We start from the raw sequence: 136,922 nt of genomic DNA, 5'->3' as shown, positions 1-136,922 counted from the left end.
AAAACAGTGTGAGGAGCTTTTTTAAAAGAGAAAAAAAAGGCATACTTGTAACCATCTTACATCCAGAAAGTTGCCTGTTTCTGTCCTGGTCTTTCTGGGACAGTTTTTTATATCGGTTTTCAGTAACTTCCTACCTATGATTGTGCAAAAATACACGTGTGTATATACACAAAATATATATCTACAACTAAGTAGACAAGCAAAGGCTGCAAACAAATGCACACGCACACCACACGTGCACACACACATATGCACACACACGCACGCACCACACACATGCACGTGTGCACACACACACACATACACACACCTCACACACACACCCCATACATACCCACACCATACACACGCACGGCCCCCCAAGGCGTGGCCGCCCAGTGGGCTCTTGCAAGTGTCCTGATGACGGGCTGACGGTGTGTCGGCTCAGAAAGGCCCGGGTGTGGTTCCGGGAAGAACAACGGGGCCGGAACAACACGAAGCTCGACCAGTGCCCTATCGCATGTGTCCTGGCTGGCGTCCAGTGTCTATCTCGCAGCGTGTTAAACGCAAACGTGTGCTGCATGGATTCCCTGAAGGGAAGGACACAGACGTCCTGCAGAATTCCGCTCTCAGGTGTAGCCAGTCTCCTGAGGTGCTTCTTACCCACCCCCCCCCGACAGGAGATCAGAGGTGGAGAAGGCACTGGGTTCTCACTGGAGCCCGTTCTCTCCTGCAGTGAAGAACTTTGGTCCTCGAGGTGCCTATTTGCCTTTTCTTGTTCTCTGTTCAAACCAGGTACCACCTGGGAGCAAAAGCCTCAGAAGGAAGCCCTCTGTTTAAACTAGAACATTCCAGGATGCATGGGTCTGTGTCGGGTACACAGCCGGGGTCCACACACAGGTGTGGAGTTTCCGGTCGGTTCCTGAGCCAGTCGACAGCTCTCAGTGTCTGCCATCCCCAGGGAAGGCAGGCCCCTCCGTCCCGGGGGCTTGGGGCTTCGTCAGCTAGAGTCACCGCGGGGATGGGTGGCCAGCCGGCCCCCCTCCCCCGGCTGACACAGGGGCCTTCATCCCGCAGAGTCGATGGGTCGTGCACGTGCGCTCTGCTCCAGGCCCTGGTCAGGGCCCGAGGGGACGTGGAAGGGACTACTGCACTGGGCCCGGTTCTAACCACTTGACCATCAGCCGGGAGCCCCCTCTGAATCGCTGCTGCCCTGTGTACTAGTGGGAAGGGCAGGAAACACCCAGGTCCAGGGCTTTCCCTGCCTTTCTGAGGGAAGAACGCAGGCCCCCCACTGACAGGCACTCCCTTCACCAGCGCCCACGGGTCTCGTGTCTTCCTGAGGCAGCCCACTTGCTCAGCACGGCACCAGTCCCTCATTCTCCACGTGACCCCCTTCTCAGTCCCTAGTGAAGAACTCTCGCCCTCTGTGGGTCCGTATCACCCCTTTGCTCCGTTTCCAAACTAGGTCCTCTCTGGGGCCAGAATAAACACTACATTACATACATAAACGCAAAGGTGAAACAGCCAACTCACAGAAAGAGCCCAAATGTCCATCACCTGATGAATGGATAAAGAAGATGTGGTTTGTATACACCATGGAACACTACTTGGCAACGAGAGAGAATGAAACCCTGCCATTTGCAGCAACGTGGATGGAACTGGAGGGTATGATTATGCTGAGTGAAATAAGTCAGCCAGAGAAGGACAGATACTTTCACTCATACGTGGATCCTGGGAAACGGAACAGAAGACCATGGGTGAGGGGAAGGGGGAAATAGTTACCAACAGAGACGGAAAGCAAAACACAAGAGACTCTAAAATACAGAGAACACACTGAGGGCTGATGGGGGGAGGGGGGGAGGGCAAAGGGGTGAGGGGCATTGAGGAGGCACCTCTTGGGATGAGCACTGGGTGTTGTATGTGAGTGATGAACCACGGGGATCTACTCCCGAAGCCAAGAGCACCATGTACACGCTGTATGTTAGCAACTCGACAACAAATTATATTAAAAAATAAAATAATAATAAAGTTAGCTTGTAACATAAATGCACATGAGGATCCAGTAAAGCTAAATAAATACAAATCAAAGTAAATGCAAAGGCAGAGCGTCCAGGTGGCTCAGTCGGTTAAGCATCGGACTCTTGATTTCAGCTCAGGTCACGACTCCGAGATCGTGAGATCAAGCCCCGCGTCGGGCCCTGTGCTGACGGTGCAGAGCCTGCTTGGGATTCTGTCTCTCCCTCTCTCTCTGCCCCTCCCACACTGTCTCTCTCGGTCTCTCTCAGAATAAATAAATAAACTTTAAAAAATAAACAAAAAATACCGCAAAGGCCACCACTCCTCACACCAGGCCCATGACCCTGCGCGGTGCCCAGGCAGCCCACACTCTCGGGGGACGGCGACACCTGGGTGCCACTGTCTCCTTGCCCTCCGGCTCCCTGTCAACCCCCCGGGCTCCTCGGGAGCAGCGTCTCAAGAAAACCAAGCTGTCGGCCGCTAGTAACGCCATCCGGCAGGGAGGCAGGGAGCGAGGCCAGCAGACTCCACATTTCTGGACGGAGGACCGAGGGACACGTGTGCGCCAACAGCTACGTGCCAGGAGCCAAATTATGTCTCGGGATCTGCAGCCAGACAGAAGACAGCTCGCTGTCCCAGCATCTGACCTGAGGCCAAGTGCGCGTCACGAAGCCCATATAAGTGAGTGACAGGCGAGACCAGCGGGTGAGCTCTGGAGAGACAGAGGGCGCCCACACCGGGGAAGACACCCCAGGACGCCCAGTGACTTACACCTGCAGAGTAAGCTCTGATGTGCCGGGCGAGCTCGCTGGCGGGAGGCAGGGTGGCATCTGGGGCCCCTAATATGTGAGCACCACGGAGGGGGGTTGGGGCGCACACGAGAATTCAACTTCGCGGTGACTGTTTCCAGGCGGGTTTCTGGTGGCGACGCCCCAGGTGCAGACCCAGCTGGCGTTGAGTTTATCCCGCGTCCGGCTCCGGGGTCTGTGTTCGCTCCGGGTCCTCCACCTGCTTTCTGGATTTCCTGCTGTCTGTCTGTCTGTCTCTCCCCCACAAGGGTCGGCAGGGCTAAGCCTCCTTGGGAGCCCTGCAGGGGAGCGCAGGGGAGGGCAGCAAGGGCTGGGCCTCCCGCTTGTACTGATGTGAACGAACGCGCCTCCGAGGGGGGTTCCGCCCAGAGGCACGAGCAGGCGCGCTGCCCCCCGCGGACCGCCAGGGGTGGGTGCCCTCAGGTGCGTGGGCTCAGCATGACTCCCGGCTGCCGGCGCGGCTGGGCGCAGCCTTTCCGGTAAACCGCGCGTCGGTAGGTTTCCGGAACATCAGAGAGGGCGCCCACGGCTGACTTTTTGCATCTGTACGGAAGCCTCGAGAAAAGCATTAAAGTGCTCACAACACCCCTCCTGACGGTCTGCGCGGCCCCACGGCTACTGTACCTGCATCCACGGCTGGACGGTCACGGCGGCAGCTGCCACGTGATACGGCACGGTGCCCGCCGAAGGGGGTGACGTGCTGGGGGCACACGAGCCCTTCGCTTTCCCCCAACTGGGAAGACACTGGTGTGTCTGTTCCCCATCAGGGTGCAAGTCACGCAGTAAAGGGAGGGCCTGTCCCGAGACATGAGTGGGGACGCAGGGCCTCGTGTCCCCGAGCTCCGACAGCCGGGACGTTCCCAGGGCCGTGTGGGGCTCAGGCAGCTGCAGGCTGGGGATGCACCCTCGTTCAAAGAAGCCCGGGCCCTGGACCGTCACCCCGGCTCCTCCTATAACCTGGGGCTGCAGCACGGGGCCAGCCGCCCGCGGAGACCCAGGACCGGGCGTGGCAGGCACGCCCACAGGACCCAGGCTCCGTGTGCCCTCACAGCTGACCTGAGAGCAGGAGCCAAAAGGATTGGCTGCAGGTGACATCAGTCAGCCTGCCTGGACCACTTTCTCTCAAATAGCAGGACTGACTTCTTTGCCATGTTCTGGCACATTCGGCCCCAAGTCAGGGCGATTTCAGACCAACGGTTACCCCTTCTGGAAGTCCAGTGAGGTGGTCTGTGCCAGGCCGGCCTGGGTGGCCTCGGGGGCAGTGCTGTAACCGGGGACCGTCTGCTCCGCAGCCCAGGACACTAACTCTGCCAGGCAACCAATGGTACAGGCTTGTCCGCCACGTATCAGCTCATCATGGCCACACTCCACGGCCACCCCATCCTGAGACCAGAGACCTCCTGGAAGCTGAGCATCAGCAACATCACAAACCCAGAAGGCAGGCTCCCTCCTGGGAACCTGCCCCTCCTCCCTCTTGGGACCCCTGCTCCTCCTCCCTCCCGGGACCCTGCCCCTCCTCCCTCCCGGGACCCTGCCCCTCCTCCCTCCTGGGGCCCTGCCCCTCCTCCCTCCTGGGGCCCTGCCCTCCCCCCATTGACCTCTACCCCCCTCCTCCCAGGAACCCCTGACCCCTCCTCCCCCACAGAATCCCTGCCCCATCCTGGGGACCCCTGCCCCTCTTCCCCAGGACCCCTGTCCTCCCAGGTCCCAGGTCCCTCCACCCTTGTTGGAGGCCAGCACTGAGTCACTCTCCAGAGCACAGGGGCCCTCCTCTTGGGTCCCCTACTTTCTGTTGCCAGCATAGAAGTCTCAACTTCTAATGAGACTCCCCGTCTCCTCCTGACCTTGGTTAATGGTTGGGGGGGGAGGGACACAGGTCTTGATTTGCTTTCAGAAGCCCCAGTGAACACAATTGGGGCAGCCTTGCTGGACTGAGGCAGGTGCCCCCCAGCTGACCTCCACCCACCTCTGGGCTCATGTCCCGGGGCCCGGGCTCTGCTGCCTGTGCCCCCAGGGCCTCCCCCAGGAGCTGGCCCTGCCCACCTGCAGCGTGAGCCCAGAGGCCCTGGGGGTGGGGAGGGGGTTTCTCCCTCAACTTCAACCCCTGAACTCAGCCAGCAACAGGTCAGGGAAGGAAACTCCCTCACTGCCTTCACCCCAAAGGTCACAGGGTCCCCAGGGATCCCGCCACACACCGGCTACAGGAGGGGCTGAGGGCCAATGATCACCCTGAGGTCTGGCCCAGGCCCCCCACCTTCGCAATGCTAATTCATTCGTGTCCTGCTCACTTAAATGTTTGCACACACCCACGGGCCCCAACTGTGCAGGTGTTTTATGTGCCTTCCTGGGTGCTGCAGATGCTTCCAAGAAAGATCCCAACAGTGAGAGAGGAAAGGACTGGGTCCCCAGGAGAGGTCAGGCAGGCTTCTGGAAGCTTCTGGAAGGAGTGGCCAGCTGGAGCCTTGCTGGCACTCTGGTAAAGCACAACAAAATCAATTGTAGGAAGTGACATTTAAAAGACATAAAGCCTGGGGCGCCTGGGTGGCTCAGTCAGTTAAGCGTCCGACTTAGGCTCAGGTCATGATCTCTCGGTCCGTGAGTTCGAGCCCCGCGTCGGGCTCTGTGCTGACAGCTCAGAGCCTGGAGCCTGTTTCAGATTCTGTGTCTCCCTCTCTCTGACCCTCCCCTGTTCATGCTCTGTCTCTCCCTGTCTCAAAAATAAATAAAACGTTTAAAAAAAAATTAAAAAAAAAATAATAAAAGACATAAAGCCCTTTTTTTTTTTTTTATGGGACCCACACAAAATTCCAGCCAAACAGCCATGGAAGCTCCTAGCCTCTTCCCTGTGATTGTCCCCAAGGTGCCACCACGGGGCCCGAAGGGAGGGCCAGGCAGAGGAGGCATCGAAGCCGGTCCGCAAGGGTCCTGATGGCAGGGGCATCACCTGGTCCATCTCACTGTTTTCAATCTGCGCCCTGCTCCTGCAGTTCCCCCAGCGCGTCCCCGATGTGTCCAGGTGTCCCTCCCCCTGGGCACAGTGGCCTCTGGTTCCTGGGAGAGTTCACTCCCGGAACTCGGTGGCTCCAGCTTCGAAACAAGCGTGTGTGAAGCATGATGTCAGGAGATGAGTTTTGTTAAATGTCAACTTCAAGTTCCTTCTTGTAATTTTTTAACTTGAGTGTAGTTGACACAAGACGTCACGTCACTCTCAGGTGTACAACGCGGTGACCGGACGGCGTGGGCAGGACGCCGTGCTCCCACGAGAGTAGCTCCCGGCTGTCACCGCGCGACGCTCCTCCAGCGCCACTGGCTGTGGTCTCCGCGCTGGGCCTCCCGCACCGGGACTCCTTTGCCCGTAACCGGAAGCCTGGCCCTCCCCCTCTCCTGCGCCCCTCTCTCCAGCTCCGCCCCTCCCCTCTGGCAACCACCAGCGCGTTCTCTGCATTTATGGGTCTCTTCCTGCTTTTTTGCTTATTTGTTTTGTTTTTTAGATTACACGTATAAGTGAAATTCTATGGTTTTTGTCTTTCTCTGGCTGATTTGTTTCACTCAGCATAATATATTCTAGGCCCACCCAGGTTGTCACAAATGACGAGGTTTCATCCCTTTTTTCTGGCTGAGTGATATTCCACTGTATATTATACACCACATCCTCTTTATCCATCATCAGTCAATGGGCAGTTGGGCTGCTTCCATATCTTGGCCATTGTAGATAGTGCTGCTATAAACATGGAGGTGTATATATCAAATTAGTGGGTTTTGTTTTGGGGGGGGTTGTAAATACCCAATCATGGAACTTTGAGGTCATAAGGTAGTTCTATTTTCAATTTTTTGAAGAATCTCCATACTGTTTTTGGCCGTGGCTGCACCAGTTTGCATTCCCACCAACAGTGTAAGAGGGTTGCCCTTTCTCTGTGTCCCCCCCAAAACCTGCTGTTTTCTGTGCTGTTGATTTTAGCCATTCTGACAGGTGTGAGGTGACATCTCATTGTGGTTGTGATTTGTATTTCCCTGAAGATGAGTGATGTTGAGCATTTTTTCATGTGTCTATTGGCCATCTGGGTGTCTTCTTTGGAGAAAGTGTCTGTTCATATCTTTTGCCCATTTTTAATGGAATTGTTTGGTTTTTGTTTTGTTTTGTGTGCTGAATTGTGTAAGTTCTTTACAGATTTTGTTTTTGTGTGTGTTTTTTTTATTTTTTAATGTTTTTTTTTATTTTTGAGAGAGAGAGAGAAAGAAACAGATCATGAGAGAGAGAGGGGGAGACACAGAATCCAAAGCAGTCTCCAGGCTCTGAGCTGTCAGCACAGAGCCCAACATACAGCTCAAACTCAGAACAGGGAGATCATGACCTGAGCCAAAGTCGGATGCTTAACTGACTGAGCCACCCAGGCACCCCTGCCTTAGATTTGGGATACTAACCCTTATTAGGTCAGACCCCGGAGGCTGCTCTCAGGCGTGCCTACCGACTACCTCCCTGACAGATTCGGTGTGGGGGTCCCCACGTGGGTGTTCTGAGAACCACCCTGCTCCGAGAATCAGGGATTTGAGGCTGAATCCTCTTCATGGTTAACACGCCCACTCCCTGTGCAGTCCAACCAACACAGCACAAAACGGCTAAGTGTCATCAATTTTCCCTTTGACAGAAGATGAGCAAAAGCTACACTCTGAAGCAGCCTGGAAGAATAGCCTACGATGCTGGTGTGATTAAGAAGTTTTGGGAGGAAAAGATCGAGCTGCACACAAAACAGCTGCAGAGCGAGGACATGAGGACCCGCAGGAGCGCCCTGGACAGGTGAGCTCGCTGCAGAGCACGGCCTGGGGCCGCTCAGCCATCACCATCCAGACATCGGCACTGCCCTCAGATTCAGTCACAGGAGGAGCGGCTGCAACCACGGAACACCACTCGCACTGACTCAGCTTAGAACCGTGATCACTGGGCTGGGGAGGAGAATGCCCCATCCCTGCAACCCCACCCGCTAACACCTACCAGCCCACCTGCCACCACCCAGCCCTCCACTCCCCATCCCTGCAACCCTTCCTCCCTCCCCCCACCCCCTGCCCCCCATCCCCCACTCTGGAAGGTCTTGCTAGAAGTTATCAAAGAAGCCTTGTCTGGCGCAGACTGATTTTCTGACCGTTCCCCCCACCCCCGCCAGAGCGCAGGCTAAATCATCACACTCCTTCCCACACGTTTGCAGACCCAAAACCCCTTTCTTCCCTGAGATGAGGCGAGGGGTCTGTGGGTGCAGAAGAGGGTCTCCTAGGTGACCCTGAGCAGACTCAGGGGTGCCTGGTCTCAGGGACAGCTAAAAGGGCAGGTTAGCACATAATTCGCTCCTAGACAAGGGCTCAGATGGCCAGATATTCCAGAGTGACCACAGCTTTCATCCTCAAATACCCCAGCAGCTGCTGCCCTAGGCGCCCAGTTGGAAAGGAGGGTTCCCGGAGGGGCAGTGGGACCAGGTCTGGTGCTGACCTTGCCGGAGGCCCGGCTGCCATCATCCAGGACACCTCACCTGTCATCCAGCACACGTGTCCCCGACAGGCTCAGTACGGGAGGCCAGGGCGTCCCTCCTCTCTGCATGGCTCAGCCCCCCACCTCACACACAGCCCGAACACGGGAAGAAGGGACCTCCCACTAATGCCTCCTGCCAGCCCTCGGCTCCCGCATGAGGGCGCCACGGCCTCAGCCTTGTCCTACGTGCACCTTCAGACCCTGGAAACTTCTGGGTCTTCTGCCCACAGACCCGGGTCCCAGGAACGGGCGCCGGGTCAGACAGTGAGAGTGTGGTCGGCAGTGGCTGGGTTAGTCACTGAGGGTCCGGGCTGCTCAGGGACAGACTGTGGAGTGTGACCTTCTGTGGGGGATATGGGGCTAGTTATTAGGCCGCAGACCTGGCCAGAAAGATTGTTCCTTGTCTGCTGGACAAGAGCAATCCCCACAGCAGCCCCACAGCCATCCTACGTGCTCCCGGGAGCCATGTCTGGCCCTGGGCCCAGCCAGTCAGCAGCTGTGCCCTGGTGAGGGGACAGGAACATGGCCCTCACGTGACACCAGACTAACGTCTTGCTCCTTCGAGGCACCTTCCTCATTCACGTCTCCGGCTGCTGGAACAGCATCTATGTGCACGACTCCTACCAGTTTGTCCTCCAGACCCAGAAGCGTTCGGGAGCTGGGCTCCCAGCCCACACCGCGCCCTCCAAACCCAAACCACACAGCAGGGCCGCGGCCTACACACGGATATTCAGGTCTGTTCCCACCCAGTCACCCCGTGTGTCATGCTGTGGTCACGGCAATGCGCCACCAGCGGGCAGGCGGGCTGGGCAGGCGGCTGGGAGTACCCCGGCAGGAGCCCGTGCGAGGGCGCTGGTGAGAGGGCCCCGGCCGACCGTGGGGGCTCTGTCCGGTCCCCCTGAGCACATCTCCTACACAACAAACCAGGCCCACTGACAAAGGAGGAATTCAGGACATGGCTCAGTCTCTCCCAGCCTCAGAAGTTTCCAGAAGCTGCTTCCTGGACAGAGCATTTTCCCTCTCCAGGCTGGGACCGGAGTGAGCCCCTCCGTGTTGGGCCGTCGCCCCCGCCCGGGACCGGCCGGGCCTCCAAGGTGGCAGGGCTCTCTGGGACCCACAAGGTCACGGCCGCTGGCCGCCTGGAAGGGGACGGCTGCACGGGAACATGTGCGGAGGTGCCGACAGAGGCCTGGCTGCCGCCGGCCCACGGCTGACTCACAGGCCAAAATTATCGTTGTCCTAGGCTCCGCGGCGAGTGGGCTCGGATGCTGGAGGGCAGGAACAAGATGCTGCAGGGCCCCCCCGAGGCCCCCACGCGGCCGTGCCTGCTGGGCCCCCAGCCTTCCCACGCACGAGACACGACGGCAGCCTGAGGCTTCGGGGCCTGAGCGCAAGCAGGAGTCGGAGGAGTTGCTCATCCCCCGTCCCCGCGGCCACAGGTCCCATCACGGAGTCATCCTCCCCCCAGCACATGGCAGGTACCCAATAAAGCCCAACATTATCAGATTACATGCAAACTTTTCTTCATACCTTTAACATTTACACACATTGGAAGCTCCCGTGGTGTTTTTAGCCCCTAAGAAGCCACAGGCACCTGTCCTGGGCTCCGGCCTCCTGCCTGCAGCCTGGAACTCGGCTCTTTCTTGCCTTTGATCGAAATACACGCGTAAACTCAACCCCAGGATGTGGCCTCGTGTGATGCTGGGTAGAGTTCTGTGCTTGTGCAGAATTCTCTTAAATACTTCATACATTAGCCACAACATCTCGGGAAACTAAAAATCCTTATTTTTATAGTTGGAAAGTTCAGGATTGGAAAGTTGCGTATTCAGGGCGCCTGGGTGGCCCAGTGGGTTGAGGATCTGACTCTTGATTTCAGCTCAGGTCATGATCCCAGGTCATGGGGTTGAGCTCCACGTCAGGCTCACAGTTGAACATGGAGTCTGCTTAGGATTCTCTCTCTCTCTCTCTCTCTCTCTGTCTTTCTCTAAAATAAATTTGTTTTAATTTTTTTAAAAAGGAAAGGTATGTGTTTCCAAAGCCACGAAGGTTGTTAGGGTCGGGGTTCAGTGCTTGGCCGCACTTGTCCTGTCCCTTGGCACCCCAGCTATGGCTGTGACCACCCTGGAGTCCTGGGGCAAGAAAACTGAGCACACAGCGGAAGCCAGGCCACCAGAGGACCTGGGCCACATCAGCCGACGGGGACCCAGACTGCAGCCAGCACCCGTCCCGACGTGTGAGCCCAAAGCCCACCACCCCCATTCTCACTGCATCCGCCCTGCTGTCACCACTGCACTTCATCCTCAGTGACACAGGACCCCCGTTCGGGGGACGGGATCCAGTCTGTGTCCTCTCTCCAGATGTAACTGCTTACAGGGTTTGGGTTTTGTTTCGTTTGACCCTCTGATCCAGTTGGCAGGGAGACAGGATGAGCAGGACTTCGCAGGTCATGGGAGACTCCCCAGAGAAAACACTGATGCCTACAGCTAAGTGACACTCAGAGCCACGCAAGTTCCTCCTAGGGCACCCCCAGAGCGGAGCACAGACCAGACAGGCGAGCATGAACATCCAGGAAGAAAGGCCCAGAACCCGACACCGAGCAGGGGTGTCTGTCTGGCCAAATGAACAAGTGGACAGAACCCAGCGACTGTGCCTTTGCGACACCAGCCATGTCCCTCCGGCCATCCCCAGACTGTCTGTCATCACTCGTGACTCAGGAGATTCCACTGATAACACACTGGGAAGCGTGGGTATTAATACCCAAAATAGTTCCTGAACAGAAGTCACTCGCTGATGCTCGCAGAGCCCAGAGCTGCTGAGGGTAACTTTATCTGATGGTAAACTTAGAACGCATTTACTGTCAACGCTAGGGAGCTGGGGTGTCCAGTTAGACCATTGTGGGGTGGAAGAGCCTTTTCACACAGCAGCCCTTGCTGTGAGGCTGTGCGGAACCTTCCAGAACAGCCACACCCTCCTTGCTGTCCGTCACGAGCCCGTTACCCCTCCCACTAACATAGAAACCAAGGGACACCAGGCAGTTGACCGGCCACGTTTTTGGGGTCCCCACCACTAATCACCTGGGCAAAGCTGAGCAGGTTCTGACACAGGAGGCATGGGGGGAGGTGAGCTGACCCCAGTCCCAAGGGCCTTTGAGGGCCTCGGGACGGGTGGGGGCGGGGAGGGAGCAGCCACAGCCCCAAGGACCCCCCCCAGGGGCTCAGGACAGGTCTGGTGGGGGGGCAGGTGAGCAGCCCCCAGTGGCTCAGCGTGGGTGGGGTGAGCTTGCGTGTAGAGCGAAGGAGGCGGAGCCACCCACCCTGCAGGCCCCCAGCCGACCCCTCTGCCTCCAGGTGGGTGGGGAACTGGCTGTGGGGACAGATGTTCTGCACCTTTTTGGGGTGGAGCCTCCCCGCATTCACAGTTGTCCCAGCGCCCTGAGCTGAGCTCTGGAGTTCAGTGCTAGCTACTGTACAGAAGTTTCATAGAACAGAAAAGGTTTTAAAACGAAATGCAAGGCTCACACACACCGTCCTCTGCCGCTGGCCCCGTGGCCGCGAGGGCGGGTGCCTCCCGACAGGGAGGGGCCCTGCTCCCAGGGGGGTTCCCGAGGCTTGCCTGCCCCCGTCAGGTCCCCACCCCACCCCGCACGCACACCTGCCGTCGTAGGAACAGGCCCCACTCGGGGGGTAGCTGAGCAGGCCCTGGGTTTCTCTGCTCAGGCTGGAGGAGGGGAGGGGGTCCTCAGGCTTCACACTCAGGGTGTTCTCTCCCTCCAGGCGTCGCTGTCCCCACACCAGCCACCAAGCCTACCGTCCCCATATTCATTCCCTCTCCTCTCCCAGCGGTGACGAGTCACGTGGGAGGGGACGGAGGTGTTAGCTAACCTTACTGTGGTGGCTGCATCACATCGTACCCGTGCATCAGATCATCACCGGACACCCTAACTTTACAGGGTGTCCCTCGCCAATGACCCATCCGTCAATGGTGCTAGGGAAGGAGGGAGGCAGGGGGCCAGGGTCAGAGGCTGGAGGTGCCCCAGCCCCCAGGGGCACCCGGGAGGCACCAGCCCCCCTGACACCTTGATTTTATTTTCTGCCTTTAATGTTTACTTATGTATTTTGAGAGAGAGAATGAGAGGGAGACAGACAGAGCAAGCGAGAGTGTAGGGGAGGGGGAGAGAGAGACAGAGACAGAGAGACAGAGAGAGAATCCCAAGCAGGTTCCAGCTGTCAGCACAGAGTCCAACGGGGGGCTCGGCCCCACGACCTGAGCTGAAATCAAGAGTCAGATACTCAACGGCCTGAGCCCCAGGACACAGCTGCAGGGCAGGGGATGGGGGAGGGCAGTCAGGGGGGCCCCTCAACCCGGGGTCTGGACCGGGGTCCACAGCACACACACCTGCTGCAGAGCCGCTCACTTAGACCAGGGGGCCCTGGCCCCTCCCCCTGCGCCCACCCCTCCCCCACAGGCTGAACTCCAAGTGCCACCCCCCAGGGGCTGGGGGGGACCGAAGGAGAATGCCTCCCTGACTGGCTTCCAGACCCCACGTCCTTCTCTCTGGTCTCTCTGGAAGACGCCCCGCACTGCCTGCCAGATTGGCTCACTGCCGTGGCTCACGGCTCAGGGGTAACAGAATCAGAAGCACATTCAGGAAACCCTTGCGCGCGGAGGGAAGCCTACCATCCGCTGTCCTCTGCAGTGACCCCCCACAGCCCAGCCTCGAAGGGCTTGCCCCTCCCCAACACAAGCGTGGTGAACCGTGCGTTTCTTCCCTACAAACTTCCAAGTGTTCCTTCCCCATTTGAGAGAGAAGACCCAGGCCACGTGTGCTGTGAGCTCAGCCAACCCTCCAGTCGCCCCTGTGTAGACTCCTCCTCTGCCCCCCCACCCGCCCGCAGCCCCACCCCAGGAGGAGGCCTGGCTCGTGCTCAGACCGGGACAAGACAGTGCAAAGGGACAAGACCAGGAGCTTGAACTTCAGCGGGTGGCCCGGGGTCAAGGGTGAGTCTCACTGTCGCGGCGGGGACCGGACCGCTGGGCGAGTTCTCCCGGAACAGGTGCACCAGAGCCCGTGGATTGTGAACACACCTCCACGTGTGACCAGGTCGGTGGGGTGAGAAGTCAGCTCACCACATGGCCCAAACAGGGAACCAACGACCTAAGTCCAGACCCTCCGGAATGTTCGGGGCGGCTGCAAGACAGACAGTCCTCTTCCGCATCCACCAGGGAAGGGCCTGACTTCTTCACCTGCCCCGGTGCGGTTCCACATCTCCGAGGGTCTGTTCATGGAGGATGAGCCCGTTCGAACCCACCAGCGTTCCGCACAGCCCACAGCCCTGCCCCGATGCCCTGCCCTGCACCCGCCCACCCCCCCAGGACGTGTGTCCCCGCCTCCACGGGGTTTGTGCCATCACCCAGGCCTTGCTGCCTGCCACCGCGGCTCTGAGACCCACACTCAGAATTTTTGCCCAAGAAGGCCGGGCATTGCTGGAAAAGGCAGCCGGGCTGACCCAGGTCCCCCCAAGCCACAGCCACGGCCCGTGGAGGGAGCACACTGAGGGTGTCTGCGTTCCTGTCCCTGGTGAGCTCTGTCGTGGGGGGTGGCGTGGCACTGGGCTCTCACTCCCGGCGCCCGCTGTTAGCTCTCCCATCCGGCACTCAGGCAACCTGTGCCCTTGAGCTGCTAGGATGCTCGGAACCTCCCCTCTGGCCGTGGCGAGTGACCGCAAACGCCCTCCCACCACAAACAGGTAGAAAATCAGGCAAACACAGGGCGGTTGCTTGCAGGCACTGGGTGGCAGGCAGAAGCTGACTGTAGGCCCTAGGGGGTGGGGCCTGGGGAAGCAGGACCCACAGGAAGACGCAGACGCACCTGACTCCACGGCCCAGGCCCAGAGCCTGGGGCCCCCGCATCACTGTCCGAGGCTGCCTGCCCTGTGTGCAGGGCAAGCCACCGTGTCCCTGCCCTGTCCAAACGGGGGTCTCCTGGGGGTCACAGTCTGGGGATACCCGAGAAGGCCAGGCCTTAGGAATAAGAAACGTGTCCTGGAGGAAGGGCCACAGACAAAAGGACTCAGAACGGGCCCAAGGGGTGTGGGGCCAGGCCCTTATCCGTGGGGCAACACCCCATCCCAAGGAGATCACTTCTTCCTCACTGGCCTCGTACCTACCCTGCAGGCCGGCCGTCATATAACATCATGGAGTGACCTCTCACACAACACGGGCAACAACAGAGCAGAGTGGAGACCAGCAAAGTGCAGTGCTCCCACTGGAGCCAGAGAAAGGAACAAGTTAAGGGCAGCCCCAGATGCCGCCCTCTCCCTCCTGGCCAGGAGGACAGGGTCTTGGGAAAGAGCTCAGTGTCTGAAATGAAAATACGCCGGTGACTCAGGAGCAGGAAAGAGGCAAATGAGCAAGAAAAGAGGGGGAGAGGGGATGGGAGGGGAGGGGAGGGGAGGGAAGGGAGGAGGAGAGGAGAGGGAGAGGAGGAGGGAGAGTAGAGGGGAGGGAGAGGGGAGGAGAGAGAGAGAGGAGGGAGGAGGAGAGGAGAGGAAGAGGAGGAGGGAGAGGTGAGGGGAGGGAGAGGGGAGGGAGAGGGGAGGGGAGGGGAGGGAGAAGGAAGGGAGAAGGAGAGGAGAGGGAGAGGAGGAGGGAGAGGAGAGGGGAGGGAGAGGGGAGGGAGAAGAGAGGAAGGAGGAGAAGGGAGGGAGAGGGGGAGAGGGGAGGGAGGGAGAGAAGAGGAAGGAGGAGGGAGAGGGAGAGGAGGAGGGAGAGTAAAGGGGAGGGGAGGGAGAGGAGAGGGGATGGAGAGGAGAGGAATGAGGAGAGAGGAAGGAGGAGAGGGGGAGAGGGGGAGAGGAGAGGGGAGGGAGAGGGGGAGAGGGGAGGGGAGGTAGGGAGGGAGGAGGAGAAGAGAGGGAGAGGAGGAGGGAGAGGAGGAGGGAGAGGAGAGGGGAGGGAAAGGGCAGGGAGAGGGGAGAAGAGAGGGAGAGGGGAGGGTGAGGAAGAGGGGGAGTGGGGAGAGGGGGAAAGGGGAGATGGGAGGGAGGGAGAGAGGGAGAGGGGAGGGGAGGGAGGGAGGCAGGAAGAGAAGAGAGGGAGAGGAGGAGGGAGAGGGGAGAGAGGGGGAGAGGGGAGAAGGGAGGGAGGGAGGAGGAGAGGAGAGGGGAGAGGGGAGAGAGGGAAGAAGGGAGGGAACGGCCTGAAGAGGCCGCCAGCTCCCGGGGGCAGTGCCCGGGCAGTGGCTGAGCACCCATCCACGGCGGCCCCCTCGCCATTCTTAGCTCCTGTCTGCGGTGACAGGTCTGTGCCCACAACTCCCAGCCAGCCGCGGCCTCCCAAGAAGCCTGACCTGTGGCGCACACTCTTGAAGCAGAAAGTATGCGATTACGGTTCCAGTGTGTGCGGAAGGGAGCACGGTGGCCAGAAGAGTGTGGGTTCCGTGCTCCCGCTGGGATCTCACACTCACTGAGGGGCTGACAGCCTGTGGCACACCACGGGCCCAGTCATGATCCCCAGAACGACTACTAAAAGCAGAGCACGAAGAGGCATGACTAAGAGGCCAGCAGAGGAAGTAAATTAAGGTGAAATACCAGGGGCGCCTGGGTGGCTCCGTCGGTGGAGCGTCTGACTCTTGCTTTCAGCTCAGGTCATGATCCCTGCGTCACGAGATCGAGCCCTGAGCCAGGCTCTGCGCTGATGGCTCGAGCCTGGAGCCGGCTTCGGATTCTGTCTCCCTCTCTCTGCCCCTCCCCCGCTCACTGGCACACATTCTCTCTCGCTCTCTCTCTCCCTCTCTCTCTAAATGAATAAATAAATAAACATTTTAGAAAATGAAGTGCCAAAAAAATTCTGAAAAAAGGTAGGAGTGGAGGAACCGAGGAAGAAAAAGCAGAACAGATACAAAAGAAATCCCAAGATAAGACTGTTACGAAACAAACAAGAAAGGGGGATTTCGAGCCAACTGTATGGAAAAGTGCACACAACACAAAGGCAGAAACAAAGACAGAGGTCATCAGACTGAGACGCACGCCAGGACCCGACTCCACTTCAAGCATGAAGACCCAGGCCGCATGTCTCCAGGACAGGGGTGCCCCCGGCCGGCCAGCGTCAGAGAGCTGCGGTGCCCACGTCGGACCATGAGGCATCCCAGGGGAAACGAGGAGTGCCGTGTTGCGACAAAGGAATCAGCCGCCAGGAAGACCTAAAAATCTTAAATCCTGGTGAACCTGATACCCGAGTTTCAAAATGCAACAGGAAACCGGGCAGAACTGAAGGGCGGGGCTCAGACGCTTCAGCAACAGGTAAGGACTTAGAAGCACCGTCGGCCCGGCGGACACGATGCACGTTTACAGAACCTTGCACCCAACAATTGCCGAAAACACATCATTGTCGAGTGTGTGAGGCACACTTACCACGGATGTCTGCCACCATGAGTCATGAAGGAGATGCAAACCGAGGCCACACGGAGATGCCACTACCCTTGCGTCGGGTCACAGAGGCGGTGATGGGCCCGGCACCCGCCGGAGGCTCCGAAATAGGGTCAGGAAGAGGGTCCGAGCCGTGGCAGCTGCGGCTAGGTGCGCAGTGTCCGCTGAGGGTGGCCCTTCTTTCTTAAAGAGCTCCGTTCTAACGCCGCTCGCCGAAGGAAAATCAGAGAGCTTCTCTTGGTTACGCTAAGGCTGTGCTTGGCGGGACCAGGCCCCTGTCAAAACCTAGCTGAAAATTAGTGGAAACGGCAAGCTTCCCATGGGCAGCAGGGGGTGAGTAACGCCCAGGCGGCGGCGGAGGAGAGAGGCCTGGGGATCCAGGAAGCTCAGAGTCAACGTTGGAGGAAAGGACTCGCAGCCATTTTGCTCTGAGGCCCACGGTCAGCGTCCAGTGCCTCCCCGACCCTCGGGGGAGCCCAGAGGTGGCCAGGAGCCCAGGGTGGCCGTCGCTGGAAAAGTCAAAAATCCCAGGCAGGCAGAGAAGTAAGAGCTGCAGCAGAGGGGAGGGGGAGGGGGATCACTGGGCCACCAGGGAGGGATCAGCTGTTTGTCACACACATCGTGTTACCTATAGAATTATTTTGACTTTTACACACCACAGAAAGTCCCACTTTGCTGTGATCTAAGGAAAATGATACTGCAGCCCCGGTGCCACCAGGAAGCAGGGAGAAGAAGCGGCTCCTGAACCCTGCGTTTCTGGGAGTTAGAATGTTTCCTATCACTTTCCTAATAAAAACGGAGGGGGAGGTTCAGGTCACAAGTGGGTAAGTGTGCGTTCTTGTGGGCGCCTGGGGACAAGCTCTTCCTGGAGGCAGGCCCACCCCTTCCCTGGTGCTTGAAGGAGGACCTAAGATCTGCCCTGGCTCTGACCCCACACTCACCCAGCCCCTTTGTGATTACAATGGTAGAACCTTCCAGAATTTTCTGGAAAACAATGCCAGACTACATTTGCTGATGAGAAGGGCTGGACTATAAGATAGATGTGTTTTCTAATCAAAATCAACAAATTGTCCTGACTTTTCAACTCAGAGGAAAGATGATAGAAAAGCATTTCAGATGGGACAGGATTCCAGCTGATAGAGTTTGCAGAGTGGGATCACAGCCACCTGCCAGGGCCTCGGGTAAGGGCACCTGGTACCTGCAGGAGGCCAGCCGTGGCAGGGATGTGCTGGGACTGACGGTGCACTGTGGCTGCCCTCAGGGAGAGGGCCTGGGAAAGTGCCCATCCACCGCCTGCGTCCCAATGCAGGGCATGAACTAATCAGGGTCCATCTGGTGCAGCCCTGTCACCCCCTGCCCTGCAGGAGGTCTCCTTGAAGCCCCCCTCCGCACACACAGGGCCCTTCCTTCTTCCCCCAGCTTGAGAAGCTCACATCGCTGTGCTCAGTCCCTGGCACGCAGGAAGTGTGACTCATTCCTTCACTAGAACGTTTACCAAAAATCAGGAAATTGTTCACACTTTGAGACCCCCCCCCCCCCCCCCCGGCTCTGGCTGAACTAACAGTACTTGCATTTAAAATGTGTCTGCCTTTGGTTCTCTTCGAGATGTTTTAGACATTCAGTGTCTCTATTATTGATTGAGTTCCCAAAAATAGTTATTGCTACATCATACTGAATTAGGCCCAACCTGGTCATTCAGGCTGTACAAGAGACAGTTGTGGAATCAGGTGGAGACTCAAGTACAGGGTCAGGAACAGGCTCAGGTGTGGGCCCAGGTGTGAGCCCAGGTGCGGGTCAGGCATGAGCTCAGGTGCAGACTCAATGTGGGCCCAGGTGTGGGTCAGGCATGAACTCAGGGGCAGACTCAGTGTGGGCTCAGGTGTGGGTCAGGTGTGGGTCAGGTGTGGGTCAGGTGTGGGTCAGGTGCAGACTCAGTGTGGGCCCAGGTGTGGGTCAGGTGCAGTCTCAGGTGCAGACTCAGGTGTAGGCTGTCCTAGATTTGCGTCCCAGGCACGCCTTGGCATTTTAGCCGTGTCTGTGAGCCTGCAGTCTCCCGTGATTACGAAAGTAAACAGGCGCTCAAAGGAGCTGGTGTGCCCGGATGCGGATGCCCGGATGAGGATCCGTCACAGAGCGAGTGCATTTGCTCTCCGCATTTGCTATCGGTCTTATTAATGAAACTGAATTCTTAATGAGTTAATTATTAATGATTTAATTAAATTTAGCTATTCATAAAGACTAATGTTAATGATGTCGATGACGGATGGAGTTTGCTGGGTTTTAACAAACCGTCTGATTAAACAGAAATATTTAAACAGCTGCCATCCGTCGCGCCATCGCGGGGCTGCGTGTCCCGCCAGCGGCCACACGGGGGCGCCTCAGGACAGCGCGAGCGGCCAGGCGCTGGAGGCGAGGCCGGAGAAGGGGCGGGGCTGGGGCGAGGGGAGGGGTGGGGCTGGAAGAGGGGCAGGCGTCTGGAGAAGAGGAAGGGACTGGGGAGGGGAGGGCTGGGGGCCAGGGGCCGGGGCGGTTTAGGGTGTCAGGGGCTGGAGAAGGGGCCGGGAGCTGGAGGAGGGAGCGGGAATGGAAAGCGCCCAACGCGGCCAACCGGCAGAGGGACCAGGTGGACCCTTACCTCCTGACTCTCACCAGGGCTCCCCCAGTGGAGGGAGCTTCCATCCCCCTATCAATCAGAAGAGACCCCGGTTTCAGATATTAAGCTCCTCCCCAGGGCAGCCCTGGTGAGCAGGGTCCCTGAGCTGAGGGAGGTGCTCCCCAGGGGGTCCTCTGGGAAGGACAGACCCCTCTGGCCAGCCCCTGGCAGGGTTCCCGACCCCCACCCTCGTGGGGCAGGAGGGTCTCCAGCGCCCATCCCAAAGGGACGCTGGTCCTGCCCTGGGACCCCCGCGACTGGGCAGAGTGTCCCTCCCTGGAGAGAGTCCAGCGGCAGATCCCACGGTGGGCACTGCCACCCCCCAGTCATTTCCAGGGAAGCCAGTGAGCTGGGCGAGGACCCTTGTGTGGGGACAGGACAGGGAACCTGCCCATGTCGGACCTCCCTAACAGACTCCCGGGTAGGTGTCCACACCCAGTGTAGATGGGATGCTGGAGGCAGAGGGGTGGGGGGGGTTAGGGTTAGGGTTAGCGGGGGGGGGGGGAGGGGGGAGGAGGGGGAGGAGGGGGAGGAGGGGGAGGGGGCGGGGGTGGCAGCTGCCCCAGGACAGAGGGCTCTCACCTGGTGTGGGTCCTGCCCTCCCAGTGAGGCTCTCACCCAGTGTAGACGGGACTTGGAGGGTCTGTGTTTAGGTCTGCCCCGGGTCCCAGTGGCGTCAGGTGAGGGCTCCTGTTCAGGCTGGCTGAGGTCTGCAGACCCTGTGTTCCACACAGGCTTGGCCTTCAGGGCAGGGCGGAACCTTCTGGGTTTGCTGGTATTTGAAGCCTCACCTGCACCTCTTCTCTCCCAGCCAACAACGTAGTCGGTGCAGGAGCACCCCGTCCCCGTGCCTCCCCCAACATGCACCTGTAGGATCCAGGTCAGGCCAGAGGGCAACTGGGCAGAGCCCTGGACGAAGGTTACCATACACTCAGCCCCCCCCCCCACAAGGCAAGGCTTCCCCAGACCCTCTCATCTGACCCCCTGCTGCCCAAATCTCAGACCTCGGGGTCCCTGCAGACAACTCCCCACCTCCCTGGGGCCCCACCTGGAGAAGGAGGGCATGGGGGCCTGACATGGTCATGCCCAATGTCACTCCTCCACCTGGCTGGGAACTGCACAGCCCAATACCCCTGCCCCTTAGAAGTGGGCCCTGTGGCCTCTGAAGATGGAAATCCAGAGTGTGGCTGACGGGAGGGTTCTGATTTCTGGCGCGGATGGCCCTTCTCCCACCACAGCAGTGCTGTCACGCACGGGGTCCTGGGGCAGGTCGGGGGGCAGGGAGTTCACCATGGCTCAAGGGGGCTTTTACCTTTTCCCAGAGCGGCAGGAGTGTGGCAAGTGGTCTGCTCCAGGAGGGTCCCGGGGGTCCACACAGGAACACGGCTCGTGCATGGCCCGCGTCCCCGTGCTCAAAGGACAGAGCGTCCCGGCCCAGCACACCCGGCCGGGAGTCCAGAAGCCATCAGGGGAACAAGTGCTGGGCACGACCAGGTCCCTGCAGGGAGGTGCCCGCCACACCTGCCCACCTCCAACCCTTCCGGGTGCTGGCTTCCACTCAGCCCAAGAGCACTGTGGGTTTTTTTCCGTTTAACTTTTATTTTACTGGATTGTAACACTCACACAGACAAGTGCCTGGAGCACGCGTGGGCAGCTTGGCGGACAATCACAGCGTGGACATCCACGAAGCCACGACTCACATCAAGAGACAGAACACACACGGAAGTGGGAAGGGGAGGGGAGGGTAAGGACCAGCTGTCAGAGGACTCAGCTCAGGGAGGGCAGGGAGGGGGGAAGGGGGCCCGGGGGTGCGGACAGTGGCGGGGGTCCCGTTGCTCTGCGGCCTGGGCGGCCCTGCTGGAGGGGCGCAGCGGGGACCGGACGGGGGGCGTCGGCCTCACCCTGGCCATCAGGGGCTAAACTTGTACAGGTACATAATCCACAGGATGCAGACGGCCATGGACACCCAGATCCACACTTCTTCGTAGGGGTCGAAGCAGGGCCTGCAGCAGCCGTCCTCGGGGCACAAGTCCTCCTCCCAGCCGGGCTCGGGGCAGGACCTGCCCAGCCTGGCCCGTGGCCGCCTCCTCTTCTGGGACTGGCCACGGGGGGCCAGGCCACCCCTCGGGGAGCCTCTGGCGGTGGAGCTGGGGCCCACACACTTTATGATGTTGAAGACCGAGAAGGGGATGGTGACGGAGCCCTCGCTGATGGTGACGGGTCTGCGGGCGTGGGGCCCCCGCGGGGGCTCCCGGCCAGCGACGGCAGGGCCGTGGCCACCGCCCCCCTCCTCTTTGCCTCTGGTGACGTCGGCAGAAGCACCCTTGCCTGTGCCTTCGTCAGTAAAGATGAAAGGGAAGGTGACGGAGCCGTTGACGATGGGGAAGGAGTCCTCCTCTATGACAATGTTGGCCAAAGACGAGGGGAAGGTGACGGAGCCCTCTCCGTCATCCGTGAGGCCGACGATGTAGGACACTGGCAACCGGCTGCTCCCCGCAGGGCCCTGGTCGCCCGGGTCGGTGTCGGTGGGGCTGGGGATGGAGCCCCGGCCCTTGAAGATGAAGCCTTTGAGCTGGAAGGGCCTGATGCTGTTGATGAGGAGGCCTCGGCCGTGGAAGATGGGGCTCTTGAAGTTCACCGGGAGCCCTTTGCCCTTGGGCGGGGCCGTGGGCTTGGCAGGCAAGTAGATGGAGCCCCTACCAATGACGAGCGGCCCGCGGGGGTCAGCCGCCGGGAGGGGGCCCCCCCTGGGGCCGACACCGCCCCTGGCATCGGCGCCGGGCCCCCTGTCCCTGCCCGCATCCACAAGGGAGAAAGGAACCGTGACTATGTCGTCGTCGCGCTCGAAGAAGTTGCTGCTCTCGGACACGGGGTTCCTGATGAAGTCGGACACGGACAGGGGGATGCTGATAGAGTTGGGGGTGTAGCCCCGGGAGCGGTCGACCACGGGCCCGCTGCCAAGGCTGAGCAGCTGCTTGCCGGCAGCGGCCGAGGCCACGCCGTCACCCCCGTACAAGGTGTACCTGCCCTTAATGGAGCCGGGGCTCTGGACCTCGGGCCCCCAGGCCGGGTCTGGGGGCTTCTGGAAGAAGCAGACCCCCAGGTCGCAGGCCTCGCAGCGCTCGCCGAAGCAGATCTCGGGGCACTGGTCCGCGCTGAGGCCCTCCCCGTAGCACTTCTGCAGGATGAACAGAACCAGCTTGTTGAGGAAGAGCCGCACGTTCAGGAGACTCACCTGGCAGGCCCCCTGGGAGCCCGGCGGGCACAGTCGGCAGCGCTGGCCCCAGAGGCGCATCTTCACCAGCCCCAGGCAGCTGGCCGGGTGGAACCACACGTGGAAGAGGATGTGCACGTGCGCCGAGGACCAGCCCCACTGGCAGCGGCCACACTGCAGCCTGAGGAGGACAGAGGGGCCGTGAGCGGCGGGCAGGGCCGAGCGCCCGCGCCCCCTCTGGGAAGGGACAGCGGGCAGGTACACACCCCTGACCTGCAGCCCGCAGTCTGAAAAGCCAAAGGGCAAATTCTTTTCCACCAGTCTGGCGGGAAAACCCGCTCAGGGACGAAGCCCGGCCCGACACCCGTGAGGGGTCACTGCACTGCCTGCTGTGTCCTGCTGCTTTTGTTTTGGGACTCAAGACCCAGGCTTAACAGCCCTGAGGAAATGTCACCAGGAGCCAAGCACCCTGTGAGTACCTGGTGGGGGGGAGCATCGCTGTGGGTACCTGGTGGGTGGAGCACCCATGTAGGTACCTAGTGGGGGGAGCACCCATGTGGGTACCTGGTGGGGGGGAGCATCCCTGTGGGTACCTGGTGGGGGGCTGGGGGAGCACCCTGTGGACACCTGGTGGGGGGAGCACCCCTGTGGATACCTGGTGGGGGTGAGCACCCCTGTGGGTACCTGGTGGGGGGTGAGCACCCCTGTGGGTACCTGGTGGGGGGTGAGCACCCCTGTGGACACCTGGTGGGGGGTGGGCACCCCTGTGGGTACCTGGTGGGGGGTGAGCACCCCTGTGGACACCTGGTGGGGGGTGGGCACCCCTGTGGGTACCTGGTGGGGGGTGAGCACCCCTGTGGACACCTGGTGGGAGGGAGCATCCCTGTGGATACCTGGTGGGGCGCGGGGGGAGCACCTCTGTGGGTACATGGTGGGGAGCATTCCTGTGGATACTTGGTGGGGGGCCGGGGGAGCATCACTGTGGACGCCTGGCGGGGGAGCATCCCTGTGGGTACCTGGTGGGTGGAGCATCCTTATGGACACCTGGTGGGGGGAGCACCCTACGGGTACCTGTGGGGGGAGTGGAGGGAGCTTCTGCTACGGCTCAGCTGTGCACAGAAACATGGGGAAGCCCTGGAGGGAAGAGCCCCGTCCGAGAGGAGAGGAGGTGACAGGGAAATAAAGTCGGGGCAGGGAGGGATGTCTGGAGAGCCGGGAGGGGCTGGGGGCTCCCAGCAGGACAGTGAGAGAGCCTCTTCGACGGGTCCAATCTGGCTCTAAACACGTGAGCAAGAGAGCCGTGCACTGGCTGTCTGGGGCTGAGGAAGGTGCTGGTCTGGGGTCTCTGTGGCTGCACGCCCCGGGGCCAGGCAGGGGCCCCCTCTCCCAGACCCTCAGGTCCTGGATGAGTGACCACACGCGGGCATTCCCCAGACAGTGCGGTCACCGGTGAGGACGGGCTCCGTGAGCATCGGCCGGCCAGCAGCACACAGCCACAGGTGGCCAGGGAGCACCCATACAGCCAGTGCCCTGGGAGCCGCACTTCCAACTTCATTTCGGTGGGATCAACACGCGCGCCAAGGGCCACGTGTGGCCAGTGGCTGCTATGTTGCAGAATGTAGGGCTGTGCTGTGTGACCCCGCCACTCTCTGGTGTGCCTGCACGAAAGCTGAAAACCAGCTAAATGGTGTTTATGACCCTCAACCACACGTTTCAGGCAGCTTTGTCGCTTGGCTGTGGGACAGTGACGTGTTTCTCCCAACACCTGGGAGAGCCGACAGGCCACCGGACACCTGCCCCCGGGGGCTTTCAGACGCCGTGTCAGAGTGTGGCTTCCCACGGAGTCCCCCTGGTGACCTGTGAGGCCCTCTCCCCCACTGAACCCCATCCCTGCAGGCCTGGCCCATCCCCACTGCTGTCATCATGCTGAGAAGAAGTGGGGTTCATGCAGTGACCCTCACAACACTAGGGTTCCCAACCTGGCCCTGGCCAGACACAGCCCCACCTCGGCCTGTGGCCCCTTCGGTCACAGTCATGACTCAGCTTCCCTGTCTCAGGCCCCTCTGCAGGGCAGGGTGTGACCACCATCACCTGCCCATCCCCCATTAGGCCGTCAGTGCTGCCATGGAAACCGGGAGATGCTGCAGTGACCAAGTAAGCCTCCCACGCGTGGGTGGCCGCGTCACCCCACCAGCATCTGCCCCCCACCCCCACCGCGTCCGCAGGGCCCCGACAGGGGTGGCCAGCACTGCCCAGCTTGCCAGCACTGGGAAGGACAGAACAGGCTGTCCCCCAGCACCCCCACTTCCAAGAAGGGAGGACGCGCTCCGGGCCCACCTACCTGTTGGAGCCAAGAGCAGGCTGGATGCGTGCCCCTCTTCCCTGCCCACAGGGTGCCCGCCGCAGCCGACCAAGGGCGGTGCTTCAACAGCTCCTGCCCCTCGCCCCCCAGCACCCCACAGGAAGCCCCCACCCTCAGCGCACCTGGAAAGCCCCCTCAGCCGGTACTGAAAACCGCCACTCTCCATGTGCCCGGAGGCCAGGTTCTCCTCAGGCAGCAGCTCCCAGGTGTCCCGGGGTTTCCTCTTGGCCATCAGCTGGGCCAAGGTGCTGGCCCACACGTCCACCCCGTCCATGCTGGCGCCGGGCTCCGCAGTGCAGTCTGCTGGCTGCACCAGCTCGGGCTCCAAGGAAGCCCTGGGATCCCACATCCTGCACCCTCACCAGCCAATCGCTGTCCTGACAGCCATCCAGTCTCCATGGCAACCGGGTTTGTCTCTGAGGAATGAGAAACAGGCCTTTTTCCTTATCCCCTTGAACATTTTTTATTACGCAAGCAATACGTTTTCATTTCAGAAAAAAACGAGAAACGGACAGATTAATAAAAAGGGAAAACTGCAATACAATCAAATCGTACATGATCATCCTTGTGGCGCTGACATCCGTACGTTTTTCACACACGGGCCTGTGTAAATTTTCGTATCTATTTTTCATGAACGGGAACTCATACTAAACATGTTATCGTACAGCGTGGCCTCTTTACTCCACGACCGCGGCCGGCGGTCCGTACTCGTCCGTCTGCAAATATCTGACATCTTTCCAGTCCGCAGCCGAGCCCAAGTCTGCGTGCTCATTCTTTGCCATCAGAAACAAGGCTGTGAGGAACTTGACGGAACATGTCTCATTGTAAATTTTCCCATGGCTTTTTTTCAAACTTTTTATTGGCTAGAAATGTAAAACGTGTACCTAAAACAATGGCTAAAACATAATGCTTCACAAGTCGTTATAAAGATCTCGCGCGGCACCCTCAAAACTCTCTGGGTGCCCCTCCCCTGCAGAGGCTCTACGGGGCGGGGGGGGGGGGACCCCTTGGAGCTCCGCCAGCTGAAATGTTTCTTTCTGCCGCTTTGAGCTTTCTGCAAAAGGAACCCTGCAGGACACATACTGTGCGCGCGTGTCTGGGCCTCTGCCCCAACCTGGGCAAACCGCTGTTCACGCGCACGTCCCCCAGATGAAGGTCGGACATCCGTCTTCAGCTTTCAGGACCACTGCCTCCGCCCCCGGGGTCAGCGTGCTCCGTGGGCCTTCCCGGCGGCCTGGGCCTCCTCCGCTCTGACCGTCAGCCTGTCCCCAGGTCCCTGCTCTCCCCCGTGGATGCGCTGTTTCCAATCTCCCTTCCCACCCCTCCAGGAGTTCGGATGTTGCGCTCTGGTCCTGTTGCTTTGTGGAAGGCCCTGGAGCTCCAGGGTGTGAAGCCAGCCAACGCCTTCAGAGGGCAGAGCCCCATCCCCTGTGGGGCCCCGGACTCTGTGTCTCGCTGACCTGCACTCAGAGCAATCCTTTCCCCTTCTCGACGGCTGACGAATTCTCTGCTCGCCCAGTCTGCAGCTAATCCTGGCACGTGACTTGATGTTCCCATCATGTTTTGCATTTCTGAAACTTCTTCTTCGATCTCTCAGCGATGTGATATCCGTCTGTCTTGCAGCAAAGGGGAATCGTGGGACAGGAGAGGAAACTATTGGGACACACTTCCAGGAAGGCTCCATAATACAGGACCAGCTGGCTGGGGAAGACCTATTCCCCATCCCACTGTCCCCGGCATCTGTTTATCGATGCAGAGATGATGACCGGCACTCCTGCAGCCCTCTTAGACCATGAGGTGACTATGGTCACCATCTGGTCCTTGATGACAGTTGGAGTCACCACATCACTTCAGTGCTGCCCACCTCTGGAATTATTGTTCAAGAGAGAAGTTCACACCCAGATGCCGCTGTTAGCTTAGGGCACTGTTTTCTGGGTTTTCTTGGTTATCACACAGGTAATCTCAGCAATTCCACCTGATATGCTGGGGCTGCACCTATGGCCATTGTGTGTAGGTGGGCACGTGTGGTCCTGGTCACACGCCGTGCAGGGGTCCGAGGGGATGGCTGTAGCCCTGTTCCGGGGGGGGGGGTCCCCACAGAGATTTTCCTCTGTATGTGACCTGATTGAGCCCAGCGGCCCTGACTACTTCTGCACCGTGCTCTGCCCCGGACCATACCACGGCCTCGTCTGCGTGGCCGACCCCACAGTTTCCTCCCCTCCAGAGGCCACAACCTGCCTCTGAGTTTAGGGAAGAGTCTTGGTATCATGACTGACCCAACCCAAAAATAATCTTTTTGGTTAAGAAACTTCCTTAAACCTTTCCTAGAAGTCTGCTGCAAAGGCCTGGGGGGCCAACCCCAGGGAAACCAGCCTCATTCCACGTGCCTGGTTATCTCTCCTCCCAAACCCACGAACCGAGCCCTCTGCAACAGCTACTCACGGCCAACTAACAAGCCAGTTGGCCATAAACATCCCCCCCTTCTTTAGCAGAGGATGATGGAGGAGACTGAGTGTGCACATGGCCGACTCCGGAGGGGTGTGCCGTACCCTGAACCCGGTCGGCCGTCGCCCGCGTGGATGCAGGTCCCTCCGAGGACAGGCTCTGGAGGCTTGATCGCAACTCCCTCTGTGCCTGCCCCATCCTCTGACCTGCGCCCACCATCCTGTGACCAGCCCCACCCCCAAGGCTCGGAGGGCTCCAGAATGGGAGAGTCCAGGGGTGACGGGGCACCATTTCAAGGCTACTGCACCCACCTGACAGAGGCGGCGCTCTTCTTTCCCCGACGGACCCTCTCTTGCCTGCCTGGCACTCATCTTGAGTTCAGCTTTCCGAGAAGGTGGCTGGAAGGCAGGGCCTCACCCCTGGGCAGCCCCGAGGGAGTGGATCTCAGAGCTCAGAGCATCTGTCCCCCTCTTGGCCTGGGTGCGGCCTGGGCAGGTTCCCCCAAAGCCACTCACTGCGAGGCTGGACCAGAGAAGTACCAGCTTTGGGGCAGGACAGCACAGCAAAGGAGTCTAAGCTGGAGGCCAGCTGGCTGGCTGGCTGGTTTGCTCTGTCGGCAGGACCCTACCTCGTGTGCCTGGAGGGAGAAAAGTTGAGAGACAGACAGGCCAGGAGAGAAAACCGAGTGGCAATAATCATGCTGGGTTCACCCCTGCCCTCCTCCAAACACCAGCAGAAGTTGTACACCTCCAGGGACACGCTGCCCGCGCAGACCCCAGCCCCCAGCAGGCGGGCAGGGCGGGCATCCTGGGCCGCAGGCAGGCAGCGGCATCTGCTCCTACAGGCTCTTCCCAGTGCCCCCAAGTTCCTTGCCCTGGCGTCCCCCCGGCTGCTACCAGGCAGGGGCCAGTCACGTCCTCCAAGCCTCGGTGGGATGGGGGCTTGCCCTGCAAGGAGCAGAGACCACCCTGGACAAAGAAGGGACAGACCAGGGGCCTGGGGACCCATGAGGCTGTGCATGTGTGGCTGGCACATTGGCCACAGACATATTTGCCGGGAGTGTGTCTGCCATAACCAATCGGCCATGTGGTGATTTTGCAAGAGAAAAAATAAAAAACTGGCAAACAGTTGGTTTGACAGTGCGATTTCCTCAAACCAGTAGACAGTTAGGTTTCGTTTCTCCATCAAAATGAGCAGGTGCGTGCAGGGCAGGACAGGGCCCCTCCACGTCCACGTCCACATGCCGGTGGCCAGCAAGGAGCCCGACTGGCGTCCACCATCAGAGGTCAGGGACGCGTTCACGTGAACCGTGTCTCACACACGCCTGTGAACACACAGCACACACACACACGGGAGCACGTACACACACACACACACAAGCACATTCGGAAATTTAAGATAAAAGTCCACATTTAAACAACAAACAGCATTCTAGAAAGTTTAGAAAGTGAGGGGACCTGGAAATCTCCTGTGACCCTCCTACCCTCACAAACACCCGACTCCCTTCATTCTTGTGCACAGTAAATGGTGTAGTATTTTGTTCACATTTTTAAAATTTGGTTCTTAAAATGGGCAGATAAATTAGGTGTTCTTTTTTAACTTCTGGGAAATGCTTCAAAAACAGGATAGAACAGAAAGTTTTTATTTGCAAACACTATTAACCATTTCCTGTTCCAACCTCAGAAATCGCTGTGAATCTGCTGCTGCCTCCCAGGGCCACCACCGCCTGCGTCCAGGCTGGGTGACATCACCCCAGCCTCCCTCAGAGGCGGTTTCGGGATGATCCTTCTTCCTGTGTTTTACCATAAATGGAAACCTCCCTGTGACTCGGCCGCTGGCTCGGGAAAGCGCGGGGGGATCCCCTCTCCCCCACTTTCCATCGCGCTGGCTCCTGTTCCGGCTCCCCCCACCTGCCCATCCGCCAGCCCGCCTGCACACCCTGGCGTCACCACTGGGCACCTTGGAAACCAGGACTCCTCTCCTCTCAGGGAGGGGGCACCCCACAGGACCAGACCCCCTGGGACCAGAGCGCCTGGTGGGGGAGGGGGGCACCCCGCAGGACCAGACCACCTGAGGGGGAGGGGGGCACCCCGCAGGACCAGAACCCCTGGGGGGGAGGGGGGCACCCCGCAGGACCAGACGCCTGGAGGGGAGGGGGGCACCCCACAGGACCAGACCACCTGGGGACCAGACCTCCGGGGGAGGGGGGGACACACCGCAGGACCAGACCACCTGGGGGGGAGGGGCCACCCTGCAGATCCAGGCCACCTGGGGGGGGGAAGGGGCACCCCGCAGGACCAGACGGCCTGTTGGGGAGGGGGGCACCCCGCAGGACCAGACCTCCTGGGACCAGAGCGCCTGGGGGGAGGGGGGCACCCCGCACGACCAGACCCCTGGGACCAGACCACCTGGGGGGGAGGGGGGCACCCCGCAGGACCAGACCACCTGGGGGGGAGGGGTCACCCCACAGGACCAGACCACCTGGGGACCAGACCTCCTGGGGAGGGGGGGCACCCCACAGGACCAGACCACCTGGGGGGGAGGGGGGCACCCCGAAGGACCAGACTACCTGGGGACCAGACCTCCTGGGGAGGGGGGGACACACCACAGATCCAGACCACCTGGGGGGGAGGGGGCACCCCACAGGACCAGACCACCTGGGGGGGAGGGGCCACCCTGCAGATCCAGACCACCTGGGGGGGAGGGGCCACCCCACAGAACCAGACTGCCTGGGGGGGAGGGGGGCACCCCGCAGGACCAGACCACATGGGACCAGAGCGCCTGGGGGGGGAGGGGGACACCCCCCTCGCTAACAGCCCGGGGCCTCCCGAGCCTTCTCCCCTTGGTCCTGCCGGAAGCAAACAGTGGACGCGGAGCAGGTCGGACACAGGGACACGGGCACACGGCGCCCAGCAGGCGCAGCCCTGACAGTCTCCCGGCACAGACCACAGGCCTCCAGAGCCCGCTGCAGACGCGCACACGTGCGGGAACGCGGCCAGGGTCCTGCCCCGTGGGGCCCAGCCCGGCAGGCCACACGCCAGGCTCCCCCACAGCTCTCCAAGTGCAGGACGCTCAGGCCGTCCCACGGGCGACCCCGTGAGGCACTAACCTCGCCAGGCGCGCGGTCCTTGGGCAGAATGTCGCCCTCGAGAGAGCCTGGCCAGGGTAGGAGGCCGGCGAGAGAGCCTACGATCTCCCAGGGACCGCACACAACACGCTCTTTGCGAGAGACCCCTGACCCGGGGGTCGGGGGGCATCCCCGATGCCTGCCTACTGGAGAGGGTCCGGAGGTGGGGGCAGGGAGCAGGCCACCCTGGCTGGGACCTCCCGAACCTGAAGGGGTGAAGCCAGGACACGGCGGGGAGGAGAGGGCCGGCTAGCAGGGGCCACCAGAAGGGGACAGATGAAGACCCTGACCTTCCCCTTCCCTCCTGTCCCCAATGAAAGATGGTGGGGGCAGGGCACACACACAGTGTGTGACGGGGACAGTGTGTGTGATGGGGACACTGTGTGTGTCGGGGAAACTATGATGGGGATACTGACAAGGACACTGTGTGTGAGGGGACAGTTAGTGTGGCGGGGACAGTGTGTGAGGGGACACTGTGTTTGGGGGAGACAGCACGAGTTTGGGGGAGAGCATGCCGACAGGTGGTAGGGAGCTCCCCTTGGGGGTATGGCACCCCAATAGTCCCTGGGGCTCTTGCCCCCTCCCCCACCTGTCCCAGCCTCCTCCACCGGCTCTGATCCGGTCACCTGCTGGTCCTGCCCACCCCAGGGTGGGGTGGGAGGCTCCCCTGGGCCCCCCCCCCCGCCTCCCCAGCCTTCACAGTCTCAGGGCCCCCCTCTGCCTCCATATCACCCCTGCCAACCCAGTGCCCCCAGAGTCCGAGTGCCCCTCTCAACCTCTCCACTGGGCCCCTGCACGCAGCCCACCACCCCAGCGGACATCAGTGGGAAAGGGGGATAGGAGCCGAGGAGGGAGAAGAGAGGAAGTGACAGAGGGGGGACAGAGGGCGCTGGGCAAGGAGGGGCACCACACACCCTTAGGTTCTCCGGGGGCCCACTCTAGATGCGCATCTGAGCTCCTGCCCGTGGAATCACAGCCAGTGTGGCTGGGGTGCAGGGGCCCCCGGGGGGCCCGACGACATCTTCCACCCAGAGCACACCCCCACACCGCCCCTCCCGGCAGACCCTCCAGCCCCGAGCCCCACAGGGCATCGTGCCCCCCAGCGCGGAGCCTCGAGGCAGGTGCCCACAGGTCTGAGCCTTGCCGGGCACCCGGCCGTCCTTAACCTGACCTGACCCGCCTCCCCAGCCCCAGGCCAAGCGCCTGCCATCTGAGGGGAGGCCACGAGGCAGGTGTGCGGGAGACAGCTGTCCATGAGGGGTGTCCACGGGGGCTGTCCCCCAGGCCAGCCCCTGAGCCATCCGGCAGCTTCGGGTGAGCCACAGGCCCTGTGCCCAGCCTGGCCGGCAGGGCTCCCGCCCGCCACGCCGCCCCCGCGGCCCGCGCCCCGGCTCTGGGAGTGGCCCTTCGCTCAGCACCGAAGCTTCCTCTGCTCGCCCTCGCCCGCAGACGCGTCTTTGATGCTCTTTTTCCACAGCTTCAGTTCTCTTTAATGTCTTCCCTTCGCCGCCGAGCCGAGTGGAGCTGGGCGGCCCGCCAGCTGTCAGGCGGGCTCTGCCTTGTCGCTCAGGCTGTGAGACCCACGCGCCCAGCCACCCGTGTCAGCCGTTTCCGCTCCCGCTCGTCACCGTCGGACACGAGAGCACGGGCCAGGAAACCGGCAGCCGCCTCCAGACCCCAGCGTCCCTGGGGACCCCAGGACCACGTGCTGGGGGGGCCGGGCAAGGGGGGCTGCGTGACAGGTTGAGCCTCCAGGACTGGGTGTCCTCCACTGCGTGGAGGAAGAGCCGGGGGCCGCTGTGGAAGGACGCGGGACCCCGCCTGGCCTGCGGCCCCTGAAGCTGGGCCAACGGCCCCAGGGCCGGGCAAACCAAAGCCACCCCGGGGCCAGGGAGACCCCAGTCCCCGACACAGGACTGGAGGAGAGGGGTCTCACGTGGGCTCGTACAGACCCTCAGCTGCCCCAGAGTGGTGACCTTGCAGCCCAGGGGTGGGGTGAGCCCTTGGCCGTGGAAGAGCCCCCTGCCCTCTGCCCCTGCCCCTGCCCCCTGAGCCTGCCCCCTGCCCTGCCCCTACCCCCTCCCCTTGCCCCCTGACCCCTGCCCTTGCTCCCTGCCCCTGCCCCCTGCTCCCTGTCCCTGCCCCGCCCCTCCCCCCTCCCCTTGCCCCCTGCCCTCTTCCCTGTCCTCTGCTCCCTGTCCCTGCCCTGCCCCTCCCCCCTCCCCTTGCTCCCTGCCCTCTTCCCCTGCCCCCTGCCCCCTGCTCCCTGTCCCTGCCCCAGCCCCTTCCCCCCACCCCTGCCCCCTGTCCTTCCCCCCTGCTCCCTGCCCCCTGCCCCCCTCAGCAGTGTCAGGGTATGGTGGATTCCACCCCTCAAGCGCAGGCAAGGTGGGCTGACGCCACCCTTCATTGTAGATGAGGGGTGGCGGGGGGGGGGGGGGGTGCCTGAGCCCAGACGACCTGCCCTCCCAAGGGCAGGAGGGGGGAAGACACAGGGCCCTGCAGCCTCACCAGCCTCAGTGGAAGGGCGAAGAAGCAACAACAAATAAAGGGACAAAAACCGCTGCTGGACAGACCCCACAGTGGGGGAGCGGCGGCTGGCCTTCCCTCCTCCTTCGGCCTCTCTCTCTCCCTCCATTTCTGGGTCTCTGTGGCTCCTGCGTCTCTATCCTCTCACTTCTATCTTCTATCTCTCCCCCCATCTCCCTCTCCCACCCCCCCACCCCCATCTCTGTCTCTCTGTCTCCCTCTGTACCCTTCTCTCTCTCAGGCTCCCCCTCCAATCTCCACCCACGTGGAGGAGGAGGAAGAGGGGGCAGGGCTGGGGCTGGGGCGGGTCTCGTCCTAACAACGGGACAGTTTCCTTTCCGCTGACACTCTACCAGAGCCGTGGAGGAAGAGATTACGGAGGCAGCGGCTGCCGCTCCAGGCATGGGGACCCCACGGGCACCCTGGCCTCTTGTCTGGGCCGTGCTGCAGCTGGGCTGGTGGCCAGGATGGCTCTTAGGTACGTGGTCAGGGGGAAGACTTCCCGCCCATGCCCCCTGGCAGGTGGGGAGGGGGCGGGGGGGTGGGGGGCCAGGGCCCAGAGGCCCAGCTCTGCCCCTGGCAGGGCGCTGTGTGGCTTTGGGCAGGGGAAGGGGCCTCTCTGGGCTCCAGTTTCCTGCCTGCCCACCTCACCTGGTGTCCAGTCCAATCCTCGCCGATAAGCAGGCAGGAACCTCCCAGCTCCTCCTCAGAGTCCCGTGGGACAGGCCGGACACTCTCTGAAGGATGATGGGTCCTCAGCCCAGATGCTAATGTTCTCCTGGGGATGGGACCAGCCTCCCAGGGGGAGGACTGTCTCTGCAAGGCTCCAGGCTGGACAGCCCAGAGACACTTCTCTAATTATATCCAAGGTGCGGCCATTCAGGTGAAGACTTCTCACCTCTCCAGCCCACCTGCCACGGGCCTGGGGCCTCTAGACAAGACTCTTGGGTGTGCAGGGGTGGGCACGGCTGGGGGGGGGCATCTGCGGCAGGATCTGGCAAGGAGGCCCTGGCCCCTAGCCCCCTCTTGGGGGGTGTCTGTCGGGCAGGCCCTGGGGGCCCCCGGTCAGAGTCTGCTGGTCGGGGAGAGGGGCCCAGCTGCCCTTGTCCTCCAGGGAAGGTGGATCCCTGGGAGGGGCCCAGAGTCTTTTCTCTGGACCTCGCTGGGCTCAGAGGTGTGACGGCCCCTGAGCCCCCTCCCCCCCCCCCCCCCCCCCCCCCCCCCCCCCCCCCCCCCCCCCCCGATCCTGGGGCTGCTGTCCGGAGTGTTGATGCCCCTCCAGGGGGCCTCCAGGCAGCAACCACCCTGCATTTCCTCCTCAGGCTGGCCTGGCCCTCAGGTTCAAGGGAGGGAACTCAGAACAGAGGTCGGTTGTCCAAGGGCCTGTGGCCAAAAGGTGCCCCATGGGGGTCCTTGCGTGGGAGCCCGGGGAACAGGGGCCGAGGGGCAGATGTCATCCCAGCATAGTCAGGCCATGACTCAGCCCTGGTGGCCAGCTACCCACCAGGACCCCTTCCCAAAGCAGGGGAAGATAAGAACGTGGCTGGGCGTGCCTCCATTTCCCCACCTCAGCACTAAGCGCTCACGCTGCCGACATCACAGGCCGGGTGGTCCTCCGGCTCTTCCATCGGCCTCCGGCACTGCTGGCTGTGGGACATCTGGTTCCACGTCATTTCTTTCCCTTCCTGATTTATTCTCTGTATTTATTATTTTGGTCGTTCCCGTGGGTGTCCCCCACAGCTCCTCACGTACACGTTTTTTGTTTTGCATTTTACGAAATATCCCAAACCCAAGAGTTGGCCGAGCCCTATGCTAGTGAACAACAGTGGTAAGGGTACGTACAGGCTTTGAAACAGGCAGGCTTGAGTTCAGCATCGCTGACGAGGCACCTGCCGCTGGGGACAGGGATGCCTGCCTTATGCCGAGAATGGAATCAGATCGTTAATGAAAACTGTCCGGCACAACCCGTGATAATGTCCTTTGAAGCCAGATTTCGCTTATGTATCTTTTCTGCTTTATAATTTTGAGAAATGCCTGAAACCTACAGCAAAGTCACAAAAGCAGGCAGCAGACCCCCTCCCCAGAGTGGCCAGCTCGCAACCCTGGCACATTTGCTTCTGTGTTAATTTGCCGGGTGAGCCATAATGAAATACCGACCCCTGGGGGCTGCGGGTCCGAGAGCAGGTGTGGGCCGGGCTGACCCCCTCCGAAGCGGAGGGGGCATCCATTCCAGGCTCCCCTGGCTTCTGCTGTTTGCTGGCAGTCCTTGGGGTTTCTTAGCTTGTGGGTACATGACCCCATCCCCGCTCCAGCTTCACACGGAGCTCTCGTATGTTTGCGTCCAAATTTCCCCCTTCTTACAAGGACACCAGTCATGTCGGATGAGGGACCCACAAGCTCCAGCTTATCTTAATTAATTACATGTACAATGACCCTATTTCCAAATAAGGTCACGTTCTGCAGTGCTGAGGATGAGGACTTCAACACATGCACCGGGGGTCACAGCTCAGCCCACAGCGCTTTCTGAGATGTCAGACTTCTCTGCTAACACTCCAGAGGCTTCCTCCCAGGACGGTAGCCTTGACCCACAGCCCGGATGCTCCTGCACCCCAGGGCCCCCCAGGCTGGGTTATCCGGCCCTGATGGGAGCCCAGCCGAGGACCCCCTGCTTCACTCAGATGTCTCTGTCTTCGGCTCCTTCCAACTGGGGGCCCCAGCTCTCTCTGCCACCGCCAGCCCTGCCCTTCTCTGTGTGTGCGTGTGGTGTTTGTTTTTTTTTCAATCAAATCTCAATTTTATTTTGGATATGGAAAGCCTTAGGATTGGGAATACAGAATTAGGAATATTTTTACTGAGGTACGATTGACCACAACGTACTAATTTCAGGTGCACAATGAAATGATTCGCGATGTGTATATACTGTAAAACGACGACCCCGGTAAGGCCACCAACATCTGTCACCACACACAGTCACAAAACGCGTCTCCTGTAGTGAGAACTTTCAGTCCACTCCGTAGCGCTTCCAAATGCGCAACACGGCACTGACTGTTGTCCCCGTCACCGTGCTGCGCATCCCCGCGCCGTGACTCTCGCATTTCGTAACTGCAAGTTTATGCGCTTTGACACCCCCCCCCAACTTGCCAGCACCTCCCTCCCCGTCTCGGTAGCCACCAATCTGTCCCCTACGTCCGTGAGCTCGGGTCGTGTTTTAGTTTGCTTTTCGTTTTTAGATTCCACGTGGAAATGAGATCCTACGGTGTTTGTCTTTCTCCGACTGACTTATTTCACTTAGCACAGTGCTCTCCGGCTCTGTCCATGTGGTCACAAATGGCAGGTTTCGTTCTTTTTTTTTTTTTTTTTTTTTTAGTCGCTGAGCAACATTCCGTCATGTACACAGCACACCTGCCTTATCCATCGTCTGTCGGCTGCTTCCATACTTTGGCTGTTGGTACAATGCTGCTGTAAACATAGAGCTGCGCATATCTTTTCAAACTAGTCAAATTAGTCTTTCTCTGCGGATAAGTATCAGAAGAGGAATTGCCGGGTCGTAGGGTAGTTCTGTTGTTGGTTTCTTGAGGAGCCTCCACGCTGTTCTCCAGAGCGGCTGCACCAGTTTGCAATCCCACCAGCAGTGCACGAGGTTGCCCTTTCTCCACGTCCTCGCCAGCACCTGTTTCTTGGGTCGTTAACATCAGCCACTCTGACCAGTGTGGGGGGAGGCGTCTCACCATGGTTTGGATTTGTATCTCCCCGACGATGAGAGATGTGGACTATCTTTCCGTGTGTCTGTGGCCCTCTGTGTGTCTTCTTTGGAAAAGTGTCTGTTCAGGTCCTCTGCCCATTTTTAATTGGATTGTTTGGGCGTTTTGCTAGCGATTTACATGAGTTTTTATGTCTTTTGGATATTATCAGGTGTGTAATTTGCAAACACTTTCTCCCATCCCGTAGGTGGCCTTTCCACTGTGTTGATGGTTTTCTTTGCTGTGCAGACGCTTTTTACTTGGACGAGGCCCCATGTGTTTGTTCTCACTTTTGCTGACGGCAGACAGGGTCCAAGCCAGGGGCACAGGCACGCACCCCCGGGTGTGTCTGACACCTGTTTGTGGGTGATCACAGGCGTGCTGGGGCCCTTCGGGGACCCCGCGGCAAGGAGGCCAATGCACCCTGTTTCCGTCCTGATGAGTAAGAGACCCGTGGGAGTGGCTGGAGCCCCGACAGCCCATTGCGTGACCCTTCTGACACCACAGACAGGGTTTGCCTAAATCCAGCGCCAGCTGGGGGTGAAACGTGTGGCCCGTGGGCCGCACCGCTCTCTGTGGGAGCCTGACGCACAGCCTGTCCCGCGACGCTGGGCCCCACCGTGAGGTCTCGGGGTCCCCACCCTGCCAGGCGGGCACAGTGTTCTCTCCTGAGCCCACTCCCCAAACATCTCATTATCAAATATAAATAGACAACATTTCAGTGTTTAAGCCCAAACAATATAAGACTCACAGATGTTGGTATCGTAGGGACAAAGTGGACTCCCATCCTCTGTCCTCAGAAGTGAGTTCCACTATCGACCCTTCTCTGGGAAGGAGTTTGGGTTGACTCCCAGGCCCCATCTGGCCGTCGCTCCTGCTCCCGGAAAGCAGACAGCCGAGGGCCCACCTAGCCCCTCTATCTCCCCCATGAGGTCTCAGCCCCGTGCTCCCTCTGGCCCACTCCCCCCTGGTGCTCCCAGGCTCCTATTCCAGGGAGCCCATCTTTCTCCATCCGGACAGGCCCCTGAGCACCCGGCTGGGATCCCCCCTACGGCCCTGCACCCCGGCCAAACAACCAGCACCCTCGACGGTCACACACCCTGTGACTTGAGGGAGGTGGGTGCTCCCTGGTCAGAGCTGCTCTGGAGCCTGCGACGGGCCTGCCCCCTCCCCCCTTCCCCACAGGAACACTACCCCCTCGACCTGTCTCGGGCCAGGCGTAAGCTGCCACTGTATCCGGCCCCTGCCCCTGAGCATGCTGTTAGGACACGGGCGGGTGGGAAGGGAACGGGCCCGGCCGTGGGAGTGTGTCCCGGGCAGGAGTCTGAGGAGAAGCGGCAAGGCTGTATGGCGCCCAGAGGAAGTGGGACCTGGGCAGGACCGGGAGGCTGCCGTGTAGACGCCTAGGCAGAGAGGCTGGGCCAGGGTGGACGGGGCTCCGGACAGCCCAGAGTCCCCTCCTCACCAAGTTCAGACTCCCTGGGAGGCCCACAAGGAGCCGACGAACAGAGGAGTGACCCAAATGGTTGCAAATTCATGTCAGACACGGGGCAGTGAGGGTCTGAACCAGAGTCCTCGAGGGGCCCTTGTGGGGGGTGGGGGGCTTGCGGGAGTGGGCAGCCCACGCACCACGTGGACCGGAGGGAGCCCGGAGGCACGGGGCTGGGCGGGCCCCACGGATCACACGGCCTCGGTGCCAGACTTCGCCCTGCTGGCACTGTTCCTCCCTCGACGAGTTCCGTGAGTGGACGTGCGCTTCTCGGGCAGATGCGTAAAGACGGCTGTCGGTGCCACCAGGGTCAGCGGTCCTGCTGTCCCGTGCTGGTCGTGTGCGCCTGGGACGCACAGTTACAATAGGAGACAGGCTTACTGTGGGCGCCCCTGGTGCTGTGTCACCCCCGGGAAAGCCGGGCTGGGGTCCGTGAGCAGATGGCCGGCTCCACAAGGCAGTGGGTCTCCCGCCTGCACCAGCCACCACCCCCCAGTCCCGGCCTGGCCCCCTCCAGGCCTTCTGGCCTCCTCCTGGCCAGTGGGATGGGCCCTCTGCGGGGCCGCAGAGATGCACGGACAGCCACCCCCCCCCCCCACGGGGGCCAGGGGACCCCAGGCTGGGCGGCCTCCTGGCCCTGACACCCAGGGGGTGCCCACCCTCATAGCCACATGACAGCCCTGTCCCTCCATCAGTGGCCAAGGGAGACACCAGGGAGGCCAGAAGTAGAAGGTCCAGACTGGTTGGGCCAGCCTCTCTAAGCCTCGGGGCTCCCAGTGTAAAGGGGGGTGGGGGGCACCCTGTGTGCTCCCCCGAGCAGGGCCAGCGACGCACAAGGATGCTGCGGGCGTGTCAGGGCCCACCCTGCTCTCACCACCTCTGTGATCTCGCCCCACGTGAGGTGCCCAGTGGGGACGTACAGGAAGAGCTCTTGTTACCTGCGCCCCGACGGGGCTCTCTGGGCCCTGGCACCAGCCCCTTCTTCCCCGGGGCCACGGTCACTTGGCCAGAAGGACACCGTGACCGGCCTCAGGCACCCTGTCCCCAGAGGCAGAGGGACTCCAGCTGAGGGGCTGTGGCCCCGTGTGTGAGGAACCTCGCCCGGCACACGCTGTTGCTGGGGTGGAGGCCTCGCCAGGGAAGAAAAGCTCAGAGGGGCAGCCACAAGGCCTCACCTCGGGACTGACGTCCCCGGTCCCTGAGCATTTGGGGAGCCGAGGGTGGGGGACGTGCTGGGAGAGCCAGGAAACGACCCCGCTGGGCCACGTCTCAGGTCTGGATGCTCCCAGGGGAGCAGCGAGGCAGGGGCCGGGAGGGGCTGGGGGCTGCAGGGGCAGGGGGCCGGGGCAGGGGGCGGCAGGGCCAGAGTTGGGTCCTGGCTTAGCAGCTCGTGGCCAGCCGCCTCCTCCCTCCGAGCCTTGGTTTCCCCGTGTGTAACTCGGGTTGTGGCGCAGCCTCCCCGTGTGAGCCGACCACAGGGAAGGGGGGCCCAGCACGTGTGGGTTTGGCCGTGACTCTGTCTCTGGAACCCGGGGAGCCTGTGACCCGTCCCCGTGTCGCCTTGACCCCGTATGGGTGCTGCTGGCGCGGTGCCTGGGCCTCGATGGAGGGGCCTCTCCCCGGCCGCGGTGAGCACGCGAGGGCGTGTACACTCACGCGGGCGCTTGTGGACGTGTGGGAGCACGAGTGCATGTGTGCGCGCGGGCCTGGGCGTGCCCGGCGTGGCGGCGTCCCTGGGCCAGAGCCCTGGCCGTCAGGTGTTCTTGCGAGGCCTCGTTTTGTGGAGAGCGGGCCGGGGCCCAGGACTGTCAGGGGCCTCCATTTCTGTCCATATCAGGGGGCGACGGCCCGGCTGGCCTCCGAGCTCCCGTCCCCAGGGTCGTGGCGGAAGACACGGAGGGACCCGCGCTGACCCCACCCAGCTCTGAGCTTGTCCTGAGACGGGCCAAAGGCTGGACCCTGAGCCTCCTGGGGGCTGGGCTTTCCGTGGGAGGCCCCCACCGGCCCCTCCCAGCCTCTCGGACACCCACCCCTCCACCCTCAGTATACACGGGACCCGGCCAGGCCCCCGATGCGCCAGCGGCCCAGGACGGTGGAGCCAGGAACGTGGGGGGTCAGGCCCTCGGACACTAGCAACCCGGAGTCAGCAAGGGAAGGGTGACGGCCTAACCACCACGGTCCAGGGAGAAACGGGGGGACCTGGGGCCTCGGGTCTCGGTGGGCTCAAAGGACAAAAGTCCCACCACAGAGCTGCCCCGGGGAGAGCGCCTCGGCCTCTAGAGCGGGCCGGGAGGAGCCGCCAGGGGCTCTGCAGCGTGCGAAGGTGGGGAGAGCAGGAGGGTCTGGGCGGGCTGCCCGCGTGCCTCCTTCCTCACCAGTCGGTCCTCTCCCCACGCCTCAGACTCCCCCTACAGGCCCTGGAGCCCCCTCACCTTCTCCCCGGCCCAGCTCACGGTGCTCGAGGGGGAGAACGCCACCTTCGTCTGCCACCTGCCCGACGTACCCGAGAGCTTCGTGCTCAACTGGTACCGTGTGAGTCCCCGCAACCAGACGGACAAGCTGGCCGCCTTCCAGGAGAACCACACCGAGCCCGGCAAGGACAGGCGCTTCCGCGTCACGCGGCTGCCCAGCGGGCAGGACTTCCACACGACCATCCTCACCGCCCAGCTCAACGACAGCGGCATCTACCTCTGCGGGGCCATCTACCTGCCCCCCAACACGCAGATCTATGAGAGCCCACGAGCGGAGCTCACTGTGAAAGGTGCACGGCCGGGCGGCCGGGGCAGGGGGCGTGGCAGGGACTGCCCAGGCTGCACTTCCAACCCACGGGGTGACTGAAGCACCCCCACACCCGCTGCCCCTTAAGGAAAGGCAGGGCCTCAGGGGGGGCGGCAGGTGGCACTTGTCAGGGTAGGGAAAGCTTGGAAGCTCAACGGAGGTGCCGCCTGGGAGAGGCTGGTCGGTGCAGAGCTAGAAGCCAGGCCCCTCAGGATTCGGGCAGGGGAGGATGCTGGGTCCCCTCCCTGGGTCCCACCTCCCTGGGTCCCCTCCCTGGGTATGCCCCCCGTGTACCCTCTCTGGGTCCCCCCTCTTTGGGTCCCCTCCCTGGGTCCCCTCCCTGGGTCCCCCCTTTCTGAGTCCCCTCCCTGGGTCCCTCCCAGTGTCCCCCCCATGTCTCCTCCCTGGGTCCCCCCGTGTACCCTCTCTGGGTCCCCCCTCCTTGGGTCCCCCCTCCCTGGGTCTCCTCCCTGGGTACCTCCCCCATGTACCCTCTCTGGGTCCCCTCCCTGGGTCCCCCCCATGTCCCCCCAATGTCCCCTCCCTGGGTCCCCCCCTCCCTGGGTACCCTCCCTGGGTACCCTCCCCGTGTACCCTCTGGGTCCCCCCTCTCTGGGTCCCCTCCCTGGGTCCCCTCCCTGGGTCTCCCCTCCCTGGGTCCCCCATTCCTGAGTCCCCTCCTTGGGTCCCTCCCAGTGTCCCCCCCATGTCTCCTCCTTGGATCCCTCCGTGTACCCTCTCTGGGTCCCCCCTCCCTGGGTCCCCCCTCCCTGGGTCCCCTCCCTGGGTACCTCCCCCGTGTACCCTCTCTCAGTCCCCTCCCTGGGTCCCCCCTTCCTGAGTCCCCTCCCTGGGTACCCCCATGTCCCCTCCCTGGGTCCCCCCTCCCTGGGTCCCCCCTCCCTGGGTCCCCTCCCTGGGTCCTCCCTCCCTGGGTCCCCTCCCTGAGTTCCCCCTGGTGTCCCCCCATGTCTCCTCCCTGGGTCCCCCCATGTACCCTCTCTGGGTCCCCCCTCCCTGGGTCCCCTCCCTGGGTCCTCCCTCCCTGGGTCCCTTCCCTGGGTCCCCCCCGGTGTCCCCCGCCATGTCTCCTCCCTGGGTCCCCCTGTGTACCCTCTCTGGGTCCCCTCCCTAGGTCCCCCTTCCTGAATCCCCTCCCTGGGTCCCCCCCGTGTCCCCCCATGTCCTCTCCCTGGGTCCCCCCTCCCTGGGTCCCCCCCTGGTTCCCCCCCGTGTCCCCCCTTCCTGAGTCCCCTCCCTGGGTCCCCCCCATGTCCCACCCATGTCCCCTCCCTGGGTCCCCCCCCCGTGTCCCCTCTCTGGCTCCCCTTAGTGAGTCTCTGTCCTTCTGCCCCTCCAGAGAGAGTCCTGGAGCCCCCCACGGAGAGTCCCAGCCCCCCACCCAGACTCACGGGCCAGGGCCAGGGGCTGGTCGTGGGCGTCACAAGTGTGCTGGTGGGTGTCCTGCTGTTGCTGCTGCTGACCTGGGTGCTGGCTGCGGCCTTCCCCAGGGCCACTCGAGGTAACATCGTGCCAAACCCTACTGCGGTTCCCCGCAGACAGAGCCCAAGACACAACACACAGCCTCACCCGCCAGGGATCCCAACCCTCCCCCTCCGCCCCCCCCCCCGCCTCCCCCCAGCGCCCTCGCAGCGAGGACCCCTCAAGGAGGGGCTGGGCCTGGAGCAGGCCTCCCAGGTTCCGGGGCCCCCTGTCCCTAACACCTGTTTTAAGGAGGGATGGGGGGGTAGGCAGCTGCCAAAGTGAGGAGAAGCCCCCCAACAGGCTGAGCCACCTACTCTGCACCAAGGCCACCCCCAAACCTCAGGCCACACCTCACTCAGCCCACAGGGCACAGTGAAAGTCATTCTAACAGCCGCTGGGCTCTGCTGTTGACCACAACCACCAGGGTGGTATGAGGCCCCCACCTCGCCCCCAGGTGCACCTACCCTGGCCTCCCGGCGTCACGAGGACGACTGGTCACTCTGATGATGGATGCACGTCCCTGGGGCTGGAGGGAGGTGCCGAAGTTGATTCTCCTGGAGCCACTGAGAGGGGACCCAGCCAGGGGTCAGCTCTTCCCCAGGCTCCAGGTCATGGTCTCCTGGGACAGGCACCCGGGGGGACATGTGGCCAGAGAATAGGAGGTTCCACAGGGTCCTGGACAAGACTTCCAAGATCTCCCCGCTGAGCGGGTCAGGGAGGGCAGCTGAGGTCAGGGAAGGCGGCTGGGGTTAGGGAGGACAGTGGGGTCAGGGAGGACGGCTGGGGTCAGGGAGGGCAGATGGAGTCGGGGAGGGCGGCTGGGGTCAGGGAGAGAGGCTGGGGTCAGGAGGGAGGGCATCTGGGGTCAGGGAGGGCAGATGGCGTCAGGAGGGAGGGCGGCTGGGGTCAGGGAGGGTAGCTGGGGTCAGGGAGCGTAGCTGGGGTCAGGGAGGGCGGCTGGGGTCAGGAGCGAGGGCAGCTGGGGTCGGGGAGGACGGCTGGGGTCAGGGAGGGAGGCTGGGGTCAGGAGGGAGGGCATCTGGGGTCAGGGAGGGCAGATGGCGCCAGGAGGGAGGGCGGCTGGGGTCAGGGAGGGAGGCTGCGGTCAGGAAGGAGGGCAGCTGGGGTCAGGGAGGGCAGATGGCATCAGGAGGGAGGACGGCTAGGGTCTGGGAGGGCAGCCAGTCTCCCCAGGGCAGCAGTACTCAACCTCAGCCAGTCTCCAGTGGGAGTTCATTTCTCCAACGATTTTCCTCCTGATATTTTCGAGAATGTGCTATGTGCTCTGTGTGCTGGCCACTGGTGGACACGTGGCAGTTCTGTGTGGCATCAGTTGAAGAGAGACTTGCTACACTGATTCACTGTGACCACCCGCCACCCCCCCCCACCCCCCCGCCACCGTGTGCTGCACCAGCCCGGGGATGGTGGGTGGGTCTGGTGGGCTCCTCTCTCGGCCAGGGTTTGCAGCCCGAGACAGTAGGCGCCCGCGGCAGGACCCAAGCCGGGGGTCCTAGGTGGTCGCCAACCCGGACAACCCGCGGTCCAAGTCAGACTTTTGGTTGACAAGCAGGGACTCAGGGTCACCACGTGGGGGGCGGAGTCAGCCAGACCGCTGGGTGGGGGGGGGTGGGGAGTGGAGAGGACATTCCTCGGGTGGAAGGCGTGGTGCCCTCCCAAGCCCCCGGGGGCAGGGACCCCTGCCACAACCCCCACCCCGAGGACCGCCGGGTCTCCTGGGCTCACTCCGGACGCTTCTTCACAGGTGCCTGTGCGTGTGGGAGCGAGGACGAGCCTCTGGTGAGTTCTCTTCCCTTGGCGCCCTGGCGCCAGAGCCCGCACCGTGCTGGGGGAGGGCCCGGGCCGCTGCAGGGCTCAGCGGGGCTGGGAACCCGCCAGGGAGTCTGAGCGCGGGGACACCGGGCCCCAGGAAGGGTCACGGAGCGCGGGCCCTGCCCGGCTTCGCTCCGGCTTGGCGTCTGCACGTGCACCGGCGCGCATCCGCGTGTCTGCCGCGGGACCGCCGACGCCAGCCCTCTCCCTACAGAAGGAGGGCCCCTCTGCGGCACCCGTGTTCACCGTCGACTACGGAGAGCTGGATTTTCAGTGGCGAGAGAAGACGCCCGAGCCCCCCGCCCCCTGCGCCCCCGAACAGACCGAGTATGCCACGATCGTCTTCCCCAGCAGGCCGGGCTCCCCGGGGCCCCTGCCTCTGAGGCCCGAGGAGGGACCCTGCCCTTGGCCCCTCTGACCGGCTTCCTCGGCTGGCCTGCGTCCTTCGGAGCCTCCGCCAGGAGCCCCAGCGGACCCTTCCCCGGAGGAGCATGCCGTGGGGAGGCTGTGGGGACTGCCAGCTTGGCTCGCCTCTCGCCGCTCACGTGACCCCGGGGGTAGGAGGTGTCCCCGTCCCGTGCGGCGGGCCGTGTGGCGGTGGAGAGGGGACTCGGGGCCCGAGCCGGCCCATCGCTCCCCAGATCTGCTGCTCTGCACCTCCACACACACGCCTCCCTGCGGGGGATGGTCTGGCGCTGCGGCTCTCCCTGACCCACCAGTGCCTCCCAGGGGAGCTCCAGGACATGGGTGCACAGGGTCCCTGGTTGGGGACTGTGCCGGTGAAGTGCCCCCACGGCCAAGAGATGCAGCACACGGGTGGAGGGGCACACGCATGGGGTCCGGGACCTCGTGCCCCTCCAGGCCTGGAAAAGAGCTCCTGGTGTGGGGAAGGGCAGGCCGTCCGTGGGCCACCCTCATGCACAGCCCAGCCCACCAAACAGCCTGGGGGCAGGGGGGCAACAAGGGGAACGGGCCCCAGCTGGGGAGTCGCCCTCCCCTCGGTGCCCATGCATGGTGCTATTTATGGGGGCCTCCGCCCGGCACCCCCCGGGCCCACTGTCACGGTGGGGGGGCAGTGGTACCCAGGCGTCAGGGGCTGTCTTAGGTTCCACACACACCTCAGAGCCCCTCACCCTGTTCTATTATATTATAATTAAATACTGACGAAAACTCTAAGAAAAGCCTAGGTTCTCTCCTGGCCTTGTTGGGGTGGCAGTGGCGGGGGAGGGGTGGGGTTCTGCCTCAAATAGAGGACGCAGCCAGCCCTCCTCGGGCCTGGCCCTCACCCACCTGGCCGGCGCCTTCTCTGTCCCAGGAACACACGGAGCCCCGAGGCCCCTCATCTCCGTCCCCCCCATCATGTACCACGGCCCCCTCAAGAAGTCTGTCCCCAGACCACCTCAGCCAAGAGGCTGCGTCGGTATCTGTCCTGCTCCAGCCCTCCCCACAGGCCCCCTGCACCTGACCGTCCCTCCCAGGCAGTGTCAGTGCCCTGGGCTGGGGTCAGGCCAGGCTGTGAGCGAGTGGGTGCAGCCCCACTGGAGACACACGGCCCTTCTCAGATGCAGAGGGGAGGTCTGTTCCGTACTCCGGGAAGAAGACACAGCACCACCATCAGGGGCCTTCAGTTCTTGTCCCTGACCGCAGTGACGAACACCCCCCAATCCTGTCCTTCCCCGTGAGCCTCGTCCAGACCCTCAGGGACCAGGAACACAGCTGCCCCCCACCCAGCCCTCAGGGCTCACACCCTGTGCCCGCCACGCTGGGGTCCTGTCCTGGGCGGGCAGGAGCTAGAATCACCAAGTCCGGGACAAGGCGAGGACATCAGGCAAGGTCACACATGAGGGAACAAACACTGCCGGGAAAGGCTGCGGAGGGCACAGGCTTGCATGCCTGGAAAACCCAGTAGCTTCTGCAGAAACACGAATAGGGCAATAAGAAAATGGAGTCAGGTGGCACACACAAAATTAACCCCCAGAAATAAATGGCTTTCATACATTCAAACAGCCGCCCCCTGGAAGAGAGAGTGATAGAGAATCTAAAGTTATGCCCGAGGCGTAAATTTAACAAGAAATGAGCCGACCCGCAGGAGGACAGCTTGGCCGCAGGTGTGGGCCCTCCAGGCGGGGACACGCGGTGCCATCGAGACACCACCCCCCCCCCCAGGTTGACTGACTGGTAGGTGTGACCATCCCAGTGAAGACCCACTGCGACTGAAAAGCTCGTATGGAGAAGCAAACAAGAAGAAACCTAGGAAACCAAGAGAAGGAGAGCAGCTGTATCAGACCTCCGGCTCGAAACGGTGGTGCTCACACACGAGAGGCGGGACACTGGGAAAGGACATTCTGCAACAGAGGGCGTGAGCAGCTATTCGAAAAGCATCAGGTGGACTCCGTTCGTGTGCCAGGGACTTGCACAAATCCCAAATACAAGGGTAAGACGGAAACCCGAGCAGACGCAGAGGAAGACGGGTGAGGTCCTTCACGCTGGAGCAGGAAAGCCTCCCCACACTGGCTTGAAACCACAGCACCATTAGAGAGATTGACACATTCAACTCTACAAATTGGGGGAAACACTTTAATGTGGCAAAAGGAAAGTCAGAAGCAAACCAGGGGAAAGTATTTGCAATATTATTACACAAAAGGTTAAGACTCCAGTTATGTAAAGACCTAAAATACGGAAAGAGCAAGGCCGATGGAAGGTACGATGGAAAAGTGAGCAGAAGATATGACAAGGCGGCACCACCAACTCACACGCCCACGCGCACACATACGTGCACACGCATGCACGCGGACACGCACGTAACCACACACGCGCGCGTGTGTCCCATCTACGTATACTCAGATCCCTTAAGCAACCAAAGGATGTTCAATTTTACTCATAATAAGAAAAACGCAGATTACGACTTACAAATCACCCGCGGGCAAAACTCTGACCGCGTGACAACACGGTGCTGGCGAGGACGTGGAGAGACAGCCCTGGAGCGGCTGGGGGCGACAAGGCCGGACTGGAGGACTAGGCACCAGCCAGTGGTTAGAGAAAATGTGCCCTTTGACCCCTAAGCCCCGCCTGTAGAACTCCTCCCGGGGGTGAGCCAGCCGCCAGGACCACGCGCGTGCCCCAGGCAGGCAGCAGGAGTGGAGGGAACCCCAGGGGCAACTCACTGCCCCCCAAAACAAGGAACTGAGCTGGGGGTTTTACTCAAAGACAAGGGAGCACTTTGAGCACGAAAATACCAATTAAAATTAACATATTTTGAGTATGTTTTAAAAGAGGTAAGTTCGTATTCTAAAAAAAGAAGAAGGAGGGGGAGAAAAAAGAAGACAGAGGAGCACGCAGCAGAGAGGGAAGGAAGCGGTGGCCTCACCAAGCCACCGGCCGGGCCACCCACTGGCGGCAGCGCCACGGCTCAGACAAGAAGTGAGAGAGCGCGGGCACAGTCAGCACTTTGATGCTCGCCTTCCCGGAACACGGCCCCTGCAGCCCGCCTCCACTCATTTTTTCCGTGCCCTGCTCTGCCCCAGTCCCGTGTGTCAACGGCCCTGGCTGGGGCAACTTGCCCATCCCCACCCACGCGCCCCCCCCCCCCCCCCAGCGGTTCCCTCTCTGCCAGCCTTGCTCATCTCCTGGAGGCTGGCCTCAGGAGGACCGGTGGGGGCTGGGCTCTTCAGATGAGGCCTGAGACCCCCGCACAGGGCACCCAGGGCGGAAGGCATGTGGCCACCCCGACAGCCCGGGGCCACCAGAGCCCCACACTTGTAGCCCTTCTGGCCAGGAGGACGACCTCTCCCACTACCTGTGCTCACCTTTCCTGGTCTGCAGAGCTGGGGGCAAGGGCTGGCCTCCTCCCGATAGAAATGCAAGGTCGTGTCGGACAGGAGGACAGGAGTCTGTGCCACACCCAGAAATCCAAGGTGGGGGCCCTGACAAAAGTCTCCTGGTGGGAGAAGAGTACAGACCCCAAAGGCAACCTGCCCAGGGGATCGGGAAGGAGGGGCTGGCGGCCCTCACTCCAGGGCCCCAGCCCCAGTGCGTGGTAACCAATCCCGCGTGGACAGGGGCATCTTTGCGCCTGGTGCAGCTCCTGAGATTCTGGAGAATTCGGGATGGGGTGGGGAGGTGTCTTCCTGAGGGCAATCAAGGCGGCATGGCCAGCATGATGTTGACTCCAATCGCTGGAACCCCTCAACTGCTGCTCGACCGCAGCCCCCTGGGGGCCCTGGACCCTCTGGCTCCGGTCCGGTGGCCCCACCCAATGATGGGGGCCCATGTCTGAGGCTCCTGAGCTGACCGGCTCACAGTGAGGCTGATGACATTGTCACGAGTCCACTGGACCACTTGGATGCTCTCAAGATTATACAACCATTGTCAGGCACTTTCTTCTTTCTCTTTTCTTACTGTCAGAGTGTTTATGGCTATACTTTTTTTTTAATTAGTAGACATATTTTTTTTAATGTTTATTTATTCTTGGGAGAGACAGAGACAGAGACAGAGCACATGCAGGGGAGGGGCAGAGAGCGAGGGAGACACAGACTTCGAAGCAGCTCCAGGCTCCGAGCTGTCAGCACAGAGCCCGACGCAGGGTTCGAACTCACAACTGTGAGCTCACGACCTGAGCCAAAGTCGGATGCTCAACCGACTGAGCCACCCAAGCGCCCGAATTAGTAGATATATTTTAAAGCGGTTTTAGGTTTACAGAACTGAGCAGTAAGTCTCAGTACGCCACCCCCATGCCCCCCGCACACACAGTGTCCCCGAGGTTAGCATCCCCCACTGGTGGCGCACATCTGTCCTAACTGATGAACCAGCAGTGATCTGGTACCTCACATCAGGGCTCACTCGTGTGATGTGCACTCTGTGGGTTTGGACAGATGTACGGTGACATGTACCTACCATTATAGTATGGCACTCGCTGCCCTCACTGCCCCAAGAACCTTCCGTGCCCCACACACACCCCTCTCCTCCCCACAACCTCTGACAGCCACCCATCTTTTCACTGTCTTCCAAGGTCCGCCTTCTCCAGGATGTCATATGGAATCGCACAGTACGTAACCCTGTCACACTGGCTTCTTTCACTTAGTGACGCACCTTCGCGGTTCCTCCATGTATTTTCACCGCTCGATAGCGCGTTGCTTTTTGGCTCTGAGTAATCTCCCGCTGTCTGGATAGACCAGTTTGTCCGTTCACCTCCTCAAGGACATTGATTTCTTCCAAGGTTTGTCAATTCTGAATAAAGCCGCTATAAACACCATGTGCAGGTTTTTGTGTAGACATGGGTTTTCAACTCATTTGGATAAATACCAAGGAACACAATTGCTGGATCCTATGGCAAGAGTTTGTTCAGTTTTGTAAGAGGCGGTGACGCTGTCTTCCCACGTGGCCGCCCCGCCCGCGGCAGGAGAACGCTCCTGCTGCTCCACCCCTCGCCAGCAGGCGGCGCTGTCAGCCTTCCGGACCCGCCGCGCTGATAGGCTAATCGCGTCCTGCTCTTTGTTTTACTTGGTCTTCCCCATGGGGGCATCTTTCCATATGCTCGCTTGCCAAAGCATGCAAACAAGTCTTAAAACTCCCAATGAGAAGGCAAACAGCACAGTTAAAAAAGGGGCGAAGGCTCTAAACAGACACCTCACCAAAGACGAGCTGCGGCCACTTTGGAAAACAGGCTGGGCAATTTCTTGCAAAGCGAAACTATCCGATAAACCAGCAGGTATCCTGAAATGTTTGGCGGAATTCACGGGGAAAGCCATGTACTCCTGCAGTTTTCCTAGAATGCACATATTTTTTTTATTTTTTATTATTTTTTTAATGTTTTATTTATTTTTGAGAGAGAGACAGAGTGCGAGCAGGGGAGGGGCAGAGAGAGAGAGGGAGACACCGAATCTGAGGCAGGCTCCAGGCTCTGGGCTGTCAGCACAGAAACGTCGCGGGGCTCGAACCCACTAACCGCGAGATCATGACCTGAGCCGAAGTCGGACAATCAACCTACTGAGCCACCCAGGTGCCCCAGTGTGCGGAGATTTTAAATTCCAGATTAACTTCTTTAATAGGATTTTTCAGGCTATTTCGTCTTTAATAAGTTGTATTTTTCCAGGAATTGTCCATTCATATAAATGGTTCCTAGTATCTTCTTGAAACCTGTGAACATCTGTAGGGCCCTCCTCGTGTGTCCCATCTCGTTCCTGATATTGGATTTGTGTGTTTTGTGTCTTTTATGACCAGCCCCTCGAGGGGGTTATCAGTTTTACTAGCTTTCTAAAAACCCAGCTCTGGCTCTGGCCATTCCCTCTGGTGTCTGAAGTCTCCTGTCCCTCTAGTTCTGCTGCTCCCTTGGACTTCACTCACTGCCACTTTCTAAGGTGCTGGCATCACGGCGCCTCCCCCCACCCCCGCCCCCACGGGACCCACCTGGCTCAGCTCAACTCACAGATCGCCTGCAGCACTCACACAATTAACTTCAACGTCTTTTTCCATTTTCACTGTAGCATCTTCTTTGAACCAGGGGTAATTCAGAATTGTGTTTCTCAATTTTCAGACACAAGATTGGAAAAAAAAAATTTTTTTTTTGAGAGACACACAGAAGCGAGGAAGGGGTAGAGGGAGAGGGAGGGACAGAATTCCAAGCTCAGCGCTGAGCCCAACGCAGGGCTCGGTCCCAGGAACCCCGAGATCACGACCTGAGCCGGAATCAAGAGTCGGATGCTGAACTGACTGAGCCGCCCAGGTGCCCCCACAAGGAAGATTTTAAGTTTCCTTTTGTTTTCATTTCCAGCTCAATTTCACTGTACTTTTCAATCCTTTGAAGTCTTCTAGAGACTTGACTTCATAATCCAATATAATGTCAATTTTCACACCTACGTGTACTCCAACAGACTGTAGATTCTGTTCTGTGCAGTGCTGTGCGTGTGTCCACTGAGTGAAGCTTCTTGGGCAAGTTGGCCAAAGCTTCTGTGTGCAGCCTGATTTTGTCTGCTCACTCTGTCATTGAGACTTGTATCTACAATTTTCTACTGTAACTGTGGATCTATGTCTCCTAGAAGTCTGCCCACTTTTGTTTCTTATTTCAAAGCATACTATGAGGTATGTACAAATGGGTCGGACCAGAGAGCCCGTCAGGAAGGCCGGCAGCGCTCCAGACGCTTGTCCCCGAGGCCGGGTGGCTTGGGGCCCGGCGGCAGGTTCTGCAGGACCTCACCAAGGGAGAACATGCAGAAGGAGATCTCCTCGTAGGAGACCCTGGCCCCACTCTCAAACAGACAAGCAAAGGTCAGGGCTCCCTTGACAGTTGGCCCGACGGATGCCAGATCAGAGTAGCCACTGGGCCCCTCATAGATCACCCAGGGCTCCGTCCAGCTGTGGGGATCCAGGGGGGACCGGCTCAGATAGATTCCCATATGGAGTCGAGCCCTGCGCCCCACCGGGTGGGAATACAGCAGCCAGGTGGGGCTCTGAGACAGGGTGGCAGGGGGCCCGGGGACCTTCGAGGTCCAGGCCGCCATGATCCCACTGAGCCCAGGCCCCAGGCCAGGCTCTTCAGGGCTGTCCCTACATCCCTCCATCCCGCTGGGCCCCTGGGCCCCTTGGGTGTCTCCAGTACCCTCCTCTGAGGGTTCCTGGACTCCAAGACAGAGGTGTGGAGAGTAGGAGTGGCTCCCGGCACCCACTGGCCATCTACCATTCCTCGGCCTGCTAAAGAGCGGGGCAGGGAAGCCAAGGACGCTGCCCTGGCAGCCCCGGGCGGTCTCGGCCAGGGCAGGCACCAGCTCCCCGGGCAGGAAGGAGGTGCCCTCGTCCGCACTGAGCGCCTGCACGCGGCTCCCCAGGGGGCTCCGGGCGTTGCAGTACAGGATGTGGCCGGCCTGCCCGCTGTCCACCGCGGCCAGCTGGCACTCGCCCGAGCGAAGGTTGGGCACCAGGCCTCCGTGGCGCCAGGTGCGACCGTGGTCGTCACTGTAGAAGGTGAAGGCATGCGGGCTGGTCCTGCAGATCTTGCCAAAGCACTCCCGCCGGTCTACGTGGTACGTGTAGGCAGGCACCAGCAGGCGGCCTGAGCGCAGCTGGATGCCGTGGCCCGGGCCCACAGCAAATGTGGCCCAGTCTGCAGAAGAGGGACTGCTGATCATCCGAGCTGGGAGGCAGCCTTGGCCGAAGCCAGACGCCACCGCCCTGGGGGTCAGGGACGATCTGGAGCCAGTGCCTCAGATGTGGGGATAGCTCATGAGGAAATGGGGGACTGCCCCCCACCCACACTCCTGCTGCCCACTCCGAATCCCCCAGGGCTGGACAAGCCTCTCTTCGCCACTAGCGGGAGCAGGGAGCCCGGGCAGGTGGCCAGGCTCTCCTGACGGCAGCAGGTAGCTATTCCCGGGGGGGGGGGGGGGGGGGGGGGAGCAGCCACTGGCAGTGCTCAGCATGAGCCCTGCCCAGACAGAGGGGCAGCCAAGGGCAGAAGGGGTACAAGGACCTTCAGGGTGGGGTCAGGCCCTGGGCCTGGGTCACATGGGGTAGGGTCCACAGGAACAGAGCGCTCTTCGGAGCAGCTCCGTGTGACCTGGCCAGGTCCCAAAGCCACATCCCCTCAGCTCAGCTCCCACCTGCAAGGATCAGCGTGGCCCCTGGGCCAGTGTCGCCACACCAAGGTTGGGGTCGCCTCGGGGGGCAGTGGGTGGTATGGCCCTCGGGGAGGGGGCAGCAGGAGTGGAGGAAAAGCTTTAGGGTCAGGCCACCTGCCTGGCCCTGGGCTGGACACCCCCCCGGGGTCCGGGTGCTAAGAAGGAGGGGCCTCAGCGCTCAGAGCAGAGCGAGAGGGGCTTGGTTAGATGAGCCTGTTCCTGCCGCCAGGAGGTGGGGGTGACCAACACCCATTCACGGGACTGAGGGGTTCGGAGGGGCGGGGTGGGGGGGTCAGTCCCAAGAAACGGTGTGGGGGAGTAGGCAGCCACGTGACCTGCAGACGGACCCTTCCCCCGCCCCCGCAGTGCAGAGCCCCCTCCCCTCACTTGGTGAGACCCCGCAGCTCTGCAGGCCCCCTCCCAGCGCAGACCCAGCCGAGCGGACCCCACCCCGAGCGAACCCCGCCCCGCCTACCCTGCTCGGCGCCGCCCACCGCCTCCTCCGTGAGGTCCCGGGCGGCGCCCCAGCTGCGCCCCGCGTCCCGGCTGGTCACGCAGCAGAGGCGCGCGGCGTTTTTGCCCGCGGCGATCTGCGCGGCCTCGGGGGTGCGGCCCCGTACGGCGATGAAGAAGAGGAAGACGGTGGCCGTGCGCGCGTCGTGCACGGGGCAGGGGTTCATGGACCGGTGCTCCTCCAGGGCGGCCGTCCCCAGCACGCGCGCGGCGCCCCACTGCCGGGGGCGGGGCGACCTCAGTTTACCCGCGCGCGGCGGCGGCCCGGCCCGGCCCGGCCCTGCCCGCGGGGCGCGCCCGGCCACTCACCCGCACGGAGCCCCCCGCCAGCGTGCCCCGTCTCTGCACCAGCCGGTGCGCGTGCGCGTCGTCGGGGCTGAGCCGCTGCTCCGCGAAGGCCAGCAGGGTGGGCGCGGGGGGCACGGGCAGCAGCGCGGGCACGCGGTACGTCAGGCCGCTCCTCTCGCGCTGGAAGAGCACTGTCCGCTCGGGGACGCGCGGGGCCCCCATGCTCTGCGGGGACACCCCCGCCCCCCCCCCCCGGGCCCCCGGGGTCAGCGGGCGGGGCTGGCGCGCTCCCCTCCTGTGCGCCTGGATGGGGGAGGGGGCTCTGCGGGTGCGGACGCCCCCACCCACCCGCGCGCCTCCCTGTGCCCCTCCTCCTCGGAGACCGCCCTGTCCCGGGCTCCTCACCCCACGTCCACGGCCGTCCCTGCCCACCCCTCCCTCCTTGCCACTGCACCCCCAAACGTCTGCAGTCGGCCCTTCCTCCTCTCAACCGGGTCCCCCCGAGCGGGAGCTGCCTGCTCGGTGTCGGAAGCGGGGGCCCCGGCCGGAGTGCCCCGACTGCCCGCCCCGTGCCCAGGCAGGAGGCTGGCCAAGTGGACAATCCGGGCCCAACGTGTGGGACACGCAGGGGTTCAGTTTCCCCCAGTAGGGACCCCACGAGCACGGGAGCCACACAAGCACAGAGAGACACAGAGTACAGACGCACTAGACCCCGAAAATGAGACAGGGAGAGCCGGGCAGGCGGCACAGGTGCGGACACCGGTGCGCACACTCACCACGCAGGAAGGAGCCTCGGAGACAGAAGGAGCTTGCCTCCCACACCCACGGCCGCAGGCTTCTCGGGGAAGGTGCCCCAGCTGCCGCCACCACCCTGCTCAGACCTGGGGGTCAGGGGGCTCTTGGGAGTGGCCAGGAGACGGGGGTGGCCTGCTGAAACTAAGAGGGGGCGCCAGTGGGGCTCCTGCAGAGAAGGGGCCTGAATTCCAGGTCCCTAGCAGGCCACCTATGGGTGCCGGGGACCAGTCCCTCGGGCTCCTGAGCAAAGCTGGGGTCATGAGGAGGTCCAGCAGAGACACCCCCCACAAGATGCCCCAAATGACTCCCACGTGTGCCTCAAGGGAGGAAGGTACACACCCCAGTGTCCAGGCCCCCCACAGCTGGACCCCACAGTGATGGGAGGAAGGTACCCACTCCCAGTGTCTGGGCCCCCCCCCCCCCCCCCGCCAGCTGGACCCCACAAGCTGAAGCCAGGTTGGGGAGAGGGTGGTGTGCTTGGGGGCTTCCCAGAGTGGAAGGCTAAGAGGGTGGGGGAGGGGGAGGGGAAGGGACTGAGGGGAGGCAACATTCCAGGCACCAGGGGGGCCCGGCAGGAGGGGGGGAGATTCAGCAAGGAGAGAGGAGACCCTCCCCACTGCAGTCCAGGCCTCTCTTCCACAACCCCGGCCCCACCTGCCCATGCCCCTGGGCCCCATGCCCCTCACAGCCCCAACCCCCAAAACCTTGGCTGGACACCCGGCCCCCCTGGCCCACAAGCAGGTGACAGAGAGTGGCCTAGGGCAGACTTTCTGGAGGCAGCCCCCCTCCTAGGAGTGTGCTCCCAAGGGAGGCTCACATTTGGGGTGCACAGGGAGGCCTCTTTCTCTGATCTGCACAAGGCAAATGAAGGCTGGCCCAGCCCCCCCTCCCCCACCCCCCACCCCCCACCGCAGGGACGGGAGTGAGTGAGCAGAGAGGCCCAGGGGGCCGCAGGCAATAGGGGCAGGGGTGCCACACGCCGAACTTGGAGCAGCCAGAGGCCCACCGCCAGGCCCCGGGAGGTAACTGGCACCTGAGGGCACTGAGGGGAGGGCGAGGCAGGGAGGCGGGAGAGAGCGAAACACCCCACCTCACGCTCAGAGTACCCCTCTCGGCAGATCAAGCCCCCCACACACAGGCACGGCCAGTGCGTGTCTGAGGAGACAGGATGCAGAGGGGTGACCGGTCACAGGAACGAGCACCCGCCGCAGGAGTGGCCTCGCCGGGACACACGGGAGGCCTTGCCGCTGGCTCGGCCTCCTCTCCTGAGGTCCCCCAAACAGACAGACGTGTCCGCCTCAGTCCACCTCGGCCCAGGGCCACCTGCTCCCAAAAGGCTCTCGTGGGCGGCACGCAGGCCCAGCCCACTGCCCGCCCCACCCCCACCACAGCCTCTGGGGCTCTGAGAGCAGCTTCCTGTGTGCTGGAAGCCCCCGGCCCGCCCCCAGTCTGCATCCAAGGGGCAGTTGTCCCCAAGCAGGAAGCAGGTGCACATGCCACGTGTCCCCAAAGGCTGAATGGACACAAGGGGACATTCTCTCCACTTGGCTCACTCCACAGGCCCTGAGACCACCTGGGCTGGTGTCGGGGAAGGCAGAGGCTCCGGGCCCACCCCACCCCCACCCTGCGGACAGAGCAGGAGAAACGGAGGTTCCCCAGACCAGCGGCTCGCGCTGCTGGCTGCACAGAGCAGGGCAGGGCCGCCGGGCCTTCGGCGCCGTCCTTGTCTAGGCCAAGCCGCGGGTTTCGGCAGAGCCCCAAAGTCCCAGGGAGACCCCCTCAAGCAAAGAGGAAGAGCAGGGCCCCGGGGGCTCCCAGATGAGCAGGTAGCAGGGGTCTGCTTGACCAGGATAGGACGGCTGTGTCCCGACATCCTGTCTGGGCTCCCTGGAGCACTCAGGACAGCCCGCCGGACCAGCACGTCTCCTGTCCCTTGGACCAGGATCCCGGCCTGCTGCAGGGCACTTAAATGCACGCACACGAAGACAGCATGAAGAGGGACGGGCTTTGCGGACAAGCGGACAGAGGGGCCCTCTTAGCTCCGTCACTGCCCTGCCGGATGGGAATCCGGTCTAACCTGCCTGTCCTGTGCCCTGTCAGGGGCGAGGACTCAATTACAAACCCTGTGCCTGGTGGAGTGTGGCCTACACGCCCGTCGGATCCTGCAGGCTGGGACGGTGCCCCTGGCGTTGAGCCCCTGCACCCTGTCTGCATCACCCAACCTCTAAATCTACCCCTGGGGCCCTTCGGCACACCTGTCACTTGGGCCAGGACCTCCCACGGGGGGGAGGGGGGCGTCCATGCGGAACCTCTGGCTGGACGGCACCCAATCCAGGCACCCACTGCCCTCTGCCCAGAGAAGGGCCGCCGGGGAGAACGGAGCGCCGTTTCTGGCCCTCGGGGCTGGGGTGCGGGTGAGCGGGGAGGGGACTCACCGGGCACCACAGGGAGGCTGAAGAGCTGGCTGTGGGGCAGCAACAGGAGCGCCTGCTTCTCTGAGCCCCTGAGCAGCGCAGAGACAGAGACCGGCCCGCTGTGTGGGCGGGGGCCGGGAGCTGGCTGGATCCCAGGGCCGCGTCAGGACCCAGGACCCAGGACCCTCCCGCCAGCTGTGCGACTAAAGCCTGTGCAGCCGGGAGAGCGGGTGGAGGTGCAGAAGGGCACCCCGGGGAGGGGCCCGGCGTCGCGACAGGGCCACACGGCATTCCTCTCTGCTGCTCAGCTCTCTCCACCTTGGAGTGTAGGGGCTCACCCTCCAGCAAAGGGCCACGGCGGACCTCTGAGCTGGACCCTGATATCCGCTGCCCGCAAGCCTCACCAGATCCACCTGCCGTGCGAAGCCGAGTGAGCGCTCAGACCCCCGGCCACACACCGTGACCCCCACACTGCCCCGGGGGTGCCGGGCCCTCTGGCTCTCACCGGACCCCAGCCCTGCGTCCATGCTGGGGAGCCAGCTGAGGCCTGGCGGGCCAGCACCCCACCCCCTTCCTAGCCCAGCCACCTTGCCACGCTGGCCCCTTCCACGAGGGCCCACTTCCCGGGGGGCCGCTGCCCGGGCCGGGGCTCCAGGGGAGCCCTCAGCACCCCAGCCGCCGTCCGTGGAAAGGCCGAGGGGCCGTCCTGCTCAGGAGCCCCTCTGAGGGCTCCTCAGACACTCCATCCCCTGCCCCTCCCTCTGCATGGTGTCAACTGCAGGAGCCCGAGACCTGAGCTCTACTGCCACCCGCTTGTCCCCCTGACCTTCATCCCCCATTCTTCCCGAAGCTCTTCCTTCCCCCCATCTCCTCATTCAGGCACAAGACCCGACAGGTAAAGCATCCCATGGAGGAAACTCGAACTTCCCCCAAGCAGTAACGACAGTCTGGGCGAAGAGCTCTGGGGGCCCAGACCGCCCAGACCACCCAGACCAGTGTGAGCTCAACCCCCGACTCACGCCTGCGCAGACGGACCACGGAGTGACCCACGGAGCCGCCGACAGTTACCCTCACCTCATTGTAACGTTCCATCCTCCATCCAAGGAAGAGCCCAAGCCTCATTTCTACAACACACAGCGTGTGTGTACGCGGAAGGTTTCCTTAAGGCCCGTGTGTGACCGCGTGCCCGCCTCTACACGGGATGACGAGGCTCCCCTTTCTGAATATTCCATCCTAACCCTAAATGAAAGGAACCCAGCCACCCTTGCTCGAGGGTCACGGCTTTGGAAGTTATTTCCCGTGATCTCCTTCTCTGCTGCAAATAAAGTTTTTTTTGTGTGCTAACTCACCTGGTGGAGTTTCTATGTGTGACTCACCAAGGAGGGAACTCACGTCAGGTGTTACAACAGGACTTGGAAGGGAAACCGAGCTCTGGGAAAATTATGACATCATAAGATGTCCACGTAGGGATGATGAACCTGCCGGGACTGTTCAGGTCCCCGGGGGGCACCTGGGGAGCGGGTGGGAGGCGACCCCGATGCCGGCCAGGCCACTGGGCAGCAAGGATGTCCCTAGCCGGCAGCCTGCGCCCAGACGGAAGCCCAGAGATCTGCCGTGGAAGGAACGGGAAGACGGGGAAGGAGTCGGCACAGCCTCCCCACCTCTCAGGGCTCCACTCACACCATCTCGCTCCCTGTGTCCCCCAAGTCTGGGCCTGATGCAGTCTGATGGGCCCCCCACGGAGCCTCCGAGTCACGTGGGTAAAGTGCCCACGTTCAGCAGGGCCGTCTAACCACGATACCCTCTGGGGCCTTGGAAGGAGGAGACTCTTGGACAGGCCTCCTTCCCTCTGCGTAAGGATTTGGGATTCGGGTACTTTGTGGGTTGTTTTTATTTTTTTAACAATACCAAGGAGTGCTTAGTAAATAATTTACCGTTTGGAAAACTTTTATTCATAGAGATTTTCTAAGTAAGCCGTTAATAATCTTTCACGGGCATTCATCTGAAAACCAGCTGTTTTTCATGTGTGACAATGATCTTGCCTCTAGAAACAGAACAAGAGATCTATGGGTTTTGTTTTGTTTTCTGGTGTGGGTTTTTTTTTTTCTGTTTTTTTTCTTTTTTTTTTATTGAAGTGTAGTTGACATATGACACTATATTAGCTTCAGGTTGGGACACAATTATATGCATCACAAAATGCTCACTCCCGCCTGCAAACAACATTATCACAGGACTGACTGCATTCTGTGCTGTGCCCCTCACCCTCATTGCTATTTATTCCCTAACTGGACGTTTGTGCCTCTTAATCCCTCCACCTGGTCACCCATCCTCCCCGACCCCATAATGTTTTAGTGAGACGCCAACAGGTTTTTAACAAAACATGGAGATTTTACATGAAAACCTGTATTTCCAGCTTCTCCTGAAAAATCAGCCCACAGCCGGCCATCACTGCCCCCCTGCCCCCACCCTGACCCCAGCATCATAAAGGCGTTGAAATCCCCCTCCCAAAGGGCTTTTCTGCCTGGCTCTGTGCTCCCCACTTTTATTGGCTGCAGACCCAAGCATTTTAAATATCCCTTTCGAATGGATTTCCTGAGCAGATGGTTTTCCGTGTTTTTTTTTTGTTACAGACCACATGCACTTTACCTTGTAATAAATACTCCCGAATTTCCTTCCAAAGAGACAGAACCAGTTTACGTTCCTGCCAACCTCAAAGGCAAAAGCAAACATCATTGAATTCCTATTATAACTTTGCGTTCTTGTTGGGCGTGCTGAAAACAGACCCCCTTCTGTGGTCCTGGCACTGGGGACAAGACGAGGCATGTCTGTCCTCACCCTGGACGGGCACACTGGCCCAAGCTAACTGGTGGAGACTGCCTGACGCCCAGGGCACCCAATTTGAGTCTGTCTTCAAATGGGGGTAATATTTTCGTTTCTTTGTGTGGCTATAGTTTCTTACCTATAAATCCCTCACTCTCCTTCTGGGACTCTGTTACCCACGTGCTGTTTAACCTGCATCTGGTCTCCCTTCCATTGCCCAGGACGTCCCTCCACGGTCCCCACTGCCCCTGGCTCTCTGCAGTGTCCGTTCTGGTCTTTACTGTCTCTGTGCAGTTTTGGGGAAGTCAGGTTTTCAGTTTCTGATATCCTGTTTTACTCTCAAAAATCTCTGCAATATGTCCTCTAATCTCACTGAAGTTTCATTATTCTTAAATTTCCCATTAAACTGATGTCCAAGGTAGATGCTGCCTGTTCTGATGGCTGGGTGTCTCTGCGAAATGCTGACCCCCTGAAAAGTGCGGCCACGCCCCCTCCCCAGGTTGCCTCCCCCCAACTCCCGGCCAGGCAACTGGGGACTTCGGGCCGAGGACCCTGGCGTGGAAGGAAGAAGACCCTGGGCACCCAGCAGACAGGCCAGGCTGAGCGTGTGAGAGCAGTTCTGGTTCTTGGCTGCCCCAGGCACCCCGCTTCTCTCGGGACACGGGGCATCCGGTTCCAGTGTGCACCCCGCCCTAAGCACTGGGCCCCGGGGCAGCCAGGGATCCTGTCCTGCTAGGCAGGGGGTCCTCAGTCCCTCCCCACGGGTGGCAAACAGGGGTGCCTGGAAGCCGCCCCCCTCTGGCGCTGCATCCGAGGGGGTCTCCGGCACAAGGGAGGGTGCCACCAGCCTCGGGGGCTCCTCCGGCAGACACTCCGGGGGGCTGTCCCAACAGGGAGCTGCAGGACTAACCCCCCCCCCCCCCCGGCTTGTGCTCCGGCCAAACCATGCGTCTTATATACAGTTGGAACATTTCTCAACCTAAAGCCATTCTTCAGCTGGAAAGAAACCTCATACAGCCAAAGAGATGGGAAGCTGAACGTTCCAGACTCACTGCCTCATACCAGTTTCCTGGGCCTGTTATCCAAGTGCCACCTGTGGGTGCGGCACAAGTGTCTCTGTGACCGGCAAGTTCAGGGAGCCACTCTGGGCTCCCTCGGGGACCTATGGCCCTGCTGCCCAAGCCCCTCTCGGTTCTCTGAGTTCCAATTCTTCTGACGGTTCACGTGTCCAGTGGTTCCTTCCACCGGCCGTGCTGGCATGCGCTCTGATGGGCCGCGTGTCCGTGTGTGTTCCTTCGTGGGACGGTGTACTGACGTCTAATTAAACACGTGAGCGTATTCTTTTGAACAGGTTCATGCCCTCAGACCAGGTGTCCCTACTGTCCGAGATCGGGGCCCTCACCGAAAAGGCCCCTCCAAGAGGATGGATCCCGGGTGGGCGCCTTCACAGGGGTCTTCACCCTAAAGAGGGGCTGCTGCGGGAGCTCCCCCCCCCCCGCCCCCGCATGAACTGGGGCCACGGCCTCCCCGCCATGACAGGAGGGGGCTGCAGTCACACGGGGGGCCCGACCCCGTCCCTCTATTCCTCCAGGAAGGGGATGTTCTTGGGGGGCTTCCCCGGGAACTGGCGGGCGTACAGGTGGGCCATGTACTGGAGCTCGGGAGTCACCATCCTCAGGCACATCTGCCGCGTCTGGTTGTCCAGGCCCCGCCGGAGGTTGTAGCCCATGATGTCGGCCACGCCCGACTGGTAGGGGCGCAGCCGGCGGTCGGTGATCTGCGACCCGTTCTTGGCCTCGCCGTCCTGCAGGCACCGCGCCGCCAGCTCCCGCCGCCGCGCCCGCAGCCGGGCCACCTCGGAGCGCAGGCGCCGCGGGCCCAGCTCGGCGCGCACGCGGGCCCACAGGGTGCGGTTGAAGTGCTCGTAGAGGCGCCAGTCGAGGGCGCACCAGCGCCGGGCGCGCGCGCGGGCCTCGGGCGACAGGCCGGCGACGCTGCGCGGGCTGCGCGAGTTGAGCGGGAAGGCCACCACGTCGTCCAGCCGCCAGCGCAGCAGGTGGCGCAGCAGCACCAGGGACTCGTCCAAGTGCTCGGCGATGAGCACCAGCTGAAAGCGCCGCTCCACGTCGGCGAGGCGCGCGCGCACGTACGCCTCGTCGGCCGGCGCGTCGTTGTCGAAGCCCAGGTCGAACCACATGCCGTTCCGGGCGGGGGCGTTGCGCAGGCCCGCGCCGCGGTGGTAGTAGGTGCGCGGGGCGGCCAGGAAGGCGTCCAGGCTGCCCGCCGCCCGGAAGGCGGGCACGTCTTTCCTGTAGTAGGCGAAGGCGGACTCCAGCTGGAAGACGGGGTTTCTGAGGATGGAGAAGTAGAAAGTGTCGTCGGGCATGACCTTCTGCACCTGTTTGGAGACATAACGGGAAGGGCTGGTGACTCCTCTGCCGGGGCACCCCGGGCCGCCTCGCTCCCCTGCCTGCACCCTCCGCCACCGTTGTCCAGAAGGATCCGAAAGACCTCGACGGGGGCCCCGCCCCCTCTCCTTGTCCCCCCACCGCTAAGCCTTCCGAAGGCAGGTCAGGGAAGCCGGCGGGAGGAAGTGACGACCTTTAAACGGAGATCCGAGGGGTGCCTGGGTGGCTCAGTGGGTTGAGCGTCCGACTCCGGCTCAGGCCATGATCTCATGGCTCCTGAGTTCGAGCCCCACGTCGGGCTCTGTGCTGACAGCTGGGAGCCTAGAACCTGCTTCCGATTCTGTGTCTCCCTGTCTCTCTGCCCCTCCCCTGCTCACACTCTGCCTTTCTCTCTCCCTCTCTCTCAAAGATAAACCTTAAGAAAAAAATGTTAAATACCCGGAGGAGGAGGAGCTGTGAAGAGTGCCCCCTCAAAAGGGGGCAGCATGTGCAAAGGTCCTGGGGAGGGAGAGGTCGGTGGGTTTGGGGACCAAGAGTGGGAGTCCAGAGACGCAGATGGAGAGGGCGGCAGGCCACGAGGGTGCCCACATCCGACTCCAAAAGCAATTGCAGGCACCCGTCAGCAGGGGAGGGGAGCAAGGTGTGTGGCAGGCCTCGTCCGGCCCCGTGCGAGGCTCCGGCGAGGTCTGCATGCACGCACACTCAGAGCCTTAGTCTCTCCAGCGTCCAGGCCACCCCCACCCCCCACCCCATGGTCACATCTCAAAGCCACAAAGTGCCTGGGGCTGCGTCTCACCCCCTGCACCTCTGCCCTCCTCCGCACGCCCCGCACCTCCGGCAGGTTGAACCTCAGGTGGTTGCACATGATGTTGAAATGCCGCTGCGGGCCGGGGGACTCCAGGCCCTCCACGTAGCGCGCCAGGAAGAGCCAGGGGTAGCCCAGGTGAAAGCGAGAACCAGCGGGTAGCGCCACCGACAGGTTGTGCGTCTCCGCAAAGCGGAAGAGGATGTTGAGCACCGTGCTGCTGGCGGTCTTGTGCGTCTTGAGGAACATGACGTTGATAATGGGTGGCCCCTCGGCCTGGCCCCCGAGCAGGCTGGGGGGAGAGCATAGCCAATGTCAACCAGGGAGGGCCCACGGACCCCCCGCCCAGAGAGACCCCCAACCCCACAACCTGGAGACCCTCAGACCATCCACCACCGAGCTTTCCCTAACCCAAGATCCCCTAACCCACACTTTCCCTACGGTAACACCAAAACCTGTGCCCCCACCCACCAGAGACCCCAACCCTGCAACCCCAGAGGGCCCACTGGCACGGACCTGACTGCTCCCTAAGTGGCACATCATCTGTCCCGCCCACATCCCACAGCTCAGTCCCCAGGCCCTGGCACCCTTTCTTTTGCCTCCCAACTTTCTGTTTGGTTCTCAGGGCACCCAGCATGGCTCTGGCCCTGTGGACTGGACACCACATCCAGCATTTCTTGGCTGACCCTTCATGCCTGGACCGGCCAGCCTGACTGCAGGGCCAGAGTGGACACTGGTGGCCTCTCTCGTGATCCCATGACAGCACCTCCCAGCTGTGACTCCAGCCTGGAGAGCGGGCACCTTCCGTGCCCGAGTGCGTGACGGGTAAGAATAACCCAGGATAGTGGGGGAGGGGGGCGGACGGGATCCAGAAGCTGTGCCAGCCCTGGGTACAACGCGGGGGCCAGCAGAGACCCGGGCAGCTTGGGTGCCCCTTGGGGAGATCCAACCAGAGGTGGTAGGGTCAGGGAGAAGAGGCCCGGAGCCACAAGACCTCCCAGTGGCCAGCCCTGGACCTGGGTGACCACCCCTGAGGACCTGGCTTCACAGAGGACGAACCACTGGCAGGCAGGGGAACAGGGGCCTGGCCGTCCCAGACCTACCGCGGGCCCTGGCCCTGCCTCCCAGCACCTGGTCACCCTCTGCACACAGCGGCTCTGCCCGACACCCAGGCCCGCCCCCGTCCTCCCCGAGCCCTCCCCAGAGGCTGGGCCGCTCACTGTCCACAGGAGACACTGGGAGGGCTCCAGAGGGCTATAGGATCCCTGAAAGGAATGGTCACCAGACAGTGCTGGATGCCACCCAGAGGTGGACACCCTGGGGTCTCAGGCACGACTCTGGGAGGGGGCAGTGTCCGAACCATGGGGCACCCAACACAGAACTCACGGTTCGAACAGCCTGATGTCCCTGTGAAGGAAGCCAGCCAGCAGGAACACAATCAGGGCCAGAAGGAGAATGGCCTGGAAGCACCTGTGGGGCAGAGCGAGCCCTTCAGCCCCCCTCGGGGCATGGGAGGGGCCGGCACCACCCCCTCCACCCCCAACCCCTGTCATCCGTGTATCAGCTCCGAGTACCTACCTGCGCCCACCCCATGGGGCCTCTGGGGTGGGGGCTGAGACCCAGGAAGGGCCTGAATCATCAAACTCTACCCCCTCTTGGCCCCGTACTGCACCCTTCTGCTGCTCAGAAGCTAGGAGAAGCTGAGGAGGGGGGCAGCGAGAGGGGCCAGCTGATGAGCCCTCGGCAGGGATCCTTGGGAGTCTGGCCTGCCATAGACCCTTGAGCTCACACCCCCACGGGCGCATCAAGAGAGGGTCTGAGAGGTGGGACGTCCTGATTTTCCACCACTGGGGGAGGGGAGGGGCCCCACAAGAGAAGAGCGGCGTGGGATGGAGGAGAGAGTGAGCAGCGGGGCAGGGGCACGTTTGGAAGGTGAGGGGAGCAAATCTGTTGCATATGAAATGTCCTGGGACACCCAAGCAGAGATGCCAGCCCGTGGCTGGGAAAGGAGTCAGGAATCGCTGGGGCTGTGACACACATCTGCACATCAGGATAAAAATGCCATGTAACTTAGCGCCCCAGTCAGAAAACAATGGTGGATTCTCCTCACCAATCCAGAAGTCTGGAGAGGGGAGGCTGCTGCTTCTGGCAGACTTAGCCCCACCACATTGAGGATGTTGACATCTCTCCCTCTCCGGGCTTGTAGCCTCATGGTCACAAGAATGGCTGCCAAGCTCCAGACATCACATCAACATTTGGGTCAGCAAGAAGGGAGAAGGGGCAGGGCCAGCCATGGTAGAGGCAGATGCCTTCTTAAAGCCCCTAGCAAAATTCCACCTCCACCTTGTTGGCCAAAATTCAGTCACATGGTCACCTCCAGCTGCAAGGGGTTGCTGAGAAAGCATTACTCAGTGTTTACAGCCTCTGTAGTGGGGGGACAGGGAGAAGGTGGTGGGTGTCTATACGGCTATATTTCTGTAAATCTCTGGGAACTGTGGGCTGCAGCCTGGGCCCGAGCTGGGCTTGCCTTCGGAGGCAGACACATCTCTGGAGGAAGTACGTGACCTGGCTAGTGGCCCAGGATCCAGGTGGCCAGGCCAGCAGCAGGGTGGCCCAGAGCCACCCGGAAGTCAGGCCTCTGTTCACCGCAGCACTCAGGTGACAGCACTTGACGTCAGGTTCTGCATACAGAATTCACGACCCAGGTGGCCCCAGACACAGAGCTGCAGCCGGCCACCCGTAGGCATGCCGCAACGTGGCGGGAAAACCGTCTTCAGGGCCTCACCGGGCCCTGGTCTGCAATTATGTTCCTGACATCAGACCAATAAATGCCCGTTCTGGTGCCTGTTAATGCTTTCAGCCCCTGTGCACTAGAAATGTCCATTTGCATCAAGGTATTTTCAGCCGCAGGTAATAGCGAGCTGTCCCGCTGTGTCTGCACAGCCGAAAACAGCCTGGACCTCCTCACTCGACGGGGACGGCACCTTGCAGACAGGAGCTAAGGCAGGGAGAGGCTGGGGTCTCTCCTTCCACCCGAGACAGCCGGAGTCAGGGTCCTTTCAGAGCCACCAAGAGGGGCTGCAGCCTCTTCCGAGCTCTGCCCGTCACGCCCGGCCTGTGGCCCGGCCGTCTGATGGGAGACACACGTGGTTTAGTGGTGGTTGACTAGATTAGCTCCGTGCCCTGGCCTGTCGGAGAGAGGACCCCAGTGTCCCCTCCTGGGCTTTGCCAATGACAGCACAGAGGTTGGGACTCTGAACTCCAAGAGGGGCGAGCCGGGAGGAGCCGTCCAGCCCAGATCCTCGACTCCAGGACAGGCGGCTGCCTGGCCCCTGTCTGCAGACGTGGCCAGGAAGATTTCACAGCCGTCCTTCCAGGCTGTTCCCAGCTCCTCAGCCTTCCCCCAGAGTGCCCTCCCCACCCACCTGCTTCCCTGTACACAAGGGAGCTAGCTCCCCAGGCCTTCCCTTGGACAAGACCTGTGCTCAGAGGCTGAGCCTCATACTTCCCCGGGCTTGAAAGGAAAAAGACAGAGGGGGTCTCTTCCTGGAGCCTAACTGGGGGGCCTGAGTGTCCCCAACAGGTTGTGCCTGGGTCGGCAGACTGTCCCAGGGGCTCCCTGGAGGGGTAGCCGGTACCCAAAAGGCCTCTGAGCAGGGGAAGCGGAGGGTGTGGCGGTGGCCAGAGGGGGCGCGGGGGGAGGGGGCTCTGCCGTGTGGGCCCTCAGCCTTGAAGGAGGTCAGCTCACAGGTTATGAGGGAACTGGGTGCCACATCTGGACTCAAAGAGCTTAGCATCTGGAGAGCACATAGGGAGGAACTTCCTGCTCAGACTGGGGCTTTCACATAAGGCTCCACAGGGTACACAGGGGTGTGACAAGCTGGTAACGGGGGCGGGGGGGGGGGCACTGCACTCCTCGGAGGAGAAGTGGCTATATCCACGCGTGGCCCACCAGTCAGGGCCCCCTGGCCCCGAGGCTGAAACAGGAGCAAAGAGGAGGCCCTCACCCCCGCTCGGCAGTGGCCGGCACACCCCCATCCTGGGACAAAGGAGGTGACCAGATTTCTGCATCAAACACGCTCAAAGTTTAACATAATTCCCAGAAGAGAATCTTTAATAATAAGTCAATTCTAGAGTTCCAAGGGAAGCAAGTCATACAGTAATAGCCAGGAACATTCTAAGCAGTAATTATAAGGGACACGGGGTCTCCACTGCAAGGCATAGAAAACCACTCTCTCTGAAGCTCCTTGGTGTTAGTGCAGGACAGGAGCCCAGGGGAGGGGTGGGGGGTGAGGGAGCTTTCCAGGGAGGGGAGCGAGGGAGGCAGCGGTGGATGGCGTGAGCAGCTGGCTAGCTAGCTCTGGAAAAGGCTTATGCCGGATTTCCCTCACCCCACAGATGAGAATAAATTCCAAACGGGCGACATTTAAACGTGGCAGGTGTGGAGAGCCCAAGGCTATCCCTCCCTCCCTGTCACTGGTGTCCTGACTGGCACCGCCTCTTGGGACCTCTGGATTAAAATGCACAGAGCCTTTGCCCAGCCAGGTTGTGACCAGCAATTCATCCTGTAGTCACCACGGATCCCCTTATCCCAGCACCTGACGTGCTCTACCCCGTGGTGTCCCCATGGGTCATCGCTGGTAGCCACTGGGCAGAGGGAAGTCACAAGCCTCGCCCAGGGCCCCACGCTAGGATGCAAAAGAGGCCTGTGACCCAGAGCTGCGTTAACCAGAGGGCCACGCTGTCCCCGCCCACAGAGCCATCACTGTGGCCCAGCCAGGGAACAAACAGGGAAGAAACGCATCAGTGACCTCCCAGATGGAGAGGGGTGGGGACTCCAAGGGGAGGACACGGCCGGGGTCAAGAGCGGAGAGGTGCCCAGCGGAGCCCTCAGTGGACAGGGCAGAACTTGGGGGACACCAGAAGCCCAGGAAGGGAGATGGGGGGGGGCGTTGGTGCAAGTTTGGAAAGAGGGACATCGTTACAACGCTGCCACGCCACGGGAAGCACTGTGTCCATCCGTCCTCCGTCTGTATGTCCAAGGTCTATACCCTTCAATCAGACGGTCAGCCTGGACGCTCTCAACACATTCTGGCTGTTTCCATGACGTCGGTCCTGTGCCTCCCGTTGTATTTATTTTGATTTGCTAGTTTTTCTTGCCACTGGAAATGAAACATTCGTCCAAGTCCCATTTCTGGGTGCTTATCACTAGAAGAAGAACATTCTTGTACATCGTGGCTGTCACTTCCAGTCTCTCTCCCATGCTGCCCATTTACTGGGTGCCACTGTTTCATTCCAGAATCCTGGTGCCCCTGGTGCTGCATCTGTGCTGGCTGGGACACAGGACACTCCAGCCCTGTCCTGCTCGCCTCCTGGCCTGGGCCTGGAGCCAGCCCCATCTCCAAGAAACCCTGGTCCCACTGGTAGGGACGGTCTTTAGGGACCATAATCTGGGGGCTGGGGTGCTCACTGCTCAGGGAAGTTCGTAGTTTCAGGGGCAACAAAGCTAGAATGGCACGTCGAGGCAGAATCGCTCACGAGCTCACACTGACAGGTCCGCTGTGATTCAAGACTGCAGCTTTTTGAACAAACCTCTTCCTGCTGCCTCTTGCGTCCCCTTTCCCGCATAGGAGTGTGGTCTCACGGGAGACGGCCGAATTAGAGTAGTCCATCATTACTCGTTGGCTCCATCCACACTGCGCACACACCAGTGTTGACCATTTCTTGGCATACCCTGTCCCCTTCCCACAAAAGAAGCGACAAGCTTTCCCAGCTCTAGATGGCCTCACTGTGGTCCCAGGGCTCCAGGGTCCTGGGGTTCCTGCACAGCAGCCATGCCATTTCTCCGGAACCCGTGAGGCCTTCCCGGGGGCGGGGGGGGGGGTTCCCCTCGTACCTGAGTGTGGATGAAGCCACAGTGGTTTTATAGCCCATATACACTCTAACTCCCACTGGGCAAGGCCCACACGGGATACTACCCAGGCTGGTCTCTACCCTCACGATCTTACAGACCCCACTGTGCCGCCACATAAACTCCCTTCTGCAAACACGGTGTGTTTGCTGGTCCCTTGCAGAGGAGCTGAATGAAGCTCTGTCACACGCTGACCATCTGTTCGAAATTCTCCCCTTTGGCCTTGAGGCGACAAGAACTGGCCTGTTTCTCACAGCTGTCCGACTAGAACAAACAGTCCTCAGAGAAATCCGTGTGCTTCTCAAGAGAGGCTCTTCTTTTGCCAAAAGAACCTGTGGCCCCAACGCCCACGGGGGCCGCCGGGTCACGGTTCTGGAGCCGCCAGGGTGCCAGGTGGCCCACCCTCAGGGCCGCGGGTGGGCGCGATTTGCTGCCAAGCGCCAGATGGGGAGCCGGGAGCCCCTCTGTGGCCTGTGTGTCTGACACACAGACGTGCGTTCTCTACGGAGAGCCCAGTGGCTGCACGATGTTAAATGGGTGAATTGTTTGCTATGTGAATTACGTGCCAATAAAACTGTTTAAAGTGATTTAAAAAAACCTATTTAAAAATATTTTCAAAGTGTTCAGATGCCAAAAAAACTTTTTTGAAGGCCAGTAATTGTGGGAACAAATAAATATAGCTGGAAATGATTACCACGTGACAGTGCTCCCAAGTGCCTTAGCTGAAAGAGGCTTCCTACATCCGCCCCCACCCCCCACCCCGGGGCCTGCCGCTCAGGCACAAAGGTCTCTGTGGACCTCCCTTTCCTTGGGGGCTTGGCCTGGGCTGCTCACAGGACAACTCCCAGAGTCTCAACCTTCCTGCCTCGGAATGCCTGGGGTGGGGCTCAGTGCCCAGCATCCAGGTGGTGGGCCTGCTGCCCGCCTCAGGAACATGAAAGGCTGGTGTCCCATGGCATCCGGGAGCCAGCAGACTCTCGGTCAGGCTTTGCTCTTAGAGGCCACAGAGCCCCAGCAAGCGGTACCAGAACCCCTGCAGCAGAGGCCCAAGAGCCAGTGCCATCTGCCAGACGTGGCCCTGGTCCAGTCCCAGGGGACACCCGTGGGAGAGCTCAAGACCCCAGGCCCCTGAGCCCCAGGTGGGTCTGCTCCCAGGTCCCTCAGGGAGAAGTCCCAGGCATGTGGGTAAGAACCAACACAAGACTCAAATCATGGATAAAAACAGTATTGGCACATCCCACCTCCAGCTCAGGAGCTTCTGGTCTGGCGAGCTTGCTTACTATGAGGGAGACTCACAGGGGGGCTGACGGAAATGGGTTTTTTATATCCGGATTACTCGTTCCCACCCTCCCCCACACCCCCCACACCCACACACACACCTACACACATACACACACCCACACCTGCTGTTCCAGCTGACCAGTTCCTTATAAACACACACTCGCCTCAGTGGGACTGAAGAAGGACATAGAACCAAATGCCTGATGGTCATCCAGTAGTCAGCCAGTTTCAGCCAAAATCTAGAAAAAACAGGACTGACCCTAATCCGGGGAGCTGACTTTCAGCCCCACAGAATGCACAGGAGGCCCCGGGCTACACCCAGCCACCTGCCCGGCCACACTCTCTGTTCCATCTCGGTGGTCCCACGGCCCGAGGGAAGCAGGAGAATGGGCTGGAAAGACCCAGCACCCTCCCCCCTCACCTGTACACACAACCGTCAAGTGTTACAAAGCCCTCCGTCTGTCCTCTGGGCCTCCGGACCCAATGGGCTTCCTTAGAACACATCCTACCTCAGCCCATCTGGGGCTCCAACCCAGGGCTCGCATGTAGGATCCAAGGTTGTCACACAAAGCCGCCCCCCTGCCAAATCCCTGCTCATGATGCATCCGTCATCTTTCACCTGGCCCTCATTGAGCCCCTTGTACCACTGTAGGTACGAGGACAAGCTGAGGGCATCAGGTACAGTCGGAGCATCTCATCAGTGGGGGCCAAGGACAGGATGGATGTTACTCAGGGCTCCCTGCCCACAGCCAAGCACTTGGCCTGAAAGGCTGGTCTCTGCTGCCCCTGGGAGCTGCATCAGCACAAGGCCGGGAGGCAGGGCCACCCCAGGTCTCCCAGGTCAGCACAGCTTCCTCTGCTGAAGACACCATCAACGCCAGGGTGGGTAGAGCACAGAGCCATCCATACAAAGAAGAACCAAGAAGAAACAGGGATGGGCTGCCAGACACCCAAACCCAACATCTCCCGAATAATATGGGCCACCCTCCACCCAAGGGCTTCTTCTAGAAGAAGAAAAGAAGGCCACATTGTAACCGTCCGCAAGACGTGACAGAGAAACATGGCCACAGATGGGACGGGATGGGACGGGACGGGTTAGGATGGTTTAAGATAGAGAGAGAGAGCAGGACTGAACAGATACAGAATAAAATAAGACAGATGTAGGGTAGAAAAGAACAAACTGAATAGATTAAAATAAACATGGAGCAGGACAGACCAGACCAGAAAACACCTGAGGGTGTCGCCTGGGTTGTTTTGACACCTGTTTGCAGAGCGACGCATGAAGTGTGTCCTGGGTGCTGGTGCTGCACCTGGGTGACCGTCGCCGTGGGGAGGTGGGCACTCGGCCCCTCCGCCTCAGCCGGGTGCTGTCCTGACTCCCTCCCCGGCGCGCTGAGGCCAAGGAGCCCCCGGGGAGCTCCTCCCCACGACGGCACGACCCCCGGCCCCTCCACACCCTGTCCATCGCCCGTTGACAAGGACGGCACACGCCCTGGCCCAGCAACCTTGCTGCAGCAGGGCCTGGTGCCCGAGCCGTCCTCAGCCTGAGCGTCCCAGCTCCTCACGCCCAGAGCCCATCGGGCCGGCCACTAGAACGCTGCTCCGTGACAGGCCATCCGGTCACACAGCTGGAGCCTCGCCCACCCTGGCCTGTACCTTCCCTCCTCGGGGGCGGGGGGGGGGGCGGCGCGTGAAGGCCCCACCCCTGCTGCAGTACCCCCTCCCCAGGGACCCAGAGTCTGCCTTGGGGGCCCCACAGGGGGCAAGACCCAGGAGCCCTGCTGCCTCAGTGGCCCAGGGCAGGCGCTGCCCATCCCCACCAACAGAGGCGTGAGATCCTCCCAGGGTCCCGGGGGCGGGAAACGGGAGGAGCAGCGGGTGGGCAGGGCATTCGCCTCCTGGTCCCTCCTGAGCTCCCAGGATGGCCTCCAGGAGAGAGGTGGCCTCCTGTGCTGGCCACCTGAGCCCGCATCCACTGGGGCACCGTGGAGGTGGTGGGGCCGCAGCCCTGCCCTCCAGGCCCCTGCAGGATGGGTGACCACCAGGTGTGACCCTGGGAGGGCTGGCGGTCACCACCTTCACTGCAGAGACCAAATGTGTCTCCCGGATGGCTGCTCCAGAGGGCACCAGCGGCCCATAATGCTGGGAAAATACGAGACAATTCGCAAAGCACTCCCGGTTTGTCCCTCCCAGAAGTTTCTGTGGCTCTGAGAAGCCCTGGGGCAGACCTGGCCTGGCCCTCAAGGGGTGCCAGACCAGGAGGCTGGGAGCCAAGCCACTCCCACGGCCAGGTGTAGGGAGGACACGACCCTCCTCCCAGCCCACCCCTGCTCGGGACCGGGCCTGGAGGCCAGGACAGACAGCCCAACAGGGCACCAGCCACAGAGGTCACGGTGGCCCCATCACAAAGCCGCACAGTCCCACACCAAACAGTGCCTTCTGGAAGGTGTGGGCCTGACTCACCCTGAGAACGGCATCTTCCAGTTGGTTTATTCCTTGGTCCACTAGTGGACTGGGAACCCGTGAGGGCCACTGTCCCCAGCCCTCCAGCAGGAGGCCACACCTGGAGGGGACACCTTGTCTTGGCCGGCAGCCAGCTCAGAGGACACCCACCCAGCGCTCGGTCAGGGTGACGGCTGCAGACAGGCCAGCACACGGACCACGTGGGGACAGACCGTAGGGCTCCACGACAGCTTTGGGGCATAAGCCAGGCTTTTCCCAAAAGCACCGGTGGTGACTCCTGACAGAGCAAACCCCACCTGACCACACACTGGGGGCGGCACGCTCTAGACACGGTGAGGAGGTGCTGCACCCTCCCCCCGGGCTCCACTAACCCTCTCCATCCCCCCTTCGCGGCCACCACAGGTGGGCACCAGCAGACTATTCCCAGGTCCCCCTGCATCGTCCCCCTCACTCTCAGAACTGGCCCCAAGACCTGGAGCCACAGCCTCCTGCGAGGTCAACCCCCACAGGGTCACACAGCCCTCCTACGGGGACACACACACACACACACACACCCCACAGGCAGGACCGGAGGCTCAGCACTCCAGGGGATACTCGATCCCCAGAAACAGAGCTGGGCCTCAAACCAGAAACGCAGGTTTTCAGGAGCCCCCCCCCCCCCACCTCAGCAACTCTGAGGCAGGACCTGGAAGATCTGGGCTTTCACCCCAACAGCTGCCAGGCAGATTGTGCCACCTGGGGCCGGGGTCTCCGCTGGGGATGCCACCCAAGCAGAGGGTGCCCCAAAGAGGAGGGTCTGTGCCTTAACCCATCACAGTCCACTCGCTGAGACCACAAGCCCCCCTGGAGGGGAAGATCGTGTCTCTGCTCCAGACGGCTCCTCCGACCACCAGGGCCCCTGGGCACCCGCTCAGCCAAGTTTGCCCGGGGTTATCCCCTCCCTGTGCCCAGGGCCACAGGGTACCTCCCCAGGCAAGCCTGCCTGGGACTGTCCCTCTGTCCCCAGGGCCATGTCTCAGTTTACCCGTCAACCAGCCAAGCCTGCTGGCCAAACAGAGAGAGGCCTCTGGACATGTGCACAATCCGAGAAAAGCAAACAAGTCGAAGGCTGTGAAGACAGTGAGCGAGCGTGTCCGAGTGACCCAGGCAGCCCCTTCCTCCCGGGGCTTTTGAGTGGACCCGTAAGCCTGGGACACCCAGCACAGCCGCCGCCCAAACCTGTGCCAGGACGGCCACCTGGAACCACAACACACTGCCCTGCTGTCCCACCAGGCGTCCTGCTCCGGGGGGCTCCCCCTGGGGCCCCTCGCCTTCCCTGTGCGCCAGAGGCCGGGCAGCCAGTGGGACCTGGGCTTGGCCTCCGGCTGATAGAGTGACGTCCCCACTTCATGCTTCCTCCTCAGGGTGGTGACCACATCCACCTCCATGGAGAGGGGAACACCCGGATCTTCCGTGTGTCAGCTGGCCCCTGGGGACCCGCTGTCCTCACCCGAGGAAAGAGTTGGTCATGCCCACGTCCGGGGCCCATGGGGAGAGCGCCCGGAGGCACTGGCGTCTCCCCAAAGCGTGTGGGATGAGACAGAGAACGAAAATGCAAAGCATTTCCAGACACACCCATCCCCTCTCCGAACCTGAACTGTCAAAAAAACACAACTCCCTCTGTTTATACAAAGGGAAACATAGCACTTACTACCCTGAGCCAGCAGGGCCGGGCGCCTGCACCTGAGGGGGCCTTGCTCTAAGTGCCTCAGACCCTCCAGCGAGCACCCTAAACCATACCTGCGGATATCTGGCCCTGGAGTGGGTGGAACTCCCCCAACGCCAGGAAGTTCCTGCTGCACACAGGGGCCTGGCCATGGGAAGTGGGGGACAAGGACAAAGCCAGGAGGTCCCGGACCCCCAGCAGCCACCCACCCAGGCCTTCACTCCAGACACCAAACCGTCATCCCCTTGGCCCCGAGCCCCACGTCCCCACAGAGGCCGGGACCAGCGCCGGGCCTGGGAAGACAGGGAGGGGTCACTCACGGCCTGAAATGAAGAGTGAGTTCAGGGCAGTTATTCTTGAGAAATAGCCCCAAATATAGTGACTTCCTTCTAAAGACAAACACAGAACAGCTCATTTCTGCCAGTCCCTGGAATATGCAGGGACTAGAGACGTGTTTTGTGTCTCCGTGCCAACCCCAGCGCACCCCAACTTACCTCTGCGTGCCACCTGGCGGGGACAGCATGCTGGCTGGGGCCCACGCAATGGCGGTGGGCAGGTGGCGGTCCAGGCGGAGGGAGGCCAGCCCTTAGCCCCTGGGCACAGGCACCGGGCAGGGTGCGGTACGTGCAGAGTATGAACTTGACTCCCACGGGAGCTGACCTGGCTCAGGTGCGAGGCCACGCCCTGCAGCCCAAGTCGGGAGAGCTTAAGCTTCAGTTCTCAGAAAGAACCGGACTTTCCCTGGGGCTCAGCTGGCGCAGGGAGCCTAGGGCTCCTTCCATGGGCCTCCCCGCCAGGCCAGCCCCCCAGGGCTCCCACCTGCTCACCGGGCCCCATGCCCAGGGGTCCCTCGGCCCCGGGTCGCCAGGGAGCCACAGGCACCTTCAAGGGCCTCTGGACCCAGAGCTGAGGATGAAGTGGACGAGGTGACGGCTGAGGGTCCGCGAACCCTCAGGATGGATCTGGGAAACAGGGGACCAAATTCAAGACCTGTTCTCCTCCTTCTACTCCTTCAAAGCTTGCTTTATACCAGGAGAAAGTCTAACTAGCTTTTACGTCTTGGGATGAAAACAACTTCAGAACGGGGACCTTGGAATGCAAGATAGAAATACTGGATTTTACCGCATGCAAATTTGTCTCTTTATCCAGGAAGTGAATAAATAAGCTTCAAAGACAAACAGACCTGGGGAAACGTCTGCAGTGCTCAACCGAGTGTTAAGTCCGTAAGAAAAGGACAAAACCCCCATAACAGCACACGAGGTGGCGCTCCGTGGCTTGCTGGCCAGCGGGGGAGGGGCTGGGCATCGGAGCCAGGCCCGTGACCCACCTTCCCACACGGCCCCCTTTCTGTGACTGGTTCCCAGACACAATCTGGGGACTGAGTCCTGGTCCCCAGATTGGTCCGGGCTGGCCAGCGGCCTCCCTGCCCTGGCCGGTGGCTGGCATGGTGGGTGCGACAGGACAGAAATAACGTGGGTGGGCCGGGGGCCTGGAGGAGCAGAGGGGTGCCGTGGGCGGGGGCCAGGCTCAGGACACTCCCACGCCCCCTGGTGCCCGAGGGAGTACCTCCCCACCATGCAAGGCGGTCACACAGGAGCTCCCAGGGGCTGCAGCTCAGAGGGCAGGGAGTCTCACCCCCAGGACAGCCCTGGACTAAAGTGGGTGGGGAGGATGAGGCCAGTGTCCACCGTCCACGGGGCTCCAGGAGGACGCATCACGTGGGGGAGCGGGAGCCAAGCACCCAGTATGTCATTTCCAAGGGGGCGGGGGGGGGGGGGGTGAAGCGAAAAAGGCAGAAGAAACACAGACAATATAGCCCTCCACTTCCAACTTGCCGATGTGGTCAAACACCCCTGAAACTCGGCAGCTCCCCAGCAAGGGCTGTGCTGGAGCTCATGGGCCCCAGGGGCTGTCTGCCCACCCTGCTGCTTCGGGCGGGGGGTTTGTCCTGGGCCCCAGCAGGATCTCTTCCAGGAGGACCCCAGGAGGCCAGGGCACACCTCACGCACCCCCCACCCTCATTGCAACCCAGCCCCTCCCATCTCACTGACCAGCAGAGCCATGTGGCCAAGCCCAAGGTCATTGGGAAGGGCGTGGGGCCACTGCAAAACCACAGCCCACGCAGGGAGTAGGAGTGATCAGTGGGATATCCTGTGCAACGCCCCCAGCCCCAGCCCAGGTGACAGATGTCACTGGATGGGGACAAGACAGCCCGTGACCCCCCCCCCGTGGCCTCAGGGAGGGCCCCAGGCCCCAGACAGACTGTGGGCACTCCTCCCTCAGCCCCCTCCCCACACCAGGGAGCCCAGGGAAAGGTGTGCTCTGGTCACTGAGCCTGGTCCAGAGATGCCCAGCCGTCCCCCAGTGCAGGGTCTCCTCTGCTTCCCTGGGGTCACCCCTCCCTAGGCCCGCTGTCCAGGAAGAGCCACAGTGGGGCAGGTAAACCAGGCAAAGAGCCACGGCTACAGCTGCAGAGTGCCACTCATCCAAGCTGGCAGGGCCCCAGGCCCCCATCGGGCAAAGAAACTTTGTGGCTGCCTGAGGGCAGCTGTCTGTCCACTCGCAGATGGAAAGGCGCCCCAGCATGGACACAGGGCCAGGACACTCCAGCACAGGGGTGGGGGGTGCGAAGAGCCACACATGGGAACATCTCAGTGCCCAGACCACTCTTCCCCACCTGCTGGGACCTTCAGACTCTGTGAACAACATTTCTCTTCCTCCTGATCTACTGCTTCTGTAACCCTAAGCCTCACCAGTGCCCCGGGGGCACAGCAGCTGCCCCTCGCAAGGCCAGATTCTCTGACACTTGCTGATGAGGTCACTGTGCCAAGCCCCATGAGAAGCACCCTGAGTGACCAGAGAAACCATAAAGCTGCCAGTCCTAAAGACCTGGCCCAGCTGGCCCAGTGACTGCGACCGGGCTCCGGGCAGCTGGGCTCGGGCAGTGACTGGAGCAGTGACTGGGGCTGGGCTCTGGGTGGCAGAGCCCAGGGACACTGGATCCAGGGGTGATACAGCTGGAGGCACTTGGAGTCTAAGCCACGAACCCCAGGAGGGCCCTGAGGGGTGCAGGGCAAGGCCTGACCACCAGGGGCTGGGGGGCCACAGAGAGGGAGGGAAGCAAAGACTCAACAGGGGTGGGAGGAGAATGAAGGATGGGGGGCTGGCTGTCAGGTGCAGCTGAGCCGAGGAGGACAGGGCAAGGACTGACCACGCCATCGGGAGGATGAAGCAAAATCAACTCTGAGCTGCTGAGGTCAGTGGGGCTCTGGGAGAGGAGACGCCCTCGAGAGCTGCCACAGACAAGGCCACCTGGGGACACAGGGCAGGGAGGGGACAGCACCAGGGCACAACCCCGCCCCACAGCTGCATCAGGAGGCTGTGAACGCAGGAGAGCTGGCTGATCCTGGACCACAATCCCTTTCTTTGACCCTCTGAGGCCCAGAGGTCAGGTAGACCAGGAGACCCCGATCTAGGTGGTGGGCTTCCTGTCCAGCCCCCACAGAGGCCCCCTTGTGGGGCAGATGTCTCCCTGTGCCCTCTGCCCTGTGGCCGGGTGACCCCACAGGCAGGACTGAGGATGCCCAGTCTCAGAGTGGGGGGCCTGCCACCCCTCGCCTGCGATGCAGCCCCCAGGCCCAGCGTCCATCCTGAGGAGGGCCCAGGACAGAGGAGCACCGTGTCACCCACCGAGGCTGTCCAGAGGAGGCCCAGAGGGCCACACGGATGTGGGCCCCCAGAGATGCTCAGGCTGGCATCGCCGGCATCACAGATGCTTGGCTGGACGGCACAGCCTACTGCCTATCCGGCTGCCAATGGGGCCCAGATGCCCCACTGCCTCCCTCCCCCGCTCACCTATGCCTGTAACCCAAGGTCATGACTCTGATGGCATATGGTGGACAAATCCCCCACCTGGACACACCCTGCAGCCTCCACATCCCTCCCTCCGGTGGGTCATGGGGGGCCTCCTTGCTTCACCTCTAAGGGGAACACTCCCTTTCCACCCCGCCGCCTAAACCTCGGACGTCGTCACCCGGAAGTCTGGGAGTCACGTCCACGATCCCTGCACTTACAGATGGTGGGGCCCAGGGCACCCCATCCAGTTGGGGTCCCAGCTCCCTGAATCAAGGCAGGCAGAGTGGGCTGAGGCGGGAGGCTCAGGGCCCTTCACTGAACCACCCAGTTCAGACTAGGGCTGGGGGAGCAGAAGGGGACAAAGCAAGGGGACACCGCGGCAGTGATGGCCCCAGCCCCAGGGACCGGAGGAAGGAACCATGTGTGACGCATGGGGCCTGGCCCGGGGCCCCTAGAGAGCAGGGTCTGTGGCTCCTGCCTACTCACAAAGAGGACTCAAGGGAAGGCTGGGAGTGGATTAGGGCCCCACACCCAGAGGGCCCGAAGGTTACCTCCAGGCTGCCTGGCCAGAGGACCCCTGCCCACCCTGCCCTGCAGGCCTGCTCCACGGCAGGAACCATCGTGCAGGGCTCCACCTCCAGCAGCGTGGCCGTGGCCGTGGCTCCTGCTTCTGTGCTGAGCACGTGCTCTGGGAACTCGGGGAGATGGACGGACCACACCCTCTTTGCCAGCCCAGACAGGGGGCTTGGGGCCAGGACCTCAGCCTGCTGACCAGCCTCCTGCCAGTGTCCACGGAGCAGGCCCTCCGAGCCTGAGTCAGGAGCATCTCCAGACCCGAGGGCAAGGGTATTGTCACCCAAGCACCCCCGCCACCAGTTCTCTGCTTCTGAGGCCAGCCCTGCTGCCCGTCCACCTCAGACCCTCTGCAACCCACTTCCCTTGCCGGCCCACGGGCCCACGGCCACAGAACCCAGAAGGTGGCTCTGGGCACCGCACGTTCCGCCCAGAAACGGAGGGACACGGCCTGACTGGGCCACTGCTCCAAAGAACACCTATTTGCACAGCCACGGACCAGAGCCAGCAGGGAGGGGAGCCCGGAAACAGACTACCCAGATAGTTCCTTCTTAATGCACCCCTGCAGAGGAGCTATTCCAGAAACTTCGCCCTGACTCTGGCTGTCCCCCCAGGGCAGGTGTCAGGATAAGCCCAATGCTCGCTGGAGGCCTCCCCCGAGGGCCATGGTCAGTGCAAGCCTGCCAGGGAGGTCCAGCCAGCATGTTCCTCCTCACCGCCCCGGGAGACAGGCTGTGTCCCCACCACCCACGTGGCCTTTGGGGCCTGAACCTTTGGCAGGACAAGACCCAGCCTGCTCTCCCCAGACCCCTGAGGTCCAAAGGACCTCAAAGCCTAGGATGGCTTGGCACCAGCAGGACTGGTGAGACTGGCCAAGTAGATCCCCTGTCCCTCTGGGGGTCAGGGAGGAGACGGGGGCTGGACCTGGGACTGCGTCCAGGGTAAGCACTGTCCTCGTCAGAGGGTTGAGATCAGAGGTCAGGCATATTGTGCAACAGCCTGTCACCTCCTCCTCTGCACAGGGTCAGCATCCTGACGGACACGTGGGGGCCTGCGGGCCACATGGCCCCCAAACTCTTCATCTGAGCCCCTGGGGTCCACAGTCAGGAAGCCAGCTCTCCCCAAGGAGGGCTCTGCTCCCTGCAGGCCTGGGGAAGGCTGCCCAGACCCCGGCCACGTCCCTGGGGTTGAGGGGCAGGTGGCCCCCTGGCTCCCCACCATTCTGACAAGCAGCTCCCTGGGTGGAGACCCCCAGGCCCACTCCCTCCCTCCCTCACCCAGCAGCTCAGGCCCTTCCTGCTGCTCCCTGGGGCCCCTCCAGACGGGGCCCTTGGTGGCCATCAGCCATGAGCAGTGAGAGGTCCTGGTCCCTCTTGAATAACCACTTCTCTCGTTGCACCAGTGTAGAGGTTTTGAGGTGAAAATCACAAGCTTTTCCTAATCCAAATACAAAAGCCACCCCTCACCACCCCAGGCATGCTGGGAGATTATCCTCGGCAGGAGCCGCACCTGCTGTGGCCCCGTCCCAGGAGGAGCCGTCCTGTCTGCAGACAGGCTTTGTGCTGCTGACACTCCCGACAGCCCGGCCTCCTGCCTCTTTTCACATAATGTTTAGTGTGACCACATCACCACGCGGGGCAGGACAGCGTGGAATCCACCGTGCCCTGCTGTGCGCCCCACCGGTCTTCACGGTGGCCGGTGGCCGCCGGAGAGGTTGCTCCCTGCAGGCGTGAAGGCACGTGACCGGCTCCCCTGGGGTCTGGGGTCCTGTCCAGACAGCACAGGTCCTTGTCACCTTGAGACACATGTCATCCACCCAGACGGGACAGGGCTTCATCACGTCCCTGCTGGGTGTGCGAAGATTCAGGAACCCGTCTGGTGGAGCACACATTTACCACCATAAACACGGGTTTGCACCAGTAAGCCCCTGTCCCACGTCCCGCTTTGCAGGCTGTGTTGTGTTCCGCGGACTCTAAGACACCATCAGCCTTAAGACAACACAGAGGAAAGCTGGAGGGGGCGTCCGTGAGACACGCCAGCCCCTACTGTCAGACAGTTGAGAGGTGAACAGCATTGAGTGTCCCGTACCTGCTCTCTGAGCTCCCGGAGCGGGTGCCTGGCGGCCGGCGGGCACCAGGCCTCATGCTCGTCGTGCCCACCGCCACTGGGTAACACGGGCAGGAAATGCCTAGCACAGGCCTCTCTCCCGCAGCCCGGTCCCTGCCACCTCCCCCACCCAGGCTGCCAGGCAAAGCAGCCCCAGCCTCCAGCCCAGAAATAGGGAGAAACGTGCCAGCTGCACACCTGGCTGCAGAGGGTCGAAGGCTGAGCCCAAGAACTGTGAGACCATGACCTGAGCAGGTCTACCAGCTGACCCCAGACGGGTGGGGACAGAGCAGGGCCAGCTCCGTCATGCCATCAAGCACCCATGGATCTGTCCTGTGTGGTGGAAGCCTCAGCTGCCTGTGGGCACCCAGCCAGGGGCATGGGACGGTGGCCACGGCCACAGGGTCAGGGCTGGCTCTTGGGGCTGGCAGGGCAGGAGGGGTAACTCGACAGTTGGAGTGGCCCAGGGCGCCAGGCCCGGTCAGGCACCAGAACCCAGGCGAGGCCACCGGTGCGGAAGGGAACTCTCGTCTTAAATCCTGGCAGGTGGGGCACCTGGGGGGCTCAGTCAGTTAAATGTCTGACTCCTGGTTTCGGTTCAGGTCATGGTCTCATGGTTCGTGGGTTCAAGCCCCACATACGCTCTAAACTGAGAGCGGGGAGCCTGCCTGGGATTCTCTCCCTCCCTCTCTGCCTCTCCCCTGCTTTCTCAAAAATAAACTTAAATAAAAAATAAATACATAAGCCAATCAATCCTGGCAGAGAGCAGGCGGGAGCAGTTGGGGACAGAGGAGGTGGGCCACCCACCAGGAGGTGGGTGCCTGTGTATGTGTGTGCCCACGTGTATGCATGTGTGCACCGTGTGTGCAGAGGCCTGTCTGTGGATTGTGAATTGTGAATTGTGCAGGGCAGGCCCCACGAGTGAACCACGGGGCCAAAGGTGCACCACTTCCCATTCTGACATCTGAGGGCCAGCTCATCCTCAGGGACAGGGAGGTTCCTCCTGCCACCTGCTCCCTATGACCCCCAGTCATTGGGCCACTTCTCAAAGCCCCACCCCTACACTAGCAGAAAACACCTAAAATCTTAAGCCTTTTCATATTTCGTGCATTATTTTTTTAATTTTTTTTAAGTGTTTTTATTTACTTTTGAGACAGAGAGAGAGCATGAACAGGGGAGGAGCAGAGAGAGAGGGAAACACAGAATCCGAAGCAGGCTCCAGGCTCTGAGCTGTCAGCACAGAGCCCAACACGGGGCTCGAACTCATGGACTATGAGATCATGACCTGAGCCAAAGTCGGACACCCAACCGACTGAGCCACCCAGGCGCCCCTTTCGTGCATTATTTTAATTCTCACAGTGAAGCTGCTTAGTCATACGACCATCCCTGAAAGTCATTTTGGAGCCACAAAGCCCTCACTGTATGTCACTAACATGAACTGATTCCATCTGACAACTTAGGAAACCCACGTGAGGCCAAGCCCATGGGCCCAGGAGGCGGGGTCTTAGGTTACTGGGAGCGATGAGGACAAGGGAAGGGGTCAGGCCTGGGGTCACTCTGTCGGCCCCCATGTTCCAGCACTTAGGGAACAGGGCACACAGAGGCACCTCACCGCAGCCTTTATGAGATTATTTTCCAGTAAAAGAAACAAGGAGAGTGTCGTGATTAATTCCCATTTTTACTGGAAGTTCATAACGGCCAGAAAGCGAAAACATACCCAACCTCAGACCTCCACAGCCCCAGGAGGCCCCAGGGCAACAGCAACTAGCAGGCCAGGGCCGCGGAAGCAGCGTACCCGGGCCTGGCCCCTGGCCTCACCGACCTTTGATGCAGAAGACCAGACACATTACAGCAAACCACCGAGACGAAATACTAATGGCTGACCTCTGACAACGGTCTTGCCAATGCACAGACCTTCCAGAAAATGGAGGAACGATGCCTTCCAGGGTGGAGACCATCCCTGTCACTCTGGCTCAAAGTTGACCCTGGTGACCCGGGATGGACCCCACACAGAGCTCATCACCTCTGCCGGGGGCTCACGCCACATGGGGGACAGGACCACCCACGTCCCCTCCCACGGCTGCAGCCGGTCTCCGGAGTGGGCAGAACTGCTCGCCCACCGGCCTGCCCGGCACGTGCAGCAGGAGGCCTTCTCCCAACCTGCAGAGGGCTGGAGGGCGCCCGCACAGAGGCTGAGCAGCACAGCCGGGGAGGGACCCGCCCCCACCCCACCCCCACCCAGGAGGGACCCGCCCCCACCCCACCCCCACCCGGGAGGGACCCGCCCCCACCCCACCCCCACCCGGCCCCCACCGCGCCCCCAGCCAGCCCGGCAGGCCCACTGCGACCAGGACAGCAAGACCAGGACAGGATCAAGGCCCCTCCCATGTCTCCCACTGGCCCCGGCAGGCCTCATCAGGCCTGGGCAGGTAGCGTCTTGTAGGGGTTCAGGATGCCCTTGGGGTCCAAGAGGGCCTTGAGCTGCTGCATGAGCCGCAGGGCCTCGGGCGGCTTGCTGTAGCCGAGGACGCCCCTCTTCTTGAAGCCCAGGCCGTGCTCTGCGCTGACGCTGCCCCGCTGCTCGGCCGTCCACTCGTACACATAGGGCTCCAGGGCGCCCAGCACCGAAGGGCTGAAGGCCTCTGACGTCACGTTGAGGTGCAGGTTCCCATCCCCTGCAAGGACAGGGACGCTGGGTCAGGCAGGGCAGGCTGAGACCCCTTCCTCAGTACCCCCAGTCCTGCTCCTGCCCTCACGCCTGCTTCCTGCCCTTACGCCACTGGCCGCTGACCTGCAGTGACAGAAGTGGCCTGCTGGTGACTGCTCCTGTCTTCTGGGAGGTCTCTCCGAGTCCTTCCCTCTGTCCTCGTGGCCCTCTCTGAGGGCTCCCAGCCAAGAGTCACTGACCACCCATCCAGCTGGTGAGAGCACCTGTGGCGGTCCCCAGACCCACTTCTCCCACGGTGCCAGGAAAACCCCATCCCCGCCCAGCCAACGCCCGCCACAAAGTCCTGGCTCCCAGCCTCCCCCCTGGTCTGCTGGGGCCCGGCGCTCTCTGGCCTCACTGAGACATACAGATGCGCCCTGGCTCTGCCTCTGCCCACACGCACCCCCCTTGGGGGTCCCAAAGCAACGACGAGACACAGGATTAACCTGAGACAATGGGGGCAGGAGAGGGGGCTGCAGTCTGGCCGGAGGAGAGCCTGGTGCGCCCACATCCGTGGGGCTGAGGGGAGGAAAGGGACAACACAGAGCAGCCGCCAGTGCCCAGAGGCAGGAGGGAGGCAGACTTGCCCGCCATGAGGCCCTCACCCAGGAGGTAAACGTTCATTTGCTGGTGTGACCGCCATGCAAAGCCAGCATGGGAGCCACCGCAGATGCGCAGAACAGGAGGCCCCCGTCCCAGACTCAGAGGTCAGGAAGGTGGAAAGGGCCGAGCAGAGCAGACGGTGCGTGGGGCCCAGGGAGGGTTGCCGCCCACCCTGAGACACAGGGAGCCGGGGCGCCAGCAGGAGGGGCCCCTAGAGGCTAGAGCGGCAAACCCCAGGCAGCACAGGGGGCACAGGGGGCAGGGCTGCGGCCTCGGACCGATGACCCAGAGCTTCTCACGCCCCACCTCCCTCCCTCCGGGTCTGTCAGGGGTAGGGAGCAGAGCAGGTACCCTCTCCCACCAAAGTGGTCCCACGGACACACTCAGGGCAAAGGCACCAGAGCCCCACCAGGGAGCTGCCCGGGAAAGCCAGTCCACGCACACTTCCCGGGTATGCTCGGCCACGGCCAGAATTCACACCACCTCAGTGCTCCCGCGGACCTTGAGCTAAGAACGCGAAGATTAAAGAGGTTCCAGCTCAGGGACCTGGGTCCCCACCCCCACTCCTTCTCCCTGCACAAGGAAGTCACCCAAATAATTCCCACAAAGCCCTAAATACAGGAGCCCACAACAAAAATGACCTGCACACAAGGAAGCAACCACCATGAGCAGGAGCCAGCAGAGAACAAGGCACAGCTTCTGACACTGTAACTTCCGGAAACCGAACACAAACGTGTCATATGTTAAGAGTAAGAGATAAGGGCGCCTGGGTGGCGCAGTCGGTTAAGCGTCCGACTTCAGCCAGGTCACGATCTCGCGGTCCGTGAGTTCGAGCCCCGCGTCAGGCTCTGGGCTGATGGCTCAGAGCCTGGAGCCTGTTTCCGATTCTGTGTCTCCCTCTCTCTCTGCCCCTCCCCCATTCATGCTCTGTCTCTCTCTGTCCCAAAAATAAATAAACGTTGAAAAAAAAATTAAAAAAAAAAAAAAAAAAGAGTAAGAGATAAAAAAGTATAAAGAGATAAAAAGTAAGACATAAAGAGTATAAAACACTGACCAGGCGAAGTTCTTAAATATCTAAGTCAATTTTCTTTTTTTTTTAATTTTTTTTTTTTTTTTAACGTTTATTTATTTTTTTGGGACAGAGAGAGACAGAGCATGAACGGGGGAGGGGCAGAGAGAGAGGGAGACACAGAATCAGAAACAGGCTCCAGGCTCTGAGCCATCAGCCCAGAGCCCGACGCGGGGCTCGAACTCACTGACTGCGAGATCGTGACCTGGCTGAAGTCGGACGCTTAACCGACTGCGCCACCCAGGCGCCCCTAAGTCAATTTTCTAGAAACAGAAACTACGAATCACTGAAACATAACAGTCAATGAATGGCTTCAAGGCACACGACTCACGGCAAGAGATTAATGAGAACGTGAATCAAACATGGGAGCTTGATGCAGCACCGGTCAGAGCTGGGGACAGCAGGGGACACAGGGACCACAGGCTGCAGCCCCGGGGACACTGGGGGACATGGGGGGGACACGGAGGAGTCAGAGCCAGGAGACCGGGGGACACAGGGAGTCAGATGTGAAGAGAGAAGGGAAGTGCAATTTCTAAAACCAGAGCCCAAAAGACTGCAGGCAGGACGTGCAAACGTTCACCCAGACAGACCAATGACCCCAAAGCACCCCAAAGACAAAGGGAAAGAGAACACAACAGACTCCCTTTGTGGGGGGAGGGCAGCATTCTCACGGGGAGCTGACTTTGCAACAACACGCGAGTCACAGACGGCAGGACGCCTTCACCCTGCAGACAGGACGGAGCCGTCAACCAGACGTGGGTGTGTGAGTCCACTGGAAAAGACCTTCACAACAAAATCAATACGTTGTCAGGCAAATACAATCTGTGATGTTCTGTCACCCACTGCCCCACACTAGTGGACACTCAAAGCTGAGATTCGGGGAGAGGCTGTGACACAAGACTGAAGAAGGACCGCAGGCCGGCTGAGCCCGGACAAACACGGAGCACACGAGATAACATCATCTCTTTTCTCAGAAAAGAAAACTGAAATAGACCCTAAGAAACTGTGCGTGAACCAGGAGAGGACAATGACAATGAAAGTCACAGGTCTCAAGGTCCTTGCACCGTGTCAGTCGGGGATCTCGGAGAAGCAGAGCTGACAGGGTGTGGGCCCACATACAGATGGGGAGCGAGGTCTGAAGGGAGGGGGTCACACAACTGAGGGGCCTGGCAGGCCGGCAGGCCAGCAGGCAGCTTGGGTCCAAAGGCGGTGTGGCGGCAGAAGTCCCTCCTCCTCTGGGGACCTCAGTCTCTCCAAGGCCCTCAACTGATTAGATGGGGCCCAGCCACATTACGGAGAGTAATCTGCTCTGCTTACTGCTGATTTAAATATTAGCATTATCCAAAAAACACCTTCACGGTGACATTGGGGCTGGTGTTTGGCCGCAGCCTAGCCACATCGACACAGAATTAACCACTCCATCGTGTTTAGAAGGAGGAGAATAATGGGGCGCCTGGGTGGCGCAGTCGGTTAAGCGTCCGACTTCAGCCAGGTCACGATCTCGCGGTCCGTGAGTTCGAGCCCCGCGTCGGGCTCTGGGCTGATGGCTCGGAGTCTGGAACCTGTTTCCGATTCTGTGTCTCCCTCTCTCTCTGCCCCTCCCCCGTTCATGCTCTGTCTCTCTCTGTCTCAAAAATAAATAAAAACATTGAAAAAAAAATTAAAAAAATAAAAAAATAAAAAAAAAAAAAAAAAAGAAGGAGGAGAATAATGACACTGATCGACTTCAAACTCTGATAAGCTAAGGATGCACGTGGCATCTGAGGCTGGTACAGAGAACAGGCACACACACACGATTCCCTAATTTATAAGTGGGACAGGTTCAAACGAGGAAACAGAGTAGGCAAGAGAAGGCAGTAAGTTAGAGAAGAGAAACGCAGGACAGGAGGCCCACAGTAAGAGTGGGAGTCCCGGAGCCCAGCGGCTCCAGCAACGTGAGTGACGGCAGCAGAAGGGCCACTCTGAGCCGAAGAAAACTGAGAACGAGCAGATCCAAGAAAAGCTCTCTGCCCTCCCCGTCTGCTGAGAGCAAGACACACACAGGCCAGGGTGTGGCCCCGCCCCCGGAAAGGAGAGCCAAGCCCCGGGCGGCCGTGGGCCCTGACCGGCCAGCCGGACCGCAGGGGTCTGCGCGGCGAGCCCGCCGTCCCTCCAGTGCCCGGTGTGCACACCCACGTCCCCGCACTTTGCCGTCAGAAGCCCAAAGTCGCCTGCCTTGCCTGGAACCTCTCTAAAGACGCAGTATCCTTTGTCACGATGCTGCATAAGCCCCAGTTCTAACCGCCTGAGCCACTCACCGCTGAGCCTCCCTGGTGTAGGCCCGATGCACAGCCAGCGAACCTGCATGGTCTAACGTTCAGGCCCAGCCCAAGAACCTAGGAGGGCAGAGGGGACAGCTACACTTTCTCTCCCCTCCATGGAGTAAACAACATGCTCGAGTTTAAAAGCAACGAACGTTTATTTGTGTGTCTCGTGTCAGAAAGTGGTCCAGGTTCATTCTTCTGCATGTCGCTGTCTAGTTTTCCCAGCACCACTTGCTGAAGAGACTGTCTTCGTTTCACTGGATACTCTTTCCTGCTTTGTCAAAGATTAGTTGGCCACACATCTGTGGGTCCAATTCTGGGTTCTCTATTCTGTTCCGTTGATCTATGTGTCTGTTTTTATGCCAGTACCATACTGTCTTAATGACTACAACTTCGTAGTAGGGACTAAAGTCTAGATGAGACCTATCAAAACCCTAGAGGAGAAAATAGGCAACAACCTGTTTGACCTCTGCCGCAGCAATTTCTTACTCAACATGTCTCCAGAGGCAACGGAAACAAAAGCAAACATGATCTATTGGGACCTCACCAAGATAAAAAGCTTCTGCACAGCAAAGGAAACAATCAACAAAACTAAAAGGCCACCGATGCGATGGGAAAAGATATTTGTAAATGACATACCAGATAAAGGGTAGGTATCCAAAATCTATAAAGAACTTATCAAACTCCACACCCGAAAAACAAATAATCCAGTGAAGAAATGGACAGAAGACCTGAATAGACATTTCTCCAAAGAAGACATCCAGATGGCCAACAGACACATAAAAAGATGTTCAACACCGCTCATCATCAGGGAAATACAAATCAAAGCCACACTGAGATACCACCTCACACCAGTCAGGGTGGCTAAAATTAACAACTCAGGCAAAACAGATGTTGGCAAGGATGCGGAGAAAGAGGATCTCTTTTGCATTGTTGGTGGAAATGCAAGCTGGTGCAGCCACTCTGGAAAACAGTATGGAGGTTCCTCAAAAAATTAAAACTAGATCTACCCTATGACCCAGCAACAGCACTGCTAGGAATTTACCCAAGGGATACAGGAGTGCCGATGCACAGGGGCACATTTACCCCAATGTTTATAGCAGCGCTTTAACAATAGCCAAATTATGGAAAGAGCCTAAATGTCCATCAACTGATGAATGGATAAAGAAATTGTGGTTTATATATACAATGGAATACTACACGGCAATGAGAAAGAATGAAATCTGGCCATTTGCAGCAATGTGGATGGAACTGGAAGATATCATGCTAAGTGAAATAAGTCAGTCAGAGAAGGACAGACATCGTATGTTTTCACTCATATGTGGATCTTGAGAAACTGAACAGAAGACCATGGGGGAGGGGAAGGGAAAAAAATAGATACAGAGAGGGAGGGAGGCAAAACATAAGAGAACAAACTGAAGGTGGATGGGGGGTGGGGGAGAGGGGAGGGTGGGTGATGGGCATTGAGGAGGCACCTGTTGGGATGAGCACTGGGTGTTGTATGTAAGCGATGAACCATGAGAATCAAACCCCAAAACCAAGAGCACCCTGTAAACACTGTATATTAGCCAACTTGACAATAAGTTATATTAAAAAATAAATAGTAAAATAAATAAACAAAAATTTTAAAAATAAAATAAAAAATAAAAATAAACCCACAAGGTTTTCAGCATTGAAAAACAAAAAAATAATAATAATAAACAAAATAAAATAAAATAAAACAACAAGTGGCAAACTGTGTAACAAAGAAGCCCCAACTCCTTGTCACCTACTAGACACATCTAAGCCATAAGGAAGGAAAACGGTCGAAAGTCCTGGGAAGAAACACATCGTGTCAGGAAAACAACTAAATGCAAGGAAGCCTGTGTCACTGCACAGTATCAGTCAAGGCAGGCTCCCAGGACAGAGCGATTCCGGGGCCCAGAAGAGCCTGTCGTGACAAAAGAGCCCACCTACCAGAATGACCGATGTGACCTCCCTCCATCTTCACCACTCACAGAGCGACAGAGCCTGCGGCCGCTGTGAGGCTTTCTAACCCCCACTCAGTACGCAGCACCCAGGCACGACCCAGCGCTCACACAGCAGGTCTGTGTGCACAAACACTGGCCCCCTGACCGCAGAGAACACGCTCTCCACGAGGACTCGGGAAATGTCAGGAAGCCGGGCCACTACCCGAGGGGCACACACGGTGTGACCAGGCTCGCAGGCTTCTATGCAACAAACAACAAGTCAGAAATTTTAACAACAGCTAGAAAACCCTTGTGCGTTTGGGAATTTATAAACACATTTCTGCCTAACTGATGGGTCAGAGAAGAGAGAACAGGAATCAGAAAGTACGAGGGAGGCTGGCCAGCGTCCACAGAGGAGGCTCCCAGAGCCGAGTAGGGCCGGCCTCGCCCTCCGCCCTGTCCACTCCCCGGAGCCCGGGGCCGAGGTCGGGACGGCAGGCAGCCCGGAAACCAAAGGGCAGGAGAGGGCGAGGAGGGCTGGCGGGCAGCAGCGGAGCCGGGAGCCCAGATGCCCAGCAGGCGGCACAAAGCGCCCGACTCTGGCTCCCTGGCGCACCCTCCTGGCCGAGCACACAGACGCCAGGGCTCCTGGGCCGGCGTAAGCAGGTGCCGGCCTCACGGACCCTCAGACATCACGTGGAGTCTGACAGGACCACACACAGAGACACTACTTAAGACAGTCACCCCTGGGGTCCGCGAGACTGGTGCGCAGAGAGAAACCTAAATACTTATGCTAGAAAAGAAACGAGGGCCGACCCGACAGAGGAGCAGGAGCGGGATCAACAACTTTGTGCCAACACGGCTGAGATTTACAAGAAACGGACAAACTCCCAGAAAGCAAACTTGGCAAGAGCACTCAGCCAGGACGGCCCCACGGCTGGTAAGGACACGGGTCCGCGCTCAGCCCCCCGCCGCCCAAAACACAATACGCCTCTGAAACTTCACTGCCAGCTCCCAGGGGACAGTCAAGGAGGCGGTAACGCCAACCACTCAGACCCCGCTGGGCCCAGAGGGAGATGCCAAGGCCCAGCTCGGACACAGCGAAGGGACCTTACAGGATGGCCAGGCCCGGAAGGCCACCGGAAGAACCCCGTGCAGAACAGAGGCACGTGGACCACGCAGGGCGCAGAGGGCCGGGCCGAGCCGGGCTCACCCGCGGGTCACAGCCCCCTTGCAGGAGGGGGTCTAGGGTGCACCACCCCACGACCACAGGAAACCACGCCCGGGTCGCACCCGCAGACACAGAAGCAGCTTTCCGCAAATTCAACACCCCCCCTCGACTCACAGAGTGGGGGCCCGGCTCCATCTCCGTCGGCGGCAGGAGCCGCTGTCAGTGCCCCTCGAGGAGCAGGCTCTGGTCCGGGGGCTCCAGCTGCACGTCCTTGCCCCCGGCCCTAGGTCAAGATGCCCTCTGTGCCCGTCCCCCAGCCCCCCTTTGGGAGCCCACCGCGAGGACGGGGCTTCCTCCAGGCTTCCTCCCTGAACGCTAGGTGTGCGAGCCCCGTGCCTTTGCCTGCCAGCGTTCCCGTTCAGTGGTCTGACAAACCGGAGAGTGGTCCGAGTTAGCAGCCCCTCCCTCCTGTGGTTTACACATCTGCGTCCTGATGAAGAAATGGTCCCCACTGCGAGGTCATCATGCTCTCGGGTCCTCTCCTTCACGGGGGAGAGTCTGAGCCACGCGGACAGCGCCACGGGGGTGTGGGTGGTGGCTGCCCCCAGCCCCTGGCCATTCTCACCGTCCTTGACGCTGGACAACCTCCCCCCCCCGCCCACTCTGGGGGCCACCAGCGGGCACCACACGCCCTGCCTCCGAACCACAAACCAGGTCCTTTCCAAAATACCCAAAGATCCATGAAGACAATTAGGGTTCTCCCAGGTCCCAGGTTCCCCCGTCACTGCTGACCCCGGCGCAGCTCACCCAGGTGGCCGTAGCCCACCACGTGCTTGGCCCGCGGGCCGAGGCGCGCGCGCAGGTCAGTCACAAGGTCGTAGAGCCTCTCGGTGGGCAGGGATAGGTCGTACTTGTACACGTAGCCATCCCGGCTCAGCGCCTCCGAGATCCTCTCCCTGAGGGCCCACAGCGCCTAGGATGGACAGAAAACAGGCAGAGTCAAGGGCCGCCACGAAGGGTGTCTATGCTGATGGCAGTCAAAACGCTGGGGCCTGGGGGGACTGGGACAGTCATGAGGGAACTTTCCGGGTGACAGAAGCGTTCTTGTGGTGATAGGCACAGGGATTTGGTCCAAGAGCCAGTACCAGATGGGGCCCCAGAACATGGCCATGGCTCGCTCGAGGACACTGCAGATGACAGGGTGGGAGCTGGTTGGGGCTACCGGCAGGCAAGGAGCCAAGTGAAGGCAGGGTTGGGACAGGGAAGACCCTGCAGACGGAGGGGACAGGGCTACAGGGATACGCGGGCTGTGGGGGACCCATCACATCACTGCCCTTCCAGATAAATCCGTCCATGGGTCACTGCCTAGGCTTGCTGACCTGTCACCAGGGACACCTGAAGTCCTCACGATGGAGCAGAGGACAGACAGCGCCAAGCAGGCCATCGCTCAGCTGCAGGGTGGTCACTGTCCTGCCCTCCACATGTCCCCCGGATCCAGGAAGCGTCATGGCAAAATTTCTACAAGTAAGGACTCGTGCCCTGGCTTTTTCACATGATCACAGTGCCAGGACCGTCCCCAAAAGAAGAACAACAACCCCTCACTCCCGTGGACTCCTCACCACCCCGGACCCCTCACCACCAGACAGTGTCCCAGCCTCCCCAATTCTATCATCGGCGTTAGGGGTCACTCCGAGGTCACTCTGCCTCCGACCCTCAGCAGCTCCCACCACCACCTGCCTCACACGCACAGAACCCGGCAATGACCCCACACAGCCCACTATGCTGCTGCACCGCGAGCTGGAGCACTGCGGGGCAGTCCGGCTGCCCACGGGCTCCTCCATTCACACCCACCACACCCTTCCGTGGCCACAGACCTGCCCTCCCCCCCGCCACCGCCTGCCCACCCTGCCCACCCACCTCAGGGCCCTGGAGGACCACTCCTGTCTCTGTCCTATCTTTGCTCAAATGCCCCTGTGGGGACGTCCCCCCCCCCCCCCCCCCCGTGTCGTGCCCTGCCCACCCGGCACTGCCCAGCTCCTCCGTTTGAGAACACAGCTGTGAAGCCAGCAGTCCAGACGGGGCAGGGACCAGTGTGGGCACACGTGGCGGCCCCGTGGCCGCTGCCCCCACAGGAGGAGCAGTGACCCCACCCCAGCGGCCGGCTCTCGGGACTCGCTCTGAGCAGAAGCAGGGAGCACTGGCTTTCCCGCTGTCCTCCTACTGCTCAAGCCTCGGTCAGCGGAGCGGAAATGCCCGCTTGTGCAGGATAGGGTGGGAGCCTCTGTTCTCACAGCCCTGGGGCCTGCACTCCCACCACGGACGGACACTGCATTCAGGAACAAGTAAGGGCGTGGAAACACCAGAAAGGAAACAACTATGCCTGTCGGCAGGCAGAGAACAGCACCGAGCCGATCCGGAGACTGAAGGATTTGCCCACGTTTCCTGCACTGGCGCTGGCTGCGTGACACTGCGGGGGAAGCACAAGACGCCCCTGCCTGGGTCTCCCTCAGTGGTGATATCACCCAGTGGAGACGATGGGGCCATAGAGGCGGGAAGACGGTCAAGTGCCCTGAGACCCTTCGTCAGCAGAGGGGCTGAGGCACTGACGTCTGACCCCTTTGCTAAACATACAAATAACTGAAGAGAAAGGTTCAGCGATAAGGCGGAGAAAGGAACCCACCGAGCAGACCATAAGGGCCAGCCTGAGACCCGCCCCACTCACCTGCACGGCCTCTGCCCCTGCCCCTGGTCAGACCCAGCCCTCCCACCACCCCGCTCCCGCGGCTGCTCCCACACAGCGCCCCAGTGACCACGGAGCACAAATCGGGGAGGACGGCACACAGCACCCCAGTTCCCCAGTGACGGTAACGGTGACGATGGCTCCCACAGCCATGGCTTCCTTCTCCCTCCTTTGGCCTCAGAGCCGAATGATCTCTGGTGGCAACATCAATGCCCTCTCCTAGGAAAGTGTAGCCCTTGAGACTGGCTCAGTTCCAGGCACACCTTCCCATGTCCCCCCGCAGCTCTTTCTGCCTTTTTTTTTTAATGTTTATTTATTTTTGTGAGACAGAGAGAGAGAGAGAGAGAGAGAGAGAGAGAGAGAGAGAGAGAAGGTGTAGGGGAGGGGCAGAGAGAGAGGGCGACACAGAATCCGAAGCAGGCTCCAGGCTCCGAGCTGTCGGCACAGAGCCCGACGCGGGGCTCGAACTCACGAACCGGGAGATCGTGCCCTGAGCCAAAGTCAGACTTTCAACCGGACTGAGCCACCCAGGCGCCCCATCTTTCTGCTTTTGTTTAAGATACTGATGATAGGGACACCTGAGTGGCTCAGTCTGCTGAGTGTCCAACTTCAGCTCAGGTCATGATCTCCCGATTCACGAGTTCAAGCCCCACATCGGCCTCGCTGCTGTCAGCGCAGAGCCTGCTTCAGATCCTCTGTCCTCCTCTCTCTGTCCCTCCTCCACTTGTGCTCTTTCAAAAATAAATAAAACATTTAAAAAATAAAATAAAACAACATAGAATACGACCGATAAAGACAGAGACCCAAAAGTGTGCTTCCAGAGAGCGAGGGACACCTGCCCACATCCGGACAGCGCACACCCTGAGCCAGACACACGGCACCGTGCAGACGTCCTGCACCAGTTCAGCACGACAGAAGCAGGGTAGGGGCAGCGGCACACGCACCTTGACTTTCATGTGGTCTGTGGCCACGGTCCCATCCGTCACCAGGCCGGAGCTCAGCACCTGCTCCAGGAAGTCATTCAGCTTCTCAGCATCATGGCCTGCTCTGGAGCCTGAGGTCTCGATCAGAACATAGAAGGGACTCTCTGGAAGGCACAGAAAGCAGGATGAGCAGAGGCGAGGCCGGCAGACAGACAGTCAGGATGGGCCTGGGCTGAGCGTCTCCGACAGCCCTGTGGGGCCATCGGGCAGGCAGCTCACACAGCAGGAAGCCTCTGCTCAGTTTAGAAATAGGTCCTTCGGGGAGCCTGGGTGGCGCAGTCGGTTAAGCGTCCGACTTCAGCCAGGTCACGATCTCGCGGTCCGTGAGTTCGAGCCCCGCGTCGGGCTCTGGGCTGACGGCTCAGAGCCTGGAGCCTGTTTCCGATTCTGTGTCTCCCTCTCTCTCTGCCCCTCGCCCGTTCATGCTCTGTCTCTCTCTGTCCCAAAAATAAATAAACGTTGAAAAAAAAAAATTTTTTTTTAAAAAAAGAAATAGGTCCTTCAGCGCGCCTGGGGGGCAAGTCGGGTAAGTGTCCCACTTCAGTTTGGGTCACGATCTCACACCTCATGGGTTCGAGCCCCACATCAGGCTCTGTGCTGACAGCTCAGGCCCTGGAGCTGCTTGGGATTCTATGCCTCCCTCTCTCTCTCTGCCCCACCCCTGCTTGCACTCTCTCCCTCTCTCAAAAAAATAAACATTAAAAAAATTATTAAAAAATAAATAAAAACAGGTCTTTCATGGGGCGCCTGGGGGGCTCAGTCGAGGAGCACGTGACTCTGGACCGTGGGGTTGAGCTCAATCCACGCCGGGTGTAGAGATCACTAAAATCAATAAACTTGTAAAAATAATCATAAAATAAAATAAAAAACAGGTCTTTCACTGGAAGAGAGACCACGCTCCCCAGAAACACATGAACAACCACATGACACCACGAAACCCTCAGCACTGGCGCCTGGATGGGGCCCCTCTTACAAAACCACACACGGTGGGGAGGCTACGGGCTAAAGGAGAGACCTCCATGCCCATGTGGCCCACTGTGCCCGCAATGCTCAGCAGTTCGTGCAAAAAATGCACACTAGGGGCACTTGGGTGGGGGGCTCAGTGGAGCCTTAATTTCAACTCAGGTCATGTTCCCAGAGTCATGGGGTCAAGCCCCACATCAGGTTCCACACTCAGCACGGAGCCTGGTTGAGATTCTCTCTCTCCCTCTCCGTCTGCCCCTCTTCCCTGTATATACACACCCATGATCTCTCTCTCTCAAAAAAGAAAGATGCGTACCTTTTACCGAAGATATCTTTTTTGAAGTTTAAAAAAAGGTACGTTAGTAACTATAAGAAAACGTTAAGCTTGTTTTTTCAAGGCTACTGTAAGTTTATCTTTACACTTGTTGAAATCACAAATAAACTCACTGAACCGTCTTTTCCTTCAGTACTACATTGTCCCTTCCAGGAAAACACGACAAGTTGGTCCTACTGTAAACAGAACAGTGTTTTCCAGAGAGTGGCTTTTTCCACGCTGAAATGCACATTCTGCTCTTAAACTTCTCACACGTCATAGAAAACACGGAGAGCTTTTACATTTCTATTGGCTCCTTTTCCAATTACAAAAGTAAAACATGATTATGAAAGGAGTCTTAGGGGCCCTTCGGTGGCTCAGTCAGTTGAGCGTCCAACTCTGGCTCAGGTCATGATCTCAACGTTCGTGGGTTCAAGCCCTGCATCAGGCTCTGCGCTAACAACATGGGGCTTGCTTGGGATTCTCTCCCTGCTTCCTGGCCCCTCCATGCGTGCCCTCTCTCTCTCTCAAAATTAAATCATTAATTGATGAACTTTTAAAATTTAGAGCATAAAGATCTTTCCATATTTATGACTATTTTGAACTAAGTTGTGTCCCCCAAATTCCCACAGTGAAGCCCTAATCCACCCCCAACATGACTATATTTAGAGACGGGGCCTTTTGGGAGGTAATTAAAGCTAACTTAGGTCATAAGAGTGGGGCCCTGACCCCACAGGGCTGGTGCCCTCATAAGAAGAGGGAGGGGCACCAGGAACCCCACCACCACCACCACCAGGAAAGGCCACGTGAGCACAGAGCTCCGGGCCGTCTGCAAGCCAGGACGAGGGCCCTCGCCAGAACCAGCCCTGCGGCCTTGCAGTGCCACCATCTGTTAGGGCAGATCTCAGAGGTGAAAATACCAAGATCTACAGGTTCCGAGGCACAGACACTTTCTGCAACGTGGTATCGGCGTCCCGTGTGCTGGTCTGGAATGAACCAGCTGGGATCTGTCACGGACAGATACTCCTCTGAGTCGAAGAGAGGCATTTCTGACGAGTGCACCTGGGTTCTCAAAGGCCCCGGCGCTCTGGCACAACAGGCAGCACCGAAGGGACCCGCACTGGGGGCGCATTTACAACGCGCGTAAAGGAATTCTGCACTCAGCCAGTTGTGGCGACGCCGGGGCCACGGACACACCGACCTGTCCAGGTTCCTGCCACACCTTCCCAGGTTGTGGGCAGGACTGATGGCCTGCGAGCCTCCCCTGCGACCCAGGGCCCGGAGGGGGTGCCGCCCGCCAGCTGGGGTCAGTACCTTGCACCGGGCTGGCGAGGCGAAGGTGACGCGTGACCAGCCACATGCACTCGGCATCCATGAACTCGTACGCGGACAGGATCTCACCCAGCAGCCCCTTGCAGGTGCTGAAGGTCTGCAGGACCTCAGAGAAGCCCGGACAACCTGCAAAGGGTCAGAGCCTCAGGCCCCAGAGCCCACGGCCCCCGACACCCACCCCGTCCCCCCTTACCGCGGCCGCGCCGACCCCAACCCCAGGGGAGGGTGCTGGGCGAGCTGGGCAGCCTCGGGAAGGTGGTGGGAAGCAGAGGGGCCGAGACGTAATGAGAACGCAGGGCTAGTGGTTGGGAACGGCTTCGTTGTAGCTCTCTTCCCACAACCAGCACTCGGCTTTCCGTGGGAAATTCATCTGGGGCTTCAAGACACAGCCAGGCCCAGCACAGGCCCGGGTAGCTCGCCCGCCGGCGGCCGGAGGCGACCCTGCGGCAGGAGGGGTGGGATGCACGCGGCCTTTCAGAGGTGAGGCAGGGAGAGTCTGCGGGGGGCGGGGAAGTGTGTCCTGCACAGCGCGAGGCTGGCAGGTGCCTGCTCTGCACACATCCAAGGAGCACATGGAGGTGCCACGGTGGGGACGACAGGGCACGTGGGGGTTTGGCAGCACGTGGAGCACCGCGACGGGAGCACCCATAAATGGAGATCAGACGGGAAGAGACTGCCCAGACGCGACAGGAGTGTGAAAGGGTGGAAAACACGGCAGAGCGAGAGCACACACTGGAAAGTTGTGTCGTGGGTTCAGTGACAGCCCTGAGGGACAGGAAGACAGGAATCTTCTAGAACTGGTGAGACATCAAGCCACAGGTGCAGGAAGCTCACGAGACCCACACACAACGCGCCCCAAATCACAGAAGACCAAAGACAAAAAGAAGACCTTTAAGGTGACCACAGAACAGAGCGCCAGAGTCCCCGGAAGCCACAGTGGCAGAGGGCAGCAGGCCTCCCCGTGACCACCAGCACGAGCCACAGGCCACGCAGTGACACTCGACAGGAGGAACAAAAACAAACCCAACGTGCTTGTGGACCAGTGACAGTGTCGTCACGGGGGGGGGGGGACGAAGTCACTGCGGACACAGCGGGGGACAGAGGACGCGTCACGAGGAGTGTGTCCCAGGTGGAAGGCCCGACGTAGGAGGCATGCTGTGAGCCGACGGGGACGAGCAGCGACAGGGCAGGCGGTGCGTCCCCACAGGCGTGACTGATTCCCCCACAGTAATGAACACACAAGAAATGACACGATCTCCCCCAGCATCTTCCAGCATAAGCTACTTAAACAGCGGACCAAACGGATGGAAGAGACGAGCAAAGCCCCAGTTGTGTTACAGAATAAAGTGTGCTCTGCACCAAGACAGGACAGGGTCCGCTCCAGAACCAAGAAGGCCAGGTCCTGACTCCTCTGGGAACAGACAGAGAAGCTGGGAGAGGCAGGAGCGGCCTCCCGAAGGGCCCCCACCCCTGCACCAAGGGCAGGGCAGCCGGAGGAGGCGCGGCACTGAGCCGTCCACCCGGCGGCCGGCCCACCTACTGAGGAAAGCCACGCTCACAGCCCTGGGCTTGGGCGGACACAAGATGGACACGGCCGTGATGACCCCCAGCGTGCCCTCGGACCCGATGAAGAGCTGCTTCAGATCGTAGCCCGTGTTGTCCTTCCGCAGGGTGCTCAGGCAGTTCAGGACCGTGCCGTCCGCGAGAACCTAATGGGCGAAAGAAGCAGGCTCAGCCCTCGGTCCCAGCAGGTGTCCCTCCCCTCCCACCGCAATGCTCTGTGGGGCGGGGGGGGGGGGGGGGTTGCTGCAGCCCAGCACCGCCTCAGAAAGCAGAGCCAGGCACGGGCCCCCCCACCCCACCACACCCCGGAGTGTTCGGGAATGCGGGGCCCGGCGTTACTTAATCAGGCTGAAGGAAAGACTCATTCCCCTAAAGCCAGCAGACCCCCGAGGGAGGCAGAGAAGGGGGCGCAGCCAGGTGCAGCTGAGGTGGCATCGGGCCCACCCCCCCCACCCCCCCATCCCCCCCATCCCCCCCCCCGCCGTGTCTCGACCTCACCCTGCACCACCCCAGCTGTCCCTGCAACCTGCAGAGCGGCCCAGCAGCCCAGCCAGGACGGGGCTCCCGCGGACCTCACAGGGGAGCACAGTCCGTGCTGGGAGACGGCCAGGAGGGCCGGGGGGACATAGGACGGCGGACAGCGCCCCCCAGCTCACCACTTCCAGGCCTAGGACGGTCCCATGAAGTGAGCCGTAGCGCAGAAACCGCAGGCCGCCTGCATTGGTGGCCACATTTCCCCCGATGTGGCAGCTGCCCTTGGCCCCCAGGTCCAGGGGCATGACGAAGCCCCTCTCCTCCACGTGACGGCTGAGATCCTCCAGGACACAGCCCGCCTGGCACACCAGGGTCCCTGCCGGGCGGGAGGAGGTAACTCAAGGCGGGGGGGGGGGGGGGGGGGGGGCTTCCGGCCCCACAGGAGCAAGGACTCATGGCGGGGGGTGGGGGGCCACAGGGGTCAGCCACCCGAGAGCCGTCCCCCCACAGAATCCAGGCAATGAAAAGGTGTATGTCCCCCCAAACCAGAGAAGAAAACCCTTATGTACGCTCACCCTCGTGTGGGAGGGATGAGAGAGAGCAGTGCTCTCAGGAGGGGGTCCCTGGCTGGCAGGGGACCCCCCCCAGGGACATGTGACGAACCTGACGACAGTTTGTGCTTTGGGTGCTGCCGGCAGGGAGCAGGACGGGTGCTGTGCCCAGGGCCCCCACCACAGAGGTGTCCTGCTGGACAGACGAGCCACCGGGCCACTGGGGCCGCTGGGCGGGAAGGGTCTGCACGCTGGCTTGTGCCTCAGACGGGGCACCGCATCCACAAGGGCAGACAGGGCCATCTTGGCCAGAAAAATGCCAGGGTCACAGGGACTCACGGCCCTCCCCTTCACCACGACCCCCCAGCACAGGCCCCCGAGTGACCAGCTGAATGACTCCCCAGGGCACACACACACCCAGAGGGCCGGGCGCACAGAGCGGGGGCCCCCGGGGCCCCGCCACAGGCCAGCAATCAAGGCACCCCGGGCAGGGTAGGCTTACCGGACATGTCGTGGAAGCTGATGACCTGGTTCATCAGGGCGGTGGACAAGATGACCTCATCGAAGACGGGCACGCTGCCTCCCACCATGCCTGTGTTTCCCCCCTGCGGGTTCACGGCCAGGTTCCTCTCGTGACAGTGCCTGAGACATGCACAGGGGGCATCAGGGCCCCCCGTCACACACAGCGTCATCCCTACAGGACAGCACGCAGGCCAACACCCGGCTGTGAGGCCACTAAACCTCGCTTCCGTACCCTCTCTTGTTGGCCGCAGCCCAGATGGGGGAGCCTCCTGGGTCCCCACGTGGGACGAGTCTGAGGAGGCCCGTGTCTGTCACAGACTGCACAGAGCGCGAGGCTGGCACTTTCCCAGATGCCAGACAGGGTGGCACGCGAGGGCGCCCCTCTTCGAACAAAGCGCCAGTGCCAGCTGCACCCCTGCTGCTCCCCAAGAGCCGCTCAGTTCCCAGCCCCCGGGCTCCTTTCCCCCCACCCCACCACGCTCCACACACGTCCACGTCACGGTGGCACTTCGTCCACGGCCAGGCTCCAACTCCGCAAAGGCCTAAGCGGAGGGCCCATAAGGGTGTGGCTTTGCAGAAGGAGCGCACCTGCCCGCGGGAGGCAGTCCGCGCGCGCACATCACGTGGGCCGCCCTGGCAGGTGGAGAGCCCCCCCGCGGTGGGCTGACGGTGAGTGTGCGTGGGCCCACGTGCGCTCACGGAGGCCATTCCGAAGCCGCGGTTACGTGAGCGTAAAGGTGCACGGCCCCGCTGCGTGCTCTCTGGCAGCTCCGGGAGGCCAGTGAGCTGCAGAGCACTGTGGGGTGCACCCCCTCACGCACTGGACGTGGCGTGGAAGAGTCCGCGCTGGGGGCACGACGCGAAGTGAGTCAGACGCAGGAAGGCAAACACTGTATGATCTCACACGTGGAACCCAGAAAACCAAACGAACAGAAACAGGCCCACGGAGGACAGAAGCCTGCCAGCTGGGGGGGCGCAGATGCAGAGGCACAAGGTCACAGTTATAACATACATCGGTCCCGGGAAGGAGGCACCCACGGGAAGTCAGGAACGCCGTAGGGACCTTATGGGGACCACACGTAGTCACGAGACCACCTGCTAACGGGTAAAACTATCAAACCACGGTGTCATCCCCCACAGGCCAACAGGACACTGCACGTCGATTACACTCCAACCTCAAAAACCGGCGTGGGAGAATAATTAGCATCTAGAAACAGGCGCGGACACGGCCAAACGGGGCAGGGGGAGAAGGCATCACATGACAGACACAGTCAGTAACAGTCAGAAACCACACCAAGGCAGATGAAACAGAATGTCATCGGCGGTTACTTCTGGAGGGAAAACACTGGTTGCTTTTGCCATATTTTCCTTTATGGTTGTCTATGTTTTCCAACTGTTCTAGAACAGGCACGACGGTTTACTGACATAAAGCCATCAAAGACGCCGTTTGCACGGCAAGGCCAATCCGCCGCCTGATGTCCGCAACCGCCCCCCCCCCCCACCCCACTCAGCTCCAGTCCGCGGGTGAGGCCCCTGCCCGGGGCGGGCTCCATACCTGAGGATGTGGGACACCTCCTCTGTCGTCCGCGGCCTCAGCAGCAGCACGCTGCTCCCTGCAACGCCAAGGAGCACGTCACACACGGAGGGCAGTGTCAGTGTACCCTCTGAGCGACGCTCCTCTGGGGGGCGACCCTCAGGGCACCGTTACCAACAAGCCCACAAACCTCAAGGACGAGAGCGGGGTGTCAAAAATGGGTCCCGTCTCAGCCCGCAGGGGGGTGGGGGAGACCCCCGCATCCACGTCCAGGCCCGGACCCAGGGCAAGGGGCGCCCGCCAGGCTCGTGATTCCCTAACTGTAACTCTCTCATGCGGAGACACTTGAGACTCCAAGTCTCCCATCGCTGCCCACACCTCCACCGCCAGTGCCAGCTCGGGGACGGTCTGCCAGAAGAGGCTCAGTCCATCCCTCGTCCATCCCTCCACCTGCCATTATTAGCTGACTTTCCACCCACAGAGGGGCTGCCCTTCCCTCTCACATACTTATTCGATCATATCCGTGGGGCCTCGTGGGCTCTTACTGGATGCACCAGCTTACACACCAGCCCTCTGCTGCCGTGACTGGTCTGACGCCCAGATGTGGCGGCAGGAGCCCCTCCAGGCCAGCCCATCGGTGTTCCTGACCACTGCCTCCCCCAGATGGTCAAGCTCCTCTCTGCCCCTTTGACTTTGTAAAAAGTACGAAAGTAGGCGAGGGGGCTTCAGAAAGGCAGGAGGCACACTTCACACGGGATCCTCCCATCAGTGACTTTTCACGGAGCCTCACCATCTGGCTGTAGCTTTTATCTTACTCCTTTTTTTTTTAGGAAGGAGTAAGTTTTTTGGGTTTTGTTTGTTTCTTTTGTTTTCTTGAGGGAACTCAGGCACACATAGGGGAGAGGGGCAGAGGGGGAGAGAATCCCAAGCAGGCTCCTCATTCGGCATGGAGCCAGATGAGGGGCTCAGTCCCACAACCCTGGGATCACGACCTGAGCCGAAGTCAAGAGGACGCTCAACTGACGGAGCCACCCAGGAGCCCCAGGAAAAAGTAAGTTCCGAATATTTATTATCCTTGTTTTATTTTATTTTATTTTATTTTATTTTATTTTATTTTATTTTTTTATTTTTGAGAGAGGGGCTGACAGAGCTCGAGCAAGGAAGGGACAGAGAGAGAGGGAGACACAGAATCCAAAGCAGGCTCCAGGCTCCAAGCTTTCAGCACAGAGCCCGACGTGGGGCTCGAACTAACAAGCCGTGAGATCATGACCCAAGCCGAAGTCAGACGCTTAACCGACTGAGCCCCCCAGGCACCCTCTATTATCCTTGTTTTAAACGTAATTTAATTATATATCTATGTAACTTAATTTTTAGTAATGGCTGTGTTTTACAACTGGTCTGCAACAAAATTCTAAGAGTTTTTTTAAAGTAGGCCTCATGCCTAGTGTGGAGCAAACACAGGGCGTGACCTCTCGACCCTGAGATAAGGACCTGAGCTGAGATCAAGAGTTGGATGCTTAACCGACTGAGCCACCCAGGTGCCCCTCTAACAACTGTTTGATAACTGGCTGTCCAGAGCCAGGACAGGCCAGCTCCGGCACACCACTGCCCCAAGGCTCCAGGAGACCCTGGGATTGCGGGGACCACCTGATGACACAGGCCAGAGGGAGGCAGCCGTGGAGGTGCTGCTGGATTATTTCCGCGTTTTCTCTCGGAACGTGTGGGAGGAACCCAGGAAGGCATCTTCAGGCAGACTGCCACCAAGGTTCACTTAAATTCAGCTGTGTCCCCGTCTCCTTTCTTCCTTATCTGTGTGGAGACTCACGGGTTGAGGGCTTCACTGAGAGGAACAGAAAGGGGGAAAGCAGGAAAGGCTTCGCTGCAGAGGGAACAGAGCCAAAGCTCTGGAGGGGATGGGACAGGGAGGAGTAGAGGCTGAAACCCTCGGCCCTTCTGGCCATCTGCTCTCATCCTTGGACTAGAGGAAGCAGAGTGGGTGGGGAACAGACACCTTTCCTTGGTCCAACCAGCATAACTAGTAGTAGGCTCGGGCAGAGCTCCCCTACCCGCCCGGCTCCCACTGTCCCCCTCCAGGGAGTTCGTGACTCAACACCCCCCACCCCCCGCCCCGGGGAGAAGAGTGCCCTGAACAGGGGTGGCGGGCAGAGCCAGGATCCGAAAGGGGATCAGGGTGATGGAGGAAACACAGGATTACCAAATCATCCAAATAAAGTGCCCATCAGGGCAGAAGAGAGGGTGTTTCCCCATGTGGGCCCCTCTGCCCGTGCCGGCAACGGGAGGGGGTAGCAAGCTTCCCCAGAGCCTTCCACCTGGGCCCTCCGTGCCATCAGCACCTCCCAGACACTGTCCTCAGCTTCCTTCACACTCCGCTCAGGGAGGATTCTTTTCTGTTCTAATTCTTTCATTCTTTTTTCTATTTTCTGTTTCTCTAGCAGCTCATTGTTGTGAGTTACCTCCTTGAATTGGAGAAGACACATGGTTCCTACACCTTCGTGACATGCTAGTCTCATCCACCAAGGCCATGAGCTCTGTATCTGTAAGATGCGTGTGCTTTTTCGCTCCGTTTAGCTGTTCAGCCTGCACGTCTGCAAATCCCTCCGTCCGTTGAGAGCCACAACCAGCTGAGCTCAGCGAAGGCCTTCGTCGACGCCAGATCCGTGGGGCTGCCGTCTTGGCATCCTCTGTGCCGGGGTCACGTCTGGGATTCTGAAAGCCCCTTCTCATTCGGTTGTCATCAAACAAACCATGTCTGCCCTCCAGCCCTGATCTTTTGGGACAGCACAGTCCCGGGACCCTGGTCACCCGTGAAGACCCTGCAGGCTTCAGTCACCTACTGCTGGGATCCCAACGGTGTCTGTGTGCCCACCCTGTGTGTCGGGGCCTGCTGAGGGCACAGAGAATGAAAACAGGCAAGATGTCCCGCTCTCAGGACATTTACCTCCTAACGGGAGAGGAAATGCTCTAATATGTCAACAGCAGGCACCCACAGAGAGAACAGAAAATCATCAAAGACACGGCTGGGGACATGGCCCAGGACTGCAGGAAAGGGTGTCTGAGTGGAAGAGGCCCCAGAACTGCCCAAGCCAGCAAAAGCCGCACAGGGGTCAGGGCAGCACAGCATCCAGCCCGCCGTCTGCCAGCAGCGCCCTCACCCAGCGGAGAGCCACGGTCGGCCCAAGTTCTCGCTGGGGCAGCCGTTTCCTGCGGCTTCTGAGCCTTCCTGCCACCTTCTCCTTCCACCATCCCGACTCCCCGGCAGAAGCTGGCTCCTCTCCCGCACTCTGGATGCCACCGGGCTTGCGGGACGGAAGGCACCCACCTGGCCCACGGCCCCTCCCGGGTGTGGGAGACCGCCCTCCGCGAACGCACGTCACCCACCACAGCAGACAGACCCCAGGGCTCCCAACTGCCCCACAACAGACATGGCCCCGAGGGCTCCCAGCTGGCCATCAGCAAACCTGGGACTCTTCTTTCCACACGCACACCTGGCACCCGAGCCCATCTCTCCTGACGGCCCCTCGAAGACTCACGCTGTCCTCTGGGCTTCCCTGACTAGGCCGTGGAAGCCTGTGCCCCACGCGGCAGCCACGGTCAGGCCACGGGCCCCTCTCTTCCCAGGGCCTCCTAGTAGCTCCCCATCAGCTTGGGGGAGAAGCCAGGACCCACACGGCCCTAGAGATCTCGACGACTTAGCCCCTTGCTCTCTGACTTCCCCTCCCCTCCCCAACCCACCGCAGCTGCACACAGGTCTCACGACCCCACAAACACACCAAGCGTGGCCTTGCCAAGGGCTTTGCACTGGCGATTCCGGCCCCAGAACACCCTTGTGGGTGGCTTCCCAAAGCCCCGAGAAAACCGCCTGTGCTGGCCTCCCGGGCCCTCACGGCCACCTGGCGTGCAGCCCACCCCGTTCGTGCCCCTGTCCCTCAGGTCAGCCTCCTGTATGTCTTCACATTTGGGACCCCCAGACCCGCACTCGGTGAGGCGCTCACTAAATCTCTGGGGTTCACCTCTGAGCAAGTAACCTAATGTTTGGGTGAGATATTTAATGACAGCTTCTGTTTCAAATAAAGACTATGCTTTAAAAAATTATGAAGCTCTGGGGTGCTGGGGTGGTTCAGTCAGTTAAGTGTCCAGCTCTTAATTTCAGCTCAGATCATGATCTCACCGTCACGGATTCGAGCCCTGCATTGGGCTCTGCACTGACACCGTGGAACCTGCTTGGGACTCTCTCTCTCCCTCCCACCCCTCCCCTGCGTGCATGCTCTCTCTCACAATAAATAAACCTTTAAAAAAGAATCACGAAGCCCTAATCAGCATTTACTGGCTGTATCTTCTACACAACTCCAAGATTAAAATGTTAAAGTGTAGTTTAGTTTAGAGCTGCTTTCTCCCCCAAAGAAAGCCACGTCAAGGGCTATTTAGAGAAAAATTCAACAAACTATTTCAGTGGACACCCACCGCGTGGACGCTCGGAGGTGGGCTGGCTACAGTGCCAGCCTCTCGGGTCAGGGTCTCGGCAGCGGGGGGTCCCCCACGCAGGCACACACGATGTGCAGCCTTGCAGGCGGACAGGCCGTCCAGCGTGAGGCTCCTAGGAAGGGCCCCCAGGGGACAGCCCGCCCTTGCCCAGGTTGGGGAGGCACATGGTCTCCATCCCAGGCACCGTTTCCACCCGCTCTGGAGGCCCGGAAGGAAGACACCCCAAGCCTCGAGCACCAAGCACACTGGGTTCTTACCTCCAAGGTGGGAGCCCATCCCCCGTTTACGGGCAGTGGAGCTCAGGTCCATCTGGCTAAGGGCCAGCCAGGCAGCAGTGCCAAGCCGGACGGGGGCCTGGCCCGGCTGAGCCCGAGGTGGACAGCGCTCTGTCCTGTTTCCAGGAGCAGTGCACGTGAGCCTGCAGACCCTGTGCGGGTGAGGGGCTCTCGGTGGGGCCACATCAGCCCTGTGGGGTCCCCACTTAGCAGGCAGGGTGGGGCTGGGAGCCCTGCCACTCTCAGGCGCTTGGCCCGTAAAGAACAGGCCAAGGACTTCCTGTGTCTCCGGCCTCCTCACAGGAGCCGCCTACGTTGCCTGAGCCCACACCCTAATCCCACTCGCTCAAGACCACGCACCGGTTCAAGACGCACAGCATTTCCCAGCTGCTGTGGACCCTCCTTGGAGTTCTTCCCACCAATAGCACAGCCCTTGCAGGGGCTAAGTCCAGGCCCAGCCTGAGGACAGGGCTGCCCAGCCAATCCAGGCATTACGTATTTAAATACGTTACTTCGGTATATAGCAACCCAGGCCTTCCTAAAGAAGGAAGAAAGATACACAACCTAACCTTACGCCTTAAAGAGCTGGAAAAAGAGCAGCAAATAAAACACCAAACCAGCAGAAGACAGGAAATAATAAAGGTTAGGGCAGAAATCAATGCTATCTAAACCCCCCAAAAAAACAAACAAAAAAACCCCCCAGAAGAACAGATCAATGAAACCAGAAGCTGGTTCTTTGAAAGAATTAACAAAATTGATAAATCCCTAGCCAGTTTGATCAAAAAGGGAAAGGACCCAAATACATAAAATCAAGAATGAAAGAGGAGAGATCAAACCAACACAGCAGAAATCAATACATTACTTCATGGGGCACCTGGGGGGCTCAGTCACTTGGGTGTCAGACTTCGGCTCAGGTCGTGATCTCACGGTTCGTGAGTTCGAGCCCCAAGATGGGCTCTGTGCTGACAGCTCAGAGCCTAGAGCCTGCTTCGGATTCTGTGTCTCCCTCTCTTTCTGCCCCGTCCCTACTCATGCTCTGTGTGTGTGTGTGTGTGTGTGTCAAAAATAAACGAACATTTGAAAAAATAAAAAACTATAAACAAATACATTACTTCGTTGTAAACTGGTTGTCTCCTAGGTCTCTTCAATACTACAGCAAGGATGTTGTGATGGGTTTTGATCATTGTCTGAGTAGACGGGTTACGTTACCGCTGAAAACATTTCAGGAGAGAAGAGACTTACAAATTCTTTCTCGTGGGAAGGGTGTGCTGGGTCTGGACGGACGAGAACCACCAAGCAGGTGCCCAGGCGTGTGCTGGTGCGGACAGGTGTGGTGAGAGGAGGGAGGCAGGGGTGGCCAAACAGCAGCTCCACACCTTGTCCCAGTGACATGCCAGGGGCAGAGTGTCCACGTCCTGTCCCTCAGAACCTGTGCACCTGACCTCATCTGGGTAAGGGTGTTTGCACACGTAATTAGACCAAGGATCTAGAGACGAAATCATCCTGGATTTGGGGGGATGACAGGGGTCCTTACAAGAGAAGCAGAGGGAGACCTGAGACACAGACACACACGGGGAGAAGCCATGTGAGGATGGAGCCGGAGACCCACGGAAGCCATCACAACCCAGGGACGCCCGGGGCCACCAGGAGCTGGACAAGGCAGGAAGGAGCCTGCGCCAGGGCCTCAGAGGGAGCACGGCCCTGCCCACGCCTTGATCAGACAGACTACATCCTGCTGTAAACCGCCCAGTGTGTGGCTGTTAGGGCAGCTGCAGGGACCGGCACACCCCCCTCAGAGCAGCCAGGGGACACTGCTTTTATTCGCAGATGTCACATACCACCAATAAACCTCTATGAATTTTGTTCTCAGAACACTTTAAAACCACAGTACAGCTTTTCTTCAGTGTAAGAAAGGCTACACGGGGGCACCTGCGTGTCTTAGGTGGTTAAGGGTCTGACTTCAGCTCAGATCATGATCTCACGGTTCGCGGGTTCAAGCCCCGCGTCGGGCTCTGTGCTGACAGCTCGGAGCCTGGAGCCTGCTTCGGATTCTGTGTCCTCCTCTCTCTCTCTGCCCCTTCCCCTGTTCGTGCTCGGTCTCTCTCTCTCTCTCAAAAAGTAAAAAAAAAATAAAAATAAAAAATAAAAAAAAAGAAGGCATATGTGACAGTCACCCCGTGGTCCTCTACCCGGAGCTCAGTGCTGTCGTCTCTCCTCTCACTGCTAGCGCACACCGCCGTCCCCCTGAGGGACACCGTGTGCACAGACCCTCACTCACCTCGGACGGTTCGAAGCCAGTCCACATTTGAAGCCTCCAGCACCTCTGGGTCTGTGATGACCCTGCCGGGGACGATGCGTTCAAAGGCTGCCAGGTCTTCCCCAGACACCACGGAGAATGGCAGCCGCCTCACAGGGTAGCGCTCCCGGGTCAGCATCACCTCCGGGGCCCGGGGGGACGTGGAAAAGCCACTTCTGTAGACCCGGGGGCTGGTGGCCGTGGCTCCCCACGGGCTGCCCAGCCTGGGGATCCTGGACACCCCTGCCCATGTCCTGTGCTGCACAGAGGCTCCCAGAGTGCACGCCGCCTGCCGCCAGAAGCGCCACCCAGGCTGCACCAGATGGGGTGCCATCGCCCTTGCCCTACAAAAGCAAGGGATGGGACCTGTGACTCTGAAACACTAGGACCTGGGAAGAGACAAGCACCTGCCCGGAGAGGAGCCGGAGGCGTCCAAGTCCGGGCCAGGCCCAGGAACAGACCTGCTGTCCAGCGGGGAGGCGGTCCGAGAGCAGGGGCGCTGCCCTCGATCCTGACCCGGGTGTTTTCCTGCAGGACCCCCCCTCTCGGGAATGCCCTGAGCTGCACACCTGGCTGGGAGCCAGCTGCGCCACCCTCTGACAGTCTGACATTTGCCGTCACAAACCTGTCTTTTGGCCCCCTCGCCCTTCAGGACTAAACCAGGACTGAAGACACGAAAAGGGTGGAAGCCACTGAGTACAACTGACAATGGTTGGAATGGTACGTTTTATGTCGTACGTGTACGTTACCAAGTGTAAAAAGTGTAGCAAAGGAAAGGGCGGGGTAGGGAAGCTTCTCCGGCTGCCAGCCGAGCTGCAGGCGACTTTCGACGTGTACAGGGAGCCCCCAGACCTACCCAGGCGAGGGGACAGGGGACGGGGACGCGCCCCTCTTCTGGAGCTCAGACAACCTGAACCGGCGCGCGGGCCAGCACTGCCCGCGGGGTTCACCAGCGCTGTGCGACCTGGGGAAAATGAGCGCGCCTCTCCGAGCCTCCCCGCGGCACGCGCGCCACCGCCAGGGGCCGAAGAACGAGCGCGCGGGCTCGAGCCGCGGCCGGGAGTCGGGCCCGCGCACCCACGTGACGGCACGTAACCCGGCGGGCTCGCACTCGAGAACGGCCTCGGCGCGCGACGCCCCCAGCCCGCCGCCCCGACTCGCGGCCCTTCAGCCACAGACCCCCGGCGGCCGCGCGCACGCACTCACGTCCGCGTCCCCGTCCCGCCGCTGCCGCCGCCGCCGCCGCCGCCGCAGGCCTTGCGCCGCCAGAGCCACGGCCGACTGAGCCTGCGCACCGGCGTCCCTCCGATCCTGCTCTGGGCCCCGCCCCCGCGTCTTCTAGGCCCCGCCTCCCGCGAGACGGGCGCCCTCCAAGCCCTGCCCCCAGGCCTGCGGTGCGCCCGGTTGCGTGCCCGGGTCCTCTGCGCATCGCGGGCAGAAGGCTTTGAACCGCTTTCGGCACGCCTTGCAGGGCTCCCCCCACATCCTCCCACCCCTTCCCAAGGCCAGGTCCTACCGTGGCCCGCCCTGACTGTCCCTTCTCTCTTCCTACTGCAGGGCACCCTCCAGGGAACTCTGCCTTCCGCCAGGGGTCTCTAGTTCCCCCTCAGGGAACTCTGCCCCTCCCAGGGATCTCTGGTTTCCCCCCAGGGAACTCTGCCCCTCCCCCCACAGGAGTGTCTGGCTCTCCCCAGGGAACTCTGCCCCCCACCAGGGGTCTCTGACTCCCACCAGGGAAGTCTGCCCCCCCAGGGGTCTCTGGCTCCCCCCCAGGGAGCTCTGCCCCCCCCCCAGGGGTCTCTGGTTCCCCCCAGGAGCTCTGCTCCCTCAGGGGTCTCTGGCTCCCCCCAGGAAACTGCCCCCCCCAGGGAACTCTTCCCCCCCCCCAAGTCTCTGACTCCCCCCAGAGAACTCTGCCCCCCAAGTCTCTGGCTCCCCCCAGGGAACTCTGATCCCAAGTCTCTGCCCTCCCCCCCCCCCCAGGGAACTCTGGCTCCCAAGCGCCCAAAGCCTTGCCCCTACCCCACCTCCAGCCAGAGGGCAGACACTTCTGCAAGTTGGGCACGCATTACAGGCAGAACCCAAGAAGCTCAGAAAGCTGCCTGCGCACACACAGCCTGAACATTTTCCTGAACAAAGGCCCAGGCCTGGGACTCAAGTGAGGCGACCTCGGAGGGACCGCACTGGGGCTGGGGGACCGGAAAACCACACCCAGGCAGGGAAGTGGTGGCAGCCTGGCCCGGCGGCTGCCTCTTACAACCCCTCCAGGTTTCTGCCTGCCACCCAGCTCTGACATGCCTTTTGACCACTGGTCTGTGGGGCCTGTTAGGCCAGGGCACCTGAGAAAGACAGTGGCAGTGGGGGGGGGAGGAAGAGGAAGCTCCTGGCCTGATGGATGCTCCCTGCAGCATCACCCCAACAGCCTGGCGCCAGGTCCCAGCCTCACCAAATTCCCTCAGGGGTGGCCAGGCCAGCTGAGCAAGACCCTGTCCTGGGACAGGAGTCCCGGCTCCGCGGGGCACCCCTTCCCAAACATCTTACCCGCCAGCCGAGCAGCCCGCCCTCCTCAGGGCTCTGAGTCCTAATCAGTGCCCCTCCTCCAAGCTGCCAACCCCAGAAACCCCCAGACTTAGGAGTGGTAGCCGCCTCCTGCAACCATCGTCCCGTCACCATCACTAAAGTGGCTTCTGCCTTCCTGACACAGTACCTGGTACCAGGGTGGGGCTCATCCCCCACGCACCCCCCTGGCTCCCAGCCATCCTACTGAAGCATCTCCACTGGTTGTCGGGCTCATCCAATTCCATATGCCAATGACAGAGCAGACGGCGGCATGTTCTGGGGAAGGGTAAGAGCACGAAGACGTCCGGCCCACGTGGCTGTAGGGCAGGTGTTCACAGAACCCTAAGGTGCACAGCTGGCTTTGCCACATAGAGTGGATCCTGGTGGCCTTGCAAACTGGCAGAGAACAAGCACTTGCCAGGTCCGTGACGGCATGCCACGCGCCGAGAGGGCAGCGGCAGCAATGCCGCATCTGGGTGCACCACCTGTGTCTTCAATCAACCATACTCCTTACAACCTGCCCGCCTCCTTACAGGTGTGCTAAGGACACCACCACTGCACCCTCTCATCGAGGATGCATTCTGCCTTTGGATTGCCGTCCTGACCAGGGAGACGACGTTCCAGAGACTTCCACCTGCCCGTCCCTACCATGACGGCCCTTGCTCCAAGGTCCATGTGGAATCCGTGTGGGAATCCTGCCAGTTCTCAAGTCTCTTTGCATGGCACATTCAGGTCCTGGGACAATAACCACAGGCATCTGTGGACCCACTCAGACAAGTGTCACCACTTGATCCAGGTAGCCCTCCTGGACCTCTGAGACTTAGTAACAATTCAGAGCCAGTGAAGATTACCACCCCCACCCAAAAACACTGGTGTTCCCTTCTCCTAGGCAGTCACCACAACAGGTGACTGCAGGTTCCTTTAGGAGTGCCCAAAGGAAATCCATGCACATGGCAGCATTCCAGGCCCTTCCTCCAGAATCTCATGCTCCCCTCAAGCAAGGACTCTGGGTGTGCTGAGAGGCTGTGCCTCTCCATCATGGTGACCAAGCTGGGTTTCGGTGCCCTGACCGTTAACTCTCCTCAAGGAAATGTCCTAAGAACTATTTAGTTCCCAAAGGGGTCTTGACATCTATGCAGATCTCAAAGGCAAGCCTTCTGTTCCAGACAAAGTGCTTTATGCTTCTATGAAATAGCCACTCCAAGTATTCTACACTGACATTTCTTGTGAGCTTAGGGATCAGCTTCTGACACCATGTAATAGCTGAGGCCCAGGGTCCTGCCCAGGCCCGTGGCCAGGGAAACTCCTCTGCTCCCATTCACTGCCCGTCCCTTTAAAATTCTACGGAGGGGTGCCTGGGTGGCTCAGTCGGTTGAGCGTCCAGCTTTGGCTCATGTCACGATCTCATAGTTCGTGAGCTCGAGCCCTGCATCAGGCTCTGCATTGACAGCAGGGACTCTGCTTGGGATTCTCTCTCTCTGCCCCCCTCCCCCCATTTGTGTTATCTCTCTCAAAAAAAAAAAAAAAAAAATTCCACGGAGAATACACCTACCATCTCTGGCCACAATGTAGAAGTTTTCACATTTCCTGGAATGACTCATCCTCAAACGTTTATTCCAAAAAATACTTTATTTATTAAACAATATATCCATAATCTATAACATGATCCAAAAATACAGATATACATCTTTACATTATTCAATAAAAAGATTTACAATATTATCTTTCCTTTACAAAGGGGACATAGATAATTCCTTGAAAATTAAATGTAACATTCATGTTAAAGCTGCATCATCTTTTTGGATGAAATGTGGTCAAAGTGAACACCACAAAATACATTTGTAGAAAGAAAGAAACTTCATAGACTTCTCTCCTGAATGAGAACGTTTTTCTTAGGTTTCCTGTTTTAAAATTCCTCTCAGCACAGGTAGCGAAGACCAGCCACGGCTCACTAGCAATTGAGGAAAAGCTTCAGTCTCCAAGGCCCATGATTAAGTGTCTATTCCGGCTCCGGCCACACAGCTGGGGGGGGGGGGGGGGGGGGGCTGCTGTTCGGACAGCGTGACAACTCGAAGCCTTCCCTGCCAACGGCTGCCAGCCACAAGTCGTGAGGCAGAGAGCCGCACGGCCGCCAGGGGACAGGACTGGCACCCAGCTGCCCAGTGTCGTCCGCAGCCCAGCAAACCGCCAGCTGCCCAGTGTCCCCACGCAGCCCAGCAAACTGCCAGCATTCCTGTGGCTGTGTCTTCAGCATTTGCTGCCCTGGGAAGACTCGAAGCCACCAGGCTCCCGTGACCCTGGCCAGTCCCATTTCATATCCACTCGCCCAGGGCCCCAGCCTGTGCAGTGGGGACGCTCACCCCAGCCAGCAGCTCCACCAGCGCAGCCACAGATGGCGGGGGGGGGGGGGTTGGGGTTCAGTTTATAAGTGCAGCATGTGTCCTCCTGTGGGAAAATGAGAGGCTGTCTGTCGAGCTGCTGACTGATAATCTAGCACTGAGAATGAGGAACGTGCAGATTCTCCTCAAACAAGGTACTCCTTCCCTTACACGGAAACCCCGCGGCCGCGGAAGGCCCGCACCCTTGGCTCAGATACAGCTGCAAGAGGGACCGCTGGGCCCAGCCTGGACCCCCTCAACCCAAGGAACAGGGCTCTGCAGCCCCCTCTGGGTCCGATCCAGCGCCTGGGAGAGGCAGACAGGGTCTGGCAGGAATCACCCCAGGATGAAGGCGGCTGGCCTCAAGCAGCAGTCCTCAGGACCAGGGCCACGCCAGGTGGCAGAACATTCTTCCCCAAGCAAAGCGCTGCTGTCGAGTGTCGTTCTGACTTGCAGAGTGTTGTTCACAGTTGGGAAGGACAACCGATCGGTCTTGACCCAAACAGCATTCCAGGGAATCTTCCTAATCCACTCATGTCTTCTGTTTTCTCCAAAGCTAAACGCGTGTTATTTTGGAGATACCAATGTAACTGACAAAAGTAAACACCAGAAACAGGTAGGCACAGAAACCTAAAGAGAAGAGGTGACATCAGAGACGCCATCAGACTTTCCACATAAGCTTCATATGGAAGTCGGCCATCTCTCCTGTCATGCTCGAGGCCCCGGAAACCAGGCATCGAGTGTACCCAACCAGCCATCGGCCTATGTCCACGGTCACCCGTCTTTCCGCGATGGCAGCGGCCGCGAGTGTTCTGAGAGGCAGTGCAAATATTAAACTAGCTTCCAAAGAATCACCACAAGCTCACTGTACTTACCTACCCTCTCCACAAAAACTGGTAAAAGAGTGAAGCAGACAATTTTCCACAATTTATTCCCCACAATCTTTAAACACCTGTGTTAACAAAAAGCTAAGTTCCTAAATACAGACGAGCCTCGGTTTTGGCTGCAGTGGAGACTGAGGGCCTCGTGCGGGCCGGCGCTCAACCCGAAGCCCCCACCCCTTCTTTCGGAGAAGCAGGAAGGCAACGGTTCTGGGAAAGCCTGTCAGGCCCGGCGACCCCCTACCCTCCCTCACAGCCCGGGGCACACATGCCGAGCCAACCCCACCTGCAGTCGCCTGGAAGCAAGTCCCGCCACTCGGCCTGCTCCAGGAAAGACACAGGACGGCGCGTCTGCTGTGGGCTGACCCTCCGAGAACCACGGACGCGGGTCCCGGCTGGACACTCACTGCCCTCTGACGTCAAAGCTAACAGTCAGCGCTCATCTAGGGACGACGAGCTGAGCCGGCGCGAGGCGGCCCGTGCATGACACAGCTCCCCGAGGTTCTCTACGTGGCATCTCCTGGCCTTGCTGACATACTAGAAACAGGAGGACACGTGCAGTGAACAAGCCATCGGAGGAAGCGGGGCACTGTTCCAGAAGGCCTCCTGATAAAGAGGAGACTCCTGTTCACCTAGGAACTTCCCATCTCGACCCTGCCTCCTGCGTTTCTTCTCATGCCTCCAGGACAGAGACCGGCTCTCCCTTCGGGGCTCCTCAGAGCCCTCTAAGTGGGTGCTATGGGGTCTCGGGGTCCACAGATGCTCCCAGAAGTCATGCCGCACACCACCACAGACGGACCTCAACTGGAGGTACGCGACTTCCCCCAACTGTTACCAGAACGACGGTTCAAAACTGGTTTGGTGAGTGCAGACTGAAGGGAAAACGCGCTCCGGTTTCCCAGCCTCATTCCAGAACCGCCGCGGCGCAGACTCACAGGTGGCCTCACGTAACCGTGGTCCCCTCGGACGTGAGCTGCTTACCAGTGTGCAACACGGCAGGTTTAAAATCAGCCCGGCCTCGCCAGACCGGACTCGCCTCACGTGCACGCAGACTGCCATCTTCGCGCTGTTACGACAGTTCCAGCTTCACAGTAAAACATCAGGGATTCCCAGAGCGACGGCACACCAGCCGTCGGTCAGGCGTCTCACGGGCGGCTCACGGCAACCTGCTGATGACGGGCCGTTCACTCCAGCAGGTAAAGCCCTCACGGAGGGAACTGGGAGTCCAGACGAACAAGGCAGCGCACAGTGCGGCGGGGCCCTCCCGCTCCAGGGACAGCCCCACCGTCCCAGGCAGGTCACCGAGACACGGAGGATGCCTTCCAGCAACGCCTCGCCAGCTTCCGGGCACACGCCTTGCGGGGACAGATGTGCCGCGGTGGCGCCGGGACAGTCGGACCACACAGGCTCCCACCCCAGCTGCAGAGCGACGGCAGTGCAGCGGGTGGGAAGGTCCCCACTGCACCAGCCCACGGAAGGCTCGGCCACTCGGTGCACCTGCCGTGCCCGGGGCCGGGCCCCGTACGAGAAGTCTCGAGAATGAAGTCACTGTGGCAAGTCCCTGTGAGATCGCTCCTCGTGCAAACAGGGCTCAGGTGGATTCTTGCTTGTCTCAGGAAATACCCAGACTTACAACTGGCCACTGAGTTGTTAAGTATCATTCAAAACAAGGTAGTTTTAAAATGAAGAGAAAATATTGCAACACGAAGGAAGGAATACATTAACTTGCTCTTCCAGCCCAGGTAGCAGCCTCACTTCCTCCTCCTCCTCTCCTGAACACACCGCGGACAGAACCTGAGGAGAGAGGCACGGTGATCGGCCCTGTGCGTGAGGAGGCCCACCCCGCCCCCCAGGTCTCCAGGGACGGTGGCCGTGTCACCGAAACCACGCCGGCAGAGAGCACACGGCTCTCCCACCGGACGCCCCGGCAAGAGGAGACCCCCAGCAAGTCGCTGTGGCCAGCGTGTGTTTCCAAGGTGACAGAAACGAGTCAACAAGCAAGACTGTCCGTACGAACGAATACGCCTCTTGACCCAGTTTCTTGGCCCTCCCTGTGAGACAACGTGGCCACCGGGGACCAAAGTGGAGGCGACACCCACAGTCACATCGGCAGACCAAGCGCGGCGGAGGATGAACCAGCGCGCTCCAGCAGGTGGGGCAGGCCAAGAGGGCCCTGGAACCCGCATGGTTGGCGAGTGCTCCCCGGGGACCCTGGGCAGGCAGGCTCAGCGCCTCAGACACCGGGGGCCGCTCCTGGTCACGCCTGGACCACGGCAGCTGTCAGTGACACCAGGGGACCTTCCAGCTGCTCCCGATGCACGTGACTGTGCCCCCCCAGGCCCCCGGCCGCCCCGTTCCCCAGTGTCCGGTCTGTGCCAGTGAGCGAGCACTGAGCGCGCCCCCGGCCCTGCCCCCCAGGGAAGCAAGGCTCCAGCGGCAAATGCACTCACGCAGGCTCATGCCGCAAGAACATGTCAGAACAAATCTCACTTAATAGGGAAGAAGCCTGAACACTTTGTGATTCTGGAAAGACCCCAGAGAAACCCTGAGTCAGACAACAGGGGGGAGCCCCACCCTGCCTCCCCGCCTCTGCCCACGGGGCACAGACCCCCTGCTGCTCGACCCTCCCAAGAGGCAAAACCGTCTTCCAATGCCCACTGACTCTCCCACCCGGAAGTTCCACCAACAACTCAAACCCACATCGGAACCCGAATCACGTGTCCCTGCCCCCCACCCCAGCAGGAGGCCCGCAGCCCCCCACCCGGGTGCCCGTGCCCCAGCTGCAGAGCACGGTCAAGGGCTGCGCAGTCACTGCTCAGACTTCCTGAGGCGATCTGGGGCCGGGACGCACATGGGGCCAGGCACATGAGCACCCCCTCAGCCACTGCCCACTGAGCCCTGGGGACAGCACAGCCTGTCCTTCAGGGGTCTGTCACCACCCCCCATCCACATACACGCGAACACGGAGGACAATCTCCGAGCCTGCATTTTAGAACTGAGACCCACTTCACCCACAGGTAAATAAAACCCGCTTTTTCCTTAAATTAACTCTCGGGAACGACACCGAAGCCACCAGCGGGCACACGGACCAGGGACAGAAGCTGCCCCCGCACCCTGCACCCCTCCCCAGGTGAACACAAGCCCCAAAGCAGGTCACCGGCCTCACCCAGGTTCGGATTTAATGCTTGTGCTCTTTGTCTTTCCCCAAATCTCCCCGGGAAAGAACTCGTTTCACAGTTTCTACCTCAATCAAAAGCTTCCGAATAGCTGTTCCTTAGAAGCTTAACAAAAATAGGGGAGCGCCATGCAAACGTCCTGAGAGACCGGACCCAGGCGAGGGGCGCGGATGTCCCTCTACCAGCTCAGCCCCAGGAAGCAGGACCCGCGGACTGCCCGTGGCCACAGCCTGGGCCTGGTGGGGGCAGCACTCATGACACCCCACAGGCAGGGAGAGGCCGAGCAGAGCCCATACTGACCATTTTCCTTTGGGTTTCGTGGTCAGATCCACGCAGGCGAAGTGAAACCACTCGATAGGACACTGCGAGGCAGAGGGGAGAGCTGCAGTCAGGACTCCGTGTGCCCCCCGCCCCCGCACCCCTGCACCCCCGGCCCTGGGTGCAGGGCCCTGCCCGAGGCCCGTGCACGGCGCCCAACACTCACGTCCGGGTTGTCACAGCCTATCATCTCCCCGTAGGACACCTGGTGGCACAGGCAGTAGGTGGGCTCATTTGGGTCCACGGGCATGTCCAGCACGTCAGAGGGGTGCACGGACAAGATGGTGTCGGTGAACTCAGACCTGCGGGGAAACCACAGCAGTGAGCAGCAGGTGTGGGGGGAGAACGGACTGGCCCCTTCGTACCAGACAAGATGGGGCACAAAGGCACCCCAGAGGACGTGAGGGGACGCACTTACTACCCACTCTGGGGTCGTGAATCCATCCCTGTCTCCTGCCTCCAACCTGCTCCCTGGGCTCCCCGCCCACCCCGCCCCAAGTCCCCCCATCCCCAGCCTCTCAGGGGCCCTCTCCCCTGGGGGCAGGCAAACACCCCTACTCACCAGCCACCAGCTGACGACACCTGAGAATCCTGGACCCCAACCCAACCCAGCACACCTGGTGCCAGTCCTCCACCCCACACATGCTCACAGCACCTTCACCCCAAAACCTACAAACCACCAGCTGCCCTTCCCATCCCTGGAGCAGTAGGTCTAGGGAGCCCCTCCAGCCCCCTACTGCCCATCCCCCAGTGGGGCCGCTTCTGACCATGTGCCGCTGTCAACTGCCCACCCCCCTGAAGCGGGCCTGTCGCCCCCCACCTTCCGCAGCCCCCCTTGGTCACTAACCAGTGGCCCGGCCAGAGTCCGGCCTGCCCGTGCTCTCCTCTGTGTCAGCTGGGGCCTATCCCCCTCACTCCCCACAACTCCCCCCACCGCTGGCCAGAGTCCGGCTGGCCCGTGCTCCCCTCTGTGTCAGCTGGGGCCTATCCCCCCCACTCCCCACAGCACCCCCGGCCAGAATCCGGCCGGCCCGTGCTCCCCTCCATGCTGGCTGGGGCCTATCCCCCTCACTCCCCACAGCCCCCCCCCCCCCACTGGCCAGAGTCTGGCCGGCCCGTGCTCCCCTCCATGCCGGCTGGGGCCTATCGCCCCCCACTCCCCACAGCACCCCCGGCCAGGGTCTGGCTGGCCCGTGCTCCCCTCCGTGTCAGCGGCCCACAGCTCTGCAGCCAAGCAGATGTGAGAGCCGGAGCAAGCGTTCACCTGCCTTAGAGCAGGGAGGGCTGGGGGTTCAGGCTTCTACGTGTTTCGGCAGCTTTCAAGCAAACCTACCAGCTATGGGGCAGTGTAGACAGTACGCTCCTACTAGCACAGAAAGGCAATCTTCCCTATCTCACCCTGCAGAATCAAGAACACACATGTGACTCAGGGGTATACCTGCCATGGAAACACTGCAAGTTCACACCAGGAACTTGGTGACAGGGATGCCGCGAAGCCGTGGCAGACCACGTTTCCACACGCCGACCAAGAGTCCGGTTCCCGAAGGCAACCACCGACCCCTTTGTCCCATACTGCCCGTCTAAGGACACTCTGTGCCTCTGCCATCAGATACCCAGGGCCAGCTGTGCACGCCACACTACCCCCCTGCAGATAGCAGTGTCCTCCCTACCGCCCCCCCATAGCACTGTCCTCCCTACCGGCCCCCCATAGCACTGTCCTCCCTACCGGCCCCCCCACGGCGCTGTCCTCCCTACCACCCCCCCATAGCGCTGTCCTCCCTACCAGCCCCCCCACGGCGCTGTCCTCCCTACCACCCCCCCATAGCGCTGTCCTCCCTACCACCCCCCCCCCACAGCACTGTCCTCCCTACCGCCCCCCCATAAGCGCTGTCCTCCCTACCGGCCCCCCCACAGCGCTGTCCTCCCTACCACCCCCCCCACGGCGCTGTCCTCCCTACCAGCCCCCCCCACCCCCCCAGCAACAGTGTCCTCTTTGCCAGTGCCGCCTCTGGCCTGAGTGCTGCTCGCTGGAGGCAGTGCTGCCCATGAGGGCCCCAAGGCCTGTCTAAGCCTCTTCTCTTTGTAAGTGACCTGCTCTCTGTCTCTGGGAAGAGGCAGGACTTTCTCTGTTTATCCGAAATCCGTGTGCATCACAAAAAGGTGTCCCGTCCACATGCTTTCAAAACGTTTCAGGCAACTCTCCAGACTAGGACGTGGTTTCCTCTGTTTTCCGCCAAACCTCGATTTCTCAAGCTGGCCTCTGACACCGTGTCTCACCCCCTGCTGGATCGGTGGGGTTTCCTCCCCGAGACTCACCTGGAGGACCGGTGCCAACCTGCGGTGGGGTCACCCCCAAACGCCCCAGGGCACGCGCCTTCCGTGTGCCGACCGCACTTCGGCGGCCCTGTGCGTTCTGCTTGCGAAGCTGGACTGAGCTCTCACACCGCGAGCTGACATCTGACCTGAGCACCTGTCCCCCAGGTTCAAGGGCGCCACCCAACCGGCGAGGAGGCCTGGGATCGCCCCTGGGCACCTCCTCTCCGGTCTCACCTGAGGGGGCTCTGGGGTGGGCGGGTGAAGGGCTGCCAGGTCTTTCCCACCTGCCAGGCAGGCTGGAGACCCCGTATCGGCCGTGCTGGCCACCTCACTCCGACACTACTGGGCACAACAAGTGTCCTCCGAGCCGATTTCCCGGGACATCGCAGGCATCCCTCACCAGGCAGTGCCATGGATCCCCCCTCCCGTGCCTAAACCGCCAACTGCCCGATGTGCTTTCCAGGCACGAATCAGAGCCAGACTTCAGGGCGGGCCCGGTGCCCCTCACACACCCCTCACATCAGCGGCCCCCGGGGCCCGTCCTGACCTCCGTACAGTGCTGCTCGGGGGCCCGAGAAGGGATTCGCACGGACGGGCCGGGCCCGGCCGGACCCGCCCAGGCGCTCTGCACACGTCGCCACCCGACGTGCCCCGCTCCTCCTCTGCAGCCAGCCCAGCACAAAGGGCCGGATACCCGCCTCCTCGGCGCCATCAGACGGCGGTCAGCGACGCACACGCCGTCACGGCTCTGCCGAGGGAAAAGCCACGCGCCCAGCCATCTCCAGTGTGTCCACACAGGTGGCGGCGAGACTCGTGTGTCACCGTGAGGTCTGCGGCACAGGCAGGTGTACCCCCGCCAGGGAAGCTCTAACCGCGTCTGAGAGCTGGGGCCTCGTTCCCTGTGAGGGACCCGTGGGGAGGCGGCCAACGAGAGCGCCTGCTGTCTCCAGAAAAGGCCACCACGCCTTTCGGTTCTGAGCAGCGTGGAGCAGGAAGACTCGGAGCCCTGCCGCCACGAGTCAAAAAACCAAACCCAACAAGTTGCTAAAACCACATTTTCCAGACACCGGAAAGCTGTGGTGTGACAAGGCCCAGACGCCCTAAGGCCAAGGGAAGGGCAGTGGCCAAGTGGGCAGGCCATCTGTGTCCCGGGCTTAGCCGAGGGCTGCCCGCCCTCTGGGGGCCACACAGAGCCGGCACGGCCACCGACACATGAGAGCTCTATATGTGGGGCAGCCGTGACCCCACAGTCATTCGCTGAACCTGGGGGCGGCACAGAGGCTGCAGAGCGGCAGAAAGGCTGAGCGCTGAGCCATATTCTCGGGGGAGGGGCCCGCCTCTGTACAGCGGCCCGTCCTCCACACCTCCGCCAACCCCAGGAGCAACACAGGCAGGAGACAAGAAAGGAAAGCCAGGGCGCGGACTAGCCACACAGGCGCCTTTCAGGAGGGGGAAATAAACCCTGGGTCCCCCACTGAGAACTTGGGGGGGGGGTCTTCCATTGTGAGACCTTTGACATCAGAGGGGACAGGGGACAGGGCCCAGGTAGAGTGGCCGCCGGCCCCCAGCCTGCTCCATTTGCCTGGACTGAGAGCAAAATGAACTCCTTCTGGGGAACGGCAGAAATCTCACCCTCCGGGTTCCTCTTATACCTAAAGTCAGACAGACAACAAAAAAAACTACAGGACGGGAAAAAGAGCAGGAAAACGTGAGTGAAAATCACGAAAAAGCTAATAGAAGCAGAGCCACAAATGACCCGATGTGCAAATGAGCAGACAAGGGCTTGAAGCAGCTGTTACAAAGAAAATCTGAATAACGTGACTGCAAACAGGGAGACTCTCCAAAGGGGAACTAAAATCTGTACAAAAAGGAATCAAAGGGTGTTCGAGAATGGAGAACGCCACGTACGAGACGTCCTGCTGCTGGTCTCGTCCACCCGGAACTGACTCGGCCTGACCGCTCATATGTCAGCCAGTCGAAGGAGACCCACCAAGGGCCGGGCCCTTTCGATCCCGTCTGCGGGCCGTGTTTTCGGCCCAGCCTCAGGTGCCCCAGCAGACCTCCAGAACGCTGGCGCAAGCAGGAGCCCACGCGAAAGCTCCCCCGGTCACAGATGGAACAAACCCACCGAGCACGGGAGGAGACCCCCCGTGATGATGCTGAGAGAGGATGTACTGACATCTGTCAGCGAGATCTAGACTCCAGGAAACGCCGGGAGTCACACAGTCTGGGCTCTGCAGAAGGAAAGCTGTGAAGAAAGGAAAGGGACGGAGAAAAACTGACGCGTGAGAGAGACTACAGGGCTCGTCTAAAGGAGAAAAGGAAAAACCTTCCGTTTCTGACCAGGATATGACAACAGGCACCAAACGTGCCCCCCACCGTGAACAGGGAGAAAACCGGACGAAACACGCGACAGCTCTGCAGACGCTGACCGCGGGCAGCACAGGACGGCGGCCCGAGAGAAGGTAACCGAGGCGAGCCCTGCAATCGTGTCGGCTTCCTGCTGGAGGCACTTCCCACACTCCAGTCCACCGAGACGAAAACCAAATGCAGCATGGAGGTCTAGAACTGAGGGAAAAACCAAAGTTCCAGGAGGGCAAGGCTGCTGGCATTTGGTGGCAGGTTGCTAGAAAGGAGGAAGTAAGAGAATGTGCTCCCGAAATCTGCAGAGGGACCCCTTTAAGTTTTCAGCAAAAAACTAAGCTGTGCACAGGTGAGAGTCCCTGAGTCCTGGAAGAGGGTACAGGGCGGCTGGGAGCTGAACTCGCCAGAGCTCACACACAGGCTCGTCACACTCGCTCCACGCGGCCAGCAAGGAGAGGCCTCGCTAAACACAAACAGCATTCAGAAGAGAACCCAGAAGGGCTATACCTTAGCAGTACGGCTTAACCAACCCTACAGTAAGGCTACCCTAACCTAGGCGTTGGTGGTCTGTTTCTGTAAGTAAAGTTTTATTGAAACACAGCCACATATTTTCTGTGGATGCTTTTGATATAAAATAGCAGAACTGAGTGGTCACAGCAAAGACAACACGGCCTATAAGCTTAAAATGTTTACCATCTAGCCCTTTAAGAAGAGAGGGTTTTTGGAGCACCTGAGTGGCTCAGTCGGTTAAGCGTCCGACTTGGGTTCAGGTCATGATCTCACGGTTCATGGGTTCAAGCCCCGCATCAGGCTCTGTGCTGACAGCTCAGAGCCTGGAGCCTGTTTCAGATTCTGTGTCTCCCTCTTTCTCTGCCCCTCCCCTGCTCGCACTCAGTGTCTCTCAAATAAAATAAACAAATAAACATTAAGAAAAACGGATTTTTTTTTTTTTTTTACAAAGGTTAAACATGTGCCTGCAAAGGATCAAGTTGAGCCACAGGTAATTAAACTATTGACCAAAAAATTGGAAAATAAATTCAATACCTGTTGAACGAAGACAACAAAATCTGGACACTCAACAACACACATTCACATTGTCTATCATCCCATAAAAAAAATCACTAGATGTGTGAAGAAGTAGGAAAATGTGACTTCAACCAGGAGAAAAATGAGTCAGAAACAGACTACGCATTACGCAGGGACAGCTTTTTGTACCTCACTCATGCCTTAATAAATTGGGGGTTTTTTAGCATGCTTTTCTTTTCTTTTTTCATTTTAGAGAGAAAGAGCACGAGAAGAGAAAGGCAGAGGAGAGAGAGAGAGAACCTCGAGCAAGCTCTACTCTCAGCACGGAGCCCAACACGGGGCTCTATCCCACAACCCTGAGAGCATGACCTGAGCTGAAATCAAGAGTCAGACACGCAACCAACTGAGCACCCAGGTGTCCCAATAAATAGGTTTTTAAAAAAAGAAAGAAAAAACCCCTGGAAATGACAGAATCAGAAAAGAAGATCTTTCAGAAAGCTATCATAAATGTGTATGCTCAAGGAGAAAGGAAAACATAAATGTAATAAGGGAACCGTTGAATAGTACTTAAATAAATACGGTGTAAATAGAACTTCTTTACAAAAAAAATCTCTTAAATGAAAGATTCACTAAAAGAAGATTAAGTTAGACACTAAGGAAGAAGACCTGAAGACAAAGTAATAGAAACTATCCAAACAGAAGCATAGGAAGAAAAACGTTGAGGAAAAAAAAAACCACCACCACCGACAACAACAAACGAGCTGAGCCTCAGTGAACTGCCGGAAAATATCATGCCAGCATACATGTAATTGAAGGTCCATAAAAAGCCAAAAGGGAAGCAGAACTGTCTGAAGAACGTCTGAAAATTTTCCCAATTTCATACAAACTACAAACCAATAGTTCCAAGAAGTTCTCGATGAGGTCTAAGCCAAATATATACAAAAGATCCACACCAGGACAGATCATAATTAAGTTGTTAAAAATCAAATTGCCGAATGGATATCTTAGAAGCAGCAAAAACAAATAAAGCCACGTACATTCAGAAGATCAAAGAAAAGGCTTTCTCATCAGAATCCGTGCAAGATAGAGGATACCAGGGAAGGAAATATCTTTAGTGCTGGGAAAAGTCAACTAAAATTCTGAGTCCAACAGAAATAGCCTTAAAAAAAAGAGATAAAATAGACATTTCCAGACAAGAAAATTTTGAGAAAACACCTCAGCATCAGCAGACCCACAGTGTAGAACAACGTTGAAGGCAGTTCTTTAGCAGGAGAGAGATGACAGCAGAGGGAAATCCTCACGTCCGTAAAGAAATAAAGGCAGCGGAAACGGTACGTACGTGGAGTGACAATAAAACCCTTCCTCGTGTTTTATAGTCTGTTTAACATAATCAGTGGTTTAGACCTAAAATAATAACAATATGTTGTGAGGCAAATTATCACGTGTAGAAGCAGAACTTTTGACGACGGCACAGAAGGCACGAGGAAAAACAACTCGTGTGGGTTCTTACATTACACACAAAACAGGGTAATATCATTAGAAGCTCACTGTGGTAAGTCAATGAACAGGGAAGACACACTAGAACAGTCCTTAAAACAGAATACCAAAACATGTACTCAAAAAAATACATACGGAGCGCCTGGGTGGCTCAGTCGGTTGAGCGTCCAACTTCGGCTCAGGTCATGAGCTCACAGTTCATGAGTTCAGGCCCCGCGTGCGGCTCTGTGCTGATGGCTCAGAGCCTGGAGCCTGCTTTGGATTCTGCATCTCCCTCTCCCTCTATTCCTCCTCCACTCGCACTCTGTCTCTCTCTCTCAAAAATGGATAAAGATTTTAAAATAAAATTTTCTAATACATGATTAATCTAAAAGAAGACACTAAACTAAGAGATGCACAAGCGGACAACTACCAGCAGAAGGTAAGTTCAAATCCAATCATATTGGTAATGATGTTAAATCTGAGTACTCTAAACATTGCAGTGAAAAGTGAGACACTGTCAGACTAGATTAAAAAAAAAAAAGCGAGACTCAACTTCGCTGCCTTCAGGAAACCCACTCGAGGGGCGCCTGGGTGGCTCAGTCGGTGGAGTGTCCAACTCTTCATTTCTGCTCAGGTCACGATCTCATAGTTCATGCAATCAAGCCCTGTGTTGTACTCTGTGCTGATGGTGCAAAACCTGCTTGGGATTCTCTCTCTCTCTCTCTCTCTCTCTCCCTCCCTCCCTCCCCTGTTCGTGCTCTCTCTCAAAATAAATAAATAAACTTAAAAAAATAAACCCACTCTAAATACAAAAGCATAGGGGCGCCCGGGTGGCTCAGCCGGTTAAGCATCCGACTTCGGCTCAGGTCATGATCTCACGGTTTGTGAGTTCGAGCCCCGCATCAGGCTCTGTGCTGACAGCTCAGAGCCTGGAGTCTGCTTCAGATTCTGTGTCTCCCTCTCTCTGCTCCTCCTCCACTCACACTCTATTTCAAAAATAAATAAAAAGTTAAAAGAAGTTAAATAAAATAAAAAATAAATACAAAAGCATAAATGTGTTGAAAGTAAAAGAATGAAAAAGGAAAAAGACACACCATGCGAAAACTCATCATAAGACAAATGGAATAACTATCATAATATCAGACCACGTAGACTTCAAAACAAAGAATATTACAAGGGAAAAAGGAGGAAATTTCATAACAATGAAGAGTCAGTTATTTTTAGAAAAAACTAAATGCATATGTACCAACAAATAACAGACTTTCAAAACATGTGAAGCAAAGCTGACAGAAGAAACAGACAAATCCACAGCTTGAGTTAGAGACTGTAAGATGTTTGTCTCCGTAATTCATCAAGTGAGTAAACAGAGTGTCAGGAAGGACACAGAAGACCAACAGGACTGCCAACCAAGTTATCCGACTAACAGCTACAGAACATGCCGCCACCAGCAGAAAACACAATATTCTTCTCAAGGGCATATGGAATGTACAGCAAGGCCGGACCATAAACCATAACACAAGTCTTCATCGACTTCAGAGAATTTCAATTATACAGTGTTCTCTGATGACAGCAGAAATATTAGAAACTGAAATCACAAAGTTACCTGGAAAATCCCAAATTACTTGGAAGCTGAAAACATACTTCTACATAAAATATAAGTCAAAGAAAAATCAGAGGAAATTTTAAAATATTTTGAAGGAAATAAAAATAAAACATACCTAAATTTATGGGACATGCTAACAGTAATTAGACTTAACGATAGTTTAAAAAAAAACTAACTATAGCTTTAAGTGCTTATATTAGAAAAGGAAAATATGAAAATCACTGACCTTAGTTACTTCCAGCTTAAAAAGCCAGAAAAAGAAAAGTAAATCCAAATAGCAGGAAAGAAAAAATAAAAATACAAGCGGAAATCAATGACAAAGAAAACAAACAACAGAGAAAATATAAAAACCGATGAAACCATGAAGCACCTGGATGGCGCAAACATCCAATTCTTGATTTTGGCTCAGGTCATGATCTCACACTTTGTGAGATCAAGTCCCGCATCAGGCTCTGCACTGACGTCACAGAGCCTGCTTGGGATTCTCTCTCCTCCTCTCTCTCCACCCCTCCCTCACTTGCACCCTCTCCCAAAATAAATAAATAAAACATTAAAAAAAAAAAAAAAGTCAATGAAACCAAAAAGCTAATTCTCTGAAAAGATCAAGACAAAATGAGAGAAGACATGAATTATCAATATTAGGTCTGAAAGAGGAATCATCAGTACAAAATCCTACAACAGAAAGACAATCATATAATATTATGACCAACCTGGTATCAATAAATCTGACAACTTATATGAAACAACCAATTCCTTGAAAGACACAGATTACCAAAACCGACTCAAGAAGAAATAGAAAGGTTGAAGAGTTCCATAACTTGAAAGTGAAAACAGCATTAAACTGTAAACTTAAAGTACCTTATTGTATGTAAACCATTCCTTAATAAAGTTAAGTTAAAAGAGAAAAAAATAAAAGGGTGCCTGGGTGGCTCAGGCAGTTAAGTGTCCGACTTTGGGTCAAAGTCATGATCTCGCAGTTCGTGGGTTCAAGCTCCGCACTGGGCTCTGTGCTGACAGCTCAGCGCCTGGAGCCTGTTTCGGATTCTGTGTCTTCCTCTCTCTCTGCCCCTCCCCCATTTGCGCGCACGCGCTCTCTCTCTCTCTCTCTCTCTCAAAAATAAACAAACAATAATATAAACAAATAAATAAAAGGGAAAAAAATAAGGTTAAACTATAGCATCCAGGAACACACACACAGGGGACAGAACTACAAAGAATGGAAACAAACACCACGTAAGTCTGGGTCGTAGGTCCCCGGGGCAGAGGGAGGAGGTTACGGCTTCCACAGAGCCATGAAAGCACTTTTGGCTGAGGTCAATCACTGACCAGGATGTGCCTCAGAGGAATTCGTTAAACTACCTGCTTCTTCTGCATTTATTTACTGCAAGATGGTATTCAGGGTGTTTCTTAAAAGTTTAAACAGAACCAAAACTTCTCCCGTTTTTTGTCAAGAATGGACTGTCCTGAGATCTCCCCGTAACCGTCAGAACCATCTCCCCAGAAGCTACTCAGCTCTCTACCGTTTTCTCTGAGTCTAAATGTCACTTCTGTGAAGCAATACAAGAGCGAGGGGGGTGGGGGGAGCAGGTGGGAGAAAGCTTTAAATGAAATATGCTGAAATTCAAGGTAAATGACACATCTGTTTAATAAATACAGTCATGCAACTTAATGATGAATATATCCAAAATATATATTTATACATAAAACAACGAACAGCTATATATTTAGCTGCTGAAGTGTGGCTCAGCCTGAAATGTCAGTAAATGTTATAATGTCACTCAAAAGGCAGGACACACAGGGGCTCAGAGCGTGGGTTTTGGAGTCACACCGCCCTGTGCGAACCCGGCTCCCCGCACACCAGCTGTAAAACCTTGGCCGGTCACTCTCCCCAGGAGCCCCGTCAGGCTGCCGAGCGCAGGTGGAACCGCACCCACAGCGGGCACGCAGGGAGCGCCTCCTCGCTGTTAGCGGCCACTGGTGCTCCTAGATGCTAAGTAAATACTAGCGCTAAGTAACCTCTGGGGAGAAAGAGACAAGGAAAAGAGCCTCTCACCCTCCTTTATGCTTCTTTTTCTTTGGAGTGTCTTCTTCTGAGGTCCTCCTGCCACGACCTCGGGAGCCTCTTTTTTCTTTCTGACCTCGACCTTCTGAAAGACCATAAACACCCCAATTATCTGCACAGAATTCACTGAAACAGGACAAGATTTACTCAAACGTGATATTTACCATAATGTTCCTAATACGTTTATCAGACAAAACTCTTCAAAACTCCGTACGTAACGGTAACAAAATGAAGAAAAATTAACAGACTTGCTTTTTAACCCTCGTCCTCCGGAGCTTTCAAAGTCACTGCCCTCCATCTTGTCCTTCAGGTCTGCTTCGAAGCGTGCCAGGTCTGCATCGAGCCTTCGAATGTGTTTATCCACCTACAGAAAAGGATGCTCGCAAGTCATTTAAAAACGGAAGCAGGACATCTCAGGAATCACAAACACACTGGAAATCAACCAGGACGTACATTCTTGGATTCAGTTGAGTCTTCAATTAACAGAGCGCTACAGAACAAGGCCCGCCATCCCAGTTTATGTGGGGGTCTTTGTCCCCACATGCTTTGACACCTCAACAGAGTAACTGCCACTCAGGAAAACCGTGAAGGCAGACAGTAATGAGACACGGAGCTGTGAAACGCAATGGAATGGGGGCGAAGACATAAAAATCTGAAGAACGTACAGATTTCAGAGTACAGGTTCTCACAGAAAATGCCTCCGATGCCTTAGGTATTTAGACCAAGACGGTAGAAAGAAGAGAGAGAGGGCAATGGGGTCAAAGCTCGGGGATGAGACAGTTACCCGGCCCCACAGAAGAGACCTACAGACGCTGCCAAGACTTGACAAGGAGCCAGCGGGCTCGCAACACTCAGCCAAGGCCACGTGCCACAGTCCACAAGGAGGACTTGTCGGGGCGCCGAGAGGGTGTCTTCCGGCAGACAGGGCAGCACCCCCCCCCCGCCACCCCCTCTTCCCGCAGAACAGGGCGGGGCCCACCCCTCCTCACCATCTCATAGGTCTGCATGGCCAGCTGCACCTTATCATCACTGTACTCCTTACACTTGCTGTAGGCGCTCTGGATCTTCTGCAGGTGCTCCACACGCTGGTCTGGAGAAAGCGTCTTCACCGTGGAGATATACTCCGCAGCCAGGATGTCGATCTCTGCCTTCTTATCTGATGGGGAAATGGGGGAGAAGCTAGTCCCCGCAGGGGGTTCCAGAACAAGCCCAGCAGTGCCGATTCCAGTGACGGTGGCTGACCGAACTCCGAATTACTGCTGGTAGGAGCACAGTGGGCACGGCCTTCTGCAGGGAGCCTGGCGCGGGGTGGGGGGCACAGACGCCACAGCCAGGGCAGCGTACCCAGGAAGTTACAGCGCACAACCGGGCACAACCGTGGTCCAGGTGAGAACACATACCGGCCCCACCAACTCTCAACGCCCCCGAGTAACAAATTATGTGCTCATTCAGCCACAACCTGCCTACTGCCCTCAAGTCCACACCCGAAAGATTTAGGATCCATATGGGAAAACACCCATAAATGCAGAAAACAGGAAACAAGGCAAATGTGCGATCTATAGTAAGACGGATCAATAAACTGTGGCCCAATCACATGGAATGCTACCCAGCACCGAATAGCACAGCTGTCACCCATAGCAATGTGTATTAATCCCACAAAAGGTGGCACTGAGCAAGAAAAGTCAGACACAGGGGCACCTGGGTGGCTCAGTCGGTTAAGTGTCCAACTTTGGCTCAAGTCATGATCTCACAGCTCGTGGTTCCAGCCCTGCATCCGGCTTCTGTGCTGACAGCTCAGAGCCTGGAGCCTGCTCCAGATTCTGTGTCTCCCTCTCTCTGTTCATGCTCTATCTCTCTCAAAAATAAATAAACATTTTTAAAAAATTAAAAAAAAAAAAAAGAAAAGCCAGACACAGAGAACAACATACCGTGAGATTCCACTGATAATTAGGGGTGGACTGATACAACTCTGAAATCTCCGGTTTAGCGAGGTGAGAAACCTACTGTTGCAGGAGGAAAGCTCGGGGTGCCAGCCCCTTGGGGGGAGGGGTAGCATGCTCAGCAGGGTTACACGTGCCCCAGGCTCCAGAGGCTCCATTGCTCCATCTAGGCAGAGGTTCGTAAGTTGGTATTTGTTAGACAATTTCTAAACATATGCTTATTCCTGGATGTAAATGCCATATTTCACAATAAAAAAAGTCTCCGTATTTGCTAGTAGGGAGACTGTACCTCAGTAAAAAAACCACAGCTATCCTGATCTTACAATACTGTGCCAGGCACAATGAATGAAAAATCACCCATACCCAAGTACGTTGCCACAAAACACAAAACCTCAAGGACAAAGAAGCAGCAGAAGCTGCTAAACAGGAAAAAGACCACATATATAAAGGATGAGGAATCCAAACAGCATCACATTTCTCAAGGGCAATGTGGAAGCTGGGAGACAAGGCAGCAGTGCCTTCCACATTCTGAGGGAAAAGATGGTCAATATGGAATTCTATACCCAGCCAAACTGTTCATCAAATAGGAGACCAGAACAAACACATTTTCAGACATATAACATCATAAGAAATCTACCTTCCCGTGTACCCTTTTCCAGGAAACTACTGGAGGAAAGGCTGCAATAAAACAAGGGAGCAGATCAAGAAAGAGGATGTTTACAACAAAGCATTCAGGGTCCTGCATTGAAGATGAGCAGAGGCAGAGCCTGTGCAGCAGGCCTAGAAACAACCAGCCCAGGTATAGCCTGCAGGACAGGAAGCCCCAGGGGAAAAGGCTGCGTTTGGAGAGCAAACTCAGAAATGGCAGATAACCTAGTGTAACACACACACGGAAAATGTGGAACATGTACGAAATGTGGAAAACAAAGCAATTATGAACTCCCAGAAAAACAGAAGTTATTCAAAACAGGTCACACAAGCACAGCATGTAACATGACCCAGCTGCAAACCACCCAGTCAAGAGTCCTGAAGGAAACATCATCCCTGTTGTACTGCAGGTTCAGATTCTAACCCACTACACCAGGAGGTGGCTGGGTGGGCGGGGGCGGTGCAGGAGCTGGGCAGGTGCAACTGGGGAAGCAAACCTTCATATTCCACGGTAACAGAATAAACCCCAAAGCAAAAGGGAGGTAAGTAAGAAATAGCAAAAACATGATGTTTAGAAACAGGGAGTTAAACACCAGAACATCAGAAAGTGCTCTTTTTAAACTATATACACAGAGTTTAAAAACAAAAAATAATTTTTTTAATGTTTTATTTTATTTTGGGGAGAGGCGGGAAGGGCAGGGAGAGGGAGACAGAGGATCTGCGCTGACAGCAGAGGCCGATGCAGGGCTCAAACACTCGAACCATGAGATGATGACCTGAGCCAAAGTCGGACATTCAACTGACCGAGCCACCCAAGTGCCCCGAAAAACATAAAGTCTTTTAAAGGAAAAGAAAGATGACAAACATTCTGATTGCAAGAGACAGATGATGGTCATAAAAATGATACATGAAGGGACACCTGGGTGGCTCAGTCAATTAAGCAACTGAATCTTGATTTCGGCTCAGGTCATAATCTCAATTTGTGAGTTCAACCCTTGCATCAGGCTCCATGCTGACAGTGCAGAGCCTGCTTGGGATTCTCTCTCTCCCTGTCTCTCTCTCTCTCTCTCTCTCTGCCCTTCCCCCAGTCGCCCACATGCTCTCTCTAAATAAATAAGTTAACTTAAAAAAGTGTTACGTGAAGCTATGTTAAAACCCAAGAAACTAAGTATAATTTTTTTAATGTTTTATTTGTATTTGAGAGAGACAAAGCGTGAGTGAGGGAGGGGCAGAGAGAGGAAGACACAGAATCCAAAGCAGCTCCAGACTCTGAGTTGTTAGCACAGAGCCTGATGCGGGGCTTGAACTCACAAGCCATGAGATCATGACCTGAGCCAAAGTCAGATGCTTAACCGACTGAGCCCCCCCAGGCGCCCCTAAGTCTAATTTTAAAGTGTCAGCACACTCTATAAGACACCACACAATGCCCAAAGTTTAAGGCTAGGCTGCAGCCCCACTGTCTTGGGTCCCCTGGGAGACCAGTGCCACCCCAGTATCTTGGAGCCCCCTCTCCCCAATTGTCAGAGCACACCGCTGGCTGTACTGTAAGGCCTGGACCCACCTTCCGTCCTCTGGTCCAGCTCTCTCATGAGCTGGAAGTTCCTCTGCAGCTCACAAGGAAGGTTCTCGATACCTGAAACACAGAGACATGTACTTCTCGGGAGCAGGACAAAATCTGCCTTCCAGACTTTATACCTAAAATCTACAAAAAATAAGCTCACGTCGTTTCCTGTTTCTGTTAGGATTTGGGGAGGAAAAGGATTAAGGTATCTTTTGGGGAACGGGTACCAAACACTGATAATAGACTCACAGGCTTCAGATGTTGTTGGAAGCTGGAGAAATTAGAGGGACTTCTCCTGGAGCTGCGAGCAGAGGTGGGGAAGTGGCCCGTGTGACTGTCCACCCCACACCCCCCAGTCACTCCTCCCCTCTCAATACCTCACCACAGTGAGTAAGACCGAAACCCTGGGGTCTCTTTGATCTTCCCCCCCGATTTACTGTGAAAACCCATTCACGGGGTAGAACAGCAAGCAAGGATGGATATGGTCTCTCCGGGCTACACAATACATCAGGCACTGACCACGGGGCTGCTGAGCACCTGAAGGGCTGCTACTACAACCGAGGCACTGAGCTCTTCATTCGCTTGTTTGATTACTTCCAAGTTAAACAGACCATGCTGAACAGCGTGGGTGGAGGACCCCACCCCACACTGCTTTCCCCTCTGCACTGCAATCCTCCTACTCCAGGACAACCTTCCAGCCTGCCTGCACAGCCTCAACAGGCCCCTAACTGGCTCCCATGCTCAGTCCTAACCCCCTCCACTGTCTTCAGCTGACGGTGATTGGTGTAGGGCTAAATCCGGTCTTTACAAAGCTGCTGCTTAAAGCTGCCCAGCTCAGCCAGACGATGGCACAAACTCCCTCCACAGCCTCTAGGCTCACCACACCCTCCCATGGACCTCCCCGCTCTGTCCTACCCTGGGCTCTGCAGGACAGTGCTACCTCAGTGCTCTAGCAACCTGCTGGGGTCCTTCATGGCCCTTCTTCGGCTGTGAGCTTTTAAAAAAAATCTGTCTGCCCCATGTGAAAGTAAGTTCCAGGAAAAGGAGGACAGAGTCTGCTTCCCTGGCACACAAGCGAGTAGGCATGTCCATCCTGAGCTTTCACACAGGTGCCCAGAGCATGATGGAACTCACGATCCTCAAACCCTCCAAATGGGGCCCACTGGGAAGGTACCAGGACAGAGAAAAGCAAGCCCCAGCAGATGGGTTCAGCAGATGAGGTCATCGTGGTTCTGTAATGAGTGCTGCAGGGAAGAGCCTCCTCCCCTCCAGGGTGCTCTCCCACCTAGGACACCGCCCCCCGCCCGCCATCGCTCACGCTTGGCCTGGGAGGTCCCCACCGTCTCCCCCAGAGCAGCGGTTCACTTCCAACTGCTCCTGCTAGAGCTGCAGGTGGGGTTCCCAAGCAGCCAGGTACCAGGGACCGCGTATATTCCCACTGCAATACAGCTCTCCAGCTCCCCTCCACCAGCCCCGCCCACCCCCTCCCGCCAGGCCATCCCCTAGCCAGAGCCAGACCAGCAAGAGTGCATGACCTTGACAAGCTACTTAGCCTCTAGAGCCTGCATTTCCCCATCTGTGAAATGAGGGCAATAACCATCTGCTCAGGAGTTCTTAGGAAGCTCCAACCTGTGCTACATGTGGACAGACCGACGCCTGCAGGAAGCGCCTCACAGACGTCTGCCCGTGGTGCCGATCACTGCCCTGAACACCTGCGAGTCCCCCTCCTCCGTCCCCGGCCACGCAGAAACACAGGCACCCGAGGACACTCTCCAGCCAGTATCGTCTCCCCCAACTCCCAGGTCACTGCACGAGCAGGCACAGAAACACGCCGGAATCCCGCCCACCCCCCGCCCAGGCCCGGTCCAGCGTCCGAGGGGATACGGGCTCAGGGCTCAACCACCTGCGCCAGTCAACTGGGTGGGAGCGGGGCCGGGGCGGGGGACCGGGCCACGACAGCGGAGGGGGGTAGGGAAGGGCGGAGCGGGGCCCTGAGCTAGGCCTCTCCCAAGAGAGACTGAGGGCCGGGAAGGCGGTACGCCGCTGAAGGCAGGGGCGGGGCCTAGCATGGGAAGGGCGGGGCCGTGACACGCAAGCCACGCCCCACGCCAACCGGCCCCGCCCCTCCGTGACGCACCTGGAATTGGCGCGGCCGTGACGGTGGGACCCTGCGCCGCGCCCCCCGCGCGCATCTCCTTGCGGCCCCGCCCCGCCCCGCGCGCGCCCTCGCCACCCCCGCCGCCTCCGGACTGCCCTCGCCACCCCCACGAGTCCTCGGGGTCCGCACGCAGCGCCTGGTGTCCGTGGGGAACCGTGAGGGGGGTACCCTGTGCGGGCGCCGGGCTCGGGGGCCGCGAGGGACGCTTACTGTCCAGGTAGTGCTCCAAGTACATGGCGGTCGCCATCTTCGTCCGCGGCCGCGCTCTAGGTCTGCGCGGGCGGGCGGTGCCGCGAGGGGCGGAGGCGGGGCCGGCGCGTTCACTATTAATGAGCCTCGAGTGTTGATTGGCCCTCGCGTAGGGGGCGGGGGTGCCATCTGGGCACGCCCCCTGGCTTCCGGTCGGCAGGCTGCGCGCGGCGCCGCGCGGGAGCAGGTTTTGGCCTGGCGCCGGGCGGGGCAGGGGACCCGGCCCGGAGGCGGGGTCGTGGGCGCCGCGCACCCTGGAAGCCCGCACCTGTCCGCGCGGCCCCGGGCCCCCGTCCCCCGCCTGGCGGCAGCGCTGGCGCGTAACAGGTGCGGGTCGGGTGTGACGAGTGTGGTACGGCGAGCGCGCGCCGTGTCGCCAGCGTCCGGCAGGGCGGTGGGCGACGCACGTGCAGGTAGAGCGCGGGCTCGCCACGTCGGCCGCTGTGCTGGGGAGAAGGGGCCCGGGCCCCGGAGGTTCCAGGGTGCCCTCCCGCAAGTTAGCACACCCTGACCAGGGGAGTTTCGTTATTCGGGATGCGTGTATAAACATGTAGTCCCCTCGTGACTCCCCCCTAAACCTGTCAAACACTAACGAATTTCCATTTGTTACGTTCGCTGAAAAAATTCAAGTCGTACAGGATTTTCGAGTTTCCCCACCTCCTAAGGGTACAGATCTCTGTCTTATTCACCTTTGAATCCGAATGTTAGCAAGTTGGGTGCATCCCTTCTGGTCCCCTTTCTGTGCTTGATGAAAAAATGCACGTAATTGTACACTACCGACTTTTTTTTTTTTTTTTTTTTAAGGTTTATTTATTTTTGAGACAGAAAGAGATCATGAACGGGGGAGGGTCAGAGAGAGAAGGAGACACAGAATCCGAAACAGGCTCCAGGCTCTGAACTGTCAGCACAGAGCCCGACGTGGGGCCTGAACCCACAGACCGCAAGATCATGACCTGAGCCAAAGTCGGATGCTTAACTGACTGAGCCACCCAGGCGCCCCACTACCGACCTTTTTTGTTTTAAATGGCCATGGTTGGTTTTTTGTTGTTGTTTTTTTTTTTTAACTAAATAGACTTTATCTTTTAGAGTAGTTGTAAGTTTACAGAAAAATTGACAAAAGTTCCTATATACCTTTTATCCTTAAACACATACACGTGCGTGTACACACAGCCCTGATATAATTTGCATTACTGTGGTACATTTATTTTAACTGATGAGGGGCACCTGGGTGGCTCAGTCCGTTAAGTGTCAGACTTCAGCTCAGGTCATGATTTTATGGTTCCTGAGTTCAAGCCCCCAGTCAGGCTCTGTGCTGACGGTGCAGGGCTCACTTCAGATTCTCTCTCTCTCTCTCTCTCTCTCTCTCTCTCTCTCTCTCTCAAAAATAAACTTTTAAAAAAATTA

At 59.4% G+C, this 136,922-nt stretch overlaps 7 protein-coding genes and 1 long non-coding RNA gene across 18 annotated transcripts; 3 read left to right on the top strand and 5 right to left on the bottom strand.

The window, feature by feature from the left end:
* The first annotated feature begins 7,456 nt into the window (after positions 1 to 7,456).
* Positions 7,457 to 9,788, top strand: FAM240C (family with sequence similarity 240 member C). The gene is made up of 2 exons (XM_086715301.1): positions 7,457 to 7,602; positions 9,569 to 9,788. Exons 1-2 carry the CDS (start codon positions 7,457 to 7,459, stop codon positions 9,696 to 9,698), a joined length of 276 nt encoding a protein of 91 aa, XP_086571427.1. The 3' UTR covers positions 9,699 to 9,788.
* An 11,191-nt stretch (positions 9,789 to 20,979) lies between these two features.
* On the bottom strand, positions 20,980 to 25,338 carry RTP5 (receptor transporter protein 5 (putative)). Its single transcript, XM_086720220.1, has 2 exons — positions 25,103 to 25,338; positions 20,980 to 22,799 (listed from the first exon to the last, which is right to left on the bottom strand). Exons 1-2 carry the CDS (start codon positions 25,327 to 25,329, stop codon positions 21,314 to 21,316), a joined length of 1,713 nt encoding a protein of 570 aa, XP_086576346.1. The 5' UTR covers positions 25,330 to 25,338; the 3' UTR covers positions 20,980 to 21,313.
* Positions 25,339 to 33,400: 8,062 nt separating this feature from the next.
* On the top strand, positions 33,401 to 44,966 carry PDCD1 (programmed cell death 1). 2 transcript variants are annotated; one of them, XM_086720219.1, is made up of 5 exons: positions 33,404 to 33,559; positions 40,712 to 41,071; positions 42,449 to 42,610; positions 44,336 to 44,370; positions 44,618 to 44,966. In XM_086720219.1, the coding sequence occupies exons 1-5, from the start codon at positions 33,484 to 33,486 to the stop codon at positions 44,819 to 44,821; spliced, it is 837 nt and encodes a 278-aa protein (XP_086576345.1). In that variant the 5' UTR covers positions 33,404 to 33,483; the 3' UTR covers positions 44,822 to 44,966. The 2 variants fall into 2 exon arrangements, with proteins under 2 accessions (XP_086576344.1, XP_086576345.1); XM_086720218.1 differs by lacking the exons at positions 44,336 to 44,370; positions 44,618 to 44,966 and having other exon boundaries at positions 33,401 to 33,559; positions 42,449 to 43,362.
* Positions 44,967 to 48,847: 3,881 nt separating this feature from the next.
* Positions 48,848 to 57,263, bottom strand: NEU4 (neuraminidase 4). Of its 3 annotated transcripts, XR_015255681.1 has the most exons (6): positions 57,044 to 57,263; positions 54,590 to 54,694; positions 53,835 to 54,038; positions 53,488 to 53,743; positions 50,034 to 52,498; positions 48,848 to 49,726 (listed from the first exon to the last, which is right to left on the bottom strand). XR_015255681.1 is itself a non-coding variant. In XM_086720215.1 (5 exons), the coding sequence occupies exons 3-5, from the start codon at positions 54,033 to 54,035 to the stop codon at positions 51,513 to 51,515; spliced, it is 1,443 nt and encodes a 480-aa protein (XP_086576341.1). In that variant the 5' UTR covers positions 54,036 to 54,038; positions 54,590 to 54,694; positions 57,044 to 57,263; the 3' UTR covers positions 48,848 to 51,512. The 3 variants fall into 3 exon arrangements, 2 of the variants coding, with proteins under 2 accessions (XP_086576341.1, XP_086576342.1); XM_086720215.1 differs by having other exon boundaries at positions 48,848 to 52,498; XM_086720216.1 differs by having other exon boundaries at positions 48,848 to 52,498; positions 54,590 to 54,684.
* Positions 57,264 to 60,357: 3,094 nt separating this feature from the next.
* On the bottom strand, positions 60,358 to 76,402 carry GAL3ST2 (galactose-3-O-sulfotransferase 2). The gene is made up of 4 exons (XM_086720207.1): positions 74,910 to 76,402; positions 64,442 to 64,525; positions 63,083 to 63,347; positions 60,358 to 62,240 (listed from the first exon to the last, which is right to left on the bottom strand). The coding sequence occupies exons 1-4, from the start codon at positions 74,936 to 74,938 to the stop codon at positions 61,422 to 61,424; spliced, it is 1,197 nt and encodes a 398-aa protein (XP_086576333.1). The 5' UTR covers positions 74,939 to 76,402; the 3' UTR covers positions 60,358 to 61,421.
* A 6,862-nt stretch (positions 76,403 to 83,264) lies between these two features.
* D2HGDH (D-2-hydroxyglutarate dehydrogenase) lies at positions 83,265 to 110,128 on the bottom strand. 6 transcript variants are annotated; one of them, XM_086720199.1, is made up of 11 exons: positions 110,007 to 110,128; positions 108,783 to 109,144; positions 101,748 to 101,805; positions 100,173 to 100,312; positions 99,302 to 99,495; positions 98,623 to 98,791; positions 97,065 to 97,208; positions 96,671 to 96,757; positions 94,436 to 94,578; positions 91,559 to 91,724; positions 83,265 to 83,624 (listed from the first exon to the last, which is right to left on the bottom strand). In XM_086720199.1, exons 2-11 carry the CDS (start codon positions 109,132 to 109,134, stop codon positions 83,365 to 83,367), a joined length of 1,713 nt encoding a protein of 570 aa, XP_086576325.1. In that variant the 5' UTR covers positions 109,135 to 109,144; positions 110,007 to 110,128; the 3' UTR covers positions 83,265 to 83,364. The 6 variants fall into 6 exon arrangements, with proteins under 6 accessions (XP_086576325.1, XP_086576326.1, XP_086576324.1 ...); XM_086720200.1 differs by having other exon boundaries at positions 110,003 to 110,085; XM_086720198.1 differs by lacking the exon at positions 110,007 to 110,128 and adding an exon at positions 109,657 to 109,962.
* LOC147578792 (uncharacterized) lies at positions 109,261 to 113,390 on the top strand. Its single transcript, XR_015255678.1, has 3 exons — positions 109,261 to 109,520; positions 111,895 to 112,028; positions 113,287 to 113,390. It is a non-coding gene; the product is annotated as an uncharacterized LOC147578792 (long non-coding RNA).
* ING5 (inhibitor of growth family member 5) lies at positions 112,970 to 135,610 on the bottom strand. 3 transcript variants are annotated; one of them, XM_086720204.1, is made up of 8 exons: positions 135,480 to 135,610; positions 133,112 to 133,183; positions 129,952 to 130,118; positions 129,215 to 129,326; positions 128,954 to 129,047; positions 118,279 to 118,414; positions 118,095 to 118,156; positions 112,970 to 116,412 (listed from the first exon to the last, which is right to left on the bottom strand). In XM_086720204.1, exons 1-8 carry the CDS (start codon positions 135,514 to 135,516, stop codon positions 116,370 to 116,372), a joined length of 723 nt encoding a protein of 240 aa, XP_086576330.1. In that variant the 5' UTR covers positions 135,517 to 135,610; the 3' UTR covers positions 112,970 to 116,369. The 3 variants fall into 3 exon arrangements, with proteins under 3 accessions (XP_086576330.1, XP_086576332.1, XP_086576331.1); XM_086720206.1 differs by lacking the exon at positions 135,480 to 135,610 and adding an exon at positions 134,741 to 135,301; XM_086720205.1 differs by lacking the exon at positions 133,112 to 133,183 and having other exon boundaries at positions 135,480 to 135,561.
* Positions 135,611 to 136,922: the final 1,312 nt, after the last annotated feature.

The sequence above is a fragment of the Puma concolor genome, chromosome C1 (assembly GCF_028749965.1).
Source record: "Puma concolor isolate L17-30 chromosome C1, mPumCon1.1.hap2, whole genome shotgun sequence".
Taxonomy (NCBI): Eukaryota; Metazoa; Chordata; class Mammalia; order Carnivora; family Felidae; genus Puma; species Puma concolor.
Note: the sequence above shows the minus strand (reverse complement) of the source record. Positions and strands in the feature narration are given on the sequence as shown.

Coding starts and splice junctions, on each gene's coding strand:
- PDCD1 (XM_086720218.1), top strand. CDS start 33,484: ATGGGGACCCCACGGGCACCCTGGCCTCTTGTCTGGGCCGTGCTGCAG. Junction 33,560..40,711: donor GTGGCCAGGATGGCTCTTAG/GTACGTGGTCAG, acceptor CCCACGCCTCAG/ACTCCCCCTACAGGCCCTGG. Junction 41,072..42,448: donor AGCGGAGCTCACTGTGAAAG/GTGCACGGCCGG, acceptor CTGCCCCTCCAG/AGAGAGTCCTGGAGCCCCCC.
- ING5 (XM_086720204.1), bottom strand. CDS start 135,516: ATGGCGACCGCCATGTACTTGGAGCACTACCTGGACA. Junction 129,048..129,214: donor CGGAGGACGAGGGTTAAAAA/GCAAGTCTGTTA, acceptor ATGGTCTTTCAG/AAGGTCGAGGTCAGAAAGAA. Junction 118,415..128,953: donor AAAAAGAAGCATAAAGGAGG/GTGAGAGGCTCT, acceptor GTTTCCCCGCAG/GTCTGAGTTCACCGACACCA.
- FAM240C (XM_086715301.1), top strand. CDS start 7,457: ATGAGCAAAAGCTACACTCTGAAGCAGCCTGGAAGAATAGCCTACGAT. Junction 7,603..9,568: donor CGCAGGAGCGCCCTGGACAG/GTGAGCTCGCTG, acceptor TCGTTGTCCTAG/GCTCCGCGGCGAGTGGGCTC.
- D2HGDH (XM_086720199.1), bottom strand. CDS start 109,134: ATGGCACCCCATCTGGTGCAGCCTGGGTGGCGCTTCTGGCGGCAGGCG. Junction 99,496..100,172: donor CAGCTTCCACGACATGTCCG/GTAAGCCTACCC, acceptor CCCGCCCGGCAG/GGACCCTGGTGTGCCAGGCG. Junction 91,725..94,435: donor CAGACCACATGAAAGTCAAG/GTGCGTGTGCCG, acceptor TGTCCATCCTAG/GCGCTGTGGGCCCTCAGGGA.
- NEU4 (XM_086720215.1), bottom strand. CDS start 54,035: ATGGGGGCCCCGCGCGTCCCCGAGCGGACAGTGCTCTTCCAGCGCGAG. Junction 53,744..53,834: donor TGGCGGGGGGCTCCGTGCGG/GTGAGTGGCCGG, acceptor CGCCCCCGGCAG/TGGGGCGCCGCGCGCGTGCT. Junction 52,499..53,487: donor GGTGGGCGGCGCCGAGCAGG/GTAGGCGGGGCG, acceptor CCTCTTCTGCAG/ACTGGGCCACATTTGCTGTG.
- RTP5 (XM_086720220.1), bottom strand. CDS start 25,329: ATGTGGGATCCCAGGGCTTCCTTGGAGCCCGAGCTGGTGCAGCCAGCA. Junction 22,800..25,102: donor CGGCTGAGGGGGCTTTCCAG/GTGCGCTGAGGG, acceptor TGTCCTCCTCAG/GCTGCAGTGTGGCCGCTGCC.
- GAL3ST2 (XM_086720207.1), bottom strand. CDS start 74,938: ATGCTGTCCCCGCCAGGTGGCACGCAGAG. Junction 63,348..64,441: donor GACATCAGGCTGTTCGAACC/GTGAGTTCTGTG, acceptor CTCTCCCCCCAG/CCTGCTCGGGGGCCAGGCCG. Junction 62,241..63,082: donor TGAGGTTCAACCTGCCGGAG/GTGCGGGGCGTG, acceptor GTCTCCAAACAG/GTGCAGAAGGTCATGCCCGA.